Source organism: Ziziphus jujuba, chromosome 2 (assembly GCF_031755915.1).
Source record: "Ziziphus jujuba cultivar Dongzao chromosome 2, ASM3175591v1".
Classification (NCBI taxonomy): Eukaryota; Viridiplantae; Streptophyta; class Magnoliopsida; order Rosales; family Rhamnaceae; genus Ziziphus; species Ziziphus jujuba.
Window position 1 is genome coordinate 7,912,089 of NC_083380.1, and position 126,582 is coordinate 8,038,670.

The following is a 126,582-nucleotide window of genomic DNA, read 5'->3' on the forward strand; positions in this document are numbered from 1 at the left end:
ATTCAAAAAAGGGTAATACTCTTCACACTGCCAACAAAATGACGTTAATTTAATAATGCCAACTTATAATTTAAAAAGTGACATGAGGGCTAATTATTAATTAATCACCACAAAATAAATTAATCCCTAAATAAAAGACGTGATGCCAGACAAAGACATGGAGGTTCCGATCCTTCTAGTAAACAACACCTTTCACTTTAAGTAAATCAACATTGATGTTATCAATTTAACATGTGTGAACAGGATATCTAATCTAATCCACTATGACATAATCAATTACTATATCATTCCCAAAGTCAACATGAAAGATGGACCGTTTGCCCTGATTCATATGCCCTATGATGATTATATGGAATACAAATACATATATATATATATATATATATATAACATAATTATCATATTGTATTGGGTATCTACTACTAGTATGACAACTACTAAGTGTTGCTATTTCACCATTTAGATTTTTAGCTCTATATCAGCAATTGAAGTGGACCTTTACATTAGAACAATTTCTACCTTATGTTGGTACCATACATATTATACATATCCAATACCATATTGTCAAATTAACCAGCGGTATCAATAAAATGAGTGTAATTCTCACCGAAATATAAAAATCATAATTTTAATATGTGATCAAAAATCATAATGAGCCTTCCCCTTGCTTTTCTTGCGCCATGCAAATTTAACCATCATTTAATTGGGGAACAGAGCAGGTTATAAATTTTATGTCTGCAAGTTTTTATCTGACACTGAAATTTTGACAAATAACATAAGTGATGAGGTTGTGGCCTTTGAATTTGGTAGGTGTCAATTGGACATTGGAAAAAATTCGACCAAGTTGAACCCAGCTCTTTGACTTGTAAATTAACATACCACCAACTTTGCATAAACGGCTCCTTAATAATGGCATACGTGTGGGCATAAACTAGCTTTATATAAATATATATATATATATATATATATTAATACATATACACATACGGTCAAAGTGTATCAACATGATTTCAACTTTGTTATTTCCCTTTTATTATTTGTGGTTGAAGTTGGATTCTATTTGGTGTCTTTGGAAATATATATGAATCTCTGTTTCTGCCTCTTTCACAATGTTTAAGAGTATTTCAAGTGGGCATGCAGAGAAAAGCTGTACAGATTCATCATCCATGGAAAGAAAAACCTCAACAGCTTTTATTTGTACTTTCTATGTTGCTTTTATCTTCGGCTTTGTTTCTTTATCAACAGCTCAGAATCAAACCCAACCCATTACAGATCCCTCTGAAGGTCCTTCTCTCTTTCTCTTTTAACTTCATGTGATAAATGGTTCGATTTATATGTGCTTATTTCAAGTAACCAATTTTGTTTCAGTTTTGTATTTTTGAAGTTTCAGCAAACATTCATATGATCATATAGTATACCTGTAGATAATTTTACCTGCTTTTGAAGGAAAAAGATAAAATCATCTTGTTGGATTGTTTTATGAGAAGGTCTCTATGTCCAAAGATTTACCTTTCTCTAAACTTTCATTTCAATTTGTATATGTGTGTATAAAGGCTATGTTTCAGCCCTTTAAAGTTGCAGAAACCAGCATGTTTGGCCAATATATTTACAGTTCCAAAGGTTGTTCTAATAGGGTTTTGAATGTTTTTGACGGTGGCAGCTAGAGCTCTGAATTCCATGTTTGCAAAATGGAATATAAAGGCAAAGACAGGGCAATGGAATATAAGTGGGGAGCTATGCAGTGGAGCAGCCACAGACCTGACGCTTATCACAGACCGTGATCACAACCCCTTCATCAAATGTGACTGTTCTTACAATGATAGCACCCTTTGCCACATTAAACAACTGTGAGTTTTATTTGATGAAACTTATATAAATTCTTGTATTTCATATTTTAATGGTATATATATGTAAGGAGCCTACTTTTTCCATGTTCAAAATTTTTCCAGGAAAGTTTATGAACTGAATGTTGCTGGTCCAATTCCTGATGAGCTATGGACTCTGACATACCTCGATGATCTGTATGGCTTTTTCATTGTTTATAACCCTCTATGTTCTACATATTTTCTCATAATTCCTTTAAAAAATTTCTTGGCTTTTCCTTTCCATTTGTTGCAGGAATTTGAACAGAAATTATCTGTCAGGTTCTCTGTCTCCGTCCATTGGAAATTTAACTCGTTTGCAGTATCTGTAAGTGTAAGCCAGTTCAATTTTTTAATTGAAACTAGTAAGGGCATGAATGATATAACTGAATAATTAGTTCTTGTTTTTATTGGCTTATAGAACCTTTGGCATCAATAAATTATCAGGGGAAGTACCAAAGGAAGTAGGAAATCTTACTGACCTATTATCCTTGTAAGTTAATGTTATCATCCACACATATTTTGATATATCAAAGTGTGAATTTTGATGTTTTTTCTTTTTCAAACAGTGGCGGAAGCCTTCTTCTACCGTTAGCAATTTTGCATTTCCTTGGGACAAAAATATCATTTACAATTTATCTTTCATTCTTGTAGCTCCATTGCTGGAAACAACTTCTCTGGTCCTCTGCCATCTGAGATAGGGAATTTAGTGAACTTACAACAACTGTAAGTTTTTACTGAACTGTACTTTTTCTTCCCCATTTTCAATTCTAATCTTCAGTCCGACGATCTTTCAGCTCGTCTAGGCTGTAGTTTGAATGGAACAGTGGAACTTTGAAATGTTTTTGGCCTTGTAATGACTGTTAGAAATAATTGAACTTTACAAAGACAAATAGATATTAAGTAGCAACAAATTCACTGAGGTGTGTTTTTGACAGTTACATTCATAGTTCTGGAGTTAGCGGTGAGATTCCTCCAACGTTAGTCAACCTAAAAAACTTGGTCACATTGTAAGAACTTTCGTACTATGTTCCTTTTTTCTCTTAAAAAACTTTGATTAATAAATAATCATCTTAATTTTTGATAAATTCTTTCATTTTTGTGCAGCTATGCCTCAAACACTGGACTCTCAGGAAGAATACCTGATTTCATAGGAAATTTGTCAAAGCTTAATACCTTGTAAGACATTCAAATGACATTTTTTTTTTTAACTCAGTATTCTAATTGACTATGCAGTTGCATTAGTCACTTACTATGTCTCCGCAGGAGATTTGAAGGCTGTTCTCTTGAAGGTCCTATACCATCATCCTTGTCCAACCTGACTTCTCTTTTAGAGTTGTGAGTATCTACCACGATTGTTCATTTCATATCAATATGCAAATCTGCAAAGCTGACACTCTTATACACTATATTTGCAGACGTATAAATGATTTATCCAACAGGAGCTCTTCTCTTGAATTTGTTAAGAATTTGAAGAATCTAAGTGTCTTGTAAGCGATACTGTTCTTGCTTAAAACTAAATACTTTAGAGTGCTTATTTTGTACATCTATTTGCAACTTTGTTGTTCTTATGGAATGGAATATAACAACTTGTTTGCTCATCCTGCAGAGTACTGAGGAATAGTAATATTTCTGGTTCTATTCCATCGGACATTGGTCGATTCCCAAAGTTGACGCAGCTGTAAGTTTTCATTGTTGTACTCATGGAGCTGAAAAATTTTTAAGATTAACTTTAGGCCACAAAGTACTCAACTTGCAATTGTTTTCTCGAGTTATTTTGTTTGACATTTGAGTTCGGATAGTTACAACCCGACTCCAAGGGCTACTTTGTCCCCGGTTCTAAACTTTAATATTTTAGCTACTAAAGTTGTCCTTATACCATAATGTCCTTTGTATTTCTGGTTTCCTCAGGGATTTGAGCTTCAACAATTTAAGAGGCCATATTCCAGACTCTCTTTTTAACATGAGTTCGCTCTCATTTCTGTAATATTTCTTGTCTCTTTTATCACAACCCATGCCTTCTTACAGGTACCGTATATATTAAAGCGTGTGTTTCTGTTTTCGTGGTAATTAGGTTTCTTGGAAGCAATCAGTTAACTGGTAGCCTGCCCGAAATAAAAAGCTCAACACTTCTTAATATGTAAGTGGATGTGATAATTATGAAATTAAATCATCAATGTAATGCATTAAGAATGTAATTCTCTGATCAAAATGTTTTATAGAAGAATGTTTTCTCCATATTTACAGACAGAATATGTTTGTCTTACCTTATTAAGCTTTGCTTGTATCTGATGGTGTTACTATGTTATGCTTGCAGAGATGTGTCATACAATTATTTAGAAGGGAGCTTTCCCTCTTGGATTAAAGAACCAAATTTACAGCTGTAAGCATTGAAATTTTACAAAATATTGGACATTTCATATATATATATTTTTTTTTGATAAACTTAATTTATTTTGGTAAAGGAGTTCTATTAAAATTTTTCTATTTTTTTAATTTTTTTTATCCATGTATGACAGTACAGTTTACTAGGTGTCTGATAGCATGTACTCTACCAATCATACAGAATTTGATTTCTGTATGATAGGCTTGCTTTTTCTGCTATAATTATATGAAAGTGAAACTTACATTTGGTTTTTTGGGGTTATATGCAGTAATTTAGTGGCCAACAACTTCACAATAGATGGTTCAAACAGCAGGTAGTTTTCTGCACTCTGTCCTTGGTGCTTGAACCATTCAATTCTAGCATGCATAAGGATGTTATAGTTAAAGCATTATTTGTGAAACTTAATGCTGCTATGCACTCCAAATGATTTTAGTTCAAATTTCCTGCATATCATGCATATGCCAATCATTTTCTTCTGAATATTGGATTACTTATTTACCTTTCTTGTATATTTTGATTCTCGAGTGCTTGTTTATCCAGCAAAATGTACCTTGTTCTCATGTAAGTGTATTCCACTTTATCTTTCAGTCCTTTGCCTTCAGGATTAGAGTGCCTTCAACGGAACTTCCCATGCAATCGAGGACGTGGGCTCTGTAAGTTTTGCCAAAGCTCTTCCTTCATTTTCTTCAGTTTCCGGAGTACTTATATTGGTATCAGAAGCAGTGTTGGCGTTTTAAAAAAAAGCACTCTTTATATTGGTTGTGCAGATTATGACTTTGCAATTAAGTGTGCCGGTCCTCAATTTACATCTTCCAATGGTATTGTGTATGAAATGGACAATGCAACTCTTGGTCCAGCTACATATTTTGTCAGCAGCACAAAGAGATGGGCAGTCAGCAATGTTGGTTTATTCACTTCGAACAACAATCCGCAATATAAAAGTTCTTCATCATATCAGTTCACAAACACCTTGGATTCAGAACTATATCAGACAGCAAGAATCTCTCCTTCATCATTACGATACTATGGTCTGGGGCTTGAAAATGGAAACTATACCGTGAACCTCATGTTTTCAGAAACAGCTTTTGAGGATTCTCAAACTTGGAAAAGTCTCGGGAAGCGTGAATTTGATGTTTATATCCAGGTATGCTTCCATTTTCAATGTTCGTTATGTGCTAATATGATCTTCTTGGTCTACATTAGGCTTTCTGTTAGTATTGGGTTGGATTATTGGTTGTATTATTGGCTTCTTTATTCCAAATATTGTATGTGGACCATTCCAATCACATTCCAACTCCCATAACAATTCTGGAAACCACATTTTGAGTCTTAACTAATGTGTCTTTGATTAAGGCAAATCATAGTAAATGAAAACGTGTGTTCTGCCTTCTATTTTCCTATAAAGTAATTCCTTCTTGTCATTTGTCTACGCATCCAGGGGAAAAGAGTTTTAGAGAATTTCAACATACGAGAGGAGGCAGAGGGAGTTGCTTCTCAAGCTGTCCAACGGGGTTTTAAAGCATTGGTATCGGAAAACTACCTTGAAATCCATCTTTTCTGGGCTGGAAAAGGGACTTGCTGTATACCTGCACAAGGCACTTATGGACCTTCTATATCTGCCATCAGTGCCACTCCAGGTAGGTAGTATGGTGTGAAATCTTTTGGATGAAATCTAGGCACTGATTTGGTCACATACATGTATGGATTGGTTGACTATACTGAACTTCATATACAGATTTTGTACCTACAGTCAGCAACAAACCTCCAAGCAATGAGAACAGAACTGGTCTAATAGTGGGCATTGTTGTTCCTGTTGGAGTTTTAAGCTTTCTATCTCTTTTGGTGGTTTTCTATATTGTCACTAAAAGAAGAAAGAAATCTCAAACAGATGACGAGGAAGGTTAGCCATTATCTTTGATGCATGTGCATGTTGGTTGTCTGACTTCTTTAGTGTTGTTTGATTATGTATGAAATCTTAATGCCACATGTACATGTAAACCAATGAATAAAATTGTCACATAATTATGTGCTTAAGAGTTCATACTTCTCCAGAAGCTCTGTACTAAACAAAGAGGTATTAAGTTATGATGGTACTTAATGTTTTCTTTGCAGAGCTCTTTGGGATAGATGTTAAACCATTCACTTTCAGTTACGAAGAGCTAAAGACAGCTACAGATGACTTTAATTCTACTAATAAGTTGGGAGAAGGAGGATTTGGACCAGTCTACAAGGTAAGTCATTCTTTTAAGCAAGTTCGTATTGGCTGAATAATTATTGGTACCATAACTTTAACTAGTTTGATACGAAGATTGAAATGTTTTCTTCTCTATTTTTCTCTACCAAAATACTTGATGTATTATGCATGCAACAGGGAACACTTGATGATGGAAGAGTTATTGCAGCAAAGCAACTTTCTGTGACATCTCACCAAGGAAAAAACCAATTTGTGACAGAAATTGCAACAATTTCTTCTGTGCAACACAGAAACTTGGTGAAATTGTATGGGTGCTGCATTGAGGGAAACAAACGACTACTTGTGTACGAGTATCTGGAAAACAAAAGTCTTGATCAAGCATTATTTGGTATGAGAACTACTGTATATATGTGTGCAGTGAATATCATAATAAGCGACAACTATGACAGTATAAATTGGTTGCATGAACAGGAAGTAGAAGCTTGGGACTGAGTTGGTCGACACGTTATGACATTTGCATGGGTGTAGCAAGAGGTCTAGCTTATCTTCATCAGGAGTCACGGCTTCGAATAGTACACAGAGATGTAAAGGCCAGTAACATTCTGCTCGACTCTGATCTCAACCCCAAAATATCAGATTTTGGTTTGGCCAGGCTTTACGATGATAAAAAGACCCACATAAGCACCCGTGTTGCTGGAACAATGTAAGATTTTAAAGATTTAATCAGTTTAGTCATGTTCACCTTCCTCTTCTTTGTCTTTTTTATTATAACCAATTAATTTTGTACATGAACTTTTACTGATGTAGTGGGTATCTTGCTCCGGAATATGCGATGCGTGGGCACCTTACAGAGAAAACTGATGTGTTTGCCTTTGGAGTAGTGGCTTTGGAGATTGTTAGCGGTAGGGCAAATTCTGATTCAAGCTTGGAAGCAGATAAGATGTATCTTCTTGAATGGGTATGAGTAACTCTACTAAAAATTTTTGTTTTGTTTTGTTTGTTTGTTTTTCTTTTTATTTTTTTATTTTTTTATTTTTTTATTTTTTTGACTTCCATATGTTTTTTCATTTCCAACTATACATAACTAATGAAATGAGTCAATTAGCTTAGAGCCTAAGGGCTTTAGATCATGTAGAACTGAATTTGAGTGCATAAATTACAAAACAAGTAACGGCCAGATCTGAGTTTGCAGAATTTGAGCCTAAGGGACTAATGTTTACTGTTGCGTCTTTGTTCTGTTCTTGATTGTAATTCTGTGTTATAAAATCAATGCCCTTTTGATTTCTACATGTAAACTAGACTTCGAAAACCAAATTAATCAAGAAGTGATTCATCAACCAAATTAATTTACTCAGCTGATATATAGTCATTTTGAACATCTTAGAAACATAATGCAAATCCTATTCAAGCCTTTAATGGATTCAATATCAACCATTTCTTTCTTGCCCAGGCTTGGAACTTATATGAAGAAAACCGAGAAAACGAATTGGTGGATTCATCGTTATCAACATTCAACAAAGAAGAAGTAAAACGAATCATAGGAGTAGCTCTTTGGTGCACTCAAACATCACCATCCTTTAGGCCATCAATGTCCAGGGTGGTGGCAATCCTTTCAGGAGATGCAGAAGTGAGCACGGAACTTACAAGACCAGGATACTTGACCGACTGGAAGTTCGAAGACTTGAGCAGCCAAATGAGTGACAATGCAACCAAAGGAAGTAATACTAGCTACAACAATTCATCTGCAAGCACAAGCATGGTGGGAGATGCAGAGCAATCTCCTGTCTATGGAAGTACAATGCCTAGGCTTGACAGCTTCATTGAGGAGGGTAGATGAAAATTTGTTAGGATGGTTGGCTTTTGTACATATGATATATGAGTTGAATGTACACACTTTTTGTACATATGATATATGAGTTGATTGTACACACTTTTTGATTCCTGGAATCCAATTATAGATTGTTTTTGTTCCTTCCTATAAAATCTTATAGACTTCATATCATATGGGTTTTTATTTTGTTTATGTAAAACTATCATATGTTTTTTTTTTTTTTTTTTTTTTAATTTTTATTTTATTTTATAATTTTAGTGTTAGAAAAACCTAAATTGGTTTTTATTTTTTTCTACGAATCAGAGAGTTGATTTTGCTTATATAAAAATGAGTTCTGAAAAGAAGCTCATTTTTATCACCAAGCATATCATATGGGTTTTTATTTTGGTTATGTGAAACCATCTGGCTTCAAAAATTTTGTCCGGGTTTTATTTATTTGTTTAATCAATTTCACTCTTAGAAAAGTCTAAATTGGTTTTTATTTTATTCTACGAATCAGAGAGTTGATTTGGCTTATATAAAAATAAGTTCTGAAAAGATGCTCATGTTTATCACCAAGCATGGTTTTAGCCTTTTTTTTTTTTTTGTTTTTTTTTTTTTTTTTTAAAAAAAGGGTCAAAAATGAAAGGAAGCCATGAAAAGGACACGCATATAACACCATAAAATATCTATCTTTCTCAATTTAATCTGGTCTTTTGACTATATGCGGTTAAATGCGATAAGGTCAAATTGCACGTGAGCCTCATTGTTTGAACGCCCAGTATTTTAAAGTCAATAAAATAACGACATTCTTTGTTAACATTCGCATAGATTTGGTGATGTCTTAGTATTATTTAAAAAAAAAATAATTCCAAAATAAAGAATTGATGCTAGACCTACATGAAGGACCTCATCCTTCATAAAAGCATCTATCACTTTTAAGTAAATCAACATTAATACTGTTCATTCCGTAAAATAATAATAATAATATTGATCATATTTGTGAATCGGATATCTAATATGATCCACTATGACATAATCAAATTACCATTATGGAGATAGATCAATTTTTGCTTTTCATATTCCATTTATTATGGAGCAGAGAGCAGGTTATAAATTTTATGAAATTGAAGCACACGTTTATATGTGACACTGAAATTTTTGACAAATGGACAGCGGTGAGGATGTGGCCTTTGAATTATGTTTCAACTGGGCACTAAAGAATTCGAACAAGTTGAATAAATGCTCCTTAATAACGGCCCACGTGTGGGTGTAAGCCAGCTTTTGTATTTTTATACGTAACGTCAAAATGTATCTACATGATTTCAACTTTGTTGTTTTTTATTCCATTTTTATTATTTGTGGCTGAAAGTTGGACTCGTTTTGTTGTCTTGGAATGTCTATGAATCTTCGACTTTGCCTCCCTCCGTCGGTTTTAAGCGCATCAAGTGGCATGCAGAGAAAAGCAGTTCAGAGATTCAGCATCCATGGAAGGAAGACACTCGACAGCTTATGTTTGTACTTTCTATGTTGCTGTTGCTTGTGCCTTTGGCCTTGCTTCTTTATCCAAAGCTCAGAATCAAACCCAACCCATTACAGATCCCTCTGAAGGTCCATCTCTTTCTCTTTCTCTTTGCCCAACCTTTCATAATTCGTATGGCAGTATTGAAACTAGTAATTGAACTGGAGATGGGATTTCAGTTCATGTGATAAATGGTTCAATTTACATACTTATTTCAAGTAATCAATTTTGTTTCAGTTTTGTATTTCTAAAGTTTTAGCAAAAGAAGAAATCTTTAAACACATTCATGATCTTATGGTATACCTGTGTGTATATTTTTACCTGCCTTTGGAGGAAAATATTTAATCAACTTTTTGGGTTGTTTTATGAAAATATCTGTTTAATTATTATTGATCCCAAAAGCTTAAGCTTTAGGTGTTAGGGTTTAATATGTATATCCAGCAATGTCTAACAAGGTCTATGTTCAAATTTTTACCTTTCTCCAAAATTTCATTGTAATCTGCATATGTATTTGTATATATAGGCTTTGTTTCAGCTCTTTAAAGTTGCAGAAACCAGTATGAATGGCCAATATATATACAGTTCCAGAGATTGTTCTAATAGAGTTTGAAATATTTTCAATGGTGCAGCTAGAACTTTGAATTCCTTATTTGCAAAATGGAATATAGAGGCAAAGACAGGCCAATGGAATATAAGTGGGGAGCCATGCAGTGGTGCTGCCACAGACCTCACTCCCTTCGATGACCGTGATCACAACCCCTTCATCAAATGTGACTGTTCTTACAACGATAGCACCCTTTGCCACATTACGCAATTGTGAGTTCTATTTTGTGAAACTTATATAAATTCTTGTATCTCGTATTTGAATGGTATATAAAATATGTATAAGGAACCTAATTTTCCATGTTGAAAATTTAAATTTTCTCCAGGAAAGTTTATGAGCTGAATGTTGCTGGTCCAGTTCCTGATGAGCTATGGACTTTGACTTACCTCTTTAACCTGTAAGGGTTTTTTTTCATTTATTTATAAACCTGTATGTTCTATTTATGTTCTCATAATTCCTTTACGAAGTTTCTTGGGTTTTGTTTCCATTTGCTGCAGAGATTTGCGCAGAAATTATCTGACAGGTTCTCTGTCTCCGTCCATAGGAAATTTAACTCGTTTGCAGTATTTGTAAGTGTAAGCCACTTCAATTTTTTATTTGGAACTAACAAGGTCATAATGATATTTCTGTATTGATTCTTGGCTTTATTTGTTTCTAGGACAATTGGCATCAATGCGTTATCAGGGGAAGTACCAAAGGAAGTCGGGAAACTTACTGAACTACTATCCTTGTAAGTTAATATTATCATCCACAATCTTTTTAATATATCGAAGTGTGGAATTTGGATGTTTTTGCTTTTTCAGCAATGATGGAAGCTTTCTTCTATTGTTAGCAATTTGTCATGTTTGTTATTGTGTCCTATAGTTGCTCATTACTAAACAAGCATACAAGTTACTCGTGGTTTTGAATTTCCTTGGGATAATTACCATTTATGTTTTTTCTTTCATTCTTGTAGTTCTATTGCCGGAAACAACTTCTCTGGTCCTCTGCCATCCGAGATAGGAAATTTAGTGAACTTACAACAGCTGTAAGTTTTTAATAAACTGTTCCTCTTTCCCCTTTTCTAATCTAATTTTCAGTTTGAAGATTTTGCAACTTTTTCTAGGCTGTATATGTTTGTAAGGGAAAGTGGGAACACAATTTTCTTTTGGTAAATAGGAAAAGTGGGGACTTTGAAAAATGGTTCTGAAAGGCCTTTTAATACATGATCAATGTTGGCATAAAGCCCTTTATGTCCCCTAAAGAAGTTGCATTCACATTTCTATCTATTGCCAGCTTCCCTTCTTTAATAGTGACTTAGCATTTGTGTTTAGTGGTAACTGAACTTACTGATAGATATTTAGTTGCAATGAATTCATTAAAGTCATTGAAGTGTTTATTTGACAGTTACGTCCATAGTTCTGGAGTTAGCGGTGAGATTCCTCCAACGTATGTCAAACTAAAAAACTTGATCACCATGTAAGAACTTTCCTACTATGTTCTTTTTCTCTAAAAAAGAAAAAACGATTAAAATAATCTTAATTTTCAAGGAAATTCTTTCATTTTCTGCAGGTATGCATCGAGTACTGGACTTTCAGGAAGAATACCTGATTACATAGGAAATTTGTCAAAGCTTAATACCTTGTAAGACAAGCAAATGATATGTTTTTCACTCTGTATTCTCATTCATCAACAGTTACATTAATCACTTCTAAATGTCTCTGCAGGAGATTTGAAGGAAACAATCTTGAAGGTCCTATACCATCAACCTTGTCCAACCTGAATTCTCTCATAGAGTTGTGAGTATCTACCTCAGTTATTCGATTCATATCTATATGCTAATCTGTAAAGCTGACAATCTCGTATGCCATATTTGCAGACGTATAAGTGATTTATCAAATAGGAGCTCTTCTCTCGAATTTGTTAAGAAATTGAAGAATCTAAATATCTTGTAAGCAATGCGGTTCTGGCTTAAAACTAAATGCTTTACAGGGCTTAGTTTATACATCTGTTTTCTCCTTTGTTTCTGTTCTGGAATGGAATTTATTAACTTGTTAGTGCACCCTGCAGAGTACTGAGGAATAACAATATTTCTGGTTCTATTCCATCAGATATTGGACAATTCCCAAAGTTGACGCAAGTGTAAGTTTTGTTTTAGCAATCTTGAAGCTGAGTAAGTTTTAACATTAATTTTAAAACACAGAGTACTTAACCTGCAAGTGTTTTTTTCAGAGTTATCTTGTTTGACATTTCAGTTTGGATAGTTAGACAATGAATCCAATGGTTACTTTGTCCCCTGTTCTAAACTTCAATATTTTAGTTACTAAACTTGTCTTTGTACCATATTTTTCTTTGTTTTTCTGGTTTTCTCAGGGATTTAAGCTTCAATAGTTTGAGTGGGCAGATTCCAGACTCTCTTTTTAACATGAGTTCGCTCTCTTTTCTGTAATATATCATGTCCCCGCTACTTTCATCCCTTGCCTTGCTATGGGTAATCTATAAGCTAAAGCATATATTTCTGTTTTTCATCATAATTAGGTTACTTGGAAGCAATAAGTTTACTGGTACATTGCCTGAACAAAAAAGATCAACTCTCCTTAATATGTAGGTACATGTGATAATTATGAAAGTAATCATCAATCTAATGCATTAAGAATGTAATTCTGTGATGAACAAGTATTTTAAAGAAGACAGTTTTCTCCATATTTATTGACAGAATAATTAAGTTTGTCTTACCTTATTAAACCTTCCTTGTATATGATGTCCTTACTATGTTGTGCTTGCAGAGATGTGTCATACAATTATTTAAATGGGAGCTTACCTTCTTGGGTCAAAGAATCGAATTTACAGCTGTAAGTATTGAAGTTTGACAAAATTTTTTGACTAATTTCTTTTTAGTTAAAGATTCGGTAAAACATTCTAGTTTGATTTTTTTTTTTTTTCTTTATTCTTATATAACAGTACAATTTACTAGCTTTTGATAGCATTTTCTCTACCAATCGTACAGAATATGAATTTTGTATGATAGGCTTTCCATTTCTGTTATTATTATACTAAGATGGAACTTATGTTTGGATTTTTTTTTTGGGGGGTTATATGCAGTAATTTAGTGGGCAACAACTTCATAATAGATAGTTCAGACAGCAGGTAATTCTCTGAATTCTGTACCTGGTGCTTGAAACTTTCTAGTCTAGCATGCATAAGGATGTTATAGTTGAGCATTATTTGTGAAACTTAATGCTGCTATGCATTCTAAATTGTGTTTAGTGCAAATTTTTAGCATATCATTTATATATCAATCATTTTCTTCTGAATACTTCCTGCTTTAACTTTAATCTTCCTTGAATCATCTCAAATATATATACACCATTCTTGTATTTCTATTATTATCTTTTTTTTATTCTCTAATCCTTGTTTGTCCAACAAAATTTGCCTTTTTCTCATGTAAGTGCATTCCTCTTTACCTTTCAGTTCTTTGCCTTCAGGGTTGGAGTGCCTTCAACGAAATTTCGCTTGCAACCAAGGACGTGGGATCTGTAAGTATGGTTAAAGCTCTTCCTTTAGATACTTTGTTCTGGTTTTTAGAGTTCTTACATAAGTGAAAATTTTCTTTTCTGTGCTCTACATATTGGTATGCAGATTATGATTTGGCAATTAAGTGCGGTGGTCCTCAGTTTACATCTGCCAATGGTATTGTGTATGAGATGGACAATGCCTCCCTTGGTCCAGCTACATATTTTGTCAGCAGCACAAAGAGATGGGCAGTTAGCAATGTTGGTTTATTCACCGGGAACAACAATCCTCAATATAAAAGTTCTTCAACATATCAATTCACAAACACTTTGGACTCTGAACTATATCAGACAGCAAGGGTCTCTGCTTCATCATTAAGATACTATGGCTTGGGGCTTGAAAATGGAAACTATACTGTGAACCTCATGTTTTCAGAAACAGCTTTCGAAGATTCTCAAACTTGGAAAAGTCTTGCTAAGCGTGAATTTGATGTTTATATCCAGGTATGTTTCCTTTTTAATGTATGTTCTGAAATAGGATGGTCTTCTTAGTCCCCATTAGGCTTTCTATTAGTCTTGGGTTGGATTGTTGCTTCTATTATTGGCCCTTTTTTTTTTTTTCAAATGTTGTATGTGAACCATCCTAATCACATTCTAACTTCCATAATAATTCTAGAAACCACATTTTGAGTCTTAACTAACGTGTCTTTGATTACTGCAAATCATACTAAATGAAAACTTGTGTTCTGCCTCCTCCCTTCTTGTTATTTGTTATATGCATCCAGGGGAAACGTGTTTTAGAGAATTTCAACATACGAAAGGAAGCAGACGGGGTTGCTTCCCAAGCTGTCCAACGGGATTTTAAGGCCTTTGTATCAGAAAACTACCTTGAAATCCATCTTTTTTGGGCTGGAAAAGGGACTTGCTGTATCCCAGCACAAGGCACTTATGGACCTTCTATTTCCGCTATCAATGCTAACCCAGGTAGGTAGACTGGTGTGAAATTTTTTGGATGAAATCCAATTGGTTTAGGCACTGATTTGGTCTCATAAATGTTTGGTGTGGTTGACTATACTAAACTTCATGCACAGATTTCGAACCTTCTGTCAGTAACAAACCTCCAAGCAATAAGAAGAACAGAACCGGTCTGATAGTGGGGATTGTTGTTCCCATTGGAGTTTTAAGCTTTCTGTCTCTTTTGGTGGTTTTCTGTATTGTCACTACAAGAAGAAAGAAGTCTCATACAGACAATGATGAAGGTTAGTAATTATATTTGTTGCATTTTCATGGTGGTTTTGCATATGAGTGATTCAGTTTAAATCATTTCAAATAATCATTTGTTGAGAAATCTGAATGCGACATATTCACCCAGAAATTAAATATAACAGTAAACTAATGAATAAAATTGCCACATAAATATTTCCTTAAGAGTTCAAACTTCATCACAAGGTCTGTACTGAACAAAAAGGCACTAAGTTATGATGGTGCTTTATGTTTATTTGCAGAGCTCTTAGGGATGGATGTTAAACCATTCACTTTCAGTTACGAAGAGCTAAGGACAGCTACAAATGACTTCAACTCTGTTAATAAGTTGGGAGAAGGTGGATTTGGACCTGTCTACAAGGTAAGTCGTTACTTTTAACCAAGGTCATATGGCTGAATAATTATCAGTGCCATAACTTTAACCAGTTCTATACAACAGTAGAAAATTTTCTTCTCCTTTCCCTGTCAAAATACTTGATGGTGGAGTTTTACGAATTTCTTATGCATATTGTGTATGCTACAGGGAACACTTGATGATGGAAGAGTTATTGCTGCAAAGCAACTTTCTGTGACATCCCACCAAGGAAAAAACCAGTTTGTGACTGAAATTGCAACAATATCTTCCGTACAACACCGAAATTTGGTGAAGTTGTATGGATGCTGCATTGAGAGAAACAAACGGCTCCTAGTGTACGAGTATATGGAAAACAAGAGTCTAGATCAAGCATTATTTGGTATGAGAGTTGCAGTATATATATGTGCAGTGAATATTATAATTAACAACAATAATGACAATGTAAATGCCGTTGCATGAACAGGAAATAAAAGATTGAGTCTCAATTGGTCAACGCGTTATGAAATTTGCTCAGGGATAGCAAGAGGTCTAACTTATCTTCACGAGGATTCACGGCTTCGAATAATACACAGAGATGTTAAGGCCAGCAACATTTTGCTTGACTCTAATCTCAACCCCAAGATATCAGATTTTGGTTTGGCGAGGCTTTACAATGATAGAAAGACTCACATAAGCACCCGTGTTGCTGGAACAATGTAGGATCTTGAAGACTTTATCAGTTTCAACTTCCTTTTCTTTGTCTCTTTATTGCATCTGTTAAAATTTTTTTGACATAATTACAATTTTTACTGCTGCAGTGGGTATCTCGCTCCAGAGTATGCCATGCGAGGGCACCTTACAGAGAAAACTGATGTGTTTGCCTTTGGAGTTGTGGCTCTAGAGATTGTTAGTGGTAGGCTGAATTCTGATTCAAGCTTGGAAGAAGAAAAGATGTATCTTCTTGAATGGGTATGGACATTAACTTTCTCAACTATAAACCATTGTGTTTCTGAACCTCCATATGTTTTCAACTATAAATAACTCATGAAACGTGTCAGTTACCTGAGAGCCTAAGGGCTTTAGATTTAATAGAACTAAAAATTGAGAACATAGATTGCAAAATAAGCGACAGCCAGTGAGGATAAGTGTTGAGAAATACTGAAAACCAAAAGCTTCATAAGTGATAGATATAGAGGATGAATCATTTTTAAGTGGGGGGGTTGTTTAGAAGAAAGAATAAGGGTTAACAAATTCTGTACAACCATAAGATTACATTGACATTTGTGAGAAAGTCTTATAAGATCTCTTTAAGCTCAGCTGTGTGAAGGTACAAAATTTAAAGGCAGTTAAAGCAGAGTATTGAGAAGTAATGTTTGCAATTTCTTCTTTGGTGTTTTTGTATATTTTCTGTTTTGTTTTACAGAGCATGTAAACTAAACTTTTGTAAAAAGTCTAATTACCACTTGAAATTTGAATCATAGATAGATTGATCAACTAAACAAATTTACAAGCCAAGATAATGTACTTTACTGAGAGCATTCATTTTTCAACTCTTAGAACTTACAAAAAACCTTAAAAGGCCTTTAGTGTATTCAATATCAATCATTTCTTGCTTCCCCAGGCTTGGAACCTGTATGAAGAAAATCGAGAAGACGGATTGGTGGATTCATCGTTATCGACATTCAACAAAGAAGAAGTAAGAAGACTAGTAGGAGTGGCTCTTTGGTGCACTCAAACATCACCATCCTTAAGGCCATCAATGTCTCGAGTGGTGGCAATCCTTTCAGGAGATGCAGAAGTCAGCACAGAAATTACAAGACCTGGATACTTGACTGACTGGAAGTTTGACGATGTGAGCATCCTAATGAGTGACACTACAACCAAAGGAAGTAGTACTAGCTACCACAATTCATCTGCAAGTACAAGCATGGTGGGAGATACAGTGCAATCACCTGTACATGGAAGTGCATTGCCTACTCTTAGCAGCTCCATTAAGGAAGGTAGGTAAAAAATTTGTTAGTATGGTTGGTTTTCGTACATACGAGTGAATTTACACACTTTTTGATTCAGGAACGCTATACTAGTAAAAGGATTTAATTTCTTCCTGTACAGTACAACAGTAAATACTTGTACCACTTCTCTTTAAATCTTTATTCGAAAACTAGTTCCAATTTGAGGACTGTTGCACCTGTCTAGTGAAGTGCACTGCCTATTCTAAGCATCTCCATCAAAGAGGATGTATGAAAAATAGTTAGTATGGAAGGTTTTTGTATATACCAGCTCATAGGGGTGATTGTGAATCTACACTCTTTGATTCATGAAATCTAATTTTAGTTTGTTTTCTTCCTTCCCACAAAGTCTTATAGATCATCGGTGATGCTACTGATACCAAATTGTTTATTAAAACCATTTACTAGATAACATGTATCAGTATATTGTTAATTAACATATTTATATAACTTAAATATAGATATGTGAATTAGAAAAAGTATATCAATTAAATAGTATCATATTATTCGGTAATTAAATTTGATGCATATTTTAGTAACTATAGCATTATTGATAGAGTTAGTATTATTGAATATTTTAATAAGCATTATTTCGGTAATTGCTCAGGAATCATGCACCATGTATATATAACTTCTTGTTGACCTGTTTGTCATTGGTTAGCTTCATGAGAATGGTCATAATATTCAGACCTATTGGTGGATCAATACTTAATGACACACAGAACATATTTTGGTGAAAAAAACTTCGCCAGGAAATTACTTGAATATAAGTTAAAGAATTTTCTTGTACGAAATGGTCTTTGCTTTCCCTCTCAATAAATTTCTATCTAAATTAGCTTAGCTAAGATTGGTATCTCTATCATCCAAAGGAGTAGAATTAATACTTTCTCTTCAAACCCAATACTGAATATCAAAATATATTTATAAATATGCTTCGCATATTGTCAATAAATAATCTTATAATTTAATAATGGATAATCATAATTATACAGTGATAGGGATAAATAATCCCAAAATAAAAGAGTTGCTGCTAGCTTAGATCTAAACATGGAGGTTCAGGAGTTAATTAACAACATATGTCACTTTTAATTAAATCAACATTAATCCGATCCTTCGTAGAAATTATTCAGTGTGCAACATGTACCAGGTGGCATATGATCTGGTACACGTAACAAATAAAAGGATGCCATCTGTATCATTAACCATGCATCAACATGCGGAGCCAAACCACCAACCAACACCATTTTCAACTTTTCTTTTTATTCTGCTTTTATTATTAATTCCCTTTTGGAAAGAAATTTTTTTTCCCCATTTACTTGTCCAAATCTCACCCTCTCCATTAAACTCACACTGTGCTACCTCTAATTTTGCTCAAAATAATTATTGATAAAAAAATAAAATAAAAAAAAATCCAAACCCAAACAACACAATAATCCAAATTATGTAACAACAAAAGACAGTTAGAATTTCTAAACAAACGAATTCGTTAACATTAAAACTTTTGAAATTAATTTTTCTCATTTTTCCTATTTAAATATTCATAAATTCAAAAGAATTGAAGTGCAAGCTCATAGTATATATTTCAGCAAGAAATCAAATCAGTTTTTAGAGGAAACCAAATTAATTTTTAGAAGGGGAGATCTAGAGAAGAAAGAAAGAGATGGAGTTCCAAAATCTAAAATAAATTTATTTTATGAGACCCAATTCATAAAAGAAAATGTAATGCCTGCAAGGTTCGAGGAGAGTGAATGATGCAAGGAAGAGAAAATGGTTGAGGATGCTAAAGTTAACGAAGCTAGATTATTCGTTCTTGTATGTGGTATTGATGAAATCATCACTAAGGAACCAAAAAAAAAAAAAAAAGCATTGAAAAGGGATAAAGGTTTTTAAAAAAACAAGAAAACCAAGGATAAAACTTAAAAATAATAATAATATTATTAAAAAAAGATAAAGACTGACGGTGAATGGAAGAAGGAAATGGTGTTAGTTGTTAATTTCGCTTAGGAATCGAATGTGTAACACATAAGATAACACACCATGTGTATTGGATAATTTCTAGATCTTTTGAATTAACAGTGTTTGTCATTTTTAATTAAGTCAACATTAACATTATTCATCATATGATGTGAATTGGATATCTCAACAGCTACTATTCAAGCCAACGTAAAAGAAATATTTGGATTGTTTACCATGATAACGATGGAAAGCATAGGATACAACTATAAAATACGTATATATATATATATATACATAGAAAATGGTTGAGGATGCTAAAGTTAACGAAGCTAGATTATTCGTTCTTGTATGTGGTATTGATGAAATCATCATTAAGGAACAAAAAAAAAAAAAAAAAAAAGCATTGAAAAGGGATAAAGGTTTTTAAAAAAACAAGAAAACTAAGGATAAAACTTAAAAGATATATATGTAATTTGTTATGTGTACCACATAAGATAACACACCATGTGAATTGGATAATTTCTAGATCCTTTGAATTAACAGCATTTGTTATTTTTCATTAAATCAACATTAACATTATTCATCATATGATGTGAATTGGATATCTCAACAGCTACTATTCAAGCCAACGTAAAAGATATATATGGATTGTTTACCATGATAACGATGGAAAGCATAGGATACAAATACAAAATACGTATATATATATATATATCTTTTAATAAAACCGAATTAAAAGTAAATGTCTAATACAACTTCGTTTTTATCACCGTTTAAGAAGCAAGTTTTAGGGAAACTTAAATTTAACTGACAGGTCAAACCCATTCCAAAGAATATATTCTAACTTCTACTTGGTGTTTTTAATCTTGAACTTGGCAAGGACCTTTCTCGCAAAGGTGAAGCAGAAAAAATCAGAAAAAAAAAAACAAAAAAAAAAAAATGCATGGGCTTGAATAGGTTCCAAACAACGCGTTTGATTTTCATTTTAGGCATTAGGCCCATTTTCATTTTGAGTGTATCATGGGCTATTATATTAGCCTAGCAGTAGTTCGATAGCGTGTTGAAAAGAAAAAGAAAGGACCCATCGTGGGACCAAAAAAAAAACGACGACGTTTAGACTTGTTGCAAAAAGAGAGTATACAGAGCGCAAGCCTTGTATCAGTCACATTGGCATGCTCTCCATGGTTCTTCGTCACCATCAGAGTTGATATAATAAAAGGCAAAGTGTTTTGTTTATTTATAAAAATAAATTTTGTGTCTAAAAACAAGTTTATATCCTGTTTTAAAAACTATTACCAAAAAGTTGGTATTTTTTAAGTTTCTTATTAATTTGCTTGAAGCCTTGAAATAAATATTTGTATAATATAGTATTAATTTTACAACATTACCTTAATGGTTGACATGGTGCCAGTTAACCTTTTAAATATTTAATTTGCGACCATTTTTTTTTTTTCTTTCTCATATTTATTGGCAGATGTATCAGGGATTTCTCATATTCATCTTTTCACTTACCACGATCATATACAAGAATGACATCATCAATATTCACCTAACCATTTTTTTTTTTTTTGACGTCCAAATTACTTTTCATGGACCAATAATACCGCGTAAACCCAATTTGCCAACAACTTCCAACGGGGTCGCTTCTGAAGTTTTTAAATGTAAAGAATAGGGACAAGATATTCACCGATAAAGACAAGGTAAAAAGTGGGAAGTTTCCCCGATGGTATTAAGAAAACCGGTTGCATACTAGTATATGTTCCACAAAAACTAAATGCTCTGAATTTCAGATTGCATACTCATAACACCTGTTGATCTGCTATTGAGATCTTTCCTACATTTAATTTCCTCACAACACATGGCTGCGGAACTGGTGGGTGGAGCTTTCCTCTCGGCCTCACTCAAGGTGCTGTTTGATAGGTTGGCTTCTCAGGAGGTCGTTGACTTCATCAAGGGAAAGAAACTGAATGAGGGGCTGCTCAAAAAGTTAAAGATTATGTTGTTGTCTGCTAATTCGGTGATCAATGATGCTGAGGAGAAGCAAATCAGAGATCCAGCTGTCAAGCAATGGCTTTATGAGCTCAGAGAATCTTCCTATGATGCAGAGGACCTGATCTATCAAATCAAAACCGAAGCTCTGCGATGCAAGATGGAAGGTGAAAATAGAAGCAGCACAAGTCAGGTACGGAATCTCTTCTCTACTTGGTTCACTAGTTTTAACAAAATAGTGGAACCCAAACTTGTGGAGATTCTTGATAGACTAGAATATATTGTTAAACAAAAAGATGTCCTGGGTTTGAAAGAAGTTGTTGAGAGAAGATCTTCACCCCGATTACCACCAACCTTGGTAGAAGACTCTGATGTTTATGGAAGGGAAGGTAGCAAAGAGGCCATTGTTGAATTGTTGGTATCAGATGATTTAGGTGGAAGTAAGATATCTGTGATTCCCATAGTCGGCATGGGTGGGATTGGCAAGACCACCCTTGCTCAACTTGTTTACAATGATCCTAGAGTGAATAACTATAATCTCAAGGCATGGATTACTGTATCAGATGACTTTGATGTATCTACACTAACAAAATCAATTCTTGAGACAGTAACTTCCCAGACATGCAATGTCAAAGATCCATTTCAACTTCAATCTAGATTGAAGGAAGCATTGGTGGGGAAAAAGTTTCTTTTGGTCCTAGATGATGTTTGGAATGAGAATTATGATCTTTGGAGTGCCCTAAAGAGCCCTTTTGATTCTGGAGCTTGTGGAAGTAAAATCATTGTGACAACGAGAAATGGAAATATCGCATCAATGATGGGTACTGTTCCAAATCATAACTTAGAGGTAATATCCGAGGAGGATTCTTGGTCATTATTTGCAAAACATGCCTTTAGCAATACAGAGTCAGGTGTGCGTCCAGATTTAGAAGCAATCGGTAGAAAAATCATTAAAAAGTGCAAAGGTCTGCCTTTAGCTTTAAAATCACTTGGTGGTCTCTTGCGCAGTGAATCAAGTGCAGAGGAATGGGAAAATGTGTTAAACAATGAGATATGGGAGTTGGCTGAAAAGGAGAGTAATATTCTTCCTGCTTTATGGTTGAGCTACTATTATCTTCCTTTTCATCTAAAACGGTGTTTTGCTTATTCTTCAATATACCCAAAAGATTGGATCTTTACAAAAGAAGAATTGATTTTACTATGGATAGCAGAAGATCTGTTGCAACCCCATGGAAGGAAGAGTTTAGAGGATGTAGGAGATGAGTATTTTAATGATTTAATATCAAGATCTTTATTTCATCGTGAGAAGCACTGGCGACTGTCCACAACGTTTACTATGCATGATCTTGTGAACGATTTAGCAAAATTTGTTTCAGGAGAATTTTCGTTGAGGCTGGATGACAGCTACCCGCTTACATTAGTAAGAAAGACTCGCCATATATCGTATGTGAGAAGAAAGAGATATGAAATTACGAAATTCGAGGATTTATTTGAAAATAAATGTCTGAGGACTTTTTTAACATTAGAATATCTGCCACGTCAATATAATCTCAGTATCAAAACGAAACAGAGTCCTGTCAACTGTGAACAACTAGCGTCAACAATGCCCTTCTTAAGAGTGCTCTCTGTACCTGGATATTATACCACAGGGTTGGTCGATTCAATCAGCAAATTTAAACTTCTAACCTATGTGGATTTATCTTACACTGAGCTTGAAGAGCTACCTGAGACAATATGTACTTTATACAATTTGCAGATATTGATGTTGGCAAGTTGTAGAGAACTGACTCAATTGAGTGATTCAATTGCTAATCTGAAGCAGTTAAGGCACTTGCATTTATCTTTTACTCACATTGAAAAGATACCTGATGCACTGTGTGGCTTGTCCAATTTGCATACACTATTGTTGAATGGATGCTATTGTCTTAAGAGATTACCAAGCAACATAGGCAGTCTAACAAACTTGCGTCATCTTGATATTGAAGATTGCTGGGATTTGGAAGGGATGCCACCGCAAATATGTGAGATGAAAGATTTGCGAACATTAACAGGTTTTACTGTCGGCAAACACGATGATGGGTGGTGCAATATTGGAAAATTAGGACAGTTTCAAAATATAAGCGGAAAATTTTGTATAGCAAGGATTGGAAATGTAGTTGATGTGGGAGATGTTTTGAACGTCAATTTGAAGGAGAAGAAGTACATAACTGAATTGAGTTTGGACGAGGGGTGGAACAGTCAAACGGACGATTCACAAAAATCAAGACAAATGCTTGAAGGGCTCCAACCTCACAGAGAAATTGAGAGATTACATATTAAAAATTACGGAGGCACAAGATTTCCAGATTGGCTGGGAGATGGTTCCTTTCCTCATCTAGTAGAGCTGAATCTTCGGAATTGTAGAAATTGCTACGAGGTACCGACGCTTGGGCATCTACGCTCTCTTAAATACCTTGTAATCGATGGATTTGATTTAGTGGAGAGAATAGGTGAAGAATTCTACTTAAACGGTTCTACTAGTGTGGGAAAGCCATTTAGATGTTTAGAATCTCTTACCTTTATCGATATGCCGGAGTGGAAGGAGTGGTTATTTGTTACGGCTGATTATAGTGAAGGTGGAGTTTTTCCTCGTCTTAAGTTGCTTTGTTTCTTCAATTGCCCGAAGTTAAAAGCGGGATGCTTACCTGATTATCTTCCTTCTTTGGAAATTCTTGAGATCTGTGGAAGTGAACAACTAGTGGCTTCACTTCCAAGGACTCAACAGTTGGACACTGCATTTCCACGGCTTCAGCATTTTACGATAGGTGACTCTTCGATGCAGTCCGTTCCAGAAATGCCCTCAAATTTAAAAGAATTGACATGGGATGGTTGCTACACACTGTTTGCAGGACAAGGACTCACCTCTCTCACAAAATTGCTTATCTCTGAAAGTAGAGATATGGTGGATTCCTTTCCGGAGGAGGGTCTATTTCCTACCTCTTTGACAACTCTTCAATTATTCCGACTTCCAAATCTGAAATCGTTAAATGGCAATGCCTTTCGACAACTCACATCCCTTGAAACCCTGGATATTAAGGAATGCCATCAGCTTCAGTGTTTACCAGAAGGTCTACCCGCTTCCCTATCTCTTTTGAGAATCGAAGATTGTCCATTGTTAACTCAACGGTGCAAGAGAGAGACAGGGGAAGATTGGCCCAAGATTGCTCACATCATTCTTATCCTTGTCGACGATGAAGCTATATAATAAGCTGCTCTGTCTCTAATATTTCAGTCCAATTGCATCCAGGTACTTACTTTTTCCTCACTGTTTAGAATCCGTTTTGTTTCAGCAGGTATCAATGGAAAAAAAATAATAATAATAATAAAAGAAGAGTATATATATTTTTTTCTTTAAAAATCTCATATTTATATAGTGACCGTATTGTTTATTTAGCAGAGTTCTTAGTACAAGTCTTTCTATCTTTAACAGTACTGTTGTTACTTGTTTCTTACAAATTGTTCTTGTCCTCTATTACTAATTTTAAGTTCCATTTTCCTATCTATGTTTTCTTTCTCCAATTATGGAAACATAGTTGTGGTGTCAAGATTCTTATTCTGCAATCGTCCAGTTTTATCTCTCTTTTTCTCCTTATGTGGTTGCGGAGACTACTCGAACGTAATAGAAAGGACAAGCAATCACCAAAAGAAAAATGCAACTTTCCAATTTTTGTTATTTCTTTCCACTTCCTTGTTATATGGAGTTGAAAGAGATGGAATTTATTTGATGTGTTATTTGTTTTTTTTCCATCTTCTAAAGAAGCGCAACAGCATTAGGAAAGATCATCAGCTGTGAATTCATCGGAGAAAAGAGTGGGAAAATTTAACTGGACAAGGCAACCACACCTTAACCATAGCTCCAGCTTACCTCAAGAAGATGTGAAATTTCAGAGACAATGATAGCATAAGCAGTGCTGGATATCCTACATCAATGCCATCTAAGGGGCAAGAGTGAAATCTGCATCTACTTCTTGCTGGTAAATATATATAATCAGCAATGTCCAACAGTGGTGCAGCCACAGACCACACGGTCATCACTGACAGTACCCAGAACCCTTCATCAAATGCGACTGTTCTTATAATAATAGCACCCTTTGCCACATTACACAACTGTGAGTTTTAGCCTGTCAGTGAAACTTGCGCAAATTTTGTATCTAACACTAAAAATGGTGTATTCATACAAATTTAAATGTTCAATCTCCCCCATATCCCAGAAATTTCCACCTTCTCTCGTCGATAACCGGCCGATCTTTCCATTTTATCCACCAAAAATCCGAGATCTTCACCAACAATGGACGATTCCGTCAACTTCCAACGATTCCGGCGACAAATCGACGACACGCATGCCAGAAACTTCTTCCCCCCCCCCCCCTGTCGGTGTCGGACGGGGTCGATAACGGAAATTGTTGCCGATATTTCCACCGTTTCGACGATTTTTGCTTCCCTGGAAACAACTTCACAATAGATAGTTCAAACAGCAGGTAATTATCTGCACTCTGTACTTGGTGCTTTGAATCTTTTATGAAACTTAATGCTGCTATGCACTCCAAAATTATTTTAGTGCAAAATTTCCTGCATTTTATGCATATAACAATCATTTTCTTCTGAATATTACATTAGTTCAAGACCTTTCTTGTATATCTTGATTCTCTAGTGTTTGTTTATCCAGTGAAATTTTCTTTGTCCTAATGAAGTGTATTCCTCTTTACCTTTCAGTTCTTTGCCTTCAGGTTTGGAGTGCCTTCAACGAAACTTCCCATGCAACCGAAGCCATGGGCTCTGTAAGTATGGTTAAAGCTCTTTCCTGTATGTGGTTTTTGGAGTTCTTTTATTGATATCAGAAGTAAGTGAAAAATTTCTTTTCTTCACTCTTTATATTGGTTCTGCAGATCATGACTTTGCAATTAATTGTGGTGGTCATCAATTTATGTCTTCCAATGGTATTGTGTATGAGATGGATAGTGCAGCTCTTGGTCCAGCTACACATTTTGTTAGCAGCAATAAGAGATGGGCAGTTAGCAGTGTTGGTTTATTCACCAGGGACAACAATATTCCATATACAAGAAGTTCATCCTATCAATTCCCGAACACTACAAGAAGAAAGAAGTCTCATGCCGAAAATATTGAAGGTTAGCCATTATCTTTGCTGCATGATCGTGGTGGTTGTCTGATTTCTAGTGTTGTTTACTTATGTATGATTCTGTCTAAATCATTCCTTATGAAATCTAAATGCCACATATTATCCTTGAATTTAAATTTAAGTCAACCAATGAACAAAATTGCCACATAAGTATTGCCTGAGTGTTGAAACTTTGAGAAGCTCTACGTTTGAAATTTGACTACTTAAAAGAGGCATTGAGTTATGATGATCTTTATGTTTTATTTGCAGAGCTCTCAGGGATAGATGTTAAACCATTCACATTCAGTTACGAAGAGCTAAAGACAGCTACAGATGACTTCAATTCTGTTAATAAGTTGGGGGAAGGAGGATTTGGACCTGTCTACAAGGTAAGTGATTATTCTAAGTTACTTCATGTGGCTAAATAATTATCAGTGCCATAAGGCTCATAACTTTAACTAGTTTGATACGAAGAAATTTTCTTCTGTACTTTTGTCCATTGAAATTCTTGATGGTGCACATTGCTATTTTCTCATTTATATTATGCATGCAACAGGGAAAACTTGATGATGGAAGAGTTATTGCAGCAAAGCAACTTTCTGTGACATCCCACCAAGGAAAAAACCAATTTGTGACTGAAATTGCTACAATATCTTCTGTGCAACACCGAAACTTGGTGAAATTGTACGGATGCTGCATTGAGAGTAACAAACAACTACTTGTGTACGAGTATCTGGAAAACAAAAGTCTCGATCGAGCATTATTTGGTATGAGAACTACAGTATATATAATTGCAGTGAATATCATAATAAGCAACGATACTCACAGTATTAATTGGTAGCATGAACAGGAAACAAAAGCTTGGAACTGAATTGGTTGGCACGTTATGACATTTGCATGGGGATAGCAAGAGATCTAGCTTATCTTCACGAGGAGTCACGGCTTCGAGTAGTGCACAGAGATGTAAAGGCCAGTAACATTCTGCTTGATTCTGATCTCAACCCCAAAATATCAGATTTTGGTTTGGCCAGGCTTTATGATGATAAAAAGATCCACATAAGCACCCGTGTTGCTGGGACAATGTAAGATTTTTAACACTTAAAATCTGTCATGTTGAACTTCCTTTTCTTTGTCTCTTTCATTACATACTGTTAATAATTTTTGGGACTTCAATTTTTTTTCTCATGCAGTGGATATGTTGCTCCAGAGTATGCCATGCGCGGGCACCTTACAGAGAAAACTGATGTGTTTGCTTTTGGAGTTGTGGCTCTAGAGATTGTTAGTGGTAGGCCAAACTGTGATACAAGCTTGGAACAAGAAAAGATATATCTTCTTGAATGGGTATGAACTTTAACTTTCTCTACTAAAAATCCTTGTCTTTCTGTTACCTTAGAGCATAGGTGCTTTAGATTATGCATAACTAAATGTGAGTACTTAGATCAAAAAAATGTAACAGCCAGAAAAAGGTCTAAGGAAAAGGGATAACAAATACTGAAAACCAAGATCTTCAAAAGTGATAGTTTTATGGGATAAATCATTTCTAATTATGCTTTCAGTTTCTTCTTTGTTCTGTTTTTTATGGTATTATGCCATTTTGTTTTCTTATCTGTTTTACCGAAACATGTAAACTTTGACTTTCCACACTAAAATCTAATTACCACTAGGAATTAATTTGAATAATAGACTAAAATATCAATCAAACAAATTTACTAAACTGATAAGTACCCTACTGTGAATACTCATTTTGCAACTTTTCTGATTATGCCTTTAAAGTATTCAATATCAATCATTTGTTGCCTCCCCAGGCTTGGAACTTATATGAAAAAAACCGAGAAGATAAATTGGTGGATTCAGCATTATTGACATTCAACAAAGAAGAAGTAAAACGAGTCATACGAGTAGCTCTTTGGTGCACTCAAACATCACCATCCTTAAGGCCATCAATGTCCAGAGTGGTGGCAATCCTTTTGGGAGATGCTGAAGTGAGCACTGAGATTACGAGACCTGGATACTTGACTGACTGGAAGTTCGATGACATGAGCAGCCTGATGACTGACAGTACAAACAAAGGAACTAACACTAGCTACTATAACTCATCTGCAAGCACAAGCATGGTGGGAGATGCAGAGAAGCAACTTGTCTATGAAAGTGCATTGCCTAAGTTTAAAAGCTCCATTAAATCGGGTAGGTGAAAATTTGTTATAAAGGTTGGTTTTTGTACATATGAAGGGATATACACAATTTTTTCTTGCTAGAATCTAGTAGTCGGGTTTCTTAACCTTCACACTAGGTCTTAACCATTTGGCTTAAAATATTGTTCATAGGTTTTCTTCCATTCCACATTCTTAGAAAAGTGGAAAGTGGGTTTTGTTTTGTTGTACCAATCAGAGGCTTGATTCTGGAATTTACATCCAAGTTAATATATATATATATATATATATATTGATAACATACATCCAAGTTAATTGATTGAGTCACTTTGGTGTACTTTGGTAAAAAGCGTTGGTTTTTTTTTTTTTTTTTTTTTCCTCCTACCTAATTGTTTATTATTTGCTTATTTTAATTGACTTTCCAAAAAAAAATCTAGTCGATTAGGATGCTTAACAAACTCTTTCAATCACTAATACTAATAGGTATTTGAAATTAGCACATTACATAGGTTGGAAAAAAACAAAATGGAAGCAAAAATCCAAAAAACAAACACTGTTACCACATACCATATCTTATTTGCAGTTCTTGAAGGATTTGAAATTAATTATTTAAACTTAGCAATAGTGAAAACAAGCATAACCTGGTCCTCTATTTATATAAAAGAGATCAGGGTTCAAATAAATAAACGCGGGCATGCCTTTGGTGTACGCCGGGCCAATTACATGTATTTATTATGTAAGATTGGCGTTTTTCTATATCAATATATATATATATATATATGTATATTTTTAAATTTCATTAGTCTTTCTACATCATTTAAAGGGGTAAAATTTGTTGCCTCCAAACCCATCTTGAATATCATTATCAAGGCCATGAATATTTTCAAAATTGAATGTCCTTTCACATTGCCTATAAATAATCTTAATTCAAGTGGGAAATCTTAATTTTGTATTTCCCACTTAATGATAACCATAATTTTTTATTATTTTTTTAAAATGATAACCATATTTTATCACTAAAAAATAACTAATCCAAGAATAAAGAGTTGACGCTAGACCTAGACATGGAGAATCAGATCCTTCCGAGTTAACAAAAAAACCTGTCACTTTTAAGTAAATTAACATCATTATTGATTGTATAAATGAATCGGACATCTAATATGATCCACTATGACATAATCAATTGCTGTTCAAAAGTCAACATAAAAGATGGATCATTTGCCCCTATCATCTGCCTTGATAATCATGATAATATACTATAAATTTATAAATATACGGTCCGTCTGGCATCAATTCATCCTAATGGAATTATTATACGAACTCATACATGTATTTTTAAATTGGCAATATTTTAGATGCGTTTAGGTTCATACAATAATTCTATCAGTACGTCATGATATATAAACATATTTATAGCAAAATGATATACATCCAGTACCATATTGTCACATTTTGTATACGTACATTACACGAGTTGGAACAATTAATCAAAATCAAGAAAATGATGTAACTCTCACTGGTCAGAATATAAAAATCATAATTTTAATCTACGGTTAATTAATCATTACTAAATTTTGGGAGCCAGTTATAAATTTATTTAATTGGACCACAAGTCTGTGTGAGACTGAAATTTGGCGCATAAAGACAGGGTTCAGGTTGTGGCATTTAAATTTGGTGGTCAGGCATTGTAAATTTCTGACAAGTTTAACCAGGCCCTTTGACTCGAATTGACATACAACCAACTTTGAATAAAAAGCCCCCCACGGCAGATATTATATTCCTTGGCCTATCGAAAATAGTATTTATTTCTATATGGTCAATTTTAAAAAACATTATTTTTTGTTGGTCTTCTTTTCATGTCCCTAGAATTCGGATAATGTATCAACATGCTTTCGACTTTGTTTCTGTAAATATATATATATATATATATATATTTATATGGATAGATATATGAGTCTCTGTCTCAAAGTCTTAAGAATATCTAGTTTTTACACACACACACACACACACACATATATATATATATATATATATATGTCTCTGTCTCAGTCTTAAGAATATCTAGTGGCATGCATGCAGAGAAAGCAGTAGAGATTGAATATCCATTGGGATGAAGACCGAACAGCTTTTGCTTCTACTTTCTATGCTATTTGCATTTTAGGCCTTGCTTCTTTGACAAAAGCTCAAAATGAAACCAAACCCATTACAATCCTTCGGAAGGTCTTTCTTTTTCTCTCTGACAGATCCCCTAAACAACCTTTGATATGCCAGTATCGAAAGCTAATAATGTGATAAATTGTTCGTGGTGCTGTGACACTAAATTAGAGTTTGAGCTGCTCAACTTAAACCAATTGAGTAAGCACATGATACTTATGTGTTTAGACGAAATTATAACAGAAACGCGTGAGAGTAAAAGTAAGAGAGAGTGTGCTGAGATCTTTCTTGGAGCCGAAGAAAAGGGAGCTTTGTTCTGTCATGTTTGAATGTGGTTGCAATTTTGAATGTTTTTGATGGTGTACAGATAGATAGAGCTTTGAATTCCATGTTTGCAAAATGGAATATAAAGACAAACACATGGCAATGGAACATAAGTGGGGAGCCATGCAGTGATGCAGCCACAGACTTCACGCCCAGCGTTGACAGTGATCACAGCCCCTTCGTTTTTACAATGATAGCACCCTTTTGCCACATTACCCAACTGTGAGTTTTATTTTATTTTGTATCTCATACTAAACATGGTGTATTTATAGGACACAAATTTACATCTCCGAAATTTTTTCCAGGAAAGTTTATGAAATGAATGTGGCTGGTCCAGTTCCTGATGAGCTGTTGACTCTGACTTTCCTCTTTGATTTGTATGGTCTATTTGATCATTTTCATCAATTTATAAACATGCATGTTCTTTATATGTGTACTTATAATTCATTTACAAAATTTCTTCACTTTTCTTTCCATTTCTTGCAGGGATTTGACCAGAAATTATCTAACAGGTTCTCTATCTCCGTGCATTGGAAATTTAACTCGTTTGCAGTATTTGTAAGTTTAAGCCACTTCAATTTTTTATTTGGACTTAATAAGGTCATTAATGATATCTATGTGCAGCAGTTAATTCTTCGTTTAATTTGTTCATAGGTCCATTGCTGGCAATGCATTGCCAGGGTAAATACCAAAAGAAGTGGGGAAACTTACTGAACTGCCATCCCTGTAAGTTTAATACCCTTTTGATATGTCAAAGAGTGAATTTGATGTTCTTGGCTTTTTAACAATAGGCAGCTTTCTTCTGATCTTAGCAACTTTATCATGTTTCTTGTTGTGCTCTTTGGTTGATCATTTCCAAAAACACATATTTTATTCTTGGTTTTCCACGTAATGATCTGAACCTAATAAAATAAAATAAAATAAAATAAATCCTTGCATTCGATTTTCAATTTTGTTCTTGTAGCTTTATTGGCAGAAACAACTTCTCCGGTCCTCTGCCATCCGAGATAGGGAATTTAGTGAACTTACAAGAACTGTAAGTTCAATAAATTGTATATATTTCCCTTATATAATATAATTTTCAGTTTTAGGATTTTAGGCCTTGGTATCAAAAAACTACCTCGAAATCCATTATTTTTGGGGCTGGAAAAGGTGTTAGAAATTTTATAGATCTAAATATGCATAATAAATTCCATAGATCATAAATTACTAACCTCCAAACGCAGCCATTGATAATTAGATCTTTAATCCTGCAAAATAGAAAACAATGTAAAGTAGTGCCTATGGACACACTACTCTCCAACCACTCTCAGATCTCTGAAAACCCTAATATCAAAATACCGTATGGCATATCTTTGTTTGCTTGCCCTAGACCTTTAAATAGTCTCTGCAAGTCAGACTTATCCATTAATTTTGACACACATAAAATAATAATAATTTGATAATATAATTATACTAGGAAAAATATGGATAAGTCATTGGGTTTATAAAGAGAGTTGGTCCTCCAGTCCAATGGGCCAACTAGAGTCTTATAGAGAGTGTGTGACCAAGGGCCCTACTACAAAATAATAAAATAAGCCAGTCCCATTAATGGCATAAATAGGCCCTGTAAGTGAGTAATTGATTATGCCAAGTCCACAAATATTAATTTAATTCAACATTCTCCCACTTGGACTGCATAATCATCATCATATAAAATTCAAACTCACTTACTATAGAATCTCCCAAACCATAATGCCATTTCATCCAAATATATAGTATACCGACATGGCACAACAATATACTAGACTAGGCAGTAGAGATTCTCTCAGTAAATCTCCCAAAACATTATACCATTTCAACCGAGTACTTTTCATGCCATAAACTCAGTCTAGGTAGTAGAGATTTACCTAACCATGTGCAATCCCCCAACACACAAAACCATTTCATTCAAGCACATTGCGTATCGACAGGATACAACAATATACCCAAACTAGGTAGTAGGGATTCACCATGGCACCTGTGGATCAACATACACATATACATAGACTAATAGTCTTAACAGGCCTGTAAATATAAGGAGCAATAATATGTGTAATAAATCATCTCATAAATAAATAATGATCCACATACATCAATGTATTAAAATATTCAAAGAAATAAATAATTCTCAACATGGATATTACTACAGAAAATATAACAACCTTCCACTGACCCACAGCAGTCTCAACTGCCTAACAATCCCATACGGGACACATGCTCCTCAAATATGGCTACCGGTAAAGCCTTGGTCAGTGGATCTGCCACCATGCTATAAGTCGACGTGTGAACAACAGTAATGAGGCCCTCTTCAACTTTCTCCTTTACCACAAAATATTTCACATCAATGTACTTCGCACCAGGAGTACCTTTTAAATTATTGGAGAAAGACACCGCTGCAGTATTATCACAATACATCATAATAGGCCTCTCAATGGAGTCAACCACTCCTAAATCACGGATAAAATTCCGTAGCCAAACTGCATGACGGGTAGCCTCACAACACGCCACATATTCTGCCTCCATAGTCGAGGATGCTGTCACTGACTGCTTGGCACTCCGCCAAGACACAGCACCTCCTGCCATGATAAATATATAACCAGTGGTAGATTTCTTATCATCCACACAACCTTTATAGTCTGCATCACTATAACCCACTACTTCAAGAGAGTTGGTGCGACGATATGTCAACATATGATCTTTAGTACCCTGAAGATACCTAAAGACCTTCTTAACTGCTTGGTAATGAATAGGACCAGGATTGCTCATAAATCTACCAAGCACACCCACAGCAAAGGCTATATCAGGCCGTGTACATACTTGAGCATACATCAAACTACCTACTGCTAAAGAATAGCGAACATTCTTCATTGTCATCCTTTCTCTATCATTCTTGGGACACTGATCTTTAGAAAACTTTTCACCTTTCATAACCGGTACACTTCCAGGAGAACAATTATGCATATCAAATCTCTTAAGAATTCTATCAATATAAGCTCTCTAAGACAATTGCACTACATAATTAGTCCTATCACGAACAATCTTGATGCCCAAAACAAAAGAAGCCTCACCAAGATCTTTCATATAAAAATGGTTGCACAACATCTGCTTTGTCTCAGCTAATAGGTCAGTGTCATTAGTAGCCAAAAGTATGTCATCAACATACAACACCAGAAATATAAAACTGCTCCCACTGACCTTCATATATATGCATCTATCAACAACATTCTCCTTAAAGCCATTTTGGATGACAACCTCATCAAACTTAAGATACCATTGTCTTGAAGCTTGCTTAAGACCATAAATAAATTTCTTAAGCTTACAAACCAAATTACCATTCTCCGTTTGTTGGAAACCAACTGGTTGAACCATATATACATCCTCATATAAATCACCATTCAGAAAAGCAGTTCTGACATCCATCTGATGCAACTCCAGATCATAATGCGCCACAATCGCCATAATGATTCTAAAAGAATCCTTTGTGGATACGGGAGAAAAAGTCTCTGTATAATCAATTCCTTCCTTCTGGCTAAACCCTTTAGCTACAAGTCTAGCCTTATACCTCTCCACTTGACCATTGGAGTCCTTTTTAGTCTTAAAGACCCATTTGCACCCAATAGGCTTGCTACCCTCTGGTAACTCAACCAAATCCCAAACTCTATTTGATGCCATGGATTTCATTTCATCTTCCATTGCATCCAACCAAAAATTTGAATTTGAACTACTTATGGCTTCCTCATAAGTGACTGGATCTGAATCATCACTTATGTCAAACTCATGCTCCTACAAGTAAACCTCATAGTCATCAGGAATAGCTGATCTCCTAGTCCTTTGTGACCTCCTCAAAGGTACATCAGCCTCTGCAATAGCTGGAATATCCTGCTCTTCAACAATGAGTTCATTCTGACCGACTACTGGTTCATCAACTACTGGATCAACAATATCTCTATCAGGGACAACTATACTGGGAATGAAAACACTTTCTTCTCTAAATTGAGATTCCCTTGGACCATTACTATCATCAATCCCAAAATCATCTTCAAAATAAATGGCCCTGTCTGATTCCACGATCCTAGTGGTGTGAGAAGGACAAAAGAATCTTGAACCCCTAAATCCTATACAATAGCCAACAAAATATCCACTAATGGTTTTAGGATCCAACTTCTTAATTTGGGGATTATAAATCCTTACTTCAGCTTTGCAACCCCATATTCGAAAATGATGCAAATTAGGCTTTCTTCCTGACCACAACTCAAAAGGTGTCTTAGGAACGGACTTACTTGGAACTTGATTCAAAATATAAGCTGCCGTCCTTAAAGCCTCTCCCCACAAATAATCTGGCAACCTAGAATTTGCCAACATAGACCGCACCATATCCAACAAAGTTCTATTCCTTCTCTCAGCTATGCCATTTTGCTGAGGTGTACCAGGCATCGTATATTGCGCATCTATGCTACACTCACGCAAATAAATAGCGAAAGGCCCTGGGTTCCTTCCAGTCTCATCATACCTACCATAAAACTCACCACCTCTATCAGACCTTACAGCTTTTATTTTCTTATTCTTTTGAAGCTCCATCTTTACCTTAAACTCTTTAAAGGCAACTAAAGAATCTGACTTCTCACGAATAAGCTCAACATGTCCATAACGAGAGTAATCGTCAATGAAAGTAATAAAATATCTATAACCACCCAAAGCAATTGGTGTAAAAGGTCCACATATGTCAGTGTGGATTAACTCCAAAACATCTCCACACCTAGCTAACTTATCCTTTCTTACCTTGGCAGTTAACTTCCCTTTCACACATTCAACACAAGTCAACAGATCAGAGAAATCAAGATTAGGAAGTATCCCATCCTTCACTAACCTTTCCATCTTGTGCCTAGAAATATGTCCCAAACGTTTATGCCATAATATTGAGGAATTGTCATTAACTCTTGGGCGTTTTAAAGCAACAATAGAATTAACAGAGAAATTGAGACCATTATTAAATAAATCAAGCTTATATAAATTGCCACATAAAGTTCCAAAACCAATAACTTTACCATCCTTAAATAATTCAACTTTGTTATTTCCAAACAAAAAACTATAACATTGACTATCCAAAACAGAAATAGATAACAAGTTTCTTCTTATTGAAGGTACATAAGAAACTTCTTGCAACTCCAAAACATATCCAGTGGCAAGCTTCAACTTGATTGTTCCCACAATGTCCACCTTCACTCTTGAGCTATCTCCCATATAAACATGCTGCTCAAGATTGGTTGGGCCCCTTCGGCTTATCATCCCCTGCAATGAATTAGTAACATGAATTGTAGCTCCAGTATCTAACCACCAAGAATTCATAGGCACATCAATAATATTGGTCTCAATCATTAAAATATTACCTTTCTTCTCTTGCTTTCCCTTTAAGGTCCAACAGTCTATCTTCTTGTGCCCAACTTTATTGCAGTATCCACACCTTCCATTGAAGTACTCTTTCCTTTCTCTAATCTAAAAACCACCATCCCTCGGCCCTTTAGGCTTTATACCAGAAAACTTCTTTCTATTGGGGTTAAAACCCTGCCCAGGCTTGAAACCTTGTCCTGGCTTGAATCCTTGTCCCTTCTTTTGGAAAAACTTCTTGGACTTATCTACCTGATGTGAAACCATAGCAACAGACCTAGACTTACTTAATTTAATATCATCCTCTTCCTTGACAAGGATAGTAGTCAATTCCTCCAAACTACAACCTTCTTTCTTAGTATTCAAACTCGACCTTATATTATCAAACTGTGATGGAAGACTCCTCATTATAGAATAGGTCAAGAACTCCTCTCCAATGTCCATCTTAAGATCCTTCAGCTTATTATAATAAGAAGAAAGTAGCATAATATGGTCCCTTACTCCTTTAATACCATCATACTTGGTATTGTTCAATAAGTCCAAATAATGATGCTTCTCATTCATATCAAACTTGATAAACTTCTTTCCTATCTCCTCAAGAAGTCCTTTTGCAGTATCCACTTTAGGAATACTAGCATATATGGCCTCATCCATGTAATTCTCCATCATCATCATACAGCACTTATTAGAGTGCTTCCAATCCTCATAAAGTTTCTTAGCTGCTACAGTACTCTCATCAGTCGGAATCTCTGGTGGATCTATCTCCAAAGCCAAATCCAATTTCATGAAGGTCAAATTCATAACTAAGGTTTTCTTCCATTTCTGATCATTTGTCTCATCCAATTTCATCATGGCAGTCATAGGCATAAGATTTGGGGTGCTACTAGCTGTAAAAATAGTAAACAACAAGACATTTAAAAAATTTAAGACAATTCAATTACTATTTTCCAGCCCCTCAACACAAAAACACAAACATAAATATCGCTTAGGGTCTTTGTAGCACTAAAAATACCCTTACGCGGGCCAGGGACAGTCAACCAAATAACCACAATCAAATGCACTGAACTGAATCATCGACAGGGCAACTTAGAACCTGCAATACATGGCATTTAATTAACTTCCACTGCCATTCCAGGCGTCATACAAAGCAACTAAAACTACCGACAGGGTAGCTTAATTACCCGTATAGACCCTGGTTAATAAGTGGGAGAAAAATAACATATTGGCAATTTCATGAAATAGGCAAATATAAAACATCCCATCCACTATGCCAATATATATTACATTGGTACACATAATGCAGATAAAATAAGTCTCACGACAAGTGAGTACCTAAAATCCCACACTACTATACCAACTAGGCACAAAGCCTCTTTGGGTAAGCTCACACAATCTAATTTTCCAATCATAAATATTTAATTTAATTTAATAAAATTGGAATGTGATAATTAAACAAATAAACAAACAATAAATAAATAAATTGAACAATTGAATCACTAAATTAATTAATAAATAAACAAAAATAAATCAATAAAAATAAATAAGTTTTTTTTTTTTTGGGGTGCTGACGTCAACAGATGACGTCAGCACTAACCCCAAAACTACACGTCGTTTCTCTCATCTTCTTCAGCCAACCGGGTCACAGGTGACCCAGTTCCAGTCCAAACGGGTCACGCGACCCGCTATGCTTACCCGGGCAAAACTCACCATTCCGGCCACCTTTTCCGACGATACCGGTGACGTTAGTTTCGTCTTCCCTTGGGCAACGTTTCCCACAAACAAATTTGATTCAAAAACAACTCAAAATAAACATCCAAGCTAGGTTTATTTTCGGCCAAAACACAAACAAAAACCCATGGAAACACAAGAAATTCGAGCAAATTTTAGTCAAAATTGATGCTGTTTGTTTCGTTTATTCTTGGGAAACTTTTCCCCAAATCAATTTGGTCCAAAACCCAGAAAATTAGCATGTGAAATTCATGGCCGAAAACCCAGTTTTTTTTTTTTTTTTTTTTTTTAAGAACAACAAAAAAAACGACCATGAGTATATATATATATATCTACGTAAATAACATAATCTTGAATCTCAAAATTTACATATGTACACAATTCAAGAAAAGACAAGAAAAGAAAAATTAATGTAAAGCAATGTATATATATATATATATATCTAGAACATTGATAATAATGGTAAAAAAACACAGATCAATATTCACATGCTAACTGCAATAAACTACAAAGAAATTTACCATGCATATTAACCATGTGCTCTGATACCAATTGTTAGAAATTTTATAGATCTAAATATGCATAATAAATTCCATAGATCATAAATTACTAACCTCCAAACGCAGCCACTGATAAATTAGATCTTTAATCCTGCAAAATAGAAAACAATGTAAAATAGTGCCTATGGACACACTACTCTCGAACCACTTTCAGATCTCTGAAAACCCTAATATCAAAATACCGTATGGCATATCTTTGTTTGCTTGCCCTAGACCTTTAAATAGTCTCTGCAAGTCAGACTTATCCATTAATTTTGACACACATAAAATAATAATAATTTGATAATATAATTATACTAGGAAAAATATGGATAAGTCATTGGGTTTATAAAGAGAGTTGGTCCTCCAGTCCAATGGGCCAACTAGAGTCTTATAGAGAGTGTGTGACCAAGGGCCCTACTACAAAATAATAAAATAAGCCAGTCCCATTAATGGCATAAATAGGCCCTGTAAGTGAGTAATTGATTATGCCAAGTCCACAAATATTAATTTAATTCAACAAAAGGGACTTGTTGTATACCTGAAAAAGGCACTTATGGACCTTCTATTTCTATCATCAATGCTAGCCCAGCTAGGTAGACTGGTGTGAAAGTATTTGGATGAAATCCAATTGGTTTTTCCATTGATATGTCACATAAGTATACCTTGTGGTTGACTAGGATGAATTTCTTATTGAGATTTCATACCTACTGTCAGTAAAAGATCTCCAAGCAATAAGAACAGTATAACCGGTCTGATAGTGGGGATTGTAGTTCCTGTTGGATTTTTAAGCTTTCTCTCTCTTTTGGTGGTTTTTTGTATTGTCTATACAAGATGAAAGAAGTCTCACACAGAAAATAATGAAGTATTGCATGTTCATGTTGTTTGTCTGATTTCTAGTGTTGTTAACTTATGCATGCTGCAATCTAAATCATTTCTTATGGTATCTGAAAGGCACATATTAACCTTGAGATTAAATCTAAAAGTCAACCACTGAATAAAATTGTTACATAATTATTTCCTAAGTATTCAAACTTCCTGAGAAGCTCCATGTGTGAAGTTTGACTACTAAAAACAGGTATTGAGTTATGATGACGCTTTTATATGCAGAACTCTTAGGGATAGATGTTAAACCATTCACTTTCAGTTATGAAGAGCTAAAGACGGCTACAGACGACTTCAATTCTGTTAATAGGTTGGGAGCAGGAGGATTTGGACCTGTCTACAAGGTAAGCCATTACCTTAACCTAATTCATATGGCTGAATAATTAGCGCTGCCATAGCTTTTAACTAGTTTGCTACAAAGATAGAAATGTTTTCTTCTCTATTTTTCTCCATCGAAATACTCAATGATGCATATTTACTTTTTTCTTGTGTACATTATATGTGCAAGAGGAAACACCTGATGATGGAAGAGTTGTTGCTGCAAAGCAACCGTCTGTGACATCCCACCAAGGAAAAAACCAGTTTGTGACTGAAAATTGCAACAATGTCTTCTGTGTAACACCAAAACTTGGTGAAGTTGCCTTGAAGGAAACAATCGGCTGCTTGTGTACGATTGTCTGGAAAACAAAAGTCTTGATCAAGCATTATTTGTTATGAGAATTACAGTAGTTGTGTAAGCAGTGATTATCATAATAAGCAGAAACAATGACAATGTGAATGGGTTGCAGGAACAGGAAATAACAGCTTGGGTCTCAATTGGTCAACGCATTATGACATTTGCTTGGGGATAGCAAGAATTCTAGCTTATCTTCATGAGGAATCCCGGCTTAGGATAGTACATAGAGACATAAAGGCCAGTAACATTCTGCTTGACTCTAATCTCAACCTCAAAATATCAGATTTTGGTTTGTCCAGGCTTTATGATGATAAAAAAAACCCACATAAGCACCCGTGTTGTTGGGGCAATGTAAGATTTTCAATGCTTAATCTGTCATGTTCAACTTCCTCTTCTTTGTCTCTTTTATTATTGTTACTGATGTAGTGGGTACGGTGCACCGGAGTATGCCATGCGTGGGTACCTTACAAAGAAAACCGATATATTTACTTTTGGAGTTGTGTCTCTAGGGATCGTTAGTGGTAGGCCAAATTCTGATTCAAGCTTAGAAGAAGGAAAGATATATCTTCTTGAATGGGTATGAACATTAACTTTCTCTACTATAAATCCTTGTTTTTTGTTCACTTAGAGTTCTTTAGATTATGCATAAATAAAAGTGAGTGCATAGATGCAAATAAGTAACAGCTAGAGTAAGGGACGAGGTTGGCAAATACTGAAAATGATTCAAAAGTGATAAATATATGGGATAAATCATTCCTAAGTAGGAGTCTGTTTAGGAGGATGTTAGTGAGATGGATGAAGAGGGCTGCAAGTTGAATTCTGTACAACCATAGGATTACAAAGAAATTGGGAAGAAAGTTCTATAAGATCACAGTAAGCTCAGCTGTGATATGGTACAGAATATTAGGCTGTTAAAGCAGGGAATTGACAAGCATTGCTTTCACCTTCTTCTTTGTCCTGTTTTTTATGGTAATTCTGATTTTTAAAACTAAGCCATTTTGTTTTCTATTCTGTTTTACAGAACATGTAAACTAGGCTTTCCACACTAAAATCAAATTACCACGGGGAATTTGAATGATAGAGTAATTCATCAACCAAACAAATTTACTAAACTGATATGTACTCTACTATGAATCCTCATTTTGCAACTTTTTATAACATATTGCAAACCCTGATTAGGTCTTTAATGTATTCAACATCAATCATTTCTTGCTTCCCCAGGCTTGGAACCTATATGAAGAAAACCAAGAAGATGAATTGGCGAATTCAGCATTATCCACATTCAACAAAGAAGGAAGTAAAACGAGTCATAGGAGTAGCTCCTTGGTGCACTCAAATATCACCATCCTTAAGGCCATCAATGTCCAGAGTGATGGCAATCATTTCAGGTAATGCAGAAGTGAGCACAGAAATTACGAGACCCGGATACTTGACTGACAGGAAGTTCGAAGATGTGAGCAGGCAAACGAGTGACGGTGCAACCAAAGGAACTAACACTAGCTACCATAACTCATCTGCAAGCACAAGCATGGTTGGAGATGCAGAGCAATCACATGTCTATGGAAGTGCATTGCATGGTTGGAGATGCAGAGCAATCACATGTCTATGGAAGTGCATTGCCTATTCTTAACGGCTCCATTAAAGAGGGTAGGCGAAAAAAATTGTTAATAAGGTAGATTTTTTGTACATATGAGTCAATTTACAAACGTATTGAATCATGAACACTATAGAGGTACAAGGATTTAATTTCTTCCTGCTATTTTACAGAATGAATTTTTTTCTCTTATGCCTTTCCATATCTTGTAAAATTTCAATGCAACAACAGTAAATACTTGGTACTTCTCTTGACATGTTTATCGAAAATTGATTCACCACGGCCTTTACAATAACATTTTTTTATTTTTTACTTTTTTTAGCGAAAATCTGAAAAAAAAAAACTTGCAAATTTTGCAATAAAAAAAAAGCCTTGAAAAGGTCAGGGGTTGAAGTTAACTCAGCCCTGGAGGAAAAGTAAATATCTGATTTTTATGATGCTAATAATAGAATCATTTTGATATGAACCCAATTTATTGCTCTTTGTTTTTCTTTCATTTTTCTCCTGCTGGGCTTTGATAAAGAGAGCTATCCAACTGCAGTAAACGTTGATTTTGCATACAAAGTCTACATTTTTTTTTTTTTTTTTGGGAGATAAACATCAAACTTCATTGAGATAAGTCTTCTTATATTTCAACACGAAAAAAAAAAGCCTTCTTATATTTAATTACAAGATATTTCGCAATGGACGATATGGATATTATATTTGTGCTACATTATCTTCATCTTTAAAGTCTTCGTATAACTAATTAAACCAGGCGTTGTCTTTTAATTAAAATACTTATAAAACACAAAACCTGATCACGAGGTACTTCCTAATTAATTCATAAATTTAGGGTTTAGGGTACTTCCTAATTAATTCATAAATTTATAACATATAATTATATCTATAGCAGAAAAATTATTCTCCATATAAATCCTGTGGTCGTTTATGATCAATCATGTTCATACCATGATGGTAAAAAACCTTGTCATATATATATATATATATTGGTCATAAAAACTTAGTAATATTTGAACAATAATTTTCGGCAACCAACTTTTTATTTAACTAATTCAATGGGGACCGTTGAATAAAATTATAAACAAAAAGACAAAGAAGACAACGATTGCCATCAAATTTCATGGCTGTGCTTTCGAGCCAATAATAATTAATCCCATAGCTAGTTCTTCTGTTTAATAATTAAACAATTAGTAAAAACCTCAATGAGGAAAGTCTTAATAATTTTGTATCTTGTTAAACTTTTTCTTTTTGAAAATGACATCTTGCTAAAAGTATATACTTTGAAAATTTCTTTAGAGAAAAATGCATATCCAAATACTTTAGTGAGCTTGAGCTGCATTCATACTCAAAGTCAAAAAAGAGCTTTTATTTTTTTGTCAAATTATTTTCTTTGAAAGGGGTTGTTGGGATATTGAGTATTTTTCTTTCTAGAAGTAAATTTGTTTCCCCAATATGACCAATTAAAAAGAAAACACTAAAGAAATCACAACGAGATAAATATTATTATTATTTTTTTTTTTTGTTATTTGATTATACAATTATGAGTCTATGATGAGGCAAAATTATGGGTTTTTTTTTTTTTTTTGGGTGAAGGTAATTTATGTATTTCTTTTTTACATGACGTCCCCAAGAAAATAATCTTAAAAACAATTGCCATAAAATTATTTTTTTTCGTACAATTGAATCTGAATTGCATTTGTTTTAAAAAATCTGAGTCCTATGTGGGGCTAGCGGCTCTAGTGGGTGGTGGGTGGTGGGTGGTGGGTGGTGGGTGGTGGGAATAGTTATAAGCCAAAGTGGGGATTAATTTAATAATGTATTCCACTTTGTATTTGGCAAGTTGCTGTTGCCATGTGGGATTTGACCCAAATGGCAATGACTTAAAACAGCCATCAGTTTTGAAAACTCTTTGTCCCTGTTTTGTAGACTACCATGTCATCCAAGATGACTTGGCACACCAACCCAAAATTATATACATGGCGCGACACGTCAGACCTACGCCTGGTGCACGTCATCTCCATCCCCTACTTGCCGCCGTAATCTGCAGCAGCCATTTTTTACTGTGGCTTTTCACAATGTGGGTTCTTTTTTTTTTTTTTTTTTTCCCTCTTTTTTTTTTAATATTGGAATTTTGGTGGTTTTGATCATTTTATTCAAACGCTGTTCAGAATCAACCATGTGGCTTAAGCTTGTTTTTTGTTTTGTTTTGCTCTTTTTTTTTTAAATTTTTAATAAAGTTTCTGTTTTGATGACCAAAAAATTAAATAAATAAAAAAAATAGAGACAAAGTCTTTTTATCGGACCGTGTATTTAATGGACGTGACATGAAATGGTTGACCAGGTGGAACTCCCGCATAATTAACCCAGTTGAACATGTTGACTTACTGTTATCATTACTTTGGAACTTTGTTCTCTCACACTTTTGAGAGAATTAGAAATCCAAAATCTCTGTCTCAAATCTTTTTCAGAGTTTTTCCAATCAAAAGCTTGAAGATCCCCAAAAGAAAAAGAAGAAGCAAGAAAATTTCACTGAATTCCATGTCAGAACTACCACTCTCTTCAGCTCATGTCTTTGTTTTGGGTGTTTTCTTCATCTTTTGCCTTGCTTCAATAGCAAAAGCTCAGAATGAAACTCAAGCCACTCTATACCCCAATGAAGGTCTTTCTCTCTCTCTCTCTCTCTCTCTCTCTCTCTCTCTGTGTCTACTCTTAAGCTTTTTGTTTTTGAACAAAAACTTCATATGGGTAGTACTACAACTGGTCTTTTTAGAGTCAAGTTCTTTTTAAAGTTGTGATTTTTAAAATTGTTTGTTTAATCGTTGCTCATTTATGTAAAATTTCAAAGCCATAAATATACAGATATATATATATATATATATAAATAATAACCAGTTTATGGACAAATAATAACTGCCCCAGAAATGGGTTTTTCTTCTTCAGTTTTAAGTTGCTCATGAAAAAATAAAATTCATCAATTTCTATTGTGAAATAATTTTTATTTGTTTATTATGTGATTGGTGCAGCGAATGCTTTGAACACCCTGTTCGCGAAATGGGGTATAAAGGCGGACACAGAGCAATGGAACATAAGCGGAGAGCCATGTACTGGTGCCGCCATAGATTCAATCCTATTCACAGACAGTGGCTATAACCCCTTAATCAAATGCGTTTGTTCTTTCGCTAACAACACTCGTTGCCGGATTGACCAATTGTGAGAGAGTCTTTTAATTTTGTTCTTTAACCCAATTTTCACATTTTTTTTAAAATATTTTTCTACTTATTTCAGTTCAAATTATGTATTATTTGCATCTCATAAGTAAAATGGGTAAGTAGAATCTGATATTTGTAGTTGGGTTTTTTCAGGTTTGAAATTTGTGAAACAATATATATTTTCCAGATTATCTGATGGATTTCCCACTTGATTTTTTCAGGAAAGTTTACTCATTGGGTGTTGCTGGTTCAATTCCAGATGAGTTATGGGAGTTGGACTACCTCTACAATCTGTACGTTCTGTTTGAACGTTTTTCACAGATTTATTTATTTATTAATATGCACACACACACACACACACACATATATATATTTTCACAAAATGAAAAAGCCATAAGCTTGGTTTGCTGTTTTCATATCAAACTATGCAAGTAGCAACTAGTTTTATGACCATGTGCAGGGATTTGCGCGAAAATTACCTGTCAGGCTCGCTGCCGCCGGGAATTGGCAATCTAACTCGCTTGAAATACCTGTGAGCAGACTTAGATTTTGGTTTGAAACTGTTGAAGGCATAACTATCTATGCTGAACCTTTTATTTTTATTGCTACTAGGAGCTTTGGCAACAATGGATTATCAGGAGAGCTACCAAAGGAACTGGGTGAACTTACAGAAATGTTATCCTTGTAAGTTTTCCTCATCGTCAACCCTGTAATATATCAAAGTGCGGACTTGATGGTTTTTCCTTTTCAACAAAAGACATAGCTTTCTTCAAATGCAATTTTGTTTTTGTTTTTATCTTATCATATTTTAGTCTTAAACAAATGATAAAATGAGATGTTTTTCCTTTTTCTTTTTTTTTGTTTTTTTTGTTTTTTTGTTTTTTTTTTTTTTTTTTGGGCCCAAACAAAGTGGAAGCCAATTTATAATGTCCTTTTTTCTTAAAACATATAGATCTTTCTAGTCACCTTATCAAATGGTTGGTTCATACTAAAGTATGTCATTGACATTATTAAATTGATTGATTATAAGTTATTTTTGTAGGTCTGTTTCGCAGAACAATTTCTCTGGTCCTCTGCCACCTGAACTGGGGAATTTAAAGAAATTACAACAACTGTAAGTTCGATTAATGTTTTTCTTTTCTAATTGCAGTTTTAAAGGTTTTAGATTGATTAATGTGTGTCCATAATGTATGACCACAAAGTTAGGTAATTCATTACAATGTTCTATTTCTATAGTTTCTTGGGTTTCAACTTTAATGACGACTTGGCACTTTAAATCATTTACTAATTTTGAAAAAAAGATGTAACAAATTGACGAGAATCATTTGTTTTACAGTTATATTGATAGTTCTGGAGTTAGTGGTGAGATTCCTTCAACATTTGCTAATCTACAGGAATTGATTACTGTGTAAGAACCTTCTGGCTATGAATCTTCCTTCCTCAATAGAACTATGATAAAAAATATAAACCTTGTACTAGTTTTCAATGAAAAACTCGCCTTTTGTTGCAGGTATGCATCGGACAATGAACTCACAGGAAGTATACCGGATTTTATAGGAAATTGGTCAAAGCTAAATACCTTGTAAGACAATCTGGTTAAGTGTTTTCTCTGTATTTTCATTCAACTGTAGTTGCGTGATAAAGTATCTGTACTGGTCATATATTTAGCTTTAACTTCTTTAACTTATGTGGTTAACAGTTAGTTACTCATAAATTTTCATGTAGGAGGTTACAAGGAAATGCTTTCCAAGGTCCTATACCATCAACATTTGCCAATCTGGCTTCTATGGTAGAGTTGTGAGTATCTACATCTGTTAGCTACTTTCATTTCTATATTCAAATCTGTATGGCTAACAGTTTATCATATATTTGTAGGCGTATAAGTGAGTTATCTAATGGGAGTTCTTCTCTTGCATTTATTAAGGATATGAAGAATCTAACCGTCTTGTGAGCAACATACTTCTTGTTAAAATTAATTGCTTTTTGAGTATCTAGTTAATACTTATATTTTTTTTATCTGGTGTTCGTTGATATACTATGAGTTATAATTTGTTTACTCATCTACAGGGTGCTGAGGAATAACAACATATCTGAATCAATTCCAACTGATTTTAATGAATACCCAAAATTGTCACAACTGTAAGTTTGGCCATACTTTTAGACCCGTCAACATGTTTAGTGACTTTTGAAATTTAAGTGCCGTTTTCGGTTTCATTTAATTCTTATGTAGTTGCTATAAAAGTGCTATCTAATGTTTTCTGTTTGTGTTTTGCAATAGTGTTATGGCCCACTTTATAATCTATATAAAGTCACTCATTAAAATTCATTACTCAAAACATACCACATCAACATATTTCTTGTATGTATTTTCCCCATTTTGTCATTGAATTTTGTTATTCTTTTTCACAGGGATTTGAGCTTCAACAATGTAACTGGGAAGATTCCGGACTCCCTTTTCAATATGAGTTCACTCAATTATCTGTAATGTACCATGGCTCTTTCATTGTGTCACATATCTCCTACACCCCAGCTATGAGTTCAACATATTGATAAAGTATTTCTTTTAATTATCAGCTTTCTTGGAAACAATAAGTTGAACGGTACCCTGCCTGCTCAAAAAAGCTCAACTCTACTCAATGTGTAAGTATATTTGATGTTATTGAAATAGTATATAGAAAATCGTTATTGATGAATGCCTAATAATAGATGATAATTGTCTAATAGCCATCTTGACTTTATATTTGATATTGTTATGATATACTTGCAGAGATTTGTCATACAATTTTTTAGTGGGCAGCCTTCCTTCTTGGGTCGATCAAGAAAATTTGCAGCTGTATGTCTTGACATTTCACTAAATTTTTTTTTTTAATTTATTAATTCAGTTTCTTTCCATTTTCTCTAACAATCATAACTATTTATTTATTTATTTTTTGGTATGAAATGCATGCTTTCTTTATATTTTAAGATGAAATTGACATTGAGATTCTTTTGAGTACTGTGCAGTAATTTAATCGGCAACAACTTGACGCTAAACAGTTCTGCCAGAAGGTAGCACTGAATGCTGTACTTAATTATTCATAATTTAGTTTTTGAACCTTTCAACACTCAATTGATAGCTTATTGGTTGTGACCATCCTCTAGGAGGTATTGCTCGCTTTCAGTTTTGTTGTGGTAGACAGTCTGGATACTGATTTATTTCATTAAATCCTGGAAAATTATAAGTATATGGACTCTAGCTTATGCAATAGTTCATTTCCATTTACCTAAAAGTCTATCCCTTGTGAAGGTGAAATAAAAGAGGTTTGAATCTATGGCTTGTGGAGAGCCATGGATGCAATATTTCCATTCTTGATTTCCATGCCTAGCAAGCTTTAGTGCCTATACATGTCATCTTCAGTTCAGTAAATACTTCACTTATATAACTAGAATTATATAGTTAAGAAATACTTATCTGCCTTCTTCAAATCACCCCAGAACAATGTTTTTGTAGATTAATCATAGTCTAGTGCTTGTTGTTCTACAAAAATTTTCTTATACTTATCTAAATGCATTTCTCTTTTGCTATCAGTTCTCTGCCTTCAGGGTTGGAATGTCTTCAACGGAATTTTCCTTGTAATCGAGGCCAACCAATCTGTAAGTATGGTTAAAGATGCTGTTCAATGGTTTTGATGGCTTTGATAATTTATTTATTGGTTGAAAAAAGAACTTTTTAAGTTTTTAATGAATGCATTGTGAATTGGTTTGGCAGATTATAACTTTTCGATCAAGTGTGGTGGTCCTCAAATTACAGCTTCTGATGGTATTGTGTATGAGAGAGAGAATGAGACAGTCGGTCCTGCTTCATATTATGTTACCAACACAAAAAGATGGGCAGTTAGCAATATTGGATATTTCACCGGGAACAACAATCCCCGGTATCAAAGTTCTACACCATCCCAATTTACAAATACTTTAGACTCAGAACTGTTCCAAACGGCAAGGCTTTCTGCCTCCTCATTAAGATATTTTGGTTTGGGGCTTGAGAATGGTAACTATACTGTGAACCTTCGGTTTTCAGAAACAGCTTTTGAAGATGCTCAAACATGGAAAAGTCTTGGAAGGCGTGTATTCGATGTCTATATCCAGGTATATATCATATTATCTACTTAACCACATAGATAAAAAAATAATAATATTAATAAAATTCTGAGTTTGTCACAAACTGCAAGGTTTTTGACAAGTTGGTTCTCCTAGCCTCATGGATGTGTTCACTTGGTCTTGTTTGGATTCTTGTTAATGGTCTTCTGGCTTGTTTAGTAATTCTTTCGTTCTTAAGCACAAATAATTACTGTTTAATAGTCACAAATAAATTTACGATTGTGTAGTCATAAAAATAAACCGAATATCATAGTTGAATTAATATTTCAGGTCTGTTTTAATATGTCACATCTAAAGAATCAAAGTTGTTAATCTAAATTTATCTGTTTTATCAAATTTATTTGGACAAGTAATTGAACCTTATTGATTGGATTTCAATATTTTCCATGAGTATAAGATAGATGTTGAGAACCATTCCAAAATTTAACCATACAACTCTACGATGGCCAGTGTTATCTTCTGCCATGTTTTCTTCCTGTTGCGTTCCAATCATCATGCCTTCCAATCATCATGCATATATGTGTTTATTTATTCCATTTCCATATGGTATAGTCCAAAATGTTAATGCAATCTCCATCAATCTTCAACACTTTTCCAGCTAATTGCTAAAAACCAGATAGTTCTTGGATTCAAATAACTTTAAGGTCTTCAATAATGGCTTGTATTCTTTTTCCTCGTTTGCCTCTGTCCCAGGGGAATCTTGCTCTCAAGGATTTTGACATACGAAAGCAGGCTGGTGGGCTCCTATCCCAAGTTGTTGTGATGCCACTTAAGGCTCGTGTGACAGAAAATTACCTTGAAGTTCATCTCTTTTGGGCTGGAAAGGGGACTTGCTGTGTACCTACACAAGGTACTTATGGACCTGCAATTTCAGTCATCAGTGCTACCCCAGGTAATGTAGTGTGAAATACTTTACTTTTGATGTAATCTTGGTGATCTAGATATTGCTTTTTTCACATATATTTGCCATGTAATTGACTACTAAGCTTTTCATACAGATTTTCTACCTACTGTCAGTAACAAACCTCCAGCCATTAAAAAGAAGGACAGGACTGGTCTCATTGTGGGGGTTGTAGTTGGTGTTGGAGTTCTGAGTTTTCTATCTGTTTTGGTGGTTTTCATTATTGTCCGAAGAAGGAGAATGGCTTATGACGAAGATGAAGGTTAGTTACAACTTCAGTTGTTGGTTGCATGTACATTGTGGTTGACTGACTTTTAAATATGTGTGCAGTAATTGGATTAATTAGTTATGTGCTAATTAATATGTTTTTCATCTTGATGCCACATATTCCTAGAATAAAAATAACCAAGTAAGCAAATAAATTGAATTTGCCACGTTCGTTAATCAGATCGAATCCATCCCTCTACAGGTCATTATGGAGGTCTCTGCATGTTTGTTAGTTCTTCTTCATGCAAAATGTTTAGTAAAAAAGAGAAATGAATAAGAAAAAAAAAAAAAAAATCACCTGACATATTTAAAGGAAAAACGAGGGAAAAGATGAAGCAGCAATTGACTGCCAGATAAAGCAAGTACACAATCATGACAGTTCTTTATATTTGATTTGCAGAGCTCTTAGGGATGGATATCAAACCATTCACTTTCAGTCATGAAGAACTAAAGTTGGCCACAAACGACTTCAATGCTGATAATAAACTGGGAGAGGGAGGATTTGGACCTGTCTACAAGGTACGTCATTGGGTAATCAAGTAAATATGGCTGCACTGAATTTCCTGTTCTAGAAGATTATGGTTTTTGTTTATCAGCGTCTCTTTTATATGGTGCTTCCTTATAGAAAGAAATTCTGTATCAATCCAAGTCATCTCACTAACTGGAGCCAATTGCATGGTTTTAAAGTACTTTACTGAGATTCATACAAGTTCTGACAAACTGAGAATAATAGTTTTATGTACAAATTTTCTTCTTCTCCTTATATGTGTCTATGCAATCAACAGGGAACACTTCAAGATGGAAGAGACATTGCCGTGAAGCAACTATCTGTAACATCCCACCAAGGAAAAAGCCAGTTTGTGGCAGAAATTGCTACTATATCTTCCGTGCAACATCGTAATCTGGTGAAATTATATGGATGCTGCCTCGAGGGAAATAGAAGGCTCCTTGTTTATGAGTATCTGGAAAACAAGAGTCTTGATCAAGCATTGTTCGGTAATATTTATAATTATTCCTGCTTATAAATATCGAATTAGGCTCACATCAAGGCGAATTGATGGTTTTAACGTCAAATCTTTCTTTATTAGCCATTGGATTACATCGAGGGTTAGGATTTAAAATTCAAAACGTGCTCTTTATGTGTACGTATTTCTAAAAATTATGAAGAACAAGAACAATAACAGTAAGGTTTTCGTATTCCTTGCATGAGCAGGAAGCAAAAGCTTGGATCTCAATTGGTCAACTCGTTATGAGATTTGCTTGGGTGTAGCGAGAGGTCTAGCTTACCTTCATGAGGAGTCACGGCTTCGAATTGTTCATAGAGACGTAAAGTCCAGTAACATTTTACTTGACTCTAATCTTGTCCCCAAAATATCAGATTTTGGTTTGGCCAAGCTCTATGATGACAAAAAGACTCACATAAGTACACGTGTTGCTGGAACAATGTAAATTCTTGTACTTGATCACCGTAGTTTTCTTGAGAATCTTGACAAACTATATGATGTTTTGTTTCATTATTTGCTGATATTTATATGCAATTTTACTGATACAGTGGTTATCTTGCACCGGAGTATGCCATGCGTGGGCACCTTACGGAGAAAACTGATGTTTTTGCCTTTGGTGTTGTGGCTCTGGAAGTTGTCAGCGGTAGACCAAATTCTGATCCCAACTTGGAGGAAGAACAGATATATCTTCTTGAATGGGTAAGAAGGATTATTTTGTGCGTATTGCAGCCCCATATTGTTTTTTTTCTTTATTCAGACATGTAAACTGGATTTTTCACTCTAAAATCTAGTCACCACAAGATATTACTTTTGTTAGAATTCCCAGATGTCTGAACTGTAAAATTCCTGAAACAAGAATTAAAAATTATCTATAGTCAGCACTTTCAGAAGATATATGCCATTAGTCTTTCACCAATGCATGCTACCATTTCTTGCTTTTTAGGCATGGAACCTATACGAAGAAAAACTCGAACGTCAGCTGGTGGATTCGAAATTGTCAGAATTTGACGAGGAAGAAGTAAAACGGCTGATAGGAGTAGCTCTTCTGTGCACTCAAACATCACCATCACTAAGACCATCAATGTCCCGAGTGGTGGCAATGCTTCAAGGAGACATTGAAGTGAGCTCTGAAATCTCAAGGCCTGGATATCTGACTGACTGGAAATTCGACGATGTAAGCAGCATCGTGAGTGTTGCTGTATCTAAAGGAACTGAAACTACATATTACAACTCATCTGTAGGCACAAGCATAGTGGCAGATCAAGAAGCTTCATCGCCTGTCAGTGCCAGTGAACCCATAATTATCCACTCCATTATTAAAGAGGAATAGTAACTGAAAATTTTGTTTTCTTGTATGTTTGCTCATTGGAAAAGTTAATTTTATGAGTTGCAGACTACTTTTTGTATTCTTGATCATGGTATATGATCATCATGTAAGTATTCATAAAAATTTTAGGTCAGACAATTATATATATATATATATATATATGAGTATGAAATTTGAGTGACACCATTAGCCAATCATTTGGTTGATGGTGAAACTTTGGTCCTTATTGAGAGTGAAGTAATTGTAAATATAGAATTTCTCATTTTCTTCTTCTCCTTCTAATTTTTGCATTTTTATTTTCTCGATGATTTTCTTTTGAAACAAACAATATAATGAAATGAAAACTATATTTCTTTACTTTTTTTTTTTTCATTTTTTCTTTTCCCTGCCTGATTCTAAACCCCAAACATAACCTTAGGATATGTCTATAAATGCTTCTCGCACGTACATATTCATTGGGCAATATCTTTTATAAATTCATCAAGACTTATAATTACATACTTTTCCATTATAATTTGGCTTTCTCTGATTGTCTGTTCTCTCTCTCTCTGTCTCTCTCTCTCTCTCTCTCTCTCTATATATATATATATATATATATCCCATTTGCTTCTTTTTTCCTCGGTCAATTCCATACTTAATATTTATCCTCGTAATTCAGTTGTGCACTTCTTGTACCATTTTCTTATAGTTTTTATTATTATTATTTTGGCATTTCTTCCTTCTTCTTTTTTCTGATTATTCTTTTTTAGAGGCATTGTGGTCCTTTTTTTTTTTTTTTGCATTCCTTTTTTCCTGTCTCCAATTATCACCGTGAATTTATCAATTGGTAGTGATTTAATAATAGAGAAATAGAGAGAAAGAGGTGAAACTAATTATTGGTAATTAATTTCCTCAAAATTGTACTTGGGAGTTTATCATTAGCCCCCAAACAACCATATAATATTGAAAAATAGAACACAACACTATGGCAACTGGTCCTCAGGCATGGATGAAACCCATTTACCGCATATTTTTTTGGTTGCTAGTGATCAACTGGGCTTATCTTTTACAAATTCATCAGAAAGGAAAACATTGTGCTTGTAACTCTAGCTGGTGTGTTAGGGACAGACTCATATGTTGCAGAAATTGTAAAAGATTATTGAACAATTCTAAAGTTACAAGAACAAAGTTTTTTTCTTTTTCTTTGTTTTTTTAGCTTGGTTCCGGAGAAATACTCTGTATATGAAAGTGGTACCACAATGTACAATTAGGTCATAAATTAAGGGGAATTTGATCCAATACCCACCAAACTAGGTGGGTAATGAAATATACCCCTTGCGTCTCAATGCTTTTTTTCATATGCCCACCTATTCCTAATTTACCCTTAATGAAAATAAAAAATTACCCCTGTTCTTTTGGAGTCCAAGCCGCCGGAAGAGATCCCCGTACCTCTATCCCTTGCTGCAAATTAAGGTTTCCTTCTTCTTACTTAGCAATTATTATAAGTTCCAATTACAGTACGCTTTTTTAAAATTATCCAAAAGATTTCTTCCTTTTCTTTCCTTTTCAAGTTTGTTTGTCTTCCACATTCACGTTTGTTTGGTAAGCAACCAGTCAAATAATTCCTGGTTTAACTTTTTTTTATCTTTTCTTTTCCATTCCCTGAATAGAAGCTGGTGAGGCTTGGGAAAAAACCAATTCCAAAATTTTCAACTTAGCAAATTCAATTTCACCACTTTTTTCTGTGTCATGATCCGAAATTATTATTATTATTTCAGTCAATACACATAAATTATTAAACCATAATGATCTCTCCATTTTCTTGCTCTCTGTTCAAGGACGTTCGAGCCCTCTGTGCAGACCCACAATAACTGCTACCCACAACTTCATTGAAGAGATAGACCACAATCTTCCATCGAGTTTCGATTCACCAACGTTCGTTTCTGTGCCTGGTCAACACGCCCGCTCTCCTCAACCCATCCCCCAGTGCCGAAAACCTGAACCTCCACTCGTCTCTCCTCCTTGGAGAACTCTCCGATAGCTGCGTAGCCATTCTCTCACTTTTTTTTTCCTCTTTTCTTCGTGCTTTGTTAAGGGAAAAATGAAATAGCTTTTCAATGTGTATATTTCGTTTTGATATTTGAAAAGGTAACTTAGAAATATTAAAAATTAAAAAGGTAAAACAAAAAAATTAAAAAAAGATGGGTAGATTTCATTGAGGGTTTTCCAAAAAGGATATTGGGCCGAATTTTCTATAAATTAAGGGAAATTTAGTTCAATACCATTATTTGAAACGTGTTAATAAAATCTATCCATTTTGATTGAATTTTTTTTGTTTTACTCTTTCATTTCATATATTTCCAAATTATCCTTTTCAAATATCAAAAAGGAAAAATCAAACTCTAAACGGAGCATGACGAAGAAGGAGAGGAAGAGAAAGTGAGAAAGAATGGCAAAACGGCTTGGGATGACCAAAGAGTTCTTCAAGAGGAGGGACGGAAGTCAATAATCATGGTTTAGATGGTTTCTTCCTTGTCGAATCTAAGATAAAAGTGTAGGGATTCAAGCGTGGAACTGAAAGCCTATCTAGGAATTTGCAGGTGATGTATGCTTTGTCGCTGGACAAGTCAAATCTGGCTGTTTCAAAATATCAGGCTGAGTGCATGAATGCTAAAGGATTAGCAGAACCAAACCATCAAACTCCAAAGGTAAGTTGTTGGGAAATATGTTTATATAACTTATATTCTTTATTTTTCTAAAAATAATTAATTTCACATCAAGATTCAACATTTTGGAACTTCTAAATTACTCCTTCATTTATAGTTTGTCACAATTAGACAAAAGATAATGGCAGTATCTGGTTTTTGCTTGAATTATTCACTTCCTTATTTGGTAGGCTGATAATTCCCAAGGAAAATACTTTATAAAAGAATATGACTTTGTAAATTGTAATGTTTTTTTTTTTTTTTTTTTTTTGGGAAGCTATTTGGGACATGTTGAGAGAAGTATTTTTTAATTCAAACTTGTCCCCAAAAAAACAAAAAAAAAAAAAAAATCCCAAGTTTTATTATCCTAGATTTTTAAAATTTTTGTTCCTTCTTATATTTTCCATGCTCCAAATACTAAAGAATTTTCAAAATCAATTTCTGAAAAATGATTCCTCATTGAAATAATGTAATAAACATTTTAGTGTGTTATTCATACAAGTAAAACATTTTCCTTAAGATTTCTTATTGGACTACTAAAAAAAAAAAAATTCTAATGGAGTGAATTATTTATCATTCTTGTGTTGTAAATTAAAGTGCTTAGAGTTTGGATGTTTATCTCTAGGCAATGTATCTTTTATTTGAATTTCTTATGGATTATTTGAATAGACTAGCTTCAACCATTTCAAGGTTTCTAAATTGAAAATGGAAAGTTAAAAGGACATTTCTTTTTCCTTGACCCATAATTTCTATGGCTCTAAAAGTTTCTTGACTAGATCATGGAAGACAGCTAAATGTTAATGTGGACCATGTTGTGATTATATACCTTAAATTAATAATAATTAAAAAGTTACAATGCTCATAATGATTTATATTAAGTTTTACACAGCTTTCTAGACAAAATGCTTGCTAGTTTGTTTTCAAAATTTATAATGATAAAAACTAGGGCTTGAGGTTTTGTTTATTTGCCATAAATGTTTGGCATGTTCATCTTATAGTTCATACAACAAAGAAAAGTATGAAAACATTACCATTAATGGGTCCTAATATGTTGCTGGATGTTACCTTGCGGAAAGATGCCCAGCTTCAAATATTATGCAAACTTAATGAACCAAAAATATCCTAGCCTTAAGAGGATTAAGTCTCTCAAACAATAATTTAAAGTTAAATACAAATTCTCTATTATTGTAATAAAAGCATTAAAACAATCTTTGGTTGTTTTCTTCTATACATGGAAATTAAATTGACAACCAATGGAGTACCAAAAAAAAAAATGATAATGAATGTAAATGACCATAAATTTTCTTGCTCCCTATCTATTTGAGAATATTTTAACAAGAAAAACTTGCATGTGTTTGAAGTCATGAACTGCCTCTGATAGTTACTGAAAACTAAACAGATAATTTATGTTGGTGTTGCTTGTCTTGGGACAATTTTGTTTGGTTACCATCTCGGATACGACTTACTCTAGCAATAAGATAGCATGCTCTGTTTTGCTTTGCGCTTTTTTAATTTAATTTCAATATTAAAGTAAGAGGTAGTACTACATAATATTTATTACAGGATACATGATATAATTACAAATCTCAAGTTCTTGTTACTTTTTTCTTCAGACGCAACCTTCCAAGCCTTTTAATATAAACTTATTCCATGCATGAGGTTTACCATAGTGTTCTTGTTTATTTGCTGTAGGGTTGTCAACGTCTCTCTTGAGTACCCTTTCAAGGATCTTGGGATTGCTGAAAACATTATATTACAAAGCTTGAGCAATAATTCTTACCTTTGTTTTTTGTATTTGGTTTTTCCCTTTTCTAGCTGTTTTGATTTTTTAATCGCAATTTTCCTTTTCTTATTAGAAGTTAGAACAGCTTATATATCATATTAAATGAAGTAAAGTGCAACAAACATTTATCATTTTACATTTCTAGTTGAAATTCAAGATATATCTATTCTAATTCTGATATACTTTTCTTCCATTTGATGTTCTTACCTACCAGAAGGATCACAATGATAACTAGTGTACCTGCTGGAAGTGGCAAACTGAACTATGGAGTGAGTGACTCCAAGGAAAAATGTTGTAGAAGATCTTCATGGATCACCAGCATGACTTTTAGCATATGCATACAGAAACAAATTTCATGATATGCTAAGGATCTTAGTACTAAAAACAGTTTACATGTACTAAATCTTACTAGCTGGGGGTATGTTATAGCTTTAATCTTAAGCTGGATGTGTATTTAGTTTATCCACTTAATCATGCTATATAACAACTATGCAATGTTCTATACATGTTATTAGTAGTCCTCTTGGTGACGGTGTGCTTTTATATTTTGCTTATGCTATCTTAGTAGTCCGTTGGAAAAAATATTAACATAGATGCATTGAAGAAATGTATTAGTACAGTACAATGGTCTCATATATATTATGAAATAATTGCAATAACAATTATGGATAGGATTGCCTAAAGGTGATATATAAACCTATTCTTTCATCTTGTATTTTAATTGGTAAAAAAGTAAATTTATGTCCCTGTTTTTTATTTCTTTCATGCACAGACTATATATATATGTATATATTACATGCATCGGTAACAATGAGTTATAATGTTTTTTCAAAGGATAACTCATGGGCTTGGTTTATCTTAGGATTGCATTTTTCGTCTTGTCATGGCATAATAAGTTACTATGGAGATTGGTGGCTCAAAAAAGGAGGTATACTATTAAACCAAAAGTATATTTCAATGAACTTTACACAACTTTATTATCAATTAAAAACGTAAATATTTGAAATATATTTCTATTTCATTCACATTTATATACTTTTTAGTCATGATTCTTTCAAAAAAAAAAAGGTATATATTAAATCATAATTTTAGTTCTTGAGTTGCTACAAATACATATCAATGGTAGAATATGATGATCACATATTAGAAAATTTTAAGGTATATTTCATTTTTCTACATTGAGCCCCACTCAAACTATCCCACTTGCAAATTTTGATGATCCACTTGGAAATTTCTCCAATAATCATCAAGAAGATTATATATTTTGGAGTTAATATTCTTTGCCTTGTGGTATTGGATAAGAATCAGACATTATATTCCATTTGTTGCTCAAATTAATATTCATATGTTTTGTACATTGAAAAACATTTAATATTTTTGTGGTTAGGTTGAGATACTAGTTTTGTACATTTGAAATTTGACTCCTAACAAATTCTGCAAAATGCCTGCACCTTAGTTGAAGAATTTTGAAGGTCTTTTATCGACTGCAGTAAACTATTGTGAGTGGATTATTTAAATTCTGCATAGAGCATGTAATTCACCAGAAGAATTCTGATAGCAGTTATATTTCTTGGTGATAATATACATAAAACAAATTTGGAAAAGGAATGTGTATTTACTATATGATAATAATAATTCCGATACATAGCTGCATTAGCCATTCCTTACGATAGTTACTTGGTTATATGAATGACTTTCTTTGTTTGTTTTTCCTTTTATAAACAAAGAATCTGATGATAGTTGCTCTCTTTCTTTGTTTGACAGGTTCAACTTAAAGAAGCTCACATATGAAGAAAGGAAGAACCAGTTAATGGAAGGATTGACTAAATTTGGGTAGTGGCATAAATTTTCAAAGGTATATAGCCTAAATTTTTCTCCCTAATTTTGTCTTTATTTTTCATGAAGTATGGAAGAATGTGAATTTTTTATGCTGAGGAATGTGGATTTTGTATGCTAGAAGAATTATATGTTGTGTTTTTTTGTATGCTAGAAGTATGGAGATTGAAGACTGAATTGTGGAGAATAGAAATTGAAGTTTTGGAAGAATTATATGTTTTGTTTGGTTTTTCAATTGTATATTCTATTTAACTTGAAGTTTTATTTTGTTTATTTGCATTACAAGGTCATATGAATGGTGACATTGACATATTCTCCATCAACAAGCTAAAGCAAAATTCTAAGTGAATTAGCTCATAATGTATATCACGTGTGCAATATCTTTGTCCCCAAAATTCATATTTATGTAGACTCACATATAATGTGCACCATAGTTTTGTTCACATATTGTTTAATATATTATGTAAGTTGTTTCATATATTCAAAGTCTAAATACACCACTATATCTTGGTTGTTTACTTTTTTTTTTTTCAAAAAAAAAATTTTAAGCATTTTATCCTCCTAATGCAGCTCTCTTATGTTAACTATGATTTGGAGGAAATGGATTTTATTATGTCCATGAAAGAAAATAACTTGATGACCTTTTGCTTTATTCTTTTATATGACATTCTCTAAATTACTACCATGTAGTTTTGTATGTTATCGGTGTTTGATTTGTTTAGCTAAAGAGCTTTTCTTTTATGTTGTCTAACCATATACTATAAACTTTTCTTTGGGAACATGGATGCAACTTTTTTTCTTTGGGGACATGTTTACAACCTTTCTTTGTCATAGTGTTGGGAATGAGGAGTGTACTTGATTAGGCTGGTAAAATTTCTGTCTGAAAGTCTTTGCACACTTTTCAATTTATTGGAGTTGATTTTTTCTAGATTGCATCATTCATTTCATAAGCACCCTTATTTGGTAGTCACTGAAGCATATTATTCATTTAAATTTGATAGATAATGCACATGCCGTATAGAGAAACCTGGCTTTCCTTGTGTCCATGCAATTGCAGCATGGAAGCATCAACATATTTCTCCATATATCCTTTGCTCGATGCATTACTCAGTTGACTCACTCCGTGATGCATATTTGGAAACCATATATCCACTTGGAGATAAATGTCAGTGGCATGCTCTAGATAATGTCATAAACCAGCTTGTACTTCCACCTAAGATTGGTAAACAATCAGGAAGACCAAGAAAAAAAAAGGATTCAATATCAAGGAGAAGAACGTCATCAATATAGATGCAGGAGGTGCAAACAGATTAGTCACAGCAGCCGATCATGCTCAGCCGCCATACCTCTTGATAGCATTGCCAACCAATAGCACCATTCAACTGAAGGACCATAATCACTCTACGCTATATTAAGACAATGGGGGCATGTTATGTGGTATGCGTGTGTTATGCAATGTAGTAAGGAATGCAATTAGTAGCTCAACCGCGTAATGTGTGTTTTGGCATAATAGACATTGGTTTTATGTGTTGTTTTGTTGGAAAAGTCATCTGTCATATTGTGTTGATAACATATCAATGACCCTAAATAGAAAAAACTCCAAAAGTTTGGAAAAAGTTCTCAAATTGGCAAAAATATTTGGTTACTGTAGGTTTCATCGGTAATTACCGTAATCCCTATGATAATCACATTTTTTCAATTTTTTGGCCCCCCACAAGCTTCCTAATGTATATTAAATGTAAAAACATGTAAAATATACATTCTTCAATGATCCAAAAGAGAAAAAACCCCAAAAGTTCTGAAAAAGTTTTCAAATTGGCACAAAAATTTGATTACCGTAGGGTTTTCGATAATTACCCATGAAACCTACAGTAATCAATTTATACTTGTTAGGAAAATTACAATAGAAATCATCGGTAATTACTGAAACCCGTATGGTAATCACATTCGACAATTTTTTTGGCCCCCACAAATCCTCTAATGTGTGTTAAATGCAACAACATGCAAAATATATATTCTTCAATGATTCTAAGGAGAAAAAATCCCAAAAGTTCTGAAAAGTTCTCAAATTGGCACAAAAATTTGATTACCATAGGATCTTCGGTAATTACCGATGAAACCTATGGTAATCAATTTATATTTGCTAGAAACATTACCATAGAAATCATCGGTAATTACCAAAACCCCTATGGTAATCACATTCGACAACTTTTTTGGCCCCCACAAGTCCCCTAATGTGTGTTAAATGCAACAACATGCAAAATATACATTATTCAATGATCCTAAGGAGAAAGAATTCCAAAAGTTCTAAAAAAGTTCTCAAATTGGCACAAAAATTTGATTACCATAGGACCTTTAGTAATTACTGATGAAATCTACAATAATCAATTTATACTTGCTGAAAAAATTACCGAAGGTTTCATCGGTAATTACCGAAACCCCTGTGGTAATCATATTTTACCAATTTTTTAGCCCCCACAAGTCCCCTAATGTGTGTTAAATGCAAAAACATACAAAATATATATTCTTCAATGATCCTAAGAAGAAAAAATTCTAAAAGTTCTGAAAAAAATTTCAAATTGGCAAAAAAATTTGATTGTCGTAGGGCTTTCTGTAATTACTGATGAAACCTTCGATAATTTTTTCAACAAGTATAAATTGATTACGGTAGGTTTTATCGGTAATTACCGAAGGCCCTATGGTAATCAAATTTTTGTGCCAATTTGAGAACTTTTTCAGAACTTTTAGGGTTTTTTCTCCTTAGGACCATTGAAAAATGTATATTTTGCATGTTTTTGCATTTAACACACATTAGGGGACTTGTGGGGGCCAAAAAAGGGGTAAAATGTGATTACCACAGGGGTTTCGATAATTACCGATAAAACCTTCGGTAATGATTTCAGCAAGTATAAATTGATTACCATAGGTTTCATCGGTAATTACCGAAGGCCCTATGGTAATCAAATTTTTGTGCCAATTTGAGAACTTTTTCAGAATTTTTGGGGTTTTTTCTCCGTAGGATCATTAAAGAATGTATATTTTGAATGTTTTTGCATTTAACACACATTAGGGGACTTGTGGGGGCCAAAAAATTGGTAAAATGTGATAACCATACGAGTTTCGGTAATTACCGATGAAACCTATCGTAAATTTTTCAGCAACTACAAATTGATTACCGTAGGTTTCATCGGTAATTACCGAAGGCCCTATGGTAATCCAGAACCAAAGGACGTTGCTCACCATTAAAACAGCAATTGAAGATCTACCAAAACCATCAAGTGGACCAAAATTGAAATCCAGAACCAAAGGACTAATTGGGAAGCAAACCATATTCCCAGCTATGGCTCCCAAAGCCCCAAAGAGAACATTCAATTGCTTCTCCGACCTCCTTGATGTAGATTTTTCAAAAGAAACCTTGGCGAGCAACGTCAAAAACTTAAAAACACCCACAAATCCTAGTAGAATCAGAACAAAATCGCCATTTGCTAAAGATCCAGATTCTTCCAATCCACCATTCAAGTTTTTCTGAAGCAACAAAGAAGAAAGAACCACAAGCAAGAAGGTAAAAGCATTCCGATTCTCGTAGAAATAAAGGCTAGATTGAAGATGGGCATCGTCGAGCATTAGCCTGAAGATCTGAGCATTGCTTTCATTGAACTCAAACTTGTTGTCCTTGGATTTGGTCCTCTTTCTAATCTCAACATTAGTTTTGGATGAAAACCCAGAAGCTAAATCGAAAGAGCCACAAAAAGTTTTCTTGTAATAGATCTAAAATAAGGACATCCAAGTTTTTTAAAATTTTTTTAAAGATGTAATGGATATTTAAAGGTAAAATAAAAAAGTTCACCAATACAAGAATATATATCGTCATAGCCCTTATAAAGAGGGCATTGGACCAAATTCCCCATAAATTAATCATATATAAACAAAAGGAAACATTCTCAAAAAAAATAAATAAAAAGTGAGTGGATGTATAGCATTATTCTTGTAGGGTATCTAGACATTTTACCGATGTTTAAGCCCAAGCCCATATCAAGGAAACTTACTCAGATAGGCGAAATTGACCCACTTAATGCGGCTGTCCATAAGTGGACCCCTTCCACTTTTGGGCCAATTTTACTGAACCACTCCCTGGCATCGTGTCAGCACACTTCAAAAAAGGTCCATCTTTTTCCCTTTCTGTGATATGAATAATAATAAAAAAAATGTTCCTCATCTGTCACCTTTTTTGCACCACTTTAATTCAAGCTCTTGGACCCTTTTTGTTCATTTTAAAAGCAAATTAAAGCATTCCCTAATGGTTTAAACTCAGACAAGTTGGGTCAATACAGAGGTCTATTCAAGCTCAAGCCAAAGTTTAAAACTATATTCCCTACAATTATATATAGTGCACCACCGCCCCCCTAATCAATCTTATCATCACCAATATTTTTCCCAATTTATAAAAGTACACAAATTATATCCATGCAAGCAACTTTCAAAAACTTTAGCTCTTAGAACTACGTATCTATTTGAAAATCCCACAAATCTAAAGTACCATAAAATAAAAGTTTCATGTAGATAATATTGCAAAGTGGAGCTTCTTCTTTTGTCTCTTTGTGCTTCCTTAAACTACCCATTATTGTCAAAAGCCAAACTTTATATTAGAATTGCCATGATATTTGTACAAAATAAATATAAACTTCAATTAATGAATCAAAATCCCAAATCAAAATAGTTAAAGTCATAAAAGAAGATTCAAAATGCCAACAAATTTATTAGTAATATAATTTGAAGAACTTTCTTCATTTTACAAAAAGCAGAACAAAATATTCTGCATTGGGTTCCGATTCCACCACCCAAGACTTAAACAGCAAAAACAAAAAAGCCATTGAATCCAAAAAAGTGTTCTAATCCAAATCCCCACAACTAATCTTCTTCAGTCAGAATCATATACCCAAAATCCAAATTCCATTTTCCAAGAATACCCCATCTGAGAAAAAAAAAATCCTAATTACACAAAATAACCCTTGTAATGGCTAGAACAAAGCAAGAAACAGTGAAGAAAAACAAAGTGACAAAGTCTCTAGCAGACCATTTCCTCACAGCTTTTGCTTCCATTCTCATGCTCTTAGCCCTCCTAAGCGCATCAACCTCCTTCATCAGATCAAATTCAACACCTTTCTTCTTCAACTCCTCAACACACTTAGCCAGCAATATCCCATCCTCTTTCTCTCTCTCCAAAAGCTTCTCCAAGTGGACCTCCATGTCTGTCTTGTACCGTACGGCCCAGATGATTCCCAGGGAGAACAAAAGCGAGCAGAGAGATGGAATCCATGATCTATGGCAGGCAACTCCATGTGGATCCCTCGAAGATGCGTTGAAGAGTAGGATTAGAGCGGTGGAGTGGAAGAGGAAGAAGAAGATGTAGAGCATCGTGATCTCCTTGCGAACAGAGTCGATCTGGGTCTCTTTGAGTGAGACTCTTCCGAGGATTAGTTCTTCTTCCTTGAGCCATTGCTTGAGAAGAAGCTTGTGGGTTGGTGTTTCGGCGATTTGGTGAAGTGGGTGTGGGGTTTTGGACTCCATGATTGATGGGTTTGTGCTTTGATCAGCCATGGATTTTCTTGCTCTTTGTAGAGATTGAGTTAGAGAGAGAAAGAGTGAAGTGAGAGAAGAGTTAGTGAGAGAGAGAGAGCGAGTAATGGGGAGGTGAGGATTTCAAAACGGTCTACAGCTTAAATCTTATAACGGTCTAATGTGGGAAGGATTTTTAAATGTGTGTTTCCGAAATCACCCTTGGTTTGTGAATGTAATATCGTACATTGCCCGCAACGTTTTGCAACGGCAAAAAACAGGCTTTCAGTTGAAATTACGTATTTGTCCTCCTATGCAACGGTCATATTGAATTAAATTAAGCAATTTGTGTTTTAATAAATATTCAACGATGCAGCATTAGAATTTTGAAGATTGTGGTGAATTTTGACTCACATGCAGTGTTTACAAGAAAAAAATATATATATATATATATTATTTTTTAATTTTTCTTTTTTTCATATATGATCAGCTTCACCTAATAATATATATTCTTGGAATAAAGCACTTTAGAATAAAACTTTTTTACTCGTATAGTACAGTCATCATTTATTAGATCTAAACTCTTCTAATTTTGCATAAACAAACAATACAATTCATTATAAATATCAAGTAAATCATAGCTTTAATTCATTTTTTTGGAAAAAGAAAAGTAATTCCATGAGATCTACCTCTTTTGTTCTTTTTTCCATATACAAAAATTTTTCACAAATATTATTTTGGTCATTAAAACGAGTGCATCTAACTTTATACAATTTAACTTCAAAAAAAAAAAAAAAACTTTATACAATTCATGATCATAATTATTCATAATTAATTTTTCATTATTTGTGCACTATTGAATATGCATATTCAATGACCAAAATAATTTGGTCAAATATCTTCCTTTATCAAAGAGATGAGGATTTGGATATTTCATATTATTTAAATTTTTGTGATGTGTAAAATGGAAAAATAATTGATTATTAATGCACTGCTTCTTTCCAAATCAAGAGTAACGATCGCATATATGGTTGAAATAGGGTCCATACCTTTTTATACAAGCCATTCTGATATCTTTGTCTCATAATCAATATTCAAAAGGAGGCATAATTCTTAGAAAAACAAATTTGGAGAGCTAGCTCATGAAACTTTATAATCAATAATTTCCAATCTGCTATAGTGCTTATAGACCCACATACAACTCAATGTTGCTCTCACTTTTATGGAGTTATTTGCAACCCACAGATGCATAATACCCTACCTAACCACCTTTTCTATAATTAATATCCATCTACTTTTATTTTTAGAAACAAAACAAATAAATAAATAAATAATTCTGGCTACAAGATGTACACAACGTAACATAAATAATATTCATGATTCACATCTTACTAAATATTTTTAGTTTGACCATATGTTTTTTAGCATTTTTCCCACTCTCACTTATTGTTTGTTGCATAATTAAAATGTGAAATCTATTTTTTCATATGAGAGAAAAATATGGTATATATATATACATATATATATAAATTATCAAAAACATGTATCCTTACAGCCTTTTTTCTTTTTGGTTAAGAAATTTATTATAGTCAAATGGAAGACTAACTGACAAGACCTTTCATATTTGCAAAGTTGAAAAAGTTGGAAGCGAAATTCTTTGTTTTCTGTTTTCTGCTTTCTCTTTTACATCAGAAATTACTAACAGCTACTTTAAAAGATATATTTCCGTAATGGAAAAACCCTTATTCTATTGGAGCCAAAACACTCTAGGACATGTACTGTAAAATTAGGCAGGCAGGCTCTTTAATTGATTAGACATATGTAAATTATCATAATCTCTGATTAATTTAGCCAACAAGATTGTTAACAAACTTTCTGAAAATTAATATGCAACGAATTGATATTAGACTTTTTGTAAGAAAAGGTATATCCTTAATTTCTGATACAAATATTGCTTAATATTGAACAACACTTCTGGCATCTGCAAGTTTATTGTTTTGTGGAAACTGTTTATAAGAGTTAAAAATAATAAAAAATAAAAAATAATTGGAATTAAAGTTGGGTTTAAGTTTTTCCAATAAATGCGTCAAGAAGTGGCTTTTGGAAGCAAAACCCATATTACTTTACCTCAAATGATCGCCAAAGTCAGCTTCAGAATAGTTTCTTTTTGCTTTACTTTCTCAAAACAGCTTTTTGGAACTTCAAGTTAGAGCAATTATAACCATGACTAACAGGGTAAGCAAAAGCAAAGTACTGCTACTACACACAGGGTTTCTCTAAAGAAATTTAACAAATCAAAGAATTAAGAAAATAAAGTGTCATACTAGTATATATATAACATATACATAACTTGATATTACCAAAACAAAAAAGGCGGAAAAAAAAAGGGTATACATACATGAAGGAAATACAGAGAATTACATATTACAGCAGAAAAAAAAAAAATATATATATATATATATATATAATTCGTTGATGGAAAACCAGTAGTGGAAACCAAAACATGAAGATGGATAAGCTGGGTTCCATATCCATTTCTCTTAAAGTTTCTTCTTCAAAAACAAACTGTGATCAAGTATACTAAGCTGGGCTCATGACCTTTTTCTCAATTATGCTTATCTTTGTCTCTAAAAGAACTGAAAGTAAAAGCAGGTAGACGATCCATTTGGTTCAGGATTTTCATGAATCTTCAAATTATACACCAAGCTGCTCAACTTTTGCTTAGTAACCGAAGCCTGCAATTCTTGAATCTCCCTGATACTTTCTGAGAGTAGAAAGACATAGAATATAACCAAGAAAATCATGCAGAGAAAATACAAAGCTTTTGTTGCATTGAAGAAAATGTAATAAGCAGCCAAAGATAGATAATACATGATGGAAATGAACCTTTTTTGTATAGAGAGACAGCGAGCTAGTAGTGGAAGAGAGAAATTGATGGGGTTATGGGCTATGCTAAACCAAAGAAGTTAGAGGGACTTAAAAGAAAGAAATTAAAAAATAAAAAATGAAAAAACAGAAGCCCAAAATTTGGCAGACAACAAAAACGTGATGTGTATTTTCTGTTATTGCTTCTCTGGATAAATTTGTGGTCATACAAAAAATTTGGTTGGCAGTCAATAGGTGGTTGTAGGGTACATATCACTCTCTCACTCTCTTCAGCTCCCAACCTCCTATAAAAGATATATATTTATTACTTCCATATTTCATTTTCCAATTTATATTTTTTATATAAAAAAAAAATTCCCATATTGGTTGTCCTTATATATTATATATATATATATATATATATGATACAGATAGCATTGCATGGCTGATTGGGGCTAAACAAATACTTAATGCCCTCTGTGTGTCATCCCCACAATAAGCCATCTCAAAGTTATTTATTTCATTTCTCAACAAATATGCCTATTGAGCATTTATTGAAAGTATCAATGACATAGCTACTTCATCAGATTTAGAGGAGGAGATTTCTGGAAAATGATTTTAGAGGGTTCTGTGTATCTCCATTTTTGTATTATTATGCTTATGCACACCCCATTAAGATTTTTTTTTTTTTTTTTTTTTTTTTTTTTTTTTTGGTTGTGATTCTTGGAAATAGATGGAGCTCATTCAAGAAGGGTTTGGCTTTAAAAAGGTATTTAATTTCTTACCCTTTTGTCCCTCACAAGTTTTTTTTTTTTCCTCTGTATTTATTTTTAATTTTCATCTTCCAATATAAGAATATATGCATTCACCTTTCATGCACTGAAATATTGAACATGTCCATATCCAATGGTATCCCCCACCACCACCCCTATCCACTCTTTTATTTCTGACCCCTGCTCATCCCATGCCTTGCACATTGAAAAACCAGTAAAAAAGTTGCAATAATTAAAGAAGATTTTCTAGTCAAATTTTTTTGTATTAATTTAGTAAAACCTCCACAACATATACATAGTTTATAATACATAATTCTCATTATGTATTCCTTAGTTTCTAAACTAAACCTTCCAAAGCTCTCAATGCTCATTTCTTTTTTCTTTTCTTTTTTTAGAGAGAAGCTTGTAACTTTATGTACTCCATGCTGTAGTTAGATCCTGTAAAGCATTCTCACTTCAATCAGTGAGGTAGATGGGATTCCAAGTCCAGTGGCTGGTCTCCTGCAATTCCGTCGAAGAAATCCATAGACAACATCAATTGCAATCTTCTTCATGAAAGAAGAAGTCTCACTTGCCATGACATAAGTGTTTCCCATCATGTAAGCCACACCAGCTTCTTTAGCTTCCATGAGCTCCTTCACTTCCTCAGAGGATCCTAAACTTAGAAACCCCACTTCTCTTCTTCTCTCTGCTCCACCACCATCAACCCCTTCATCTCCGGTTGCATCATTCGTATTGTCTGGTGATTGCTTTCTGACTGTCATGTTATCACTGCTGCACTCTTGTTTCAAGAACTCTGCGACCTTCTCAATCAGATTGTTTTCGAAGTTATAGCTATCCATCATATCTTTGTAACCATACCTGGCCATGAAAACATGTATCACAAAGTCGATGAAATTGTACCAAATAAGATTGTTTACAATTGAATAACTTATCAACAACAAAGTCGATGAAATTGTACCAAATAAGATTGTTTACAATTGAATAACTTATCAACAACATATACCTCACTATACACCGGAAGATACGTAAGTCTGGTGTGCCAATACGGCTAACAAGAAAACGTTCACCACCTGGAACATTCGGTACCATAAATAACTTAAGGTTGACGAAGATGAGAATCCGATGAAATGCAGGGAAGTTTGTGACAAAATGTGCAAACATTGGAGGGATACTAGAGGTGAGATTGGAGTAAACTAGACAGATTCCAGGAACCCTTGCGATTCCTAGGCTCGGTCCAAGGCTTAAGAAACTATCCAAGCAGACCTTGTTCTGCAGCTCAAAGGCATCTTTCTTTGAAGTCCCATAATGCCAGGATGACATGAAAGACATAACAACCAGAGAGATTATAAGTGGAAGCCAACCTCCTTTATGTACTTTGGCAAAGCATGAAGAAATATAAAGCATTTCCACTGATCCAAAGATCGCTACGAATAAGACTGCCAATAAAATGTTTCGCTTCCAAACCATACAGATGACTAAAAACATCAAGCAGGTTGTGATGAACATCACTGTGATTACAGCAAGACCTGTAAAACATAACATCATTTCAACAAAACTCATTTAAAAAACAAACAAGGAGAGCCAAAAAGAGAGGAAAGGAGGGGAAACACACAAACCATATGCATTGCCAATCATATTGGTGTCTCTAAATCCAGTAACAACAGCTAGACAAAGCAACATCAATATCCAGTTTGCCTCTGGTATGTATATCTGCCCATGTATCTGATTCGAAGTGTGCTTTATTTTCACTCGAGGGAAGCACCTGAGTGCCCTACACTGACTGATTATGGAGAAAGTAGCTGAGATTATTGCTTGACTTCCCACCATCGTGGCTAGAGTTGCAATAACAAACACTGGCCAAAAGATAGGCTCTGTATGGGCAAGGACAAGTAAAAAAACACTTACATATTGGCTTCCCAAAAGCTTTTTAGCATATGAAGGTCCATTTTGTGCTTAGCTTTTAGCGAAACACACCACTTACTTGGTGAAAAAGAAAATACCAGTTAAGGCTTACCTGGAATGGCCTTGAAAAAGCTATTTTGAAGATCCATTTTGTTCTTTGAAAGATAAGCAGCTTCACCCATGTAACCAAGAACCAAACAAGGGTAAACAAGCCCTGTGAATGCAATCTGCCAAACAATAATCCTAGGGTCTTTAGAATCAAACCTCTTTTCTTTTCCTTTCTTTTACTCCCAATCTTTTATGAAAGCACATTAAAGAGGATGAATGAAGTGAAATAACTACCCTGACAGAGAGTTGGGAAAAATGGCCAAGATCAGCAAACATAGCTTCTGCACCTGTTATAGCCCCCCCACCCCAACCCCAAAAAAAAAAAAAAAAAAAATTAGCTTTATCAAAAGTGGAAGGTTCCCAAACTACAAGGCTAATATGTCAACACCTTCCTCTACAAACCAACCTGTGAGACAGAGAACTATGCCTCCAAGTGAGTTCCATCCAACTCTTCCTGTTTTTCTAAAGAATTTATAAATATAGTGCGGCGACAGACCACGTATTACACTGGGGTTCCAATGAAATATGTTGTAGATTCCTACTCCACCGACACATAGCAGCCATGATACCATGATTGGAGCAAAAAGAAATCCAACTCTATGTGTTCCAAAATGCTGAAGAGTAAAAAGGCCAACCAGGATGATGCAGGTTATGAGCACAGTATAATCTAGCATGAAAAACACGAATTCCTTAGAAACAAAAAATATAAACAAGTGGTTTTCACTGAGAATTTAACATAAAAAAACCGTATCCAAGTCAAAGGTAATACTAATACTAACAGCCTCCACGAAGCAGGAGGGAAAAAGAAAAGGAATAACTTGTTTTGATTTACTTACTCTCGTCTAGCTCTGTAGCCTTGATTTTGATTCCATAAACTGCAGAAACAACTGCAAGGAGATATATATAATAAAGCATTATCATTGAAGACTGCAGAATGAAACCACAAACAGGAAACAATATCAAATTCCATTGAGGAAAGGATCAAATAGAACAGACATAGGTCGAACTTAAAGACACACCAGACATTGTTGGAGTAAGGATTCCATCACCGATAACCATGCTAGTTCCAAGAAGAACAACAAGCAGCAATACAACGCGAGAACTCTTATACCTCTCAAAGAACTCCTTCATGAGTAAGCTTGTCCTTGTCTCCCTTTTAGATATCTCAGAATTGCAAGAACAAATATGCTTATCTGCTGGATATCCAGTGCTCAAAAGGCCTACCCTTGAGTTTTGACATAGTAGTGCATACAAAGCAAACGTTCCGCCTGCAAAGCCAAAAGACATTTTTTTATTTCCAACGAAACTCAAGCAGCATATATCCTCAAACACCAAATAAGGATCAACACGAGCACACCTTCACCATTTTCATCTGCTCCTAATGCAAATATAATGTACTTGCAAAGTGGGATAAGAGTCAAACTCCAGAAAACCAAAGAAAGTACCCCTAGAATTTCAACATCTTCCTCATAAAGTTGCAGATTACCCGAAAACGTGCTTTTGTAAACATATATAGGAGATGTGCTAAGATCCCCATAAACAACCCCAAGAGTCTGGTAAGCAAGACATAAAGTAGTCCTGTAAAAGTTCTGCAGATAAAGGCAAACAAGAAGAAGTTTTAATATGTTCACAAATTATAGAGGCAATCATCAGCAGAGAAATAGAAACCAACATACAATGAACGCACCAAAAAAAAAAAAAAAAGTTAAAACCTACAAAATCAAAATGCCAGAACATTTATCTTATAACTAAAAATAACAGGAAGACTGGATTAAGACTATTAGTCGATGTCAAAAACTCAAATAAGGAATACCACAACAGAGTTTGACCATATATATAATAGAAAAGGTCCACAATCCACACTCCCCTATCAAAAAAGAAAAAGAAAAAGAATTCCTTACCGACCAACGCTAAGAAATTGAACAACAAAAAAAGCTTTTTCTTAGTTAATAATAGAAAGTAGAAAGAAAAAGAAAATAAGTGAGAAAAAAAAAAAAAAATCAAGCATCTATTTTGGAGTGAAAACCAGTAAAACAGTGCTTTAACTTCATTCTAGAACAGAGTAAAACGAACCATACTAATCAAAACTAAACCACCCTACTTTGAAAGTAACAGATGAAAAAAAAGAACAAGAAGCAGAAAAGGATCATAATCGACATAGAAACAGAGCAGACTGTTGCACTTACCGCTCTTGATTTCCAGCTTGAATGATCTGATACCAGGTCCATTTCCCTACCCTTTTGAATACCAAAACCGCAACTTCGCTCAAGTAACTTAAAAGAGAAAACCAATAAACCGGGTAAAAGAAGCACTTAAACTTGTCCAATATTTCCAAAAGGCTAAAAGAGAAGAGGAATTACTGATAAACACAGTTTAAGGCCCTGTCCTTCCCTTTCAAGTGGGATTTTCTAAAGAAAGCCATTTTTGTGGAAAGAGAAAGACACAAAAACAAGCGCACATATACTGAAGGGTAGTTATAACTTGCAACTCCCTCAAGTAAAGTAGGTTGAATTATGTGTACACCATTTGTCAAAGTAAGAAAAATCTTTTATATTTTTATTAATTTTTTGACAATACCGGTCAGATGGGTTTGATAAAAATTTAATTTTCAATGCATACATGTATAGAGAGAAAAACCTTCTTACTATATATTATATATATATAGTAACTCTTCTATAACCGCTGCATGATTTGGAAAACACATTAGAATAAATATCATATCAGGTTTTGGTCAATCATATGATATATAAATATTTATATATTGCTAAGATATATTTTGCTTGTGTCACATGATATGGGGAGTATGGTATGACAATTCTATAACAACGACTATGGCTTTTCTAGTTGGATGTGCGTCGGAAATTTCCGGACGGAAACTACAATTTTTTTTTTTTTTTTTTTTTTTTTTTGGTACAAGTAAAATGTTTTCCTGCTGGTGTTGTCACGAAAGGGAACAAAAGGTTTTCATCAGATTCTCCTTCCGTGGAGTAAAAACAGAGTAAATAAAATGTTAAAAGGGCTAATTCAAAGGAGATAACAAAGATGAGAAAAACTATAAAATTCAATAGAAAAACAGAAGGGAAATTCATGATCCTCTTTCAGCTTTTCCCTTTCATATATTGAATATTAATAACCGTCAGAAATCAAAAGATATTTGTCTGTACTTTCTTTTCCCCTTTTTTTTTTTTTTTTTTCTTCTTTCTCTTTCAGGAATAAAAGAGCAAGACTGGTCATGCAAGAAACAAAGGTATATTAAGGTAGAAAAAGGATATTCTTTCTTATCTAAGGAAAATTTTATGAGATTTTCTCGAACAATTTGTGAGATTCTCTCAAACAAGTATGCTAGAAATATTACACGTATAGCAGTAGGGAACTTGTTCCTACAATTTTCCCTCCTTTCCTTTTTTCTAATTTCTAATAAAATGTTTCATTGCATTTGAAATTGGATATCCTAATCTATTTGAATAAAAACTAATAATTGGATTTGGAAATAAATAACTACAAAACCACAAGTTTAATTCTCTGGGGTTGTACCGGATTGCTTGGATACAGCAATCTTTGAACACTTAACGTAACAAACACCCCCCCCCCCCCAAAAAAAAAAAAAAAAGAAAAACAAAAAAAAGGAGGGTGTGTAAGCTGATCTGCGTATAATCAAATAAATTTTAGTTTCATGACATGTTTCAGCCTAATCATACAACTTTTATTTTGCTGTCAACGAATATCACATCGATAATAAGATTTTCGGATAAAAGACTCAAGATTCTTCTAGCATCCAATTCCCAGAGCTATCGATCAGTAAACAGAACCAATATGCAACCAAATATTTAATTTAGTATGAAATACTTGAACTGTGAATCTGTTTGCCATTGTTCGTAGAAATAACAAAAATAATTTACAACAGGCACCTGAGCATTATAAACCATGTAAACAAATCACCAGACCCATGATTTTCTGACCAATAGAACAGTGTTTCCAAATCAATTGTTTGGAGACCGAGTCCCCACTAAAGTTTCTCCACTAACACATATATATGAATGGTAGCACCAGGAACTGCACACACGATCTTGACCAAGGAAGTCTAATGCAAATACTCGTTCTTCCTTCGCATGAATTTCCTTGGGAATCTGCTCTGTAAGTGCAAAATTCACCTTTGTGTCAAAACCAAACTGCCATTCTTAAATAGCCTTGCAAATTTCAGCATATGCAACAAGCTGAGCTTTTGCAAATACCACCTTCTCGGTATGGATAATTCTACAAATCAGATCGTGTACTTGTGATTGTACAGGCTATGTTTATTCCTCCTTACTTCACTGACCGCACACCTACGGTTCTTACACGGAACCGATATTGAGGTTGAGACTCTTCTTCATCGTCATCATCATCGTCATCTTCTTCACTAGAATCATCTTCAACTCTATCCCACCGTGCATAGTCCAGAGCTGAGTGTCCCTTTGGTTTTGGGATCGCTTGCCATCCTTTAGGATCTTTTTTGGGCAATTCTATGGTTTTCTCTGCTTGAGGAGCAACAACTTCAGCAGTAGTAATCCTTGCAGAGCCCACTTTTCTATCCCTTTCTTGTTCAAACCTCACGGAGTTGCTTTTTTTATCCCTTTCTTGTTTAGATAAATCCTCTTTGATCAGCATTTTGGGTGATATTACACTAGCATCAACAGTAGTCCTATTACTCTCAGCATCCTGAACTGTTTCAGCACATGCAACTACTGCATTTTCTTCCTCGTCCATTTCTTCCCCATATCTATTTGGCTCAGCTTCATCAGTATATTCTTCCTCTTCTTCTAACTCTGCTTCTGATTCGGGTATAGGAGCAAGTGACTTTCCTTGAGCAGGGAAAAATGAAAAATATCTTAATGGCCACAGAAAAGGAAAATAATACAATTGAATTTTCGCATGGTAAGGACCATATGCAATGAAAATGTGATCTCATCCACCAGGAGGACCAAATGTCATCAAAATATGATCCCAGCCATCTGGAAAGCAATCAAATTACGACATGATATAGTCAACACTTGTTATCTTATGTTACCCTCCCGTGTTAAAGCCTACAGGTAAAGAAAATTCTATTAAACCCACAAAAACAATACAGTATACATGTTCATATGCATTTGTATTTTAACTTGTAAGTTTGATCTCTGAACTCCATTCTAATCCAAAGTTTTTTTATTACCACGTACAATAATTTTATATTGATGATGGAATTCTAGCAAAGAAGAAAGAGATAGTACCAATTGTGTCTTCAAGCGTGCTTGAAGGTTTTGATACACTTCTGATGATGGATTCAACTCTATGAGCCTATTGACATCAAAAAGAGCCGAATGGTATTCCTTGAGGGTCACCAGAGTCTGAGCACGTAACATCAACGCTCCAGTGTGATCGCGATCAAGCTCAAGTACTGAGGTGCATTCATCTGCTGCCTAAGACGTTTGGAAATATGTCAGTTAAGAATTCAACTTCCCGAAAGCAAATATATATAATTATGCATACAATCAACTCAACATGCAAAAAACAAAGTACACAGGGCCACATAACACCGGAGTTTCAAATATAGAGTTTTTACACTTCAAAAAACTATGATATTTCTCCAAAATCTATAACCCTTGTTGCTTTTTTTGTCAAAACCAATTTCAATATTATTTTTTTGGCAAAATTTTGAAGTCCCAGACTATTCCAACTCCATCCTTTTTGCTTCGCCACCTGATCAAAGGCTCAGAAACCATACATAATGTGGTAAAAGGTATTATCTTTTTTAGTAAATTCTTCAAATGAATTCTATCCTCGATAAAGATTTGCGTGAATAATTTATTACAAAAATCAGCTCTAAACCTTAACTAGGAATTTAGCAAGTAGATTCAAATCTTACCGACAACTAAAAATTGATAACAACATCATTATTTTCTCAAAACCTGCTAAAAAAATTTCTCGAAATTGTCAAAATTCTAATTTTTTTTTTTTTTTCCTTTTAATCAAACAACTTTAAAAAAAAAATTAAAAAAAAAACAACAATAAAAATGGAAAAAAAACCGCAATTAAAATTAAAAAGAAAACGAGTAGCGAAAAAGAGAACCTTGTTGAAATCGTGAAGGTTCAAAAAACAAGCAGCTCTGTTGCTGTGGAGGGCGATCTTCTGGGGCTTAGTCTTGGCCATGGAAAGGGCTTCCGTGTAAAACCCCAAAGCCTCCCAGTACTTTCCTTCCCGGTACATCTGATGGGCCCTTTCAATCTTGTTCGTCGGCGCCGATGCCATTCTTTTATCGCCCACCACCAACCAATCTCCGCTGTCCAAAGTTTCCTATTTCAAATTATTTTACAGAATCTTCGCGCTAAGAAGACTGATAAGCATACTGAGAACCAAAAATAAAAGAATGAGTCTCAGAGAGAAAGATAGAGATATAAAAGTTTGAAGCTGTTTTTGAGTGCTTGATTACAGCAATGATGATTTTGCGGAGTTTCAGACAAACATGGTTTTTATTTATTTTTTTTTTTTTTTTTGAATTTTTTTTTTTTTTGAATTTTTTTTTTTGTTTTTTTAAACTGACAGATGGATGGCACAAGGTGGCAACATGTGGTTCGAACCCACCAACTAACACTAACTGGGACCTAACGAGCCCACCCCAATTCCCAGCCTGGTCCGAACCACTCGTACTCACCTTGCCTAACCAACACGTTTGCTTATAATTCCATCTATTTTCATGTATATCCTTTTCTAATTTTTTTAGGTTCATTGAATTTTCATTATTTTGTTCTTATCATTTAACAAATTCTAATTAAATTGCATTAAAAACCTTTTTAAAATCTCCTTCTATAAATTGATGCTTTTTAGATCATTTTCATGTCCATTATATTAGATAACTTCTAGAAAACTCATTCTTTATCCTGTCCAATCCATAATATATATATATTTGTACAGCAGAACTAAAATTATTATAATACAAATAAATGTCACCGAAATTAAGAATGTTATTTAAAATAAAAATAAAAGGAGTAAAAAAAACGACTTTACAATTAAGAATCCTGATTTTTCAAAACGTAAGATATTTCCAAAATAAATTATACCTACTCCTTTAGGATGTTTAAAGAATTGTAGAAATTTTCTCCCTAATTTTGAAACTTGCATTTATAGCCTTACCAATTCAAAAATAAAAATAATAATAATAATAATAATAATAATAGTAATCAATAAATGTATAATGTCCAAGAAGAGAATAAATTACCTCATAAACCATGGCATTGTACTTCACAATAACATTAACTAGATACTTGAAATTCAAAGAGATACAATGAGTTTTTGAAAGGATTATACCACCAAATTGTGGCCTTGCTACGATAAACAACCTCCTCTATCATTAACTTCAGACTGAACTACAAGACCTACAGTTGATGCCAATACAGGTCCGAAGATTCAGAAGCAAAACACCCTAATTTTATTATTTTTTTTTATTTTTCTTACTAAATGCTTCAAATCCCTTTATCTCCTCCTAAGTTGAGCCTACTTTTTTTCATCTAGCACAAGCAAGGCTTGGTACAAAATATCAGCTGCTTGACTAAGCTCATCCTCTGTTATGATCAATGGAGGTACAAGCCTCACTACATTACCTTTTCCCGCAGTTAAAACTAGAAGACCAGATTCTCGACATGCATCCACAACCGGTGAACCAGATACATCCAACTCGATTCCGATGATCAATCCAGGACCACGTATTTCTTTCACATGTGGGTTCCCTCCCAGTTTCTGCTTCAAGATCTCTTTGAAGTGGAAACCTTTCTTGGAGACGCTGCTCAGGAAATCAGGTTTTGAGATCTTATCTAGTACAGCAAGAGCAGCATTGCAGACCAGGGGTCCACCAGCAAAAGTGCTTCCATGATCGCCATAAGCTATGGCTGAAGCAATCCTTTCAGTCAGCAGTACAGCTCCAATGGGTAGGCCACCAGCTAGAGGCTTGGCTAGTGTCATTATATCTGGGAATACACCATAAGCTTCATGGGCCCATAGGTAACCAGTTCTGCCCAAACCACATTGAACCTAACAAGTAAGAAAGGAAGAACATTGTACATTAGAAGGACAAAACTTTGATCTTTTTTGCTACAAACAAGCAGAATTTGTAAGCAAGAGCAAAAACGATATTATTTGTATGAGAAGAAATCCTCACAGAAGGTGGTTGATCAAACAGTATTGTGCATCATTACCAACAAGAATTCAAATTAAGGACTGACCAGACTAAAAGTTGTTCCTCGTTTCCAAGAATGAGAGAACTAAAACAGATGCAGTTTTACTTTCTGATGTAACACATTGGGTGCTAAGAAAACCAAGCTACCTTATAAAAACCTTAATGAACAAACATAAAGATATAGAACTACTGGAAATCATTTTTAAACAAGTGGCTCATTACCTCATCAAACACCAGAAGAGCCCCAGCTTCATCACAAGCAGCACGTAAAAATTGCAGAAATTCCTTTGTTGCACTATATATGCCACCTTCACCCTGAATGGGTTCCACAAAAACCGCTGCAGTTTTACCTCGTTGAATCAATTCTTTTGTAGCTTGTATATTTCCATACTCTACAAATGTCACTCCGGGCATGACAGGCTCGAAAGGTGATCTATAATGCTCTTTGCTTGTCAAAGCAAGAGCACCCATGGTCCTGCCATGAAAGCAATTAGAGAAAGCTATGAATTCTGTGGCTGGCCTTTTTACATCAAGATGCAAGTTTCGTTGAAACTTTCTTGCAAACTTAATAGCTGCTTCATTTGCTTCTGTTCCGGAATTTGTAAAAAACACACGATCAGCAAAAGAAGAAGCTACAAGACGCTCTGCAAGCTCTACCTGCAGCAATATTAAAATGAGCCTGTGAAAAAACAGGGGAAAGACATCTACAACTTTGGACAAACGACCTAACTAGGAAATGAGGATAAAAAAACAAAGCATGATAGTACAAGAAAAATAAGCCATTGTTATTGCTGACAACATTTCCTACTAGAAAAGACAACAAAACAAAACCACAATCTCTTAGTCAGCCTATTAATGTGAGGAACCTAATTCATCCGGTTGTTTTAACAGTCTGCATGCTCGAATAAGTGGCATTAGCAGCAGAACAAATGATCAATAAGGAAGTCAACCATTGGCATAATGCCACTATCATCACGACGGACTGCAGCCCAAAGCAAAGTTAGCTATAAGTTTGACAAGCTTTCTAAATTGATTGAGTTGTACGGCTGCAGTACTAACCCAGAAACACGATTTTCATTTCAGTGAACATTTAAGACCATAAAACATACAAATGAAATCCCCAGACCTGATGCACACTAGAACCCACCTGGAAAACTCAATATGAACTTAAAGGTGCCAAGCAACGAAGTTCTTCCACTCCTAAGAACTAAAAAGGAGCTATAGCTTTTACTTCCTTTATAGTTTTTTCGCTAAAAATACATCTACAAAATATGAATTCGCTCATTATTTGATGAGAACTGATGCAATACCGTTTGGGTTCCAATTGGATAAAAGCCTCGTTCAACCAAACTCAACCTACCTAAAAATTGCCAAAAGCCATTTTTAAGCTAAAATACCATTTACCCAGTTCATTAAAACAACAACAACTTTTTTATCCCTTCCTTTCTTGGCAACCAAACAAAGTCAAAATCAGAAAAATAACAAGTGCATTAGTAAGTGGCCGAACCTGAGGGAGGGAATAGTAGATATTGCTGACATGAGTGAGCGTATTGGCCTGCTCAATCACTGCCTTGAGCCAATCTTCATCTCCATGGCCAAGCGCGTTCACCGCAATCCCAGAACTCAAATCCAAATACTCTCTCCCTTCGACATCATACAGTTTAGAACCTTTGCCACTCACCACTGCTACCGGAGCTCTCGCATACGTACCCACCAGATACTTTGCCTCCGCCTCAATCACCTCCTTGCTCGTCAAAAACCCTAATTTCTTCCCCGCATTCTCCGGTGCTTCCACCCCCACGCTAACGCACGTAGTCGGCGCCCTCTGACCGTTGATTCGGCAGAGCTGCGACGGTTCTCGACCAAGATTGAACCGGCGGCGGAGACAGCTCGATTGAGAAATGGGAGTCTTTAGAGAAACGTAAAGGGAGCTCATTTTCGGACCCAAAATGTTTTCTTTCTCGGGTTTTTAGGCGGTGGAGTGGCTGCTTGGCTGGAGAGAAAATGCAGGAAAATTAGGAAAACGAGAATCTCGCAATTTATAGAGTACATTACTTGGCGGCCATGTTAGCAATCAGCTGCTAGTAAACAAAAGTGTGCTGTACGAGGCCACAGTTTTGAATTTTTTTTCTTTTTTTTTATTTTTTCATTCAAAGGTCATCGTTCTTGTGTGCATAATCTCTGACGTTTAATTGACTGTTCTTTAATCTTTATACATGAAAAAGAAAATATGGTCCGCTCCTGAATTTTTTAATCCCAAAAATCAGTAAAATCACTTCAAAATACTGATTGAAATTCAAGAGTCTCTCCAATTAAAAATTGCAATTTACCGTTCCATTTTCAAAATTTGACTTTGTTATAAATTTTTAACAAATGACCATACCAATATCAAAATTTAGTATAATTATTTTAATAGTAAATGTTAAAAAATAACACTGTTAAATTTTAAAATTTATTTTAATCAAATTATGATATCCAAGTTAAAGAGAATATAAGAGATGAGAAATATGTAACCCATAATTAAATATCTTTCAATTTTTAAAATTTTAATTTAATTCCATACATATATGTATGTTAGCAACTTTTTGATATTGAAATTCACTAGTAAATTTTACCATAAAAAATACAATTAGCAAATTTTGTATTCTTAATTGAAGTTGAATAGAAACTATTTATAGCATTTTGGCATGTCATTGGATATACTCTTTAGTTTTTGAGTTTTGACCATTCAATTGGTAGTCCTAATAATAAATAGTATAGTATATGTTCTCTTTTGCTTTTTCTTAATTGATATTACACTTTATATTATAATATGCCTTTTCAAGGGCAAATAAATCTTAAGTTATATTGGAGAAAGAGGTATAAATTCTCATTAAAGATAAATGGTTGTTTAAAATTCTCAAATTACTATTATTGTTTAGCATATTTTTAAATCACCCTTTTTTTTTTTTTTTTTGGTTTTGGGATAAGTGTAGTGCAGTTGAATCTTCTGTGATTTTAACTCTCAAATTTGATACTGATTATCACTTCAAAATTGAGAGCTTGAGCTCATAAAATTTTGTTTTTAAGATTAAGCTTTTTGAATAACTATGTCAGGCTGCTAATATAATCATTGAACAAATCTAATGGTCATTGAAGTTCTAATGATTTGCTCCGGCTCATCAACCATGATAGATATGGTTCTGTTTGTGTTTTCGCACAAGATGAGTGAAATATAAGATGTTTTTGCTTTCATCTCATTATTACTACTAGTTCTGTCTTCATTTATATACTTAATTTTATTTTGTTTTTTTGTGAGAAATAAAAAAATAAATTAAAAAAAAAAAACAAATGAAAGGACAACAAAGTACAGAAAACAAAAACCAATGGACAAGTTAAACTTACAAAATTAAAACGCTTTGGTGGGATTATCCGAGAACTATGATTTTGAGTGTAAAATGAAAACCTGTGTCTAGCCTCCATGTCTTTGCTTGGCTGGAGAGAAAATGCAGGAAAAGGAAAACGAAAATCTAGTAATTTATAGAGTAGTTGAAAAAACGGTTGCTAAAACTGTTCATTACTTGGCCACCGGATTAGTACTCAGCTACTAGTAGAGTAGGCTATACAAAGTCGCAGTTTTTTATAATTTTTTTTCTCTCTCTCTCTCTATATATATATATATATATATACACACTAAAAAAAGAAAAAGAAAGAAAATATGGTCAGGTCCTAAATTATTTTTAATCTAAAATCACTTGCAAATATTGATTAAAATTCTTAGCTTTGAGTTTTGACCATTTATTTTGGTAGTCCTAATAAATAGTATAATATATGCTCTCCTTAATTTTTTTTTTTTTTTTGATAAATAGTATAATAGGCTCTTTCTGATCTTCGGAAAATCTCGGACGAAAATAGTCCAAAACAAACGTAATGACTACGGTTTTTCAGAATATCATCATCTATTATATTCAAAGCACAATAACTTAATCACTTTTTCTTTTTTTTCTTTTTTCTTTTGGGTCCCTTTCTCTTCCATAGGATTATCTCTGTCCTTTCTTCAAATTCCTCATTTTCCTATGGGCTTGTTAATTGATTTTTGTCTTGTATTCTTTGTTGTCCTTTCCTTGCCTTTTTTTTTTTTTTTTTTTTTTTTTTTTTTCCTTCCTTTCCCAGAAGAAAATAAATAAATAACGAAGCAGTGCTAGTAATTAAATTATAATGCAGCATAAAAGATTATTTTTATTTTTCACTCATCTTGTACAAAAACACACAAACAGGACCATGTCAGTCATGGTTGACGAGCCAAACAGCAAATAACTAGAACTTCAATAATAATCACCATTAGAGTCGTTCAATGATTCTATTAGCAGCCTGACACAGATCTTCAAAAAGCTTAATCTCAAAAGCAATTTTATGTGAAATTTTCTTCTTGAAGCTCACAATTTTGAAGTGACAATCAGTATCAAACTTCAAAGCCAGAGTCACAGAAGTTTCGGCTGCATCATACTTACCACTTTTCAAGCTGGTAATGGCTGAATTCAGATATTTCCTTGCAGTGGCATAGTCTTTGCTGCAATTTTGAAAAAGATTCACTGTAGATTTGTCTTTAGAAACGGCAGCAATCTTTGACATGTTGTTTTCCAATGCATCAATATGGTCGGTTAGACAGTTCATTAGAATGATGGCAATTCCTACTTCATCAGCAATTTCAGAATGAGGGTCGGATTTAAGGCACTGAATGCAGCTTTCAGGTACCTCAGCTACATGGCAAACAATTGCTATCAGATTGTTGTTTTCTGCTGCAACAAGCTTAGAGAGTTGGAGGAAAAATGGGGATAGAGTAAGAACACGAAGAAGAAGAAGAAGTAGAAGATGAAGGTGAAGATGATGATAACGTTGATGAGCCATTAGCAATTCTGAGAGAAAGCTATTTCTTGAATTGATGACGGTGATGATGATTAAAAAGCAAGGTTCCAAGCAGTTTAATTAGCTTGAAGCTTTGTGAGAAAATGAGAATTATTTATTATATGGTTGGGACGGATAGAGATACTAATCAGTAGTTTTTTTTTTCTTTTTTCTTTTTTTGTCTTGTTGTTGAAATTATTTGAATTTTGAAAACCATTCGTTTAATTAGAGCATGTAAAGCATTCAAAAAGTGGTTTATGCAAATCTGATTTTATGGAAAAAAGTTAAATGGACCATTTGTTATTCCTAATATTCCAAGACCATCTTAGTAAGAGACTGGTTTTTCTCTGCTTTGGTCAGTACCGGTCAGAATCTACCAAACACTCAGGTTTGTTTTTGCCACTTTGTAACATATACTGTCACTTTCCTTCGTGCAATGTTCTCAGCATTAAATTTTGATTTCATGTTGTAATTACCAAATCAGTTTATTATTATTATTATTTATATTATATAATATTTCATCAGTTGGTACCTTAAATTCGATGAAGTAATACAATGACTAGATTTCTTTGAGTTCTTAATAATTTGTTAACAATGCGACTCATCTATGGTGCACTAGTATGTAGACGCAAAGAAAACCTTCAAAATACTTTTTGAATGCATTTTATACTCGAACACCAGCTCCTCAAACTATAGTTTGCTAATACAATATGACATTTTTCTTAAAATCATATTGGATCTGAGATATGGTTGAATGATTGGGATAAAGTAAAAATTAGTTTTCATAATTCAGACAAGATCATGAATTACTCAGACAAGATCTAAATCCCCAAAGAACAAATGAAAAAAGGAAATAAAATGTTAGATGCAAAATGGCACAACCATATACAGAAAATAAAATTCATCATTTCATCTCCTTTTCTCAGCCCGATGACTTCTCTCACGATCATGATCATCACTACCACCATTGTCTCGCCTTCTACGTTCCCGCTCTTCCCTCCTGTCTCTGTGACCATCATCATCATCTGTACTTCTTTTTCTGTGAAGTGATTCTTCTCTTGTTTCTCGACGATCACTATCACCATCTCTGTTCCTCTTCCTATAATCTCTATCATCCCTCCTATCCCCATGGCTACTATCATAATCCACCCTTCTCTTTCTATGATCTCCATCCTTCCTCTTTTCAGCTCTGCTATCATTATCTGCACTAGTCTTGCTATAATCTCTGTCGGTACTCCGTTCCAGGAGTCTATCAATATCTGCACCTTTTCTATAATCTCCACCATCCCTTCTTTCTGCATGACGACCATTTTCTCCATTTCTCTTCCTATAATCCCGCTCATTTACCCTGTCATCATCTAAGTCTCTTCGTATCTCCCTGTGCTTTTCTCTACTCTGCTCTTCATGGTAATCTCGACTACTTCTACTTCCACCATGTCGACTTTCTTTACTATCTCGTCCCAATTCGTCCCCTCTGTATCCTCTACTTCTGTCACTCTGCCTGTGCCTATCACTTGAGCCTCTCTTTTCTCGATCCCTATGACTTGAGTCATCTCTATCATCTCGATCACGGCCCTGATGTCTCTTCCCTTGTGTTGGACTTTCCGAAGGGCCTCCATCAAATACCATTTCATAACTAGAATAAATAATTCACAGTCAGAGAGCGAAAGAGACAGAGAAGGATATAAGAGATATTTATGACCACGTAACATGCAAGACTACCAACCTAGAGTTGCCTCCACCATGCTGCAGGTTATCATCCTTTAACACATACTTCTGTGGTTGCTGCCCGACAACAGGACCCCCAGTGCAATCCTTGGCCATGTGATCAGAAGCACCACATTTGAAGCAGCCATTTCCTACATCCACATAAAAATGTTACAGGAGACTTCTGATGCTAAAGTTAAATTACAATTGAGATGGGCTGCATACTAAGTTTCAACTAAACTTGAGTTTCATTTGAATAGGCATAGTAATCACCATATCACAATGGCTTATATAACAAAGAATCAATATCAGCATTTGCTAAATCATAAATTCTCAAATCTTTTCAATTCTGTAATATCACTGGATAAATTTCACCCCAACTAACTCGTATATTTGAAGCAAAACAGGAGCTTTGTCCATAGCACAAAAAATGCCCCAAAAATATTAGTTGAGCCAAAATAAATTGTACATATCCTTTTATAAATGTACCTAGCAGTCTGAAAATTTTGCTGATTACTTCTGTGTACTCGTTTGATGTGTTTTCTTATCATATTACTTGGTAATTGTCAGCTGCATCATGGAACATAAGAATCCTAGAAAACATTGTGCTAATTGCATTCCATACCTTTACCCATTTGGTGATCTTTGCGCCTGTACTGTGACCACAGCTTTGAAACACTTTGACTAAAATCCACATGTATTCTACGGTCATCAATCAGAGCATTATCCATCTGCCATTAGATATTTGATAAACCAAAGAGAAAAAAATGAGATCTTCTCTAATTATACCCCCAAAAAAAAAAATAAATAAATAAATATCATCGAGCAAGCATATTTGAACTACTACCACAATGGGGATGTAAAGAAAAAATAGATTCAAGAAGGTGGTTTTCATCCTTCAGCATATACCTTGAAATAAGCTTGTTCGCATGCCTCTCTAGTCTCAAATTCTGGCATGACGTATGGCAAATGAAGAGATAACATCATCATAAATTTGACACTACTCTAAAATATAGGAATTGCTATTCATAAACTGGTCAAGTGAGAAAGCATATCAAGATAAATAAGATTATAGAAAAGGGTAAATCTTGATTAATGACAGAAATAGACCCCACTCACCGATGAAAGCGTAGCATAAACTGTCTCCAGTCTTAAAATCACGAATTACTTCAGCCCTGTCATCATTTACTTGAGATTAGATATGCATCTTGCAATTATCCAACCAATCAAACCAGCAAAGTTATTGATTAGTAAATTATAGGAAACAATATCTATTTCTACTCACGACAAAACAGTTCCAAAACGTGAGAAAATTGTATGCAAATCCTCATCCTGCATTAACAAATGAACCATTAAACAGCACCTTATGATCTCAAGAAGCAAAATAAAAAATGTCACCCATCTGATTTCAGAATACGTACAAACCAACATGAGTCTGCATAAAATATATTTGTATGATACAATGAGGAAAAAAATTCACTCACTTCAGTAACCGGATTCAGTTTACAGACAAAAAGCACATTATCAGGAGGCTTTATCTCTGCATCAGGAATATCCCCAATCTGTAATGCAGATAAGAAATTAATTTGTCAAAATGGAAAGTCACATTTAAAGCTAAAAATAGCAGGAGTAGAGTATAAGTATCAGAAGCTTACACTCTCAAGTACAACAGCACTAGAACGGGCTTCCTTAGCACGTAGAACCTCTTCAAGCTCAGCTGCACCTATTTGCTCATCAAGAGGCACCCAATCATCTTCAAGGCGTACATCACCATCAACCTATTACAAGATAGATAAGTTGTTACTTTAAAGGAAAATGTTAAAAGGGGAGAGCACCAAAATGATTCTATTTCATTTTTTGGCATTTCAACTGCACAATATTTCATTTGCGTTGTTAAATTATTACATTTCAAGAGTAAAAAGAGAGTAATCATTCTAACGCACCTAATAATTCATCCATCCTAACTACTGGTAAATAATATACGTATCTACAATCAGCAATTACCTCGTCTTTTGGTTTTCCTTCTGGGGATGCATCAGGAATCAACTCAGCTAGCTGTGATGGATCATCAAAAGGATCATCCAGTATGTAGGTGTGCTTGATTCTGTTCAAATAAGGAATTGGAGAAACAAATATTACAATATTAAGATATAATTAAGTGTTTCAAACTTGAGACAAACTATGTGTATATCCAACAGATCCACAGTAAGAGGAATGAACCGGATATTTTTGAAGGGTCTTCCATTCTCATCTACATAAGCCTCATTAATCCTTGTTAAAGCATCAAACCCTTCTGCTACTTCACCAAAAACCTGCAGTACTCTTATTTGTTATATATAACTACACTTCCAAATAAAAAAATAAGTCTATAGGCCAAGAGACTCACAGTGTGCTTCCCATCAAGATAATCTAGATCATCTCGCAGTGTAAAATAAAACTGAAAACAAGGCCACGTAAGAGCTCATTATTGGGATATAATTAAAAAATAAAAAATAAAAATCAGAACGCATAAACCTGCAAACTAAAACAGGATTACAGTTCAACTGCTTAATCCTTTATTTTCATTATACCTGAGAAGCATTAAGATTCTCTCCAGCACTAGCCATGGCAACAGTGCCTGTCTTAGCATGCTTCAAATCAAGATGAATCTCATCACCGAAAAAGCGAGCCTGATCGCCATATAGAAATCTGGAAAAATAAATAAATAAATAAATTAAAAAAAAAATCGTGTAAACTGAATCACCTCCAGAACCAATCAGGACACGCAAACTTAAAGGTTCAGTTTCTTACTTGTAAACTGAATCACCTCCAGAACCAGTCCCAGTTGGATCACCAGTCTGTGCTGTAAAATCCTTCTGAACCGTGTGAAATAGACAACCATTGTAATACTTAATTCTGAATTTAACAAAAGAGAGACAAAATAAAACAACATATTAATGCAAGAAAAAAAGTTCATGTAGGCAAAATTATATATTAAGGAGAAAAATAACTGCCACGCATCTGTAACTTTTCTTTCATAACTTTATCAAACTTAGGAAACAAGTACTTTCCCTGAATCAAACATAAAGAAAAAAGAAAAAAGCCATAAACTTTATTTTATTTTCCTACATATTCTAGTGAAAAGAAAAAGAAATAAAGGGTTAGCAAATAATTATACTCACTTGCAGAGCTTCAAGAAGTTCTTAGATGTTAAGGGGCACTTGTCCGTAAACAAATCCACAACTATGTCCCCTAAGCTCGTGACTATCAGCACTGACATTCTCTTTCTTCTGGAAAAAAAAACATGTACCCAATGCTCAATACAAGTCGAAATTCGATATTAAATCGAGGAAAAAAAAAAAACAAGTAAATCACAGTTTGCTTATAAAAGGAAAATTCCAACATCCCATTTTTCTGGGTGGGTGTGAGCTCCCAAAAAAAATAAAAATAAAAATAACCCAATAACTAATCAGGGAAACAAACAACCAGTAATTGAATTCTCAACCCAATAACTAATCATAGCAGCGCGCTCCCTTTTTTTTATTTTACTTTCCTATCATCCAAACAACCATTAGAAAGGTCATTGCCCCAACACCGGTGCCAAGAACACGATTGAGTATACATGTCTGTATGAGAGAGAGAGAGAGAGAGAGAGAGAGAGAGAGAATTAGGGCTTTAACTGACCTAAAAGGCCTCCGACAACGACGACGTCGTCAGTGAAATTCCGGTGGCGAGAGGCAACGAAAGAGGAACTGAAAGTGCATTCACTCTGTAGATTGGGAAGGCAAATTAAATTCGGACCGCCCGGGCGGGTCAACCTCGAAAGTTCGGAGTTCAGGCCTGTCTGGATAGCCCATATAACTTTGGACTTAATTGTAAAGGTTTCTTGTATAATTATATCTTGGGCTGGACATCAAAATCAAATCGGGTCACACTGAAAACGGATCTACAAGACCAAAATTTAATTATTATATATATATATATATATATTTTTTTTTTTTTTTATCATAAAACATACATGATTAAAGCACTATGGATTATATAGTAAACACAATGTGATGGGCAATTGTATACAGTAATATGTATCCGTGTGTTTCTTACTTTACTTTATAAGGCTGACCTCAAAGAAACAATTTATAAATAATAGTTGTTGAGTAAAAAATATTTTGAGTGAAATGAAGAAACAAAATAAGTAATTATAAGATGGAGAACTTTCTATAAATCATAATTTGGCACTATACTATTATAATAAGAATAGATGAGAAGGGCCAAATTGACCCCTATTGGCTACCTTTTCATTGTTTTGAATGTGAGACTCGGGATAGTGAACCTTTGGGAACTCCCTGAGTCCGAATCAATATTTTGTTCTTTTTTGGTTTCAATGGAAACTCAGTTCAGCAAAAAAAATAAAAAAATAAAAAAATAAAAAAGAATAGACGAGAAGGGAAATTGCATGCATATGTATGTATATATATATATATATAAATTGCATATTTGTCAAAAAAAAAAAAAAAAAAAAAAAAAAAAACTGTCTCCCTGTTCCTATATGCACAAAAAACATATATCGAGTTTGAAAATTTTTTTCCTTTAAATTTTTTGCCAGAAAAATCTAAATGATTTTTTTTTTAATATTAATAATAAATAAATTTCTAAGCTGAATTAATGAATTGAAATTAATTTGTAGATGAAAATGCATAGGAGAAGTAGAAATATGGAGATTCCATTAATATGTTTAACTATATATATATATATATATATAGAGGCATACAAAACATAATGTTTGAGTCATGATTTGTTAAAGTCTGGTCGATTATTAATTTGAATAGGATTGATTGTGAGATCACAAAGTGATGAATAGGCTTGTGAAATTTCCAGTTTTTATTAAAAAAATTAAATAAATAAATAAAAAAAACCATCATTCTCCTTTCTTTTTTTTTTTTTTTTTTTTGGGGAACACATGGTAATTTAACTGTTTATCCTTATAAATTCATTTTTACTTTTTAGTAGTGATGAAGTCTCAATCGTCAATTGTAAGCACCTGATCAATTAGGTTTTCATTAATCTGCAAGTAAAGGCCATAATGCCGCAACAACTATAGTTTATATATGGCAAAAAGCCAAAAAGAATTAGAGTCCAACCGCCCAGCATGTTTTAGGACATTAATTAATAATTAATCAAACACACAAATTCATTTCCAACATAAAATTTCAAAATAATAATAATAATAATTACAAATTTAGGAAAAATTTTGAAGTCAGAGACACCTAATTTATATACGAGACCATCATAAATATTAATTTGGAATAATTACAAATTATTCTACATGACTTTTTTTTTTGTTTTTTTTGGGGGGGGGGGTGGTGGGGGAACACAAAAAATACTCAATTCATATTCCTTTTCTCTTAATTTGCCAGTGTATCACTTCAATTCCTGTTTTTTGCACAACCAAGAACAAGAATATTTAGCCTAAGAGGAATTGATTATTATTATAATTGAGAATATAAACTCAAAAATTATCATCAGAAAATAGCATTAGGATTTACAGAAGCAAACTCCAAAAGCCCCTCATCACGTTCAAAAATGGCCATGACTTCAGGGAACAAAGAAACCCAATCTTGAACACCATTTCCACATTTGGTATCTTCCAAAACAACCAGATTTACTGGCGATAAAACTCCATTGCTAACCCAAATCGGATTTCCACACTCAAAATCCATTTCGTACAGCGGAAATTTACACCAGCTTGTACAACAATGTGAATTATCCAACCCTATCCTCTTCATCATTTCTTTCCTCTCATTCACACACTCAAAAACCATTGAACTTCATTCATTTCCTTTTGAGTTTTCTCGCCTTTTCATTGAAGAACTCTGTCGTTTCTTTCCTCATCTTTGCAATCAGCTCATGGAACTCCATATCTTTTTGTATCAGAACAGGAAGCATCCAGAACGGATTGCCCATTGAGTTATCAGACAGAGGAGGTACCATTCTTTTCAGCAAATTCAAAGATTGAAAAAGCACTGACTGTTTCGGGTTCGAGGATTTCGATGATGTTCTTGCTGCAGAGATTATGCATTTGAGTATAAGAGCAACAACCACTTCGACCCGTGAGAAGAAGTAGCTGCTCTGTTTGTTCTGTTTTCCTAACTAATATTTCAGGAACAGAGGAAGAAGCTTTGGATTTCAGAGCAGCTATTTTCGTAGCATCGAATAGAAGCTTCGTTGTTATTCGGTTTACCATTGAAATACTAACGGCCGGCAATGGAGGCAAGTCTTTTGGGGGCAACAACGATGAACCAACGAAATCCGGAAGCACAGCCGTTTCACCGAGTCCTCTGGCTATGGCGGACCAGCTCTTGATGAAAGTGACAACCGAAGATAGGTCGCAAAACCTGTTGAGAAATGCATAAACCTATCTTTTAAAGCTTTTGAAACAAATGGTAATATAAAAAAAACGAATCGGATTAAAAAATATATATAAATGAAAATAACTATCGACTTTTTTGGGAGAAAGGCTAATTTGGATATAGAAACCTGTGTTGCAGACAAAAGCTGATCGCTATTCCTTTGCATTCGAACATAGTAAGCTGAACAAGAAGCATTGTTTCTGCAGATAACTCCATTGTTATTGAATCTGGATTTTCCCAGAAAACCCGGAATTATGTGGTTGATTTTAGCTTCTACAAAGTAACCACCTTCGTCGTTGCAATCGATGGTCGATGTGTCTTTGAATCGACCACCAAGTGGGTAGAAATGGGTTAAGGTTTCCGATAATGATCTCTGCAAGCTGCGAGACTTTTCCAAAGGATCATAATCTTCTTCAGGGCTTGAAACATAAAAGAAAACGATTCCTCCATAGTGTTCATTCATGAACCGATAGAGAAGAGAAAGTTTATACTCTCTAAGATGATTTGGAGTTGGTGAGGCTGGTGTTATTATGTTTCTTGATAAAATCTCAACCTTCATTTCCATGATCTAGTCGAGAAGAAAATCACAAAAATTGAAAATACTCTTAATTCTTGAGAGTTTAATTTAAACTATTACACGCTAAGTGTGACTATAATATCTTCTATTGATGACGAGGACTAGAGCTTGATTATGGATTTAGATTTATACTAATGTATTTTAGTCGTTGGATTGGTCTGTAAACATGTTCATATGGGGCAAATAGTACAGGCAAAGGAACAGTGAATAGAAATACTTGTCCAACATAGAAAAAAGCCATTCTTCCATTTGGATTAAGCTAGTAATTTTTGTCCTTGATTATAAAGATAACAAATTTTTCTACTTAAAATTAATAAACTAATCAATTTTTATTTGTGAGATATAGTTAATTTTTGTCTTCTGTTGCAACCTTCAATTCAAGTTGCATATATAAACAATAGAACTAATTAATATAATAACATTTTTTTCCCTCTATTGAAATAGACTCCGAGATTGTAAAAACATGGTTGACAAAAATTATTTCACCAAAAAAACAAAATAGTTGACAAAAATTGGTGTTTACTTTTGTGGGTTGTGAGTTCTAACAATTAGTGAAGAAAGTGAAAGTTTTTTTATTTGATGCAGTAACATATTTCTCTGTTTTCCTTTTATTCATCCTCTAATTTACCTGAGATTGTCCCCAAAAAAAAAAAAAAAAAAATCTCAAGTCTATTCATTTCCATGGTTTTCTTCACTCTTTAATTTGTTGTAACGGCGAGTTGGAAAACAGAGAAGCTCTGTTTTTCACTCTGCATTATGGAAGTGTGTAGTTAGGAAGATAGCTTTCTCCAACTTCAAACTGATTGAGCTTGAGTCCATTGTCCGACTAAAATATTTGAAATTGAAAGAGAAATATTTATATTATATAGTATTAAAACAAATAAATTGAATAAACTATAGAATTGACTAAATTAAGCTTTCTGGAAGGTGATGGCATTATTTCATGTCTTGTGGCTTGGCAATCAATTTGCTTGCTGCTGCTACAGGCATATACCAAAATCAGTCTGTTGACTATAACTAAGTTCCATTCACAAAAACCATTCATTGTTATCATCGATTTTTAATTTTTACTTGTATGGGGAAAAAAAAAAAGTTGTTTTTCCCCTTAGTCTAGTTATAATATACAATTGACCATGCACTTCACATGGTACTCAATAATTTGAACTTTGATTATAGATCAACTTGGTATAAGCAAGTTTATTGAAATAGACCCTGTTTTTATTTGTTTATTTCTATTTTTATGAGTAGTGCCTTTATTAGCCAAAGAAACACATAGAGGAAACAATCAAGAAACAGAAAAAAGCAGCATCCAAAATTAAGAAATAGAAAATGGGACATGGAGACGGATAATTTCAGAATGAATTATAAACACGCAGCTATGATACAGTTGTAGGAAAAACAAATTTCATATTAAAATTGCAGATCAATTTTTAGAGAATCCTATAACAGTCCATTCTCAATCAAACAATGACATATCATTTAAATACTTAAAATAGGATAAGAGCAGCCCATAAAATTGTGTAAGAGTCATCACTAATTATTATTAGTGGTTGATTTAAATTTGACAGTTTACAAAGCTGTCTTTCTTATCCAATCAGAACTTTAAACAAACAATATAGTTTTATATTTTAATTATTTGGATCAAATTCCATTTCTGCGGCCCATATTTCTTTGTAGGAAGGTGATCCATTTGACAATGGGCCTTAAAGTAAGTGGGCCATTAGATAAGGTTGTGTTTGTTTGTGTGCTCAAATCCAAATCCAAAGAGAGGTGGAGGGAAAAACGTACAAATTTCAAACTAGGAAAGCAACCCCTAAGACAAAAGTGCGCTCCAAAAAAAATAAAATAAAAAAATAATCGCAATTTTTCCAAAGAAAATAAAGAAACCAAATTTTATTCAAAATAATAATAATAATAAAATGAATGAAAAAATGTCGTTCCCTAGCCTATATCGGTTTGTCCGAAGCAGTTTTTAGTTCTTGTAAAACCCCTTTAGAGAGACATTTTATCAAACACCTGCAACACCACCCAACAAACAAAGAAACAAAAATCGACCACCTCTTCGTATTCCTCTATTTTATTCTTACCTAATTACGCTGTCAAAACCCTAAGCCTGCCCAAACACATTGTATACATTCTACTTATATATACATGTATATATTTGGTAGAGAGAGAAAGTTTTAGAGAGAGAGAGAGAGACAGAAAGAGAGAGTTTTTCTAGAGAGAGGAGAGAGAAGGGTGGGGTTTGGAGGAGGAAATCGGGGGATGTCGCAGACCGGTGGGAACGGTGTTGTTGGCGGTGGTGGGCCCGATTTCCACCTACCGGACGAGATCCTTTCGGTAATCCCGACGGATCCGTACGACCAGCTGGATCTGGCTCGGAAGATTACCTCCATGGCTATAGCTTCAAGGGTTTCTAAGCTCGAAACGGAGACTGGGAAGATGAGGCAGATGCTTTACGATAAGGATAGGGTTATCCTCGACCTCGAGGATAAGCTTTCTCGCCTCCAACATGCCCACCACGACGTTGAGTCCCGATTGAAACTCGCCCTCGATGACAATGTAAGTCAATTTTCTTGCTCTTTTTTTTTTTTTTTTTTGGGCGAGAAAATTGAGGAAAAAGGGAAATAAAATGAAGTAATTTACTTTTATATTTTTTTGTTTTGCTCGGGGGGAAAAATGAGGAATTTTGGCTTGTGTGATGCTGAACTGGTGCGGAACTAGGATTGAGGATTGTTTTTCACAAAAAATATCGGTTTGATGCCTTAGTTTGTTTTATTGGTTGGTAGGTAAATGGATGAATTCGAGAAGAAAACACAAATAAAAATAATATTAGATTAGGGTTTTGCTTTGTTTTTTAAATTAAAAAGGTGATTTTTTTTTGTCCTAAGTGAATAGTGTTACATTGGGGTTCTATTTAGAGAATCAAAAATGAAAATTGAAGGTTGGCAGATATTTGGAATTAGAAAATGAAAATTTGCTGTTTGGAAGGTCTAATTGCTATTTTGATTCCTTGTTGTTCGGAATTCAGGGTTCAAATGAACATACGCACTATTAAAGAGAGCAGTGATGGGTAGAAATTTTGGGTCTTGTCAGTTTTTCCTTGACACACAGCATCCAAGTGTTTTGAAAATTTATCAATCCCTCCAAGTCGCTGTTGAACTTCTTTACAACAATTAGTGGTATTATGCTTGAAAGTATGTAAAATTTTGTTTTCTTTTAGTCCCCCAGTAAAAAAGCATAAACAACGAAAGGAAATAGAATGGAAGTCATTTTTCAGTTTTTCAAATCGATATGCTTGTCAACTACTGAAGCATGACCTTTTGAATTCTTGTAAGTAAAATGGGAACTAATGGAAATTTTGTTTATCTTTCCTTCTTTTTTTTATTTTTTTATTTTTTGGGTTTTGATTAAGATGAAACTCTCCAAAGAGCGGGATTCATTGGCAATGACAGCAAAGAAACTAGGCCGTGATTTGGCAAAGGTAATATTTTTTTCCCTAGATATTATTATTATTATTTTTTATTTCATTTATTTATTAAAAAAATCAATGCTCTTCCAACTCAAAAATAGTTTAGTAGAATGCTTGGAAAGTTAAATTTTGGAAGTTCCATTGACTGAAAAGACAGCTTTGGATTTCAGCCAACCTATGTATGTCTAGGTTGTTCTCCTTTTCCTTTCTTCTGGTACAAATATGGCTACTCTCCATCACTAAATGTCTGAACTCATGAGTCGTGGGTCATGTTTACCATCATCTCGTTCCTCTTCCTGCGCCTCTAATCTCTTTGTCATTTTCCTGGTTATTTTTCAATCCGGTTTGATGCTGACTTTTCAACCTTATCTTTTCAATTTATTTTAATTATACTATTTTATTTCTTATCCACAGTTGGAGACATTTAAGAGACAGCTGATGCAGTCACTAAATGATGACAATTCATCTGTAAGATTTTTGTGGTTTACCAATTCTAAGTGTTCATATCTTTTCTGATTGTAATTTGTCTTATGCTTTTCTAATGTAACTTAATATTTGTATTGCTAACTTTTTTGTTCTTACAGCAAGCTGAAACTGTTGATATTGGGACCTGTGACCAATCAGTTCCCAAGGCATATCCTGATAAGGGTATTCCTAAACTCTCTACAATTTTTCAAAACTCTATGATAAAATATATTTGGCAATTGTATCTCTAAGTTGAAAGGGTATTTGTTTTTTTTAATTTGGTCAATGTGCATTTTTTTTTCTGCTACAGATGATGGGATGAATGGCTATGTGGGACCACATTCCTTAAGCAGTTCTACAGAAATGGGAAACTCGATCGATGAAGGTATTTGGACTACTCTCCTGTCCATTGAGCTTTGTTCATGTCTGTTAGTGGCACCCATTAGCATCCCATTAAATAATGGCAATCATATTCTATCTTATATACGATTATCCATAAGGATTTTCTTCCTGGTTTTTTGCCCAATGCTTCTACAAGATTCATTTTTCCACTCGCACCTAGTGTAAAACTTTATGGTAAAAAATTAAACAAAATTATGTGTTTCTTATTAAGGTTTTATTTGTATGAAAGCTAATTTTTGGTCTACAGCCTCAAGGAATGCTGGACATAGGTTTTCTATAACTCCGTATATCACACCACGCCTTACTCCAACTGGAACTCCAAAAATTATTTCTGCAAGTGTATCTCCTAGAGGATATTCTGTTGTTGGATCTCCCCAGCAAGTGTCTGGTACCAATTCACCCACAAAAGTCTCTTATGATGGACGAACTTCACTGTCATCATGGTATCCATCAAGCCAGCAGTCATCTGCAGCAAACTCTCCTCCTCGTGGACGTTCATTGCCAGGTTTGGATGAGCTTCACTGTTTCAGTAGAGTATTGGGAATATATTTTGGAATGATACAGGAACTGTTGATTCACCTTGTGCCCTAATTGGTGCATTGTTGTAACTGTTTAACATCCTTACTGCTAGTAAACATTTCCTTATGTTACAAAATTACAGTCTGGTAGTTGATTGTGATCATTTAAAATATCATCCTTTTATGGTGTATAATTTCCTTTTGCCATCTATAATCCTCATTGTGTGCACAAAAAATTGTGTAGGGCGAACTCCTCGAATAGATGGCAAGGAGTTCTTCCGTCAAGCCAGGTAGGCTCTACTATTTCACTAAATTTATTAGCTGATATACGTCGTAGTTATGGAGCTCACTCTTAGACTGGTTGAATATATCTGTAATTTAGGAGTCGCCTATCCTATGAACAGTTCAGTGCTTTTCTGGCTAACATTAAGGAACTAAATGCTCAGAAACAAACCCGAGAGGTATATTGTTTTGAATTCTCTATTCTTTGCTGTATTGATGCAATTGGATATACTGCAGATTAATTACTTAACAAGTGAGTTCTTGGTTCTTATATTATTTCAGGAAACTTTAAGGAAAGCAGAAGAGATATTTGGGACTGATAACAAAGATCTCTATCTATCATTCCAGGGATTGCTTAATCGCAACATACACTAGAACTCAAAAAGTTATTGTTGCTTGAGATGATATTTTATAAGCGGTAAGACAATCCTTATTTTTTTCTCTATATCTGTTTGTCTCTCTCTCTCTCTCTCTCTCTCTCCCTCTCCTTCCCTCTCAGTTCACAGTGAAGATTGTGAACCGGGTGATAGTTTTAAATTGATTTGGACCTGGTCTATCTAGCAAACGAATAAAAATCTTGCTTACCATACTGATAGGTTTTAATTCTTTTTAATAAAAATATATATTGTTTTGTTATAATCGATTGCAAATGGATTGCGGATTGTTTGGCAGGTTGTGGATGTTATCTTTCATAGCTGCTCTGAATGGATGGATTATGGTTCTTTCTCTGTGTTTAAATACTTGTAAGATCGGCTTAAGTGGCTTACAATACAGCAAGCTAGAGTAGGGTTTTGTAGGCTTTGATTTGTATTATTAAATGCAGGTAGGCTGTGTATATAATTGCTTTATTATTATTTTTCTTAGCATAACCTGCTCGGTTATTCAAAGCAAGTTGGTTCACTTTTGCTTTTCAAGGTTATAATTTCTTGTAACTTGCAAGTAATGAGGGAATTATTTCAATGCATCAGATTTGTACTCTCAAGCATATATAAAAAAAAAAAAAAAAAAAAAGGTGAAACGAAAAAAAAGATATGTTGTGCTTTCTCTTTCTCATACTTGATGCATTTCATCGGTTAAAAGTTCCTTTCTTTCTCTCTCTCTCTCTCTCTCTCTCTCCCCCATCCCTCCTTATCTGGAATGTTGAAATCAGATTTGAGCTAATTTATTGTATTGCCATTTATATACCAAAGTTAATCATAGAATAGTTTTATATTTCATTAGTATATATTTGTAGGCTAAAAGTTGAAGAAATTACCCATGGATTGATTGAAGCATGGACAAACAAAAATGTTGATGGAAATAAAAGGTGACTGAAAGGATAATTGATTAGTGATTACCATGGTTGAAAAGACATGAGCATTATTTTCCTGTTTCTTTGGATGTATTTTTGAGTAGCAAAGTTTTATGTGTATACGGAAACATGTGAATGTATGCCTTGGTTCTGAGACATATCGAATAATTAAAGAGCCTCTCCTAAAGATGCCAGATTATGATTTACAAAGTTTTTCTATGTGATATATATACATGAACAAAACCTAAAAAACGAAAAAGAAATTATATTTCTTGCGGTCATGTTTGTGTGATGTGGGCTTTGAATAAATATCTTTGAAAGAGTCATTTTGGCAGCCTTATCTGCGCTGGGAAAAAAATTCAGGTGTAGTGTAGGTGAAAGAAATGGCAAATCTAGGAAATAGGATCTGAAAATTTTGCTACTAAAAACAAAAGTGATTGTACTATTTAGAACATGGAATATTTCTAGAATGGTAAATCATGGGAAACAGGGAGGGTCCTGTTATGATCTTATGCGTTTAAAATCTGCCTAATCAGATTCACTTCTTGAGCCATTCAACATCCACCATTGCCCCATCAACATGAAATTGTTGGACCGAAGCAACCAATGATAAAAGAGAGAATTCTGCAAGCTGATTGAAGATGGTAATCCTGGTTATCTTTATGTTGGAAGTTTGTAAGGAAATAATTTATTTATCTGTAACTTTTAGAATAAAAAGAACTAGGGATAACAATTTTTAAGTTTTTGTCCTTTTTTTTTTTTTTTTTATCAATAATGATTAAAAAAAACACATAATTTTCATGTATAAGAACGACCAAAAAAAAAAAAAAAACAAAGAAATATAAGGATATATATATATATATATATATATATTTTTGGGTTTTTTTGGAAAAGCTCTAAAGTAAAAAAAATTATATATTTAGGAGCCAGACTATAATATAGTGCTAGATTTCATTAACCACTTTAGTTTCTTATAAATTATAATTATCCCCAGTAATAGGTGGTAAGAACATTACAGAAAGATAAAAAAAAGAGAATGAAAGGGAGAGATTTTTCTGCCCCCCAACATCAATATTCTTTTTCAAATGTGATTAGTTGCCAACAAATGAGATGTGGGCATTTTCTCAAATTGCTTAAAAAATGAGAACAAACAAGGACTTTTTTTGTCTTTGAAATGTTATGAAAAAAAAAACAAAATGCAAATTCTATACAATATGGGATTGAATTTGTTTGAATTATGGTTGATGAGGACCATTAATTTGATGGAGATGCAAGTGGGTTGTGGGAGGGTGATGAGGGGCTAGCTGTGGCTCAGTTGTTCGATGGGATGGAAAGGTTTATAACAGAGGCACCTGATACTGAAAGTACAGAGTGCCGCCTACAAAAATCTTCAATTCTATCTGGTTTTTCACTTTTTGTGGCAAATAGCCACAGAATAAGATAAAATTTCTGCAACAAGACTCTTCAATAATAATAAAAAATGCTATTTGCTGATGGTATTTGAAATGTTATTTTTTAATTAATTATATTTTAATATCTGTATTTTTATTAAATTGCATATTAAATTTTCAAATTTGAAAATATTCTCCATCTGATATTTAATTTATAGTTCATTTCATATTAACATTTTTTTAATTGACTAATAAAAAGTTTGAAACTTAAAAAAAATGATTATTTTTATTAATTTACAAATAAAATGAGAAAAAAGTTTGATTAATTGATTAATAAGAAAATATTCATCTTTCTTAATTTTGAAACTTTCTATAGGTCAGTTTAAAAATAAATTTAAGAATTTGATTAATGTGAAACAAATTGTTGAAGTCTCACTATGAAATGTTTAAAATTCAAAAGTTTAATATGCAATATAACCATAGTGCTATGTACTAAAGTGTACTTAATCTTTAATTTTTTAGGAATTGTCACTTAATTGGAAACATTATTAAAAGATAGTTTATAAAAATTCAGTTCTCTAAGGGACAGACATCCAATATATATATATATATATATATATGAAATCTGAATGGTAATTAAATCTTAATGGTAATTAATTAATATTCAAATATAAACCAATCAAATGCTCCATGAACTTATCATAAATATTATATAATAATAGACTAGGTTTGATTGGAAAGGCAGGAATCTTTCAAAGATAACGAAAGATTACGCAAACTTTTTTTTTTTTTAATATATATATAAGAAATCCAATTTTGAACCAGATACCCTTCAAACCCTAAAGAACAAAAAAGAGGAAAAACAAAAGGTTGCGGTCAAAGCTGTCCTATATAGTTTCGGATTCAGTTTCATGATAAACTTCATCTCCTCTCCCCCACAAGAAAAAAATTGCGTAAGGATATTTTTATGCATTGTAAATGTATACACATCCATTCAAAAAGTGCATCTTTTCAGTAAAGCTTGAGAGATATACACAAAATGAGAACAAAGTTATTGTTTATCAAATTCAACAATATAAAATACCAAGTTGGAATCCCTCCACCCTAATATTAAAATAATATATATATATATATATATATATATATATATATAGATATATTAAATCCAGACAGATAATGAAAATAATCATGATATAGGATCATATTCAAACATGAGACAAAATATCTAATTCTCTTTTTTCACTATAGGATAATTTATTTTTGCTGAAATTTTACTTTAGAATTTATATACAATACAAAAAAATATATAATTTGACATCTCTCACTTTCTTTATATACAATACAAAAAATATAATTTGACATTTCTCACTTTCTAATATCTTAGTATTTAAAAATCTCCATATGCAGGTTGAATTGAGGTCTCTCTCCTTATTAACTAAGGAAAATGTACTAACTATACCACTTGTATTTATACCTTAAACTAGAATATTTTTTTTTCTGATATTAAAATATAATACTATACATCACTTTAGAAGGTCAAGAAAGACAACGTGTAATGTTTTAAATTTAAGCAAGTATAAGATAAGCTTTAAATTAGGCACACATGCTTAGGAGGAAAAAGATTAAACCATAAGAACATTCTTAGAAATTGCGATTATTGTCAATATCAACAGAAGAACATGTTCCTTTTCTCATGCAAAAAAACAAAGCAGAGACCTCTGGGTCATTTGTGTGCCAACTTGTTTATGAAGACTAACAAGTTACAAAGCATAATGGCTATATATATTCTTGTGGGGATATAGTGGCATTTGACATAAATAGATAGGCAAGTAATTAATAGAAATTATAAAAAATGAAAATAAAACAGTGTGGTATCTTAGCGGAAGAAAATTATTCAGTTTTATCTTTGTGGGTTTGAAAATTGAGGTTTGTATCTTGATAAATTCAGTTATTGACTCGGATAGTTTCATACTTCAATATCGTATAGCACATGACTACGGTTTGATGTATATAATACTAACAATAGTATCTTTTTTACATTAACAAAAAAACATAAAAAATAAAAAGTGAATAAAAATGTGGGGATATATGTTGTACTTGATTTATTGGAGCAAAATCATACAAACCCATGTGTTAGATTCTTAGCTATAAGTAGGTAGATCTTTAGTATTACTCATGGGCATACAGCTTTAAATATAGTGTATTGGAATAGTATTCACATGTGGCCCCTGTCTCTCCCTGCTCACACACGAAAAAGAAAATAAAAAAAGTCTTCAGCTTTTCCTTCTTTACTGGCTTAGATTCATATACTTCTATCACAATTTTTATGCTTCTTTCTTTTAAATCTATTTTAGCCTTACAACAAATATTTTCCAAAATTTTTTAAAAAAAAAAAATTTGACAAGATTTTACAACTCTAACAGACAGATTTCTTGATTAAATTTGCACATAACCCCCCATCGCCAAAAATGGTTTAACAAGATGGTTGTTAATCCTCGTATAGGGTCTATAATTCAAAAAAATATAGTTCCATCTTGTAAAATGATTTCATATTATTAATTAGATTGAGAACATACTATCGAAATTTCAAAAAGGAGAGACAAATATATAAAAATAACTAGAAAATCCTAATTCACCATCGCATTTAATATCTAAAAATGCAATCTCAATGGTTTTTTATTAGACCAAGCTTTCAAATACTATCTAATATATGTTTATAAGATTCTAAGCTAATTAATATTTTTGCTAAATTAATGATTTTTTTAAAAATTAATGGACTAACTAATAGTGATGGGATAAAGGGGTTAAATATTTCTTTTTTTTTTTTTAAAGGCTAAAAAATACAAAATTGTCTAAAAATAAAGCAATTGATTAACTGAAATTAACAACAAAATTTTACTCAGTTAACGCGCTTACAGCCTCACATAACAAAGAAGATAACACAGTTTCTCAGTTAGAGCTGCCCGAAACAGTTGTACGGGCAGCACAACTTGCTTTTGAGCCAGTGCACTCACACAAAAACAATTCCTATATAAATTCATGCCTTCAAAAGAAACTTTTCTCCATCACTATCACCAAAGCTAAAATAACCACTTCCTAAACCTCCTCCTCCTCCTTCTTCTTCTTCTTCTTCTCCAATGGGTTCTATTCCTCATCATTTCTACTCCGACTATCCTTTCGAGCTCTCCGGCTTCTCGGGGTTGGCTTCGGCGGCCGGGGGTCCGGTTGTCCCCGAAACCAACTCTAATGGTGGTGGTGCAATGTGGGGTGATCAAGACAGCTTGATTCCCATGATCGATAATGGTGTGCTTGATGATCTTTCCCCCGAATCGTCGGATATGGCTGCCGCCGTGCCTTCTTCGATGATGGCGGTTTCTTCGTTCCCGGAGCAACTCGGGGTTTTGGATGGGGTTGTTCCGGCCTCATTTTCCGATCATTACAGCATGAGTGGTTTGCATGGGATTTCAGGGATGCAGAATTTTGGTGTGGGATATCAACAAGATGCTTGTGAGTTTGGGGAGGAATGCTGTGGATTGTTCATGCCGGAATATAAGCCTGTTGGTCTTGTTGCTAGAGAGAATTGGGTACTATTCAATATCTAATTTATATTTATATTTATATTTATACATAGTACGATTTTGCTAATATGAGCCACGTCACCCACCTTTTAATTGGGCAAATAATATATAATTACTTAGAATCATAGTCTAATAAACATAATCGCGTTCATAACGGTAATAAATATTTATTATTTATCATATAATAGAGGAAAAATCCATAATAATATTTCTGTATGTATAAAGTTTTTTTTTTTTTTTTTTTCTCTGAACCTGTGTGTATAAAGCTATGCATATATATATGTATAAATATTCTATTTTTGTTTGTTGCATTGCATGATTTTTTTTTTGCATATCGATCATTTTATGACATGCATATATTATATTGTAATATTTTTATATAGAAATATTGAATTAATATATATTACAATGTAATATAATATTAATTTTGATTTTGACACTGATTTTGTGCTTATAAATTTTGTGTGTTTGTTTGCACAGGGAATTCAAAGTAATCAAATTCATTCACTTGAAGAATCCAACATAAAGGTTGGCCGGTACTCCGAAGAAGAAAGGAAAGAGAGAATTCTTAGATATTTGAAGAAAAGAAACCAAAGGAACTTCAACAAAACCATTAAGGTATTTTAGTTAATTATGTAGCCCTTTTCCCCAATTTATTTTATTATATGATTTAGCGTTTTCTTTTACTTATTTATGATCATTAATTAATTTTAATTAAATAATTGTGTTATGTATAGTATGCTTGTCGGAAAACCCTAGCAGACAGAAGAGTTCGAGTTAGAGGGAGATTTGCAAGAAACAATGAACTTTGTGATCAAGAAATGGTAGCCAAGAAGAATGAAAGTCCTACTAGAAAAGACAGAGAATTATGCTGTGGGGATGCTGTTCAGGTCATTTTCATATATAGAAAATGATTATTTAATCTGATAAAAATAAATCAAAAATGTTTTAATTTCTCTCTTTTAATCTGATAAAAATAAATGAAAAAATGTTTTTAATTTCTCTCTTCTTATTGGGAAAAAAAAATATAATAATTAATATTGATTTTTTGTACATAAATTTTACAGATGAAGTATGATGAGGACCAGGACTGGCTGCAAGAAGCAATGGCAAATTTATTGTGTTTACCTTACGTTGCTGGGTAAAAATTAATGGTGGAGCTCATTAATTAATTGATCAGATTTTTGATTAAAAGATCTAATTCCACAACTAGTGTAGGCAGTTACTGAGGGTGGCCAATGTACGTTAATTGACGAATTAGCTTTTATTTAATGTACGTTTGTATTTTACATAAATATTATTGATTTGTCTCCTTTCATTAGATTGCAAATATATATTATTTCAGTTTCCGATTAATTTTTTCTTTTAGTTGCAAGATCGATCATACATACAACTATATCGCAAAAAAACATTTCTTATATATATATATATATTAACTTAGCTTTTTATTACAATAATTCTTCCATATGCATACACAAACATAAACTAAATATTACGCATACAATTCAAATCCATGTGTGCACATATATGTTTGTCAATCACACATTCTAAATTAATTGAGATATAGCAAAAATATTGATAAAATAAAAAATAAAAAAAGATTGTTTTCAGACCATTTATTTTTACATATTTTTTCAAAAAATTTTTACATATGATACAAATTGATTGATATAATTTAATATTTTAACCTTTTTTTTTAATTATATTTTGGTCAAGTATCAAATAAATTTATAACTGGGATGACCAAAGAAAAATAAATGGTCTAAAAAGTAAGATACTTGATTTTAACTCATAAAGAATAAAAGCAAAAATAAAAAGCGGGCCGGTGTACGATTACTATTTAGTAATTTGTACTACTTAGGTAGTATAATTGCAGTTTGTAATTATATTTCTGATTGTTAGATGTGCTGAGGAGTGAGGAAAAACAAAAATGGAACTAAGCTTATGATACATGCAACTCCAAACTAGGAAACTTTTCTGCTGGACAATAAGAATATATATATATATATATATACACACATATATAGATCAGTGTAATAATTCTTGTACATTATAGTGAGAAGAATCAAATTTGGTGACAGTATAAATGTAGAATGGAAAATAATGAATAGATATCAAATTGAAATGCCTAATCTATCGCTATCTCGACTATTATATGTACATTAGTTGTAGAAATTGATGGCTAGTAGTGCCTTAAGAAAATGCTTTCCACGCAAAACATCTATAGAACTAGCCTGCCCATCATGTTTGGATTGGACTCACCCACTGTTTTACGTACAATTTCAATTTACAATTACACTGACTTTGAATAATTAATAGGATACGTTAAGTCTAATTATTTTTATATTGCATTTATAATCAGTCATATTACATGATAATTTGTTTGTTTTCTCCTCGAAAATATTATTTATCATTATTGATGAATAATTATTGATAAAATTTATATATTGAATAACAATTTAAATAATTATTATTAAATTATTTATTTTAAATTTTATGGTAAAAATAATAAAATTAAATATTTAAATTTATATTTACTATATAAAAATGGTAATATTTACAAACGAAAATGGTAATATTTACAAAATAAATAACAACATTCTTTTTAATCAAATTTAAACCATTTGAATCTCTCTCTCTCTCTCTCTATATATATATATATATATATATATATAATATCAATGTCCGGATGAATTTGAACCCATTTACATCTCTGCTCATTATATACTAGTTAATTCTTACTCTATAAATTTGTTTTTTTTTTTTTTTTTGGTGGGCAAAGCTTAATTTATGTCAATAGTATATACTCCGTCTGTACATTATAGAACACACTAATTATCCCGGCCAAATAAAAAAATAAAAAAATTCAACTAATTAGTTCGACCTTTACTCTTTGCCCTCTTTCTCCTTCCTTGAAAGGCTTTGCTCTAGCTAGCAAGTGTTAGCTCTTTAAGTGAAAGAAAAGAAAAGAAAAAAAGAAAAAAAAAAAAAAGGTCATTTTCTAGAAAAGTCAGCTCTTATTTAGGCTCCTTTCATTTTCTGTCTTTATTATTTTACTGTATTTCTTTTCTTTTGCTGTTCTACAAATTGGGTAAATTTCATTCAGATTTTTTCAATTATATTTATAATTTTGAATTATAAAAATTAATTGATAGATAAGTTTTTTGATTTTTAATAAATATAAATTTAACTGTAGTTAATTTGGATAAATAGATCATCAGCTGGGCTGGGAGAACTTTTATTTATACAGATACAAAGGTTAATTTCGAATATTTACTTTGTATGTGGATGTAACATCTTTTCATCGCTGTTTTTGACGTTGTTGCAAGCTTTCTTTATTATATAAAATTATGAGTTTAAGTGGTTCTATCAATCAAAATTTTAAGCTCCCAAAACGCAAATTAATCCACATTTTGAAATCTTTTTTCTTCTCTCTTTATGATGTGCATATATAAATCATGTGGTCCCAGTCGAGCAGAGTAATGGTCAGCATCCAACTATTTTCTTTTTTTTTTGATAAAACATCTAACTAGTTTCGTTACAATATTGATTAGGATTATATCATGGCAAACAATGTATACATCTATAACACGTAGAAGCATAATCTGTGTGACGGAGGAAGAAGTCTATTGATCAAAGCAAAATCCACTTTGCCTTTCTGGAAACACGTAATTTTGCTGTCCTTTTCAATTATAAATATAAAATAAAAGTTACATATTTTATCAAAAATAAATAAATAAATAAATAAATGTAAATATAGCAAGCAATTAAAGGGCCCCTTTTGTAAGAATGAAAAAGATAACATTGAACTTGCTCTTTTGTAGCCTTGTAATTTGCTTCGATTACCTTTATATTTTCTTTGATTCAAATAGAGTCAAATTTGAAACCCAGGTTACAATCTTAGCTAACTTTCACTTTGTAATCCTTCAATTTGGTCGAATTCTTTATCAATTCTGTTTTATGTATCTTTTTTCCGAAGTACAAAATATGCTAGAAAAATAAAAATAAAAAATAAAAATCTTATTTGTTTTCCCTCATCACAAAGGTAAAACGGAACCCTTTGTAGCACCATGTAATTTTTTACCTCGTCACATAGGTAAATTGACTCAATTTGAAAAAAAAAAAAAATATATATATATATATATAAATGATATAATAACTGATTTATGGAAAGAGATTGTTTCATAAGTTTATTACCATATAAAATTCGTATGTATATATATATATATATATTTTGGTGTATGATGGTCAATATTTACATTGAAGCTTGTATAAGTCAACACGAACATGGTAGAGCAATGGATTCAGTAAGTCTGTTCAGCAGCCTTCACACTTTTCAGTTCACACGGACATTAATATTCAGCTGCCTTCACATTTTTCAGTTCACACGAACAATAATATATATATTTATGTATTTAACATGTATATCTATATATATATATATATATAAAGAGAAAATTAAAGAGAAAATTAAAGAGAAGAAAAAAATAATACAAAATGGGCATCACATGCAAGCATTCCTACAATCGTCAGAAAGCACTAGCGAAGCTAAAAAAACTCAAACATATTTTCGATCATTTCCCATATACTTGTTGACTCAATTGCATATATTAATCATAATTTATACACATTATTATACATAATCTTTCATGGTGTATAGAATATCACTTAGGGAAATATATATTTTGGTTTAGTGTTTGATATAATCAGCATAAATGAGAAATGAAATTCTGCATGATTGGATAGTTATGTCACTTGAAAATAAATCATTTTATCATATACTCTTGAAAGTTTGTCCAATTAATCATAACCATATGACAATATAAATAAGAAATATATTCTTTGCAAAATAATTTAATTCTAGGATAAAATGAAAATCAAATCATCACTTTGTTAACTAAAACTCTATGGTCTAAAATGATAAAATACTACTTTATCAAAATAACGTTATTTTGCATAGGCACGCATGACAGATGCAAAACAATCAAGTTAGAAAATTTATAATTATGAACAAACCAATAGAAGTAGTTCACTTTTTTTGTCAATGAAAAAAAGAAAGAACCACAAAAATATACAATGAGTGTGTGTAAATATTTAAGTGTCTAAAATCGAGTGTCCTTTTAAGGGAATGTAAGGCTAAGAAACTCTATATCTATATCTATATATATATATGAGTGGGATTGAAAACCCAACAAAGTTGATGAAAATTGATGTTGTTGGAATTATTTTTCTTTCAGATTTTTGGGTTCAAACTTTGAGTTCCATCCACACAAAAACCATCCAGAATGATTTATCGGTGACAAGGAGCAAAAACTTTGCAACAAATATGACCCACAGAATTGGAAATAGACCATTACTAGAGCAAAATGCAAGCTTGGCCATATTATTTGGGTCCCATATAATATATTGCCAAGAGAGACCAATAAAGTAATTGACCAATAACAATAACTCAGAATTTGAGGACGACATTCTGCAGAAATTAGAAAGTTCATGATCAATGATGAGAATAATACAGTAATAGGAAAAGCTAGGATAATACAGTAATAGGAAAAGCTATGTGCCTCTATGGGTGAAGCTAGAAGTAGCTCATCGTCTCTGGTTTTTAATTTACTTTTTATTTATTTATTTTTTCCCCCATTGTTCATAGTCAAAATGGAGACTGATAAAGATATAATAGCATATCGATGTCGTAATCATAGCAATTGAACAACAAAGTCTAGCACTAGACAAAAATAAGAAAGAGAAATTGCTCCATGACATTGATGCTGAGCTCAAATTTTGCTATCACTTTTATGCACAAGAGGAGACTTTTGGTAGATTTCTGGAGTGCACAATTTCTGTATGTGTCATGATGCTTTAGTTATTCTCTTCAACACCAAGTTGGCCTTGGTGAAAAAGGGACTCTGCCCATTTTGTATAGGTTTGTAGGCCTATTATAGGACATGGGTTAATGAGGGTTTGATATTCTACAGTATAAAACTGATTATCTTATCAGAACTATTTTCATTGTTCATAACAAGCTCGTTTAAAATAGTATAATCCAATCCAATATAGTCAAACATGCCAATTGTGTTTCATAATTTTTATGTATTTTTGTTGATATGGAATTTCTTGTTATCTTATAATTGAGAATAGAAATTTAGGCTTAAACTTGGACCTTTTTGTCCATGAGGGCTGAAAGTTCATGATGATTTCAGGTTTTGCCATGTTTGGCTACAGAAATTATATGAATGCTCAGGTAAACAACACTGATATCATTCCAAAAAAAAAAAGATAAAGATAGAAAATATTATGAATTAATTGATTAATTCACTAGGGGGAAAAGAAGATTTCCTAAAAACAGAGAGCTGCTCCAAGCCCATGTTCAAAAACAGAGAAAAACAGAGAGCTGCTTCAAGCCCAAGTTCAAAAGCAGTGAGGTATGTGTTTTGTTAGATCATACATGGTTTGCTTTCAGTCTTTGTTGTATCCATTTCAGGCCCAAATAAATTTAATCAGATGCCCCACAAACTATATATAAAAGTATAACACATCATAATCAATAGTACTAAAAAAAAAAAAAAAAAAAGAGTCAGTGAAAGATCTTATTCCAGATTCTTTGATTTGGAAGTGAGTATTAGAAAATATATGTGAGAATTATTAATGATAGGAATTTTAATATTTCAAACAAATTTTATGGTACAAAGTAGGAGTCATGGTTGCTAGTGAAACGTTATCCATCATCAATGGCGACAAAAAAGAATGAAAGACTTCATTCCCAAGAGCAAAAATACAGGTCAAGGTTGAGAATTTCATAAATGGACCCTCTCAGGAACAAAATGACAAAACTGTGAAAAAAGAAAAAGCAGAAAAAAACCTACTGGGAAAAAGTATCAGTCCCATCTGATTCCTGAAGTAGCAGAAAATAAAAAATATGAAATTTGGAAGTGCTAAACTATTTTGGGTACAGATTGATGCTGTTGAACTATGATTATAATTTCATTTCCTCTGGTTTTATACTGTGTTTAAGGCTTTTTTTCGAGTTTTAACTTTTAATACAGAGAGAATACAACCTATATTTATTTATTTATTTATTTTTCTTCTCTCAACTTTTCAAGGTACCTGGACATAGAATTGTCTGATAATCAATCTGGTTTTAGTGCTAATTAATCTTTCTTATTGATATTTAATTGTAATGTTCTTATCAAACTTTATAATTTTTTTATTTTTTTTTAAAGGTGGGACACAAGAAGTGGTTGGTTTAACTACCATATGTGTAAGCATATTTGTTATGACAAAGATATAAAGGTGTGTATTAAGTCATCTCAATTGTTTATATCAGGTATTCATCAGAGTTCTTCAAAGATTCCTCTTAATATCAACCATTAATATTCTTCTTTATATATATATATATATATATATATCAAGACTGAGAGCATTCGAATTTTGAATTAATGTTTTTTTTTTTAAAAAAAAAGTGTTCTTTTTTTTTCTTGGTTTGTGTGGCTTTTTTCCATTTAGTTGTCGTCCTTAGCATAGATTAATTTGCTTTACTTGAATTAATGTGAATCTTGCTGTGGCTTTTCTTTTTAAGTACTGCTGATCCTGACTATTAATATGATGTTGCAAAAATAAAGGACCAGTAGCTTTCAGTGAATCACAGAAGCATGATTCTTTGTCAAGCAATTAATGGAGGTCACTGTTTGTGTAATTGTTAATTTAACCCTTTGGTTTCCCCAACAGACAGAATCTTTTCTTTCTTTCTTTCCTGCAAAACTTGATGAATATATTTTGTTAAACAGGTATGTTTTTTAAATCAAGTCGAATTTTGAGTTGAACATTCCTGAACCCCAAATGGTATAGGAAAATATATGCATCTTTTTTTGGTGAAAAAAAAATGATATATAAATGATTCATATATATGACAAAGAGGTTTATGTTATTTATAATATAATTCATGACTCATTCTTGCATGTTTAAACATTGAGAATTATTTTTGATTAATCAATTTCTCTGACTCTTTAATTTGTGGGTTTGTTAGAGAAAATATAAATAAACAAAAGAGAGATGCTAATTACTAAGTATGGCAGTCAACCTCAATACTAATGATACCAATTATAGCTCATAATTACATGTTTAGACATTTACAATATGGTTAATCATAATAATCATCATCATCATCATCTCTGAGTCAAGTAGAGAGAGTGATGCTCAACTCTAAAAAGCTAATATGTGAAAAAATAAAATAAAAATTGGAGGACAAAAATAAAAGGCAAAAAAGAGACAGACATAATAAAGCAAGCCCATGATAGTAACAAGAAAAACAAATAAAGTTATAGCAAAGCTAATTAGCTAGCATGACCACAAGGACTCTCCCATATTGGCTTGATCTACCATCATGTCCATACCAAAAAATGACTTGGTCTGAGAACTAGCCATGTGTTTGGTCGACGGCGAGCCATTTTCCGGTGAGTTTCCGGCCTGGTTCGATGTCGACGGGCACTGACGCATCCTCATGTGAACCACCTCAGCTTGAGCAAGTGCCAGTTGGGTTTGAAGGGCATCAATCTGTTGCTGCAAAGATGAAATTGCTCCAACACAACCATACACTGGGTCCCTGACTCTAGCATTTGCTTCATATACCATTGAGATCACTGCGTCACTGCGCTGGTGCTCTGGTAATTCCTGCAAATTTTGTACCAAAAACTTGTAAATTTTATACCAAATGATATGTTGATTTAGTCGTAAGAAAAAAAAAAAAAAAAAAAGATATGGTAATGGAGAGAAATATGCTATAATTTCAATATTATTTTCCTGATATTTGGATGGCAAAATGGGAGGGGTGGTGATCTGATGTGACAATTTAATGAAATTATATTAATTGCGGTGTCAGAAAGTTTTAACAAAAGCAATTAATAAAACCTCATAAAATAAAACCCATCATGACTAATAATTCTTGAAGGTGCATGTATTAATCCTTTTTGGTTGGTGGATGGAAAATTTTCATATGTGATTAATTATACATGTGCTTTGATTTGACAAGCAACATAATTTTATTGGTTTAGTGTTTTATTGTCAAGATCCAATCAGATTACAATCAAATTATTTAGTATGTACACTTATTAAGTCTTTCATATAAATATTTATATACTGGTGGAAATTATATTTATGTCCCTCCATTTTAAGGCAAACACTCAACCTTGTGAAATTCAACCATGGTTGATACTACTTATTACTAATTTCATCTCAATTGGGTGAAACCTCTCAGCCAAATTATTATGGACCGTACATAAATACACACACACACACACACACATATATATATAACTTAAACAAAAAAATAAGTAATAAAGGAAAAATAAATAAAGAAAAAGAAAAAGACAAATTCAAGAAGGGGGAAAAAAATCTGATAATAGTGTCACCCTGACGTCAGGATTACTTGATATTTCAAAGTCTGGAATATTCAAACCCTCTCTTTTGGACCTATTCTGCTTAACCCGTCAATTTCAATGAACCCCATGACCTTAAAGCAAAAGCCAAAGCTATTTCATGTTCAGGGTGGCTTTTTCTTAATCAAACCATGCATCAATATATATATATATATATATATTAACATAAATATAAATAAATAAATTCATCAAAAACATATATGCATAATGACTATGGTGTTATATCTATAGAATTTTAATTTATAATAAATGTTAAAACAATGATTTTTAAAGAACTTATTGATTATTGTTAATGTTATCACATAAACATAATAGTTTTTTCAAAAATTATTAGTCTTTATAAACTCCTATAACTAGGAAAATCTGCACCAGAAAATCTGCACCGTATCATATTTATATACATAAATAAATGAAAGATAAAAGTTTTCAAAACCCATTAACACATAATTTAGTTTGATAAAAAGCTATGTGATGGTCATAAAGTAGATGTAGAAGTTTTATTAAATTATTATTTGTTTTTTAATATTGATGGAATTTAGTCTTTGGATCATTGCCGTAGAAAACAAAATTATTCCCCGACTGATAAAGTAGAAGTTAAAGCAGCTATAAAGTATTGTTATTAACTAAAAATTTAATGAAGCTTCAAGAGGAAAAAGCTAATTTATGAACCTTTAATCCATTTCATATAGTACGGATGGGAGAATCGTTTGGTAAAACAGTATCTCTTACTTTTAAAAAAGAAAAAGATAAAAATGGTGGCCTTCAACGGTAATTAACCACTATAACAGAAGTAGAGGTAAGAGGGAAAAAAGAATTAGAAGAACACCACTTTTTAACTTTTTTGAATATTATTTTTTCTTCCTGAATTAGTAAGAAAGTATCGAGGATTGGATAAACAAATAAAGTAAAGAATATATATATATATATATATATATTTTTTTTTAACGATAATATATTGCAAAAACACCCTCAAAAGAAGTTTTCTTCTACCTATGAAACAAAGGTAAAAATAATTTGTCTAATCGAACCAACCAGTAAAACATAGGATTCCATATATACACAACAAAAACCAGTATCTATATTTTGCAAATATATACACGATTACACAAACACATACACACACATATATATGTATATATATATATATATACATACACACATATATATTAAATCTTCCAAAAGAACAATTAACAGAATATCAATAAAATAATATAAAAATCCTGTGGTGGTGCAAGTCATACATTTATTTTCATTATTTGTTTCTTCTTTTTTTCCTATCTCTTTTTTGCCTTCTTATACACAGAAAACAAATTAATTCGATCAAATTAATGAAAATATTAAGCATATATATATATTTCCACAAATTAATTAGCTACTATGGCAGCAGGTGGGTGTATATATGCAAAGTAAACCTCATATATGTATTATTTTTTTCTTTCTATAAATTAGTGGGATATTGTTACTATGAATATGTAGTTTCTCTCTTTCTTTCTTAGAAGGATACTGCATGCCACACCAAAAGATGAAAATTGGGATACATCATTAGTAGACAGTAATTAATTAGAACATATAAATGGAAACCACAATCATTATCTTTTGCTTCTGAGGCAAGATGATGATAATAATAATAAAGCCTGCCTTATGGAGAGAATGTAATTACGTAGGCTAAGATCTCAAACTTATTTCAACCTGACTAAATAGGACAAATAATCAAATTTAACCATATATAATTTTCTCTTTTTAGGGTCAGTAATTAAAATTAAAGACGAGGAGATAATAAACATTTAATGGGGGTTTAATTAATAAAAATCGTCACTTCAAGGCAATTGCTTTGTAGTAGTGGCCAACAAAAGAAAACAAAGTTACACTCAAAAGTCTTGTTAATTAACTTAAATATGTAGTTTTAAAAGAATAATAATACAATTTTAACTCATGAGTCAGTAGTACTGCTTTGACGCAGTATTCTTTAGAAAGTACTTTAATTGCTGCCGTTCAACAACTTGTTCTATCACAAATCTCCATCGAAAATGACCAAGAAAAGAAAAATCATATATATATATATATATATATATTATTCATGTATTACTTTTGAAGGACTATTCCTAGAATATAACTTTTATTAGTATAAACAAGCAGAGAATCCAGATCTAGTGAAAAAGATCGAAGAAAGAGAGAGAAAGTGTGCGAGAGAAAGGAAATCAAACCTGTAACATCTTGTTGACATTGCTAGCTCCGAAAACCTTATGAACACTAGCAAATTTCTGGGGTTCGTCGGCCGGAAAATATGGAGCAAAAACACAATCCTGAGCACATCTTCTTCTTAAAAGCTTGCATGCTGCACATGGAGATATAGCACCTTGTTTTCTACCACTCTCTTTCATTCTCTTAAAACTCACAGATCAGATTATATACTAGCTAGTACTTCTCTTTTACCTATAATAATCAATAATATGTTTGATTTATTTTAGCAAAAATGGAATTTTACTTAATTAAGATTAATAATAAAAAAAAAAGAATATGTGAAGAAGAGAAAAAACCAAAGGTCAATTGATTTACAGGGCTAATTAGGCTTAGAAAAAGAAGGAGAGCTATAGCTAAATAGGTGAAGAATTAAAGGACAAAAATGGGAAAAAGAGAATGAGATAAAACTTGGAAAATAAGGGAAGGTTTGAAAAAGGGAAGGGAAGGGGGAGCTTAAGAGGAGGAAGATGTGGATGTTATATAGAGAGGTTTTTGTGATAGCAAATCTTATTAGGGTCCCACTAAGAGAAGATGGCCTAGATTTGGAGACAAACATCGTTTTTGATAAGATCTTTAGCCCCACATCTCTATTATATATCGTCTCACTCTTTTTCTTTCTTTTTGTTTTCTTTTTTTTAAGAACCAGAAAAAAAAAAGTAATTTATTTGTAGAATAATTTTGTTCATAGATTTTCAGAGTTTGATTAATGAATTCTTTAAGGTTCTATTATTGTTTCTCTTCTGCATATAATTTTAAAGAGATCAAGTACAGAAAGTAAGCAGTTTAACCATTTTTTAGTTCAATTGTTTGCTAATTAGCGTAATACAATGTTTGCTAATTCATTAAATGAAAGTTACAGTCCAAAAAACAAGAAGAAGAAGAAGAAAGATTAACGAAATATTATTCCAAAGCTTGCCAAGCTCATGTACCAAGAAAGTTTTGCATATAGGATTATTATAAAATGAATTACTGTACCATCATGTTTATTCGATATATTAAACATATTTATGCATGATGACCCATATATAAGTTATATTAACATAAAAGTCCCACATTGATTAAAATAAATACAGATCACCAAGTCGACTCTTGTGGGTGCTATAAAAGAGTTTCTCCTAATAAAAAAGTTCGAATTCTCATAAACAGAATTAATGTTCTTATAAAATAGGAAAGTTTATCATGAAAATTAAAAAAAAAAATGAAAAATAATAGATATATTTATTTATTTGTTTGGTAATAATATTAAGTAAGAATCATGCTTAATCTTTATAAATATTTTTTTTTTCCAAAAATGTTCAATTTTGATAACAGAAAAATTATCAAAAGCTTAATTTTATATTTACAAATGTATTTTTACCATATAATAACACATCTAGCTCCAAATTTTTTAAAATATGGAAACAATATTTTGAAATTTATATATATATTAAAATTAGTAATTTTGATGTTTTTTAAATGAATGATTATTCTTGCAAATGGAGATATATTTGTGAAATAATTATTGCTATATTCAAAAATCTTCCAAATGCAGGAAATGCTAATTCTAATTCTAAGAATAATTATTCTACTTTTACATGCAAACCAACGTACCCATATATTTTTAATATAAATAAAAATGTTTAATATACCTTTTTCGGGGCCCACTTTACCTTTTCTTTTTTTTGTTTTTTTGGCTTCTTTTTACGTGTTTTTGAAATGTGTAGTATGGTAATAGGTTTGTGTGTGCTTTATTAGCTTGGCCATTTATGGGGTAAGAGAGACAAAGAAAGATCTTGTGAATGGCAATTTCAATTTGATATACCTATTTTTACTCGGTTCCTTTAAATATGGTAGTAATCTGTTTCCATTTATGGGTAGAAAATATGATAATAGGGGAACCGGAAATTGGTGGACAAATATATGGAAAATTGTATACATGATGATAATGGAATTAATTATTAAGAAATGTGGAACACGCACTCATATATAAATCTGATGAATTAATGTGTCATACTTACCTTGAATTTATTAATTTGTTTGTGTATGATTCTTACTACAACAATAGAATGCGCAAAAAATGACCAACCAATGGAATCGATCGATCTAAACTTATATTTTTTTGCATACTTTCCAATTAATAAACAGTGTTTAATTGACACTTTCCCTAACTACTCTTCAAGTTCCTTTTTTCTTCCCTAACTACTCTTCTAATTCAGTATTATTGAGTTTAACTCTGTTAGTAGGGGAGTTCTTTGATAGCTAAGCCTAAGCCTTAGCCAGGTTATAGGTTTTATAGGGCTTGGAGCTAAACAAATTTTTCTCCTTCTCTAATTTAAAATATATGTCGTGGAAAAAAAAAAAAGAAGAAAAAAAAAGGATGAGTTTAATTACATATACAATATTTTAGATATGTTGCAACGAAATTATATCAAAATAATATCTATTACAAATTTCAAGATAATTAAGATGGTTGATTTTAATTTACCCTTTCTATCAAAACAAAATTATATCAAGATTGATTTTCCTTTCGGTTTCTATATAATATATATATATATATATATTAAAAAAAAAAGAAAAGAAAAAAAGGGTCTATCATACCAACAAGAGGTCATGGGACCTACATGTGTGGCCCTATCAGTTTATTAGAGGCAGAAGTACTGGTCCGAAAGTACTAGAAATATGCATTCAGCTAAAAAACAAAAGTACTAGAAATATGCCTGTATATTTGGCTAGTTTCTTTAATTTACTAATAAATTATAACTAGTTCCTGATTTTATTTTATTTTTGGGTCGAGTGCTCCTCATGGAATCTTGTTTTAGCTTTTTTGTTTTTTAGTTTTTTGAAAAAAAAAAAAAAAACTCAATAGTCAATAGAATCATACATACAGATATATATTCGGGTTTAATGTCATGATTATATAATATATTTTAAATTTAAAAAAAGGAGAGGATTTAACCAGATCTAGTCGAACTCACACCTTACCACCCGACTAAAATTATGTATTCAATCCATTTATTTGTTTGATATGACCTAAAAAAGAGAGACTCAAAGAGGAAGAATTTTTATTGCATGCATGAGACTACACGACTATTAGCCTATTACATACATATGTATAACGTTGTATCATAATTTGGACAAAGATCGGCTTAAAATTAAAGTTAACTATCCAGTATTTAAGTTTTTTTTTTTTTTTTTTGAAAAAAAGGGAGGTGAAAGGAAGAGTAGTAATACTAATATATACATAAATTAAATTGACCCTCCCTTCAATCTTCGGTTAATTATTAAAAATGACGGTGACATATGTATTTTACTCTACGTCATTTTCATAATTTAACTTTCTTATTAATTATGCCTAAAAAAGAACTTTCTTATTAATAAATTAATATAAATTTGATATTAATTTTTATGATATTGATCTCCAGCAAGGGATTAAGACGGCAGACATGTGTATATAGCAAAACAAATAATGTTGCTTACATTTATTTGTTAATTGGTTAACTTGATTCTTAAGCTATATATCCCAATTTTTTTATCCTTTTGATTTTTGCCATTATTTTATACGCTTCATATTTCTTAAGTGAACCCCATGTAAGATCTTGCCAGGAGCTTTTACAAACACGCAAAGACAGGAAATTTTTTGTGTGAAATAGAAAGCTTATAGAACCCTAATACTAAAATCCAACCGATAAGATATGCATGACAAGATGGGAATCAAATTTAGCTAATGCAACACACGAACTAACACTTTTATTAGTGGGAAATTAAAATTAATTAATTTTTCTACAAAGATAATTTAATTATGCTCGGTGATCTCATCAAACATGGGAATTATTTTTGGGGGGCCAGCAAAGTAACATCAAGACAGCCAATGCCATATATGTTTATATATTACTAATATTTATATTTATATATTATCAAGTTCCACCACCACGTACTTAAAGTCCCTTTAAGATGAATCTTATTGGCCAACCAAGTATTAATAATCTTAAGCTAAATTAAGCTTACGAACTAATTAGATTCTGCTAATTAATGGATTAGACCTTTTTATTTTTATTTTTCAAAGTAAAAACATATAAAATATCTTTAATTTGGAATCAAAATTAATAATACATACTGAAAAATATGAGAGTGAACCCACCATGGATAACCTTCTAGCTCTTACTGTTTTTATTCGTCAAAGAAAGCTTTCTTCACGTTCAAAAAATAAAGGCAATACTTCCGACTTCAAATGTGGTTTTTGCCAACTTACACGTGTGGATAAACATAGATTTAGCATTGTATATATTTTTTCGTAAGCTATTGGCAGTAATATTAATGTTTGCAAGATTATTTTATTCCTTTTTTTTTTCTTTTTGCCATGCATATATCATATTATATAAATATATGTATTATATATACATCTTGTATGAACATATACATATAGTGCATAAACAAATGACAAAAAGCCAAGTTATAGGCAGCTTGACCAATAAATTTTTTTGGGAAAAAAATATAATTTTATTTATAGAAACAAGGGCTAGTAGCTAGTTTTAGTTCGTACAAAGGTAGTCCCTTCTAAGAGATTTATTAAAAAAAAAAAAAAAAAAAGAGGGAGAGAGAGAATTATAAATAAAGTGGGTATGTAATTTTCACAATTTTCTTCAATATTTTTCTTGATAGATTGCAACAAGGATATGAACCTGGACATATCTGGATTTGACTAAACGATTGGTACTTGACTTTTATCAAATGTCATTTTAATTTCGTCGGTGGAATTTCCTTTTTATATGTGTATAATTTTCAAGGGGAAAAAAAATCAGAACCAAGACCATGAAGCTAAAGTCTTTAATTGGTTTGGAAGGTAAATGAAGAAACCTGATGCAACTCCCACGTCCCACCTAACTTAGAAAGGAAAAACCGATTTCTATCCATGGTTTATGATTAATTCATGATAGAGAGATTAATGGGAAGTATAGATAATTAACTAATTAGATGGGTTTTCGGATAATTAAAGTTTTTATGTTGCTGGCGCTCTATTAAAGTGGACTTTTATTTGCAGACTTTAGCTCATGTCCAACCCAGCTTATTGTACATGTACACAAGTGTCAACATGATTTATTTAAAGTAATTTAATTTAAGTAGTTAGGAAGAAGTAAATATTAAAGGCTGGCTTGGATATTTAGTAAAAGTAAAGTTTTTATATATAAAATTATTTTCATAATAGATTTTTTTAAAAAAAAATGAGTCGTTATTAAAAAATTAATGATTATTTAGTTATCAATTAAAAATGTATTGTGAATATTAATTAAGTATTTTACAACATAACCATAAAAAATGCTTTCAACTTAAATATGTACAATATTACTTTTTTATTATACATTTAATATTTTTTTTTATGTAAGTAATGTTAACTATATATATATATATATATATATGTATATATATAAATTAATAATACTAAAATTAATGTGGTAAATACTATTATTATAAATTGTATTAATTTTTTTAGATTTTAGCTTATATATTTAGCTCTTTAAATATATAAAAAATAAAAAATAATAATATTTAGAAGCAAAAGAAAATAAGGTAAGGAGCTAAAGCAATTTTTAGCAATTGAATTTTAGCTAAGGTTTAAGTAGGATTTATTCGGTATTTATTAAAATAACAAAGAAAAATGGTAAGTAACACTTTGATAATTATGGTAAGTGATAATGTTTAAATTTGGGCTTATGCTTTTACTATATTTATATGGATAAATCTAGAGTGAATTTCAATTTGTTTATTCAATTTCAAATGTTTAAAAAGTCTTTAAATGTTCTATAACCAACCACAACTTTTTTCAATTTTATATAAATATATGGTCACCATAACAAAATAAAAAATAAAAAAAATTTGTTTACGACTGTTCATTAATTATAAAATTAATCATGGAACATTAGATTAGAAACTTAATTGATAAAAGGTAATCTCGATATGAAACTTTATGAATCGTATTTTAAGCTAGCAAGCTTCACATACATATATATATAGAAATTTACCAAATCTGGTGTGTGATTTAGCTTGACTTTGTTGTAGTTGAACAGAGTATATCTGATATTCACCGCGTTTTTGCAGGTTGTATACGATACGTCTCTGTGTCTTTTGGATAGCAAGAAAACAGAAATTAAGCTTGATTAATTCTGGCTTACACCATGGCCAGAGATCCTGATCCCCGTGACAGAAAATGAAAAGACTTCAAATTCTTTTCCTAATCATGTGCTTTGGATACTATAATGGCCCCCAGAGTGTCTCTACTGCTAAATTCTAGTCATTTAATCAACCAATGCAATTTTATAAACATAAAATTTTATGACCTACCAAAAGCCGTCCTTTAGTATAAAAGTTTATAATGGATGTTTCGCATTCAATTATATGTAATTCAAATCAATCAATAATTTATCTTCTAAATTATATGTAATTTTTTTTATTAGGCATCCAATATAAATTAATTGGGCATTGCCCCATTTGAATATTATTATTATTATTATTATTATTATTATATGACGTATATATATTACCCTGTGCTGGATGTATTTTTGTTAGTTTGTCTTTGTTGCATATTTTGGGAAATGATATGGAGCTACTAAGGTAGAGATTGTTGGGTTGTTAACAAATTTTGACTGATTAATCGATCATTAAGTGAAGGCAAGTAAATAATGACAAGCAAAGCCACCACGAAAAACTAAATAAACTTATCCGTTGGTGGAAAATTTTGGCAAACCAATCATTTTCATCGATCTTTGTATCTAGTGAAATAAAATCTGTGGGAATCTGCAAATGACATCACTGAGAAGGTGTGTAATCTTTAAGTCTGAAATCCATTCTTTTGAGATCATTTTCTCATTTTTACTCATTCTCTATCTTTTCCCACCTTCACCCCAATTATTCTGTCCTTGAAAAATTTCGCTTCTTCATCTGAAATGGATAAAATGGAAATTAAAGATTCAAACAAAGCAACTCATATATATATATATATATATATAAATAAATTATATTTAATATTTATAGAGAGAGATCATATAAATTGTCTCTTTATTTTAACTGGGATTTGATTAGAATTTGTGCTTAACTAAGACTTTCAAACCAACTTTATTTCACCTTTTAGACCATATAAACTCAATGTAAAAAAGTGTTTGGAGGATGCGGCTATTAGAAGAATGAATGACCCAAATGTCATAGTACGATAAGATATACTATACAGTTTTACTTTGATAGCTATCGATATATATTATATGTAATTTATAAAATACTTAAATATATTAATTTTTGAATTACATATAATTAAGTACGGATTATATTATAATGTGATGATCATGTTCATGGCAGCAAAATTATATATGTATAGACTCTAGATATAAAGATAGGTAGAATATTTCAATCAGAGGGCTGCCTAATCAGTTATATCACATCGCATGGCAAAGCCAAGGCTAGTATAATGGGTACCTCTGCTGTCTCCATCCACCGAAAGCTTATACCCATAAAAAAAAAAAAAAAAACATTTTGATATACAATATTTTCATCTTATATATAATATTTAATTATGGTCTATGAATTTTATACATGAACCGAAATCAGTCATATTACCAAAAGGTCTGCTTTGGTAAGTGTGTTGGGTAAGACTACAGACTAATTATTACTCATTCTTTAACTCTCTTTATCAAATGTACTGAAACTGATTAAGAATTGTAACTTCAATTGGAACTCCATATTGTGATAATAATATACTAATTAATGAAAAGCAGCATAAAAATTAAGTAAAGGGACAATAACATAAAAACAGGGCATTAGCTACCATAGATGTTGTATCTGAATAATTTTAACGATAATAAATGCTGTTGTGTTGTGGTTAATAACCCCGCAGTTAAAGTTGTTTTTAATAATAAATACTGTGGCTAAAAACACTTTTAACTACAGCTATTTTTGCAATTAAAACTAATTGCTATGACTAAAAACTACTTGTTGCGACCAAAACTTGTTTTAACCACAAAAAATTCATCGTGTTCAGATGCATGTAGCTAATGCTCATTATTTGGCAGTAGGATCGAATGTTCATTATTTTTGTTGTGGGATCGAGTTAATATAAACTGTTAGAGTTTCCTCTTTTTTTTTTTCTTCTTTTTTTTAAGAAAAAAAACAAAAAAAAACAACATGCCTGAATCTGCTCTTTTCACCCCTAAAAAAAAAGAAAAAAAAGAAAAAAAGCTTGAATCTGCTCCGAATGCAACAAATAATTTAAGCTCTAGCAATGCATGCATCTAAATAATAGAGGTCGGTCTTCTTTAGTAGTACTCATGATTTTCCTTTTTGTCCTTTTTTTTTTTTGAAGGGGGGGGAGAGAGAAGTAATAATTATAATCAGTTTATTACTTTGGGCATATTCATTAAAACTTTAGTTCGGTCAAAGATCATAGATTTGATTTCAGAACTAGCTAGGGTAAACCTAGCTAGCTATTTATGGTATATAATCAATTTTCTTCTCTTATTTATTTTTTTTTCTTGAAATATATATTGCATACATCAAATAAATAGATATATAGTATACATAGCAACCTTCTGTAAACTAAAATGCCCATGAAATATATTTCTTCGATGGTTCACAAGATGATACAGAATTTAAAAAAAAAAAAAAAAAAAAAAAAAAAAAAAGAAGAAGGAAGTTATATATCAATACAATTACAACAGCTGATTTGTTAATGGGAATGATTTCTCATTTTGCAGACAAGTAACATCATTTATGTGGGTGAGTGCTAGCCATTCACGGTACTAACAGGCTAATTATTTAACTCCTCACCTACCATAATTTACTAATCATAGAACACTATTTACCATTAATATGATCTTTATGAACGTTTAAAAATTTCCATCATATATACTGATATAAAGCTAATGGAATCTAGCTTGTAAATTACGTTATAATAATGTAGAGTCAATTTCATTGTCTCTCCGCGTTTTCTCTGTTGTGATCTTTTGGATAAATATATATATGTACACATATATATGTGGAAAATTCAGTTCTCTCCATTAATTTTTTTTCTTTTTTTTCTTCCCTTTTGTTTTCTTTAACCTTGAGGGACAAGTTGTCTGGGCATGCATGCTTGCTGTCACCATCCATCGATCCCTTGAGTTTCAAATCAGCTAAGAAAAAATAAACTCTATTTTTATATGATAACACCACATGATCCCTACTATCTAATTATGTGACACATGAAGGTTGTCACTGGATCATCATAGGCTTTTCCTCAAATCTCATACATATAAAGTGATCATGTTGTCAAATGGATCACCATATGTTTCGTAAAAAGCTCAAGCTCAAGCTCATGATCAAGTAAAAATGATTCTTTTTTTCTTTTTTTTATTATAGAAAAGACAGTAGCAAGGATTGAACTTAAAACATGGCTATAGTATATCATACTACATTTAAATACCACTCTTTTTAAAAAACTTGTACGAGAGGTTTAATGCATATTATAGGTAAAAATACCATAAACTTGAGAAATACGGCCATGTTTAGCTTGGGAGAACTGGTAAGCAGAGGCTTGTGGACGGTGGACCCTTATCACCATATAAATATATAAATATATATATTCTATTTATATAATATACAGTGTCTTTGTGTAGAAACATGTGAGTTAGTTTGACTTCAGTGAACCCTAGCTAGTTCTTTATTATAAGGACAAAATCAACCGTTAGTTGGGGAAGCCAAGTAATTAACTCAGTGTCTTTAACTATAATTATTACCCCCCCCCCCCCCCCCCCCAAAAAAAAAAAAAAAAAAAAAAAAGAAGAAGAAAAAACTGAGTGTATTTGACTCCAGTTTGCATTAGTTATATGTTGAATGTATTATATATATATATAGATATATATAGGCACTATATATATTTGTCTGGTGATTAAATAAAGGAGGGGGAAAAAAAGAACCAAAGTAATTAGTTGAGGATAAGAAGCAGATGTATGAAATGTGTTCGAAATATAATCCAAGGAAAAATGATTCTGAAAGTGTGTTGTTATTGATCGAAATAGATGTAGATGGTTCGTGAATAACTAGCTCACTAATTTTCTTACTATTTTGTACCAAATTGTGGAATCCAGCTACTCCTTATTGATCATCATATAATCTATTGGATGGAGTTTTGATTTGAAAAGCATTTTTTTTTCCCCCTAAATACCAACAATTTTCATCATCATCATCATCTCACTTTTCACAATGCCATGCTTTTTCTCGGACGCTTTTGGATTAATTCAAACCTGCCATTAATATGCAGTCCTTGCACTGGGTTTCATAATAATAATAATAATAATATATATATATATATATATATATATCTGAAATACATCAAGTGCTGGGAGTACATGATTAATAAAAACGGCTTCTCCCTTTGTTTGTTTGTTTGTTTGTTTTTATAATTTTTTTGAGATGAATATTGCAATCTGTTATCTTTAATGACAATTAACAATTTCTATAGCAAATTTTTATTCGAATAATTAATTTTATTATTATTTTATTTTAAAATTTTAATTAAAAGTAAACATTTTAATAATAACCATTTAAGTTATCATATTATATATAAATAGTATTACTAATTATTTATCAATAATAACAAATAATATACATATATATATATATATATATATTTTTTTTCTTTTTCACAGTAGAAATGGGGTGGCTAATTGAGGCTTGAAATTATTGCTGGAAAACGAAAGCGTTTTTTAATCTTAACTTTGGTTCTGAGACTGACTCCTGATAGATTTCCTGATAGATTTGGGCCTCTAGCACGCCCCACCAAAATGGATGGTTCGATGGGTTGCAGACCCTACTAACAAACGTGTTGAAAAACAATGAAACTACACTCGGGCTCTAACAATGCAGCCCAAATTTTTCTCCTGCATTCATCCCTCATTTCGAATATATAATATATATATCTATATATTTGGGTAAATCATTCCTTATTTTGAATTGCATGCACTCTTTATATTTATTTATATTTTTTACAACTCAATATGGGTATTAAAATATTAATTTGAATGAAGTAAGCTCCTTTCCACACAACAAAATTTTCACTACAGTGCTAGGCAAAAATGTATTATGTTTGCAGGCAAAAGAGTAAGCCACAATTCATTCAAGGTGAGCAAAAGAAAATTAATGCTAAAATTTGAAAATAAATAAATAAATAAAGGTTATATATCATATAGTTCTTTAATTTTCATTTTCATTATCTTAACGTTTTTTTTTTTTTTTTTTTTAAGTTATGTCTCAAAATTAGTCCACACTTGTAAGTGACAAAAATTGACTCCTTCCAAGCCCATTCAAAGGAAACCGAAATTGACTCCTTCAAATATGGTTTGGGAAACGTTCCATGTTCAAAGCGTAAAAAGCCTCTTATTAGCAGCA

General features: G+C 32.9%; 14 protein-coding genes and 3 long non-coding RNA genes across 29 annotated transcripts; 8 read left to right on the top strand and 9 right to left on the bottom strand.

Moving 5' to 3' along the window:
• The first annotated feature begins 994 nt into the window (after positions 1 to 994).
• On the top strand, positions 995 to 8,499 carry LOC112491724 (probable LRR receptor-like serine/threonine-protein kinase At1g56130). The gene is made up of 24 exons (XM_048473368.2): positions 995 to 1,284; positions 1,661 to 1,847; positions 1,950 to 2,021; positions 2,119 to 2,190; positions 2,284 to 2,355; positions 2,517 to 2,588; positions 2,801 to 2,872; positions 2,970 to 3,041; positions 3,129 to 3,200; positions 3,281 to 3,352; positions 3,472 to 3,543; positions 3,774 to 3,845; positions 3,937 to 4,002; positions 4,180 to 4,245; positions 4,517 to 4,561; positions 4,837 to 4,901; positions 5,016 to 5,392; positions 5,687 to 5,885; positions 5,984 to 6,148; positions 6,361 to 6,479; positions 6,620 to 6,830; positions 6,914 to 7,145; positions 7,250 to 7,400; positions 7,893 to 8,499. The coding sequence occupies exons 1-24, from the start codon at positions 1,110 to 1,112 to the stop codon at positions 8,277 to 8,279; spliced, it is 3,165 nt and encodes a 1,054-aa protein (XP_048329325.2). The 5' UTR covers positions 995 to 1,109; the 3' UTR covers positions 8,280 to 8,499.
• A 1,104-nt stretch (positions 8,500 to 9,603) lies between these two features.
• Positions 9,604 to 17,812, top strand: LOC107417957 (probable LRR receptor-like serine/threonine-protein kinase At1g56130). 5 transcript variants are annotated; one of them, XM_048473370.2, is made up of 24 exons: positions 9,605 to 9,863; positions 10,404 to 10,590; positions 10,704 to 10,775; positions 10,876 to 10,947; positions 11,037 to 11,108; positions 11,334 to 11,405; positions 11,765 to 11,836; positions 11,930 to 12,001; positions 12,085 to 12,156; positions 12,237 to 12,308; positions 12,428 to 12,499; positions 12,731 to 12,802; positions 12,896 to 12,961; positions 13,144 to 13,209; positions 13,460 to 13,504; positions 13,829 to 13,893; positions 13,997 to 14,373; positions 14,655 to 14,853; positions 14,961 to 15,128; positions 15,375 to 15,493; positions 15,656 to 15,866; positions 15,951 to 16,182; positions 16,285 to 16,435; positions 17,088 to 17,812. In XM_048473370.2, the coding sequence occupies exons 1-24, from the start codon at positions 9,740 to 9,742 to the stop codon at positions 17,472 to 17,474; spliced, it is 3,117 nt and encodes a 1,038-aa protein (XP_048329327.2). In that variant the 5' UTR covers positions 9,605 to 9,739; the 3' UTR covers positions 17,475 to 17,812. The 5 variants fall into 5 exon arrangements, with proteins under 5 accessions (XP_048329331.2, XP_048329327.2, XP_048329328.2 ...); XM_048473374.2 differs by lacking the exon at positions 14,961 to 15,128 and having other exon boundaries at positions 9,604 to 9,863; XM_048473371.2 differs by lacking the exon at positions 13,460 to 13,504.
• Positions 17,813 to 21,066: 3,254 nt separating this feature from the next.
• On the top strand, positions 21,067 to 29,040 carry LOC107418078 (probable LRR receptor-like serine/threonine-protein kinase At1g56130). 7 transcript variants are annotated; one of them, XM_060814429.1, is made up of 8 exons: positions 25,220 to 25,937; positions 26,173 to 26,241; positions 26,346 to 26,585; positions 26,846 to 26,964; positions 27,132 to 27,342; positions 27,426 to 27,657; positions 27,766 to 27,916; positions 28,381 to 29,040. In XM_060814429.1, exons 2-8 carry the CDS (start codon positions 26,229 to 26,231, stop codon positions 28,765 to 28,767), a joined length of 1,353 nt encoding a protein of 450 aa, XP_060670412.1. In that variant the 5' UTR covers positions 25,220 to 25,937; positions 26,173 to 26,228; the 3' UTR covers positions 28,768 to 29,040. The 7 variants fall into 7 exon arrangements, 3 of the variants coding, with proteins under 3 accessions (XP_060670412.1, XP_060670413.1, XP_060670414.1); XM_060814430.1 differs by having other exon boundaries at positions 26,173 to 26,237; XM_060814431.1 differs by having other exon boundaries at positions 26,187 to 26,237.
• A 10,945-nt stretch (positions 29,041 to 39,985) lies between these two features.
• Positions 39,986 to 42,005, top strand: LOC107418052 (uncharacterized). Its single transcript, XR_009635725.1, has 3 exons — positions 39,986 to 40,428; positions 40,550 to 41,014; positions 41,659 to 42,005. It is a non-coding gene; the product is annotated as an uncharacterized LOC107418052 (long non-coding RNA).
• Positions 42,006 to 44,411: 2,406 nt separating this feature from the next.
• LOC107418079 (probable LRR receptor-like serine/threonine-protein kinase At1g56140) lies at positions 44,412 to 53,149 on the top strand. The gene is made up of 24 exons (XM_048473375.2): positions 44,412 to 44,693; positions 45,058 to 45,244; positions 45,465 to 45,536; positions 45,704 to 45,775; positions 45,856 to 45,927; positions 46,286 to 46,357; positions 46,580 to 46,651; positions 46,754 to 46,825; positions 46,969 to 47,040; positions 47,119 to 47,190; positions 47,311 to 47,382; positions 47,653 to 47,724; positions 47,818 to 47,883; positions 48,011 to 48,076; positions 48,247 to 48,291; positions 48,812 to 48,876; positions 48,992 to 49,368; positions 50,074 to 50,272; positions 50,379 to 50,543; positions 50,949 to 51,067; positions 51,334 to 51,544; positions 51,762 to 51,993; positions 52,101 to 52,251; positions 52,496 to 53,149. The coding sequence occupies exons 1-24, from the start codon at positions 44,573 to 44,575 to the stop codon at positions 52,880 to 52,882; spliced, it is 3,111 nt and encodes a 1,036-aa protein (XP_048329332.2). The 5' UTR covers positions 44,412 to 44,572; the 3' UTR covers positions 52,883 to 53,149.
• Positions 53,150 to 53,987: 838 nt separating this feature from the next.
• Positions 53,988 to 58,194, top strand: LOC125422492 (uncharacterized). 2 transcript variants are annotated; one of them, XR_007241191.2, is made up of 3 exons: positions 53,988 to 54,331; positions 54,697 to 55,566; positions 57,561 to 58,194. It is a non-coding gene; the product is annotated as an uncharacterized LOC125422492 (long non-coding RNA). The 2 variants fall into 2 exon arrangements; XR_009635803.1 differs by lacking the exon at positions 57,561 to 58,194 and adding an exon at positions 57,256 to 57,554.
• A 5,715-nt stretch (positions 58,195 to 63,909) lies between these two features.
• Positions 63,910 to 64,881, bottom strand: LOC107418074 (uncharacterized). Its single transcript, XM_016026743.4, has one exon. It carries the CDS (start codon positions 64,778 to 64,780, stop codon positions 64,172 to 64,174), a length of 609 nt encoding a protein of 202 aa, XP_015882229.1. The 5' UTR covers positions 64,781 to 64,881; the 3' UTR covers positions 63,910 to 64,171.
• A 2,159-nt stretch (positions 64,882 to 67,040) lies between these two features.
• On the bottom strand, positions 67,041 to 67,874 carry LOC112491698 (uncharacterized). Its single transcript, XR_003056078.3, has 2 exons — positions 67,625 to 67,874; positions 67,041 to 67,502 (listed from the first exon to the last, which is right to left on the bottom strand). It is a non-coding gene; the product is annotated as an uncharacterized LOC112491698 (long non-coding RNA).
• Positions 67,875 to 68,618: 744 nt separating this feature from the next.
• LOC107418061 (probable potassium transporter 13) lies at positions 68,619 to 72,978 on the bottom strand. 2 transcript variants are annotated; one of them, XM_048473633.2, is made up of 10 exons: positions 72,576 to 72,978; positions 71,876 to 71,978; positions 71,409 to 71,657; positions 71,226 to 71,276; positions 70,796 to 71,056; positions 70,624 to 70,676; positions 70,394 to 70,508; positions 69,996 to 70,250; positions 69,383 to 69,905; positions 68,619 to 69,237 (listed from the first exon to the last, which is right to left on the bottom strand). In XM_048473633.2, exons 1-10 carry the CDS (start codon positions 72,615 to 72,617, stop codon positions 68,808 to 68,810), a joined length of 2,082 nt encoding a protein of 693 aa, XP_048329590.2. In that variant the 5' UTR covers positions 72,618 to 72,978; the 3' UTR covers positions 68,619 to 68,807. The 2 variants fall into 2 exon arrangements, with proteins under 2 accessions (XP_048329590.2, XP_015882215.4); XM_016026729.4 differs by having other exon boundaries at positions 71,747 to 71,978; positions 72,576 to 72,965.
• Positions 72,979 to 74,188: 1,210 nt separating this feature from the next.
• On the bottom strand, positions 74,189 to 76,919 carry LOC107418067 (uncharacterized). The gene is made up of 3 exons (XM_016026736.4): positions 76,475 to 76,919; positions 75,636 to 75,824; positions 74,189 to 75,225 (listed from the first exon to the last, which is right to left on the bottom strand). The coding sequence occupies exons 1-3, from the start codon at positions 76,652 to 76,654 to the stop codon at positions 74,695 to 74,697; spliced, it is 900 nt and encodes a 299-aa protein (XP_015882222.2). The 5' UTR covers positions 76,655 to 76,919; the 3' UTR covers positions 74,189 to 74,694.
• Positions 76,920 to 77,595: 676 nt separating this feature from the next.
• On the bottom strand, positions 77,596 to 80,739 carry LOC107418063 (acetylornithine aminotransferase, mitochondrial). The gene is made up of 3 exons (XM_016026731.4): positions 80,083 to 80,739; positions 78,798 to 79,232; positions 77,596 to 78,430 (listed from the first exon to the last, which is right to left on the bottom strand). The coding sequence occupies exons 1-3, from the start codon at positions 80,509 to 80,511 to the stop codon at positions 77,897 to 77,899; spliced, it is 1,398 nt and encodes a 465-aa protein (XP_015882217.2). The 5' UTR covers positions 80,512 to 80,739; the 3' UTR covers positions 77,596 to 77,896.
• A 2,013-nt stretch (positions 80,740 to 82,752) lies between these two features.
• On the bottom strand, positions 82,753 to 84,087 carry LOC107418077 (uncharacterized). The gene has a single exon (XM_016026748.4). It carries the CDS (start codon positions 83,460 to 83,462, stop codon positions 82,896 to 82,898), a length of 567 nt encoding a protein of 188 aa, XP_015882234.3. The 5' UTR covers positions 83,463 to 84,087; the 3' UTR covers positions 82,753 to 82,895.
• A 136-nt stretch (positions 84,088 to 84,223) lies between these two features.
• On the bottom strand, positions 84,224 to 88,985 carry LOC107418070 (peptidyl-prolyl cis-trans isomerase CYP59). The gene is made up of 15 exons (XM_016026740.4): positions 88,830 to 88,985; positions 88,328 to 88,435; positions 87,957 to 88,061; positions 87,737 to 87,854; positions 87,553 to 87,603; positions 87,387 to 87,478; positions 87,171 to 87,270; positions 86,822 to 86,944; positions 86,651 to 86,728; positions 86,452 to 86,498; positions 86,286 to 86,341; positions 86,076 to 86,116; positions 85,792 to 85,897; positions 85,186 to 85,318; positions 84,224 to 85,095 (listed from the first exon to the last, which is right to left on the bottom strand). Exons 2-15 carry the CDS (start codon positions 88,423 to 88,425, stop codon positions 84,369 to 84,371), a joined length of 1,875 nt encoding a protein of 624 aa, XP_015882226.3. The 5' UTR covers positions 88,426 to 88,435; positions 88,830 to 88,985; the 3' UTR covers positions 84,224 to 84,368.
• Positions 88,986 to 90,605: 1,620 nt separating this feature from the next.
• Positions 90,606 to 92,320, bottom strand: LOC107418076 (vinorine synthase). Its single transcript, XM_016026745.4, has 3 exons — positions 91,841 to 92,320; positions 91,680 to 91,752; positions 90,606 to 91,537 (listed from the first exon to the last, which is right to left on the bottom strand). The coding sequence occupies exons 1-3, from the start codon at positions 92,115 to 92,117 to the stop codon at positions 91,114 to 91,116; spliced, it is 774 nt and encodes a 257-aa protein (XP_015882231.3). The 5' UTR covers positions 92,118 to 92,320; the 3' UTR covers positions 90,606 to 91,113.
• Positions 92,321 to 94,038: 1,718 nt separating this feature from the next.
• Positions 94,039 to 98,321, top strand: LOC107418082 (uncharacterized protein At4g15545). Its single transcript, XM_016026753.4, has 10 exons — positions 94,039 to 94,691; positions 95,545 to 95,613; positions 96,016 to 96,069; positions 96,186 to 96,249; positions 96,377 to 96,451; positions 96,716 to 96,973; positions 97,231 to 97,276; positions 97,369 to 97,447; positions 97,551 to 97,686; positions 97,941 to 98,321. Exons 1-9 carry the CDS (start codon positions 94,395 to 94,397, stop codon positions 97,641 to 97,643), a joined length of 1,035 nt encoding a protein of 344 aa, XP_015882239.1. The 5' UTR covers positions 94,039 to 94,394; the 3' UTR covers positions 97,644 to 97,686; positions 97,941 to 98,321.
• A 4,707-nt stretch (positions 98,322 to 103,028) lies between these two features.
• LOC107418062 (uncharacterized) lies at positions 103,029 to 104,862 on the top strand. The gene is made up of 4 exons (XM_016026730.4): positions 103,029 to 103,534; positions 104,009 to 104,146; positions 104,266 to 104,418; positions 104,596 to 104,862. Exons 1-4 carry the CDS (start codon positions 103,088 to 103,090, stop codon positions 104,671 to 104,673), a joined length of 816 nt encoding a protein of 271 aa, XP_015882216.4. The 5' UTR covers positions 103,029 to 103,087; the 3' UTR covers positions 104,674 to 104,862.
• A 6,729-nt stretch (positions 104,863 to 111,591) lies between these two features.
• LOC107418072 (LOB domain-containing protein 4) lies at positions 111,592 to 115,644 on the bottom strand. The gene is made up of 2 exons (XM_016026742.4): positions 115,161 to 115,644; positions 111,592 to 112,192 (listed from the first exon to the last, which is right to left on the bottom strand). Exons 1-2 carry the CDS (start codon positions 115,335 to 115,337, stop codon positions 111,860 to 111,862), a joined length of 510 nt encoding a protein of 169 aa, XP_015882228.1. The 5' UTR covers positions 115,338 to 115,644; the 3' UTR covers positions 111,592 to 111,859.
• Positions 115,645 to 126,582: the final 10,938 nt, after the last annotated feature.

What these genes read in the sequence shown, in the direction of transcription:
- LOC107418074 (XM_016026743.4), bottom strand. Translation starts at nt 64,780, where the DNA reads ATGGCTGATCAAAGCACAAACCCATCAATCATGGAGTCCAAAACCCCA.
- LOC107418067 (XM_016026736.4), bottom strand. Translation starts at nt 76,654, where the DNA reads ATGGCATCGGCGCCGACGAACAAGATTGAAAGGGCCCATCAGATGTAC. An exon ending in ACCTTCACGATTTCAACAAG is followed by an intron (nt 75,825 to 76,474) that starts GTTCTCTTTTTC and finishes CAAACGTCTTAG; the next exon opens with GCAGCAGATGAATGCACCTC. An exon ending in CACGCTTGAAGACACAATTG is followed by an intron (nt 75,226 to 75,635) that starts GTACTATCTCTT and finishes GCTCAAGGAAAG; the next exon opens with TCACTTGCTCCTATACCCGA.
- LOC107418070 (XM_016026740.4), bottom strand. Translation starts at nt 88,425, where the DNA reads ATGTCAGTGCTGATAGTCACGAGCTTAGGGGACATAGTTGTGGATTTG. An exon ending in AGACCCTTCAAAAATATCCG is followed by an intron (nt 87,271 to 87,386) that starts GTTCATTCCTCT and finishes TTATTTGAACAG; the next exon opens with AATCAAGCACACCTACATAC. An exon ending in TTTATGCTACGCTTTCATCG is followed by an intron (nt 86,117 to 86,285) that starts GTGAGTGGGGTC and finishes ACGTCATGCCAG; the next exon opens with AATTTGAGACTAGAGAGGCA.
- LOC107418063 (XM_016026731.4), bottom strand. Translation starts at nt 80,511, where the DNA reads ATGAGCTCCCTTTACGTTTCTCTAAAGACTCCCATTTCTCAATCGAGC. An exon ending in TCTACTATTCCCTCCCTCAG is followed by an intron (nt 79,233 to 80,082) that starts GTTCGGCCACTT and finishes ATATTGCTGCAG; the next exon opens with GTAGAGCTTGCAGAGCGTCT. An exon ending in CTCTTCTGGTGTTTGATGAG is followed by an intron (nt 78,431 to 78,797) that starts GTAATGAGCCAC and finishes CTTACTTGTTAG; the next exon opens with GTTCAATGTGGTTTGGGCAG.
- LOC107418082 (XM_016026753.4), top strand. Translation starts at nt 94,395, where the DNA reads ATGTCGCAGACCGGTGGGAACGGTGTTGTTGGCGGTGGTGGGCCCGAT. An exon ending in AACTCGCCCTCGATGACAAT is followed by an intron (nt 94,692 to 95,544) that starts GTAAGTCAATTT and finishes GTTTTGATTAAG; the next exon opens with ATGAAACTCTCCAAAGAGCG. An exon ending in GGGAAACTCGATCGATGAAG is followed by an intron (nt 96,452 to 96,715) that starts GTATTTGGACTA and finishes TTTGGTCTACAG; the next exon opens with CCTCAAGGAATGCTGGACAT.
- LOC107418072 (XM_016026742.4), bottom strand. Translation starts at nt 115,337, where the DNA reads ATGAAAGAGAGTGGTAGAAAACAAGGTGCTATATCTCCATGTGCAGCA. An exon ending in ATGTCAACAAGATGTTACAG is followed by an intron (nt 112,193 to 115,160) that starts GTTTGATTTCCT and finishes CAAAATTTGCAG; the next exon opens with GAATTACCAGAGCACCAGCG.
- LOC107418078 (XM_060814429.1), top strand. An exon ending in TCATGCCGAAAATATTGAAG is followed by an intron (nt 26,586 to 26,845) that starts GTTAGCCATTAT and finishes TTTTATTTGCAG; the next exon opens with AGCTCTCAGGGATAGATGTT. An exon ending in AGATATATCTTCTTGAATGG is followed by an intron (nt 27,917 to 28,380) that starts GTATGAACTTTA and finishes TTGCCTCCCCAG; the next exon opens with GCTTGGAACTTATATGAAAA.
- LOC107417957 (XM_048473370.2), top strand. Translation starts at nt 9,740, where the DNA reads ATGGAAGGAAGACACTCGACAGCTTATGTTTGTACTTTCTATGTTGCT. An exon ending in TTAACTCGTTTGCAGTATTT is followed by an intron (nt 10,948 to 11,036) that starts GTAAGTGTAAGC and finishes ATTTGTTTCTAG; the next exon opens with GACAATTGGCATCAATGCGT. An exon ending in CTTACTGAACTACTATCCTT is followed by an intron (nt 11,109 to 11,333) that starts GTAAGTTAATAT and finishes TCATTCTTGTAG; the next exon opens with TTCTATTGCCGGAAACAACT.
- LOC107418077 (XM_016026748.4), bottom strand. Translation starts at nt 83,462, where the DNA reads ATGGCTCATCAACGTTATCATCATCTTCACCTTCATCTTCTACTTCTT.
- LOC112491724 (XM_048473368.2), top strand. Translation starts at nt 1,110, where the DNA reads ATGTTTAAGAGTATTTCAAGTGGGCATGCAGAGAAAAGCTGTACAGAT. An exon ending in CTTACTGACCTATTATCCTT is followed by an intron (nt 2,356 to 2,516) that starts GTAAGTTAATGT and finishes TCATTCTTGTAG; the next exon opens with CTCCATTGCTGGAAACAACT. An exon ending in CAATCGAGGACGTGGGCTCT is followed by an intron (nt 4,902 to 5,015) that starts GTAAGTTTTGCC and finishes TTGGTTGTGCAG; the next exon opens with ATTATGACTTTGCAATTAAG.
- LOC107418079 (XM_048473375.2), top strand. Translation starts at nt 44,573, where the DNA reads ATGTCAGAACTACCACTCTCTTCAGCTCATGTCTTTGTTTTGGGTGTT. An exon ending in CTTACAGAAATGTTATCCTT is followed by an intron (nt 45,928 to 46,285) that starts GTAAGTTTTCCT and finishes TTATTTTTGTAG; the next exon opens with GTCTGTTTCGCAGAACAATT. An exon ending in TATTCGATGTCTATATCCAG is followed by an intron (nt 49,369 to 50,073) that starts GTATATATCATA and finishes CCTCTGTCCCAG; the next exon opens with GGGAATCTTGCTCTCAAGGA.
- LOC107418061 (XM_016026729.4), bottom strand. Translation starts at nt 72,617, where the DNA reads ATGGACCTGGTATCAGATCATTCAAGCTGGAAATCAAGAGCG. An exon ending in CCTTACTCCAACAATGTCTG is followed by an intron (nt 71,277 to 71,408) that starts GTGTGTCTTTAA and finishes ATCTCCTTGCAG; the next exon opens with TTGTTTCTGCAGTTTATGGA. An exon ending in TTTCCCAACTCTCTGTCAGG is followed by an intron (nt 70,509 to 70,623) that starts GTAGTTATTTCA and finishes ATTGTTTGGCAG; the next exon opens with ATTGCATTCACAGGGCTTGT.
- LOC107418076 (XM_016026745.4), bottom strand. Translation starts at nt 92,117, where the DNA reads ATGGAAATGAAGGTTGAGATTTTATCAAGAAACATAATAACACCAGCC. An exon ending in CATCGATTGCAACGACGAAG is followed by an intron (nt 91,753 to 91,840) that starts GTGGTTACTTTG and finishes AGTTATCTGCAG; the next exon opens with AAACAATGCTTCTTGTTCAG. An exon ending in AGCTTTTGTCTGCAACACAG is followed by an intron (nt 91,538 to 91,679) that starts GTTTCTATATCC and finishes ATTTCTCAACAG; the next exon opens with GTTTTGCGACCTATCTTCGG.
- LOC107418062 (XM_016026730.4), top strand. Translation starts at nt 103,088, where the DNA reads ATGGGTTCTATTCCTCATCATTTCTACTCCGACTATCCTTTCGAGCTC. An exon ending in TTGTTGCTAGAGAGAATTGG is followed by an intron (nt 103,535 to 104,008) that starts GTACTATTCAAT and finishes TTGTTTGCACAG; the next exon opens with GGAATTCAAAGTAATCAAAT. An exon ending in GCTGTGGGGATGCTGTTCAG is followed by an intron (nt 104,419 to 104,595) that starts GTCATTTTCATA and finishes TAAATTTTACAG; the next exon opens with ATGAAGTATGATGAGGACCA.